Raw genomic sequence first — 121,896 nt, 5'->3', positions numbered from 1 at the left:
ACACAAAGACTGGGCATGTGAGCTGGGAGGAGGTGGACACTTCAGCTGAAGGGTAGGTCACCTTTTGTTGAAGCTGAGAATGAAAGAACCTCCAAGTTCAATATCCCCCAGATATTCTGCTGCCAGATAGGGAATCAGTCATCTTTGACTCTACTATGGTGCTGCTGAGCACAGTGCCCAGCATATAGTAGGTGCTTAATAAATATTGCTGGATCCAATCTTTATCAAGTGTGCTCTTCATTGCTCTTCTCAGTCAGTTGAAAATTGCAATGAGGTGGTTTTTCTCCAGTTTGATACGTTTAGACTTGGGGAACCTGAGCTCCTTGGAGAAGAGAAAAACCGAGTATTGTGTTCTGTGTATGTACGTTATCCATATTAAATGAGAGAGCGCATCTACGATGCCCTGGAAACTATACTAAGCCCTGGGAGCGTGGAACAAGAACTGAGGCACACCCAGCCACCAGGGAGCTTGCAGCTGTGGGCAGCTGGCTCAGACAATACGTAACATGGTTGGGACGACAGGAAGGCTTCCTTAGCGGGGAAACATTTGATGCGAACACTGAAGATGAATAGAAATTAGGTAAAGAGTGTATTAGGGCAGAAGTGGCGATGTGGTTTATTCTTTGAGAATGGGATATGCAAAGCTCCTGAGGCACAAAAGAAGGTGAGACTGGAGCCCAGAGAGGTGCATGGACCAGAGGGAGGGTTGAACACAGCCTTGCCTAGCACAGCAGTTTAAGGACTACTATGGTTTGGATAAGTGTTCCCCAGAGGCCCATGTGAAAAGATTTGGATCCCAGAGTGCTGGAACTGGGAGATTCTGTGAACCTTAGAGACATGGTGTCCAGGGGGAGGCCTTAGGTCATTAGGGGTGAGCCTTAAAGGGAACTGTGGGACCCTTCTCTCTCTCTCTCTCTCTGTCTCTCTCTCTTTCTGGGTCTCCTGGCTCAAGATGTGACTACTTGCTCTAATGTCCCCTCTGGCTAGGATGTGCCACCCTCACCAGAGAGCCTAAATCCATGGGGCCTCCTGATCTTGTATGAACCTCTCTTTACTTCCTAAGTATCCTGTGTCAGTTTTTGTGACAGAAAGCTCACTAATACAGGGTTTTAGACTTTTAAATCCTACTTGCAATCTGATTTAATTATATACATTTAATGTATACAAGATGTTTTGATGCACATTGTGAAATGGTTACCACAGTTAAGCAAATTAACATATCCATTATCTCACCTAGTTACCCCTCAGAATTTTTTTTTTTTTTTTTTGCGGTGCTGGGGATTGAACCCAGGGCCTTGTACTTGTGAGGCAAGCACTCTACCAACTGAGCTATATCTCCAGCCCCAGAATTTTTTTTGTGTGTGCTAATGGCACCTAAAATCTACTCTTTCAGAAAATTTCCAGCACGTGATGTGTCGTAATTATAGTCACCATGTTCTACCTAGATCTAGACTTATTCACCCTGCATATGGGAAACTTTTGACCTACATCTGCTCATTTCCTCCCTACTTCCCACTCTGGTAACCCCCATTTTATTTCGTTTTTATGTATCTGACTTTTTATTTTTTTCTCTTCAGATTCCACATATAAAAGAGATCATGTAGCATTTCTCTTTCTATGTCTGGCTTATATCACTTAACACAAAAGACCTCCAAATTCATTCAGTTTGTTGCAAATGGCAGGATCTCCGTTTTAAAGGCTGAATAATAGTCCATCATATGTGTGCATTGTACCACAATTTCTTTTTCATTAATCTGTCCACAGGACCTTAGGGTTTTTCATTTATTGATTTATTTATTTTTATGTGGTGCTGTGGATCAAACCGGGTGCCTCACATGTGCTAGGCAAGTGCTCCACCACGGAGTCATATCCCCAGCCCCAGAACCTTAGGCTTTCCCATATGGTGAACCTTCCTGTAGTGGACAAAACTTGCAAACTGGTGATCATGGTGTATGGGTGTATGAGATTTTTGATTTATCACTCCCCGCTACCTCCATTACTTTACATCCACATGATTCCAATCCCATCCAACTGCAAAGGAAGGAAGGAAGACCTGTATGCTGAGGTCATACACTGGTGCCTTTTCATTTTGCTTTCTCTATTTCAGGATAGCTCCAGTCTTTGCTTAAAGCTGCTGGAAGTTCTCTTTATGTCAAAGAGCTGGGCGAAGCCATGGGGACAGGCTGTTTTCACAGCTGTGCTGAACTCCAACCCCAGAGCTGTCCGCCCCACTCCTCACACACTCTGCAACTCTGGCAAAGAGGGAAAGATGTAAATCCTGCTCTCCCCCGTGTGTTCTGAGCTCATTTGTCTCTGAGCCTCACCCAGGGGCCTCTTAAGCTCTGACTGTGAAGTAGTGAGCCAGAACTGCAGGAAAGGTGACTGCTGAGCAGAACAGCAGGGCCTATCCCATGAGCAGGGCTGCCCTGGTGTCTGCAGGTGTGCCTTGCATATACAATAAGGGCATTGACAAGACCCTAGACGGATGGGCCCACAAGCTGGTCAGGGCCATCACCTCTTCCTATGGGAGAGGAAACTGCCTTTCTCCTATGTTTAGTGAACTAGATGATCTCCAAGGATTCCTCCAGTTTTGACAGTCTATGATTTTATGAAGATGTATAGATAGCAGATCTTTAAAATGCACTGTGGGAACAGAGTTCTTTCTGTGCTGCGGACAGTGCAAAGTGTTTTTCTTATGTTTTTGTTTTTGTTTAGTCTTTACAGCAGCCTTTGGAATCAGCCTTTTTTCCCACTTTACAGATGAGGCTTAGAGAGGAAAAGTCAGTACCAAAGCTCTCACCACTGGCAAGGAGCAGAGCAGGCTTTCTGGTGTTGAGCATCTAGGACAAGGGGCAATTCCTTTCCATGTTCATGAACAACTGAAAGCTGAGCTGTGATCACCTCCAAGGACTAAAAGAAGACCCCAAATGGGCAAAATGCTTTTCACACTCACCACCTGAGTGCTAGGACCCAGCCGACAGAGGATTTGAGTTTGTATGGTGTTTTGTGTATTAGGATTTGTAGGTCTGGGATCCACTGGGGCCTGAAGGTTACTATAATCCAGGCCACCAATTAACAATTGAGTGGAAGAGCTATGTGCTTCATAGCAGAGCAAATTAGAAGGCACTTTCTGAAAAGAAGTAAGACCCAGCTCCTCACATGAGGGGAGGTGAAAGCTCACAACAATGCACACAGTTCTTTGGCCTTCCCTTCAGGGCTTCAAGCAACTGTGCTATCTTTATTTCTCTTTAAAATCTGCAGAGGTCTTGTTGCATCTGCTGCTTATTTTGTGAACACAGGTCAATAGGAGACTCCAGAAAGGCCCTTCCTTACTTTGCTGCTTTACTTATAAGCCCTGCATACCTGCAAAGGTCTAAGTTGCCCAACAGTATCTGTTTTTTTTTTTTTTCCCCCTCTCTCTTAACCATGGCCATGTATGGTGGGGGTCTTCTGCAGATATAAACGTACCAGCACCTCATATGCATCCAGTTATCTGGATTAAAACTTCCAAATTCAAATGTTTTTTAGAAACTAGGCAGGTAGGATTTTGAGTGAGGCCCACTGGCCAAGCCCTGGACTCTACTGGTCAACTCTATCCTGTTTGTGGCAAAATTTAAGCAGAAACTATGAACCCGGTGTCAACAGATTTTTGTGGGGTGAAATCTCTTCCTTTTTAATGGTTGGCAACTGCATGAGTCATTTTTCCATTGCTTTAATAAAATATCCAAAGCTGGGTTTTTAACAAAGAAAGGAGGTTTATTTAACTCACAGTACTGGATGATCAAGGGCATGATATTGACTTCTAGTTGGCTCTGTTTAAGGCCTCTAGGTAGATGGCATCACATTGCCAGAGGGGAAGATCAGGGGGTGAGACAAGAAGCAGGAGAGGGAGGTTGGGCTCCTTCTTTTCTAAAGATTCCCTCTCCTGGCAGCTAGGGTCCCACGAGAACTGTCTTAATCCCTTCCAAAGGCAGTGCCCCCAATGACCTAATCAACTCCAAATAGACTTTACCTCTTAAAAACCTCATAACCTCTTCACATTGCCACACTGGGACCGAGCTTCCAATGCATGAAATTTTGGGGGTCAAATCACATCCAGACCAGAGCAGCAACTATTAAAAAGATTATTATGTATATAATCTATATCTATACCTATGTATCTTAATGGCACATGCCTGTAAACCCAGCTGCTTGGGAAACTGAGGCAGAAGATTCCAAGTTCCAAGTTCAAGATCAGCCTTGGCAATTTAGTGAGAACTTATTTAAAAAAAAAAAAAAAAAAAGCCCAGGGTCATAGTCATAGCTCAGTGGTAGAGTACCTCTGAGTTCAATCCTCAGTACAACAAAACAAACAAGTTTAAAATACCATGTATGTGAAGGGCAAGTTAAATACATTTATGGACAAGAATCAGCCCACAGGTATCCAGGAATCACCTAATTCTATAGTTGGCTTGTTGCCTGTGTGGACGCAGCCCTTCCTCTTGAGATTATTCTTGCCCCAGGGTTTGCTAAGCCAGCTGGCTGAAAGACTTTAGTTTGAACTGATAAGAAGACTCAGGTTTCAGTCTTATTCTGTTATAAACAGCTGTGTGGTCTTGCTCACATGAATATCTTGGTTTGGTTTGAAAATCCTCATCTATAAAATGAAGGCATGGGTGAAGGAATCCTTAAGAATCTTTCTACTTCCCAGGTTCTATGTTTATGGCTTTAATTTGTATAATTGAATTACTTAATCTTGTTTATATATAGAATATTTAGACTGGGTACTTAAGACATGCAGGATTAAGATGCAAAACAAATCTAATTTACAAGAGTGAAGGGACCTTTGAAGTGTGATCTTTCCAGTGGATTCCCTAAAAGGGAGAGGTTAAGTAACTGCTCACTCTAAAATTAAAAGCCACCCCACTTTCCCAATGGCAAAAGCCATTTCATTTGAAATCTGGGGAAAGTTGATGGAGGAAGGAAGATAAACGCAGAGGATTGGAACTTCCATCCACTGCTGTTGGAAATGGAAAATGATGCCTCCACTTTAAAAAGGTTTGTCAGTTCTTCAAAATATGAATCATAGCGTTCCACTCTTAGGTATATATCCAAGAGAAGTGAAAACACATACCCACAAAAACCCTTGTACATGAGTGTTCACAGTGGCAGCATTCATTGGAGTCAAAAAGCGGAAACAACTCAAAGGTCCATTCAAATGGATAAATAAAATGTGGTCTATTTAATGGGCTATTCTACAACAAAAGGAATGAAGTTCTGATACACGCTACATCGAGATAGAATCCTGAGAACACTAAGCTAAGTGAAAGAAGCTGGTCACAGAAGGTGACATATGATTTCATTTATATGAAAAAATTGAAGAGGCAAATTTATAGATAGAAAGCAGATTAGTGGTTGCCTGGGATAATGAGGGAATTGAGGAATTGTGCTGCAGGATGTGAAGTCTTTAGAGAGTGATCAAAATGTCCTAAAATTAACTGTGATGATGGTTGTGTGACTCTGAGAATGTACTAAAACCCACTGAATTATATTCTTTAAAAAGGTGAACTATATGTTATATGTAACCTACATCTCAATAACACTGTTACAAAAGGAATATTATGGAAAAAATAATATTTAAGTGAAGTGATAGATAGATAAAAAGTTGAGCAAAGGTTAAGAAGGTAAGGAGAGCTGGGCACTGTGGTGCTCACCTATAGTTCCAGTGGCCAGGGAGGCTGAGGTAGGAGGATTGAGAGTTCAAAACCAGCCTCAGCAACTGAGTGAGTTCCTAAGCAACTCAGTAAGATCCTATCTTTAAATAAAATATAAAAAGGGCTGGGGATGTGACTCAGTGGTTAAGCAACCCTGGGTTCAATCCCTGGTTCCCGCCCCTTCCAAGAAAAAAAGAAGGTAACGGGAAAAGAATCTTGTATGACTAGGTTACACTACTACTAATATATTTTTAGGGGTACTCATTCTTAGAAGGGACTCCATCTAGCAAACAAACTATGATTAGGGAAAGAGAAGGTTAACACTAAGAAATAGTGATTTTCATTCTTGGATGTGGTCCTAAGTACTAAATTATTTTTCTGAGTATTTTTATGTAGTATTTTAAAGCTCGGGCAGCCTGTTAATCTATTTTTCAGTTACATTTGTTTGGCTGGTTCGAGTTAGTAATGAGGATGCATTATGGCAAGGGACGCTCATGACATCAGTACCAATGAGTCTGCCAAAACTCTGAGGGCTCTGCCAAGCCCCAGTGACTTGTCCCAGGCCTTGAAACATCCAAATTGCAAAATAGGAAGAGTGAAGGACTTGCTAGTTGGTGCTATGTTTGGGCCAATTCTGTGTAAAAGTGCCAAAGGTGACAACATTCTGGAAAGAACCAGTTACTCTAACTCAATTGCAAGGGTAATTTCGGTGGAGTTGAAACCCAGGCCATGTTTTGTTAAATTCTCTAGGAGGAGGAGTCACAAATGAGATGTCAATAGGAACCTGGCAGGTAAAGTAGAAGAGCCTGCTTATTCAATGGCGAGCTCTCTTTTCATCTCGTGAGGGAAGCCTACTCTGTGCGTGTTGCTGTTGCTGTATGGAAGGAAGGGACCAGCATTGCCGAACTAAACTTGTGATGTTTCAAAGGCAGCTGAGAGTATGGATTTTTTTTTTTTTCTTTTTGAACTGGGAGTTGAACCACGGTCATTTTATCACTGAGTTATGTCCCTAGATCCTTTTTATTTTTTATTTTGAGACAGGGTCTCACTAAGTTGTTGAGGTTGGCCTTGAACTTGAGTTCCTCTTGCCTCAGCCTCCCGAGTTGCTGGGATTACAGGTGAATGCCACCACACTCAGCTTGAATTTTAAAGAATGAAATCTTCCTTTTAAAATCTTGCTATCTAATTAGAGTAAAAAAGTGCGAGAACCCACAGAACAGGAGCAAATTATTTGCAAATCATATATCTGACAAGAGATTTGCATCTAGAATATACAAAGAATACATATGTCAATAATAATAATAATAGTAATAGACCCAATTTAAAAGTGGGAAAATGATCTGAATAGACATATCTTTCTACTTTTTTTTTTTTTTTTTTTGTGCTGGGGATTGAACCAAGGGCCTTGTACATGCAAGGCAAGCACTCTACCAACTAAGCTATATTCCCCAGCCCAGAATAGACATATCTTTCTACAAAGATAAACAAGTGGCTAATAAATAAGCACTTGAAAAAATGCTCAGCGTCAGTAGCATCAAGGAAATAGTAATCAAAACCACAGTGAGATACTACTTCAGACCCACTAGGATGGCTAAAATGGAAAAGAAAGATATTAACAAGTATTGGTGAGGATGTGAAGAAATTGGGACCCTGACACACTGCTGGTAGGAATATGACATGGCCCAGTTACTTTGGAAAGAGTACAGCAGTTCCCCAAAAGGTTAAACATAGAATTGCCAGGTGACTCAGCTTTTTTACTTTAGTTATCTACTTAAGATAAATGAAAACATACGTCCACACAAAAAGTTGTACATACCAGCATTATTCACAACATCCAAAAGGGGGAAGCAGTCCAAATGCTAATCTACTGATGAAAGGACAATATTCCATCATGTGGAATATTATTTAGCATATTTGGCAATAAAAAGGAATTAAGTACTGATATATTCTACAACATGGATAAACATTGAAATCGTTATGTTAAGTGAAGGAGATCAACAACAACAAAAAAACCCCAAAACACCCTATATTATACGATACTATTTATATGAAATGCCTAGAAGAGGAAAAACAAAAGAGCTAGAAAGTAGATTTTTGTTTGCCTAGAGTATGGAGGATGGGGAGAATGGAAAGTGACTGTGAGGGGCATGGCTTTGTTTTTGGGGTGAAGAAAATTTTCTGAAATTGATTGTGGCGAAGGTTACACGATTCTGTGAATATACTAAAAACCATCGAGTTGCACATTGTAAATGGGTTAATTGTATGGTATGTGAATCATTTCCCAATAAAGCTATTACAAAAGAATACTGTGAGGACCACACAGAACAGATCTGCCAGGCTACCAACTTTTAGTTTTCTGCATAGGACTTGATGGTTGCATAGAAGGTCTGGAAGTGGTTCATCAAGCCTATTCCCTTAGGAAACCAGAGAAGAGGGTGCTCTGCTAGTGGCAGAAACAGGTCCAGAACTTGCTTCTTGATCTTGACCTCTGGGCCACACTAACTCTATCCAAAGCCTAGTTTTTAAGGCTTAACAAGGATGGTAGTGAGAAGTCATTAGGAACAGCTGGATGATCTCTTCCCTTTCCCACATTTTGCAAAGGTCCCCTAAAGGCTTGTGGGGAGGGGATAAAATATGGCAAAAGGGAATACTCCTTAAAGGAAAAGACAGGCACGATGCTTTCCTGAGCCTTTTTTCCTACAGCACGGGAGGCTCTGCGAGTTCCAGAGAACACATACTCTGTATGTTTGTGATTCACTTACACTTAGCTCATCAATATGTTGTTTGTGCAAGAAACATCTGATGTCCAAGAAACCCTGAGGGCCTCTTAAAGTGTGTGTTTTTTTTTTTTATTTGAACCAGAGAACTGAACTCTGCCAAGAGCAAATGGAACTCAGATATCAAAAGGTCTGAGTTCAGTTTTCATTGAATACAAAGGGTGAGTAGATTCTGAGCTGAGCCAAATGCATTCCCCCACCCTTAATTTACAGTACATTGTTTTGGCAGACTCTACAATCTTGAAAGCTGGCTTTCTTCTTCCATTCCTCTCTAGGGTGTAACCACAAGCCTATCTTTCAGTTAACTTTACCAAAAAATAATGCCATATTATAACAATTTATGAGAGCCTCACTCATCACTGTTCTTACAGCTATGGGTTTTATTAGAACGAATTGAGATGTTTGAAAAGGGTAAAACTGTCCTCTGAAGTTATAATTTTGTTTGATTTCATACAAAAATTTCTTTTTTATTTTACTTTTTAAGTCCTTTCTTGTGGGAGTTTGTTCAAGGGATGTTGCCCCACCCCCCTTCCTAGTAAATGGTCAGACCACTGCCCAAGATTACTGTTGCTTGGAGTGCTCAGATTTGAAGGCTTTGACCTATTCCCTCACTCTGCCTTCCAAGGAGATAGGCTCAGAGAAATGATTAGTAGTTTTTATTTTATTTTTTAATTAAAAAAAAAAAAACAGTGTATCTATTGGGTTTGATCTCCAGAACCAGGAAAGAAAGAAAAAAAGAAAGAAAGAAAGGAAAGAGAGAAACAAGTTGAAATCATCCCAAATTCTGCCACTAATATAGCACTGATAAGATTTGTGGATCACTTTCCTTTAATTGTAAAAAAGCATTTATATCTTTACATCTATACCAGTTTATATCTAAAACTGTATCTTCGTAGTTATAAAATCAGATATCATATTGTTTCATAATCCATCTTTTCCACTTGTTAGTTCATGATTATCTATTAATACAATTAGAATAACTCTTACATCATCTTCAGATGTGTAGACGATTACTTCAAAGATTCAGTAAGGAATCTTTTGATTTCAAGTGATAGAAAACGAGTGTCAGACTGACTAAAACACGGTGGATAAGTTTGGGGCTGACATCTAAGCCGTCCAGTGGGAGATCAGATTTAGAGTATTGCAGTTTTCAGGGTTCGAGTAATGTCAGGAGATTTGTTTCCTCCTTCTTTCTTCTCCTTCTGCCACCTTTGTGCCATTCCTATGTTGCCCGTACAGGCAGCAGTTCCAGAGCACAAGAATTTGGGCTCTTGGCTGGCAGAAGAGAGCAATGCCCTGTTCCAGCACATACCAGGCAAACCTCATTGCATCGCGTTGGTCCTATAGCAACCTCTGAGCCCCTCATTTTGGCTTATTCCTGGGTCACATAATATACCCTGGAATTCAAGTGCTTCACTCAGGATAATTCAGTTTTACTTTCCCAGAGGTTCTTGCTAAAGAACTTCAAGAGCAGGAAGGAGGCTTCATTATGCTGCAGACACAAATTTAAGTCCAGTTCAGGGAACATCAAGTGCTTCTCTCTCTCTTCTAAAGTTAGTGCCATAAATTCTGAGCCAACTCTTTCTTCCTAGGCAATGTGATTATGAAATACTTGTCCCCTTTAAGTCCCCACTTATCTCTTTCTGGTATCTTAAGTTTTCTCTCTTACCACTTGATTTTTCCCACCATCTTTCAGATGTGAACTGGAACCAGTCATTTTATTTAGTTTCTCTCTTCTTGGCTCCATGAACTCAGGGGAAATGGAACAGATGTTCTGATACACCACATCTTTGGTTCTTTCATGGCTTGTCCAAGTGCTTATGGACCGCTGAACAAGAACTTGGAGTTCTTGTGGGCAGCAGAACCATCTGATATAGGTGTATTAGGCCCTTCACCAGGGTCAATGCAGAAGGAAATGCAAATCACCTCTTAAAAATGTAGGCACTTTGATTTAGCGTCAGTTGTTGTTCTAAGCACCAGGGACATAACAAGAGACCCACTTTCTCTACTCTTGAGGAGTGCCCACTCTAGAGACATTTATTCCCACAGAAACTATATGATAATTTACTAAATGCCAGATATTGCTCATCATTTGTTTCATTTAATGAAACAGAAACAATTCCTCCACAGATGGTTATGTTTTGTATGTGTAGGGTGGAGAGGAGGAGGGGCGAATACAACATACATAAATCAAATTTTTTATCATGTTAAAAAGATGTTAAGTGCTGGGGGAAAAAAGAGGGTAAGGAGGGTTGGGTATGTCAGAGAGGGTTTACAACTTTGAATAGGGTGGTCAGGGTAGGTCCCATGAAGGTGATAAAGAGGAAGGGAGGCCTGATATTTGGGAGAAGAGCAAGTCCAAAGACCCTGGGGCATGAGTGTGCCAGTTTTTAAGGGTATCAAGAAGGCCAGTTCAGCTGGAGTAGATTCAGCAAGGTGGGAACAGTAGGCCATGATGTTCCAGGCAGATCATGTAGGGCTTTTATTCTGAGGGAAATGAGGACCTGCCAAGTGCTGAGCCAAGAAGCGACCTGATCTCAGGTTTCCAAGTGTAGTTCCAGCTTCTGCGTTTAGACTAGCCTGTGCGGGTGCAGGTGTAATCGCACAGGTGAGACGGTAGTGATGCTCACTAGAGGAGTGACAGGTGCAGGGGGTGGAAATGGTCGGATTAGGAGATCTATTTTGAAGACAGGACGAACAGGATTTTCTGACAGACTGGATGTGGGGTAAGAAAGAGGTAGGGACGATTTCAAGATTTTTGACCTTAAAGAATAGGAAATCTTGGCCTTAAAGAATGGGATAGCACTTGATTGAGATGGCAGACACCGGGGGAGAGAGTTTTTGTTTTGTTCTGGTGAACTGGGTCAGGAGCTCCCTTCAGCCACATTAGGCTTGAGGGAACTGTAAGCTATCCAAGTGGACAGGGAAGCTAGATTTTGAAGCTGTCTGGAGAAATTATTTTGGGGGCATCTACCTCTAAAGCCTTAGAAAGTGAGGCCCTGCTACAAAAGCTTGGGGTCCCTATCGAGGCCAGAATTGGCCATGTCCCCTCCTCTCAGCTCTCCTAAAGGTGGGAACATCCCTGGTGGCACCGCATCCCCTTTAACCCGCAAAGTCCTTCTCTTTCCTCCTCGGGGGAAAGACGATAAAAAACCAACAGTAGCGATGAAGCGCCCCGCACTGCGTCCTCTCCTCAGGCATTGCGGGGAGAGGGGCACAGCCCTGTGGGAGGAAGGGCGGGTTCGGCGGCGGCCTAGGGCCTCGCGAGCTGCCTAGAGGCCGGCCTGGCGCTGGGCGGGGCCTGGGGTGGGCGGGGCCTCGGGCGGGCACGCCACAGAGGGGGCGTGGCCGGCTCAGCGCGCACGCCCGCCGGCCGCTCGCGCTCCTCCCTCCTTCCTGCCTTTCAGCGGGTGATCAGCTGGTCTGCGCTCCCCTGACGTGGGCCGGGGCACGTCACCGCCGAATGGCAGCCTCCAGAAAGCCACCGCGAGTAAGGTGAGGGGACTCTACCGGGAAGCCGGCGTCCGGGCAGCGCGCCCTGTCGGTTCGCGCTTGTTGCAGCCTAGAGGGCAGGGCCGAAAGGGTAAGCGGCGGTGGGCCAGCCGCCGCCGGGCGAGGGCCCAGCTGCCCGAGTCTCCGAGCGGGAGCCACGGGGCTGAGCCATGCAGCCGGGCAAGATCTGGTTGGTTTCCGGCGGGGCCACGGGCGCCCCAGAGCAGCCCGAGCCTGTCCCGGACGAGTGTGCCAGAGGAGCTGCCCGCTCGATCGGAGGGCGCGGTGGGGGTCACCGCCCCCTACCCCCACGGCCCCGCCGCAGGGCCCCCGCAATTACAGGAGGTTGTCTGGTCTTGGATCCTCCCCGGGTACCGAGAGGTGGGCGAGCCCGTGCCCTCACCTCACTTCACCAGCAATCTAATCTTCAAGTTTCAACCTGGCAATTCTGATACCTGCATTTCATTTTACAGGACCTCATCACCACAGAGATTGGCACCTTTAGGCCCTCCCAACTCAAGTGTGTTCAGAGACTGCATTAGAGGAATATTTTGGCATAATCTTTAAGAAAACCCCACCAGTCACCTGCCCTGGGTTCTTCTTGGGCACAAAGAGATGAGAAGGATAATCCCTGGGTCTCGAGTTAAATACGTTTTAGTTTATTTTCCCCAACAATGAGGGTACACTTACTAACAGTGTTAGACCAAGAGAAACCATCAAAGTACACAAAGGTCAGAATCCAAACTTCTGGGTGGTTCCCAGGGGTCACTCATCCTCTAAGCATAAGAGACTTGAAGGAACTCATGTCAGTATGGTCAGGCTTACCTGCCAAATTCAGATCAGAACTTGTAAGTGGACAGATCACAAGCCCACCTTGACCTTGACCTGGATTGGCCTTGTCACATGTTAGGAGTGCGCCAAGATCCAGACCTGCAGTATGGAAGGGTGTGGTGAACTTCAGTGTTGAGAAGATCCAAGTTAGGTGCTGGAAGTGAGGCCAGGTAAGTTGATAATGATGAGTTAGGAAGCCTTTGAGACCAGGTAGTCATTGCTGTATTCATAGAATGACAGTATTTTAGTAGCAGAAGGGTCAAGATCAGCTAGTAGGCTGAGAGAGGAGAGGCCACTTGTCCAGGCCTTTTCCATAAGTAGTAGAATTTCAGTGCCATCAAGTGTAAAAGTGAGGACTTCTTTCAATTTGGGTGATGGAAACAACTCAGATTGACTCAATAAGGTTGGACTACTTTCTAGTGCACCTGAGTCCAGAAGCACCAACACTGGCATTCTACTTGACCTCTTTTATGTCTCGTGTCTCTGATTTCTTCAGTGTCAGCTTCATTCTCAGGCGGATAATCTTCTTTTTTTTTTTTTTTTTTTTTTGGGTGCTGGGGATCGAACCCAGGGCCTTGTGCTTACAAGGCAAGCACTCTACCGTCTGAGCTATCTCCCCAGCCCCCGGATCATCTTCTTATGGCAGGTTATGAGAGCTGTAGGCTAAAAGCCCCAGCAGATAGTATATCTTTCCTAATGATCAGAACAGAAGGTCCAGATATGATTCTCACTGGTTAACTCATTCCTGAACCAGTCATTATTGCCAGAGGGATGAATTGACCTGAGTCCCAGAACCTGGCAGGTGAGTGGGTGATATTCATTCTAGTCCTTTGGACTGAGATGGAGAAGGGATATTTTCAGAAGGAAAACCAAGGAGGAGGAGAGATAGATTCTGGTAGGCAAAGACAATGTTTCCCTGCCCTAAGAACTCATTCCAGTTTACCTTTGTCTCCTTCCACTAGGGAAGATTAAGCATCATGGTCCTTGCTTGGCCTTATCCTGAGCACTAGACATGTTTCATTCTCATCATGGACTGGGAGTAGAATTGTGAGTGGGTACCTAGAACTCTGCTGGGATTTCTTTTAAAAAGAGGGAGAAAAATGTGTGGTTGTTAGTTCTGGGCAAAACCATCTTGTACAAAGGTTGAACAGGAAAGTGCTCTGCATACCTCCATTCCTCTTATCCATGCCATGACTTTGAGAAGGTGGAGGCTGAAGATGTTCTGGAATGGGAAAGAGCACTAAACTCAAAGTTGGAAGACCTGGACACTGGTTCTGTCACTAAATTGCTGTGAGCCTTTGAGCAAGATTTCTTTCAGTTTCTTTGTCTAGAGGAAGGAGTTGACTTAGGTGTTCCCTGAGATACTGCCCCTTAGCTCTTAACATTTAATGATGGTCCTGCTTTGATAGAGAGTTTGCAAATGTGTCTAGCAAAGTAAGTGAAGGGCAGATGGGTCTTGGAGTCTTTAGAGACCATGGGTAGGACAAGAGCAGGGCAGCTGTAGTGTTTAGCTGTTTGTGGCTCCAGGGATCCTGAGAGAGTTTGAGGTTGTGATGTTTACTTAGAGAGCTTGAACCCACCTGTCAGACCTGGTTTCTGCTAATTACTTTGCAACTATGGTGGTGTATGTTCTCTGCTAAGTTATCTTTGTTACTTTTCCTATAAAATGAATGAATAGGACTACCTCTGGATAACCTCCTCCTACCTCTCTAGTCCTATGTTTGAACCGGTCATTGAGACTAACTATCCACAGATAGATAAGAGATACTGACTTCCTTCCCTCACCATTTTGGAAACTTACATATGAAATTATGGGAAATTGGGTGAGAATGTAGCCCTGCCAAAGAAAAAGAAGTGTCTTTGTTTAAAAATTTAACAGCTTTATTTAACAACTTTATTGTATCATGCATGATAAATTCATCTGTTAAAGTGTACAGTCCACTAATTACTAGTATATTTACCAAGTTGTATGATCATCACCACTGTCAAATTTTTTTTTTTTTTTTTTTGGTACTGGGGATCGAACCCAGGGCCTTGTGCTTACAAGGCAAGCACTCTACCGACTGAGCTATCTCCCCAGCCCCACCACAGTCAATTTTTAGGACATTTTCATCATCCCCCAAATAAATCTTGTACCAATTAGTAATCACTCCTCACTATCCCCAGTCTTTGGCAACCACTAATCTACTTTCTGTCCCTGTGGATTTGCCTATTTTGGTCATTTTATATAAATGGAATCATAGACTACGTGGTCTTCTGTGAGAGGCTTAAACCCTTAGCTTAATATATTCAAGGGTTAGCTATGTTGTAAGTATGTTTTTTTTTTTTCTTTTTTCTTTTTTCTTTTTTTTTTTCTGCAGTGCTGGGGATTGAGCCCAGGGCCTTGTGCTTGCGGGGCAGGCACTCTACCAACTGAGCTATATCCCCAGCCCAGTATGGTTTTTTATTGTAAAGTAATGGTCCATAGTATGGTTAGAACACTTTTATTTGTCCACTTATAAGTTGATGGGCATTTGGATTGTTGTTGCTTTTTGCCTGTTACAAACAATGCAACTGTGAACATTTGTGTATGTTTTATTTTTCTACTGTACTGGGGATCGAACCCAGAGCCTCACACCTGCTAGGCTAGGGCTCTACCACTGAGTTATATCCCTAGCCCTGTGTATAAGCTTTGATGAGGATATATGTTTTCAGTTTTCTTGAGTATATACCTAGGAGTGTAATTGCTTGGGTTGTATGCTAACTTTGTGTTTAATCTTTTAAGGAACCATCAGACTGTTTTCCAAGCCACACCATCATTTACATTTCTACCAGCATTGTTTGAGAGTTATAATTTTTCATACCCTTTTCCATACTTTCCATTCTATCTTTTTGAATATTACCTTCTTAATGGATATGAAGTGGTATCGTGGTTTTGACTAATGACTAATGATGCTGAGCAGCTTTTCATTGGAAAAATGTCTCTTCTGATCCTTTTCTCATTTTAATATTAGGTTATTTATCTTTTTATTGTTGAGTTGTAATCCTTTATACATTCAGGATACTAGGGTCTCTTAACCATATATGCAAATATTTTCCTTTTGTGGGTTGTCCTTACATTTTCTTGATAATGGTATCTTTTGAACCACTTAAGTTTTTTTTATTGTGATGAAGTCTAGTGTATCTGTTTTATTGCTGGTGTTTTTGATGTTGGATCTTTTTAGAAATCATTCCCAGATTCCAAGTCAGGCAGATTTATGCCTATATTTTCTTTTAAGGGTTTTATAGTTTAGCTTCTATTTTATGTCCTTGATCCATTCTGAATTATTTTTTGTATGTGGTGTGAGGTGGGTTCAACTTAATTTATTTGCAAATAGTGATGATTGTCCCAGCATCATTCATTAAAGAGACTATTCTTTTTCCATTGAATGGTCTTGGTAACCCTTGTCAAAAATCAGTTGACAGTAAATTTGATGGTTTACTTTTGGACTCTTCAATTCTATTTTATTAATCTATAAGTCTATCCTTTTATCTTGATTTCTGTAGTTTTATATTTAGTTTTGAAATCAGGAGGGGTGAGTTCTTTTTCAAAATTGTTTTGGCTGTTGTAGATCCCTTGCATTTCAATATTTAGGATCTGCTTGCCACATTCCTGCATTGAAGCCTGCTGGAATTTTGATAGAGAATGTGTTGAACTTGTAGATTTGTTTGGGGAATATTGTCATCTTAATATTAAACCTTCTAGTCCATGAACATGGAATATCTTTCTATTTACTTAACTTTTATTTATTTCAGTAATCTTTTGTACTTTTCGTATTATATGTCTTGTACTTCTTTTGCTAAATTTATTCTTCGGTAGTTATTGTCTTTCATGCTATTATAAATGGACTTTTCTTTGTTTCATTTTTTGATCGTTCACTTTAAGGGTATGGAAATAAAACAGATTTTTGTATGATTTTGTATCCTGCATTCTTGATGAACTTGTTTACTCTAAATTTCTTTTCAGTGAATTCTTTAGGATTTTCTGTATTCAAGATAATGTCATTGGCAAAGAAAGAATTTTACTGCTTTATTAAACTGGATGCATTTTCTTGGCTAATGGCCCTGTATAGAACCTCCAATACAGTGTTAAACAGAAGTGGCAAGTCATCCCTGTCTTGTTCCTGATCATAGGGAAAGACATTCAGCATTAAGAATACTGTTAGCTGTGGGTTTTGAAATGTCATTTCTCAGGTTGAGGAATTTCTCTCTCTCTCTTTTTTTTTGGGGGGGGGTGCTGGGGATTGAACCCAGGGCCTTGTGCTTATTAAGGCAAGCACTCTACCGATTGAGCTATCTCCCCAGCCCCGAACTTTTCTTTTTGTTTGTTGAGTACTTTTATCATTAAAAGGTGTTGGATTTTGTCATATGCTTTTTCCATGTCTCTTGAGATGATCATGTAGTTTGTTTTTTATTCTGTTGATATGATGTGTTGCATTAATTGATTTTCATATGTTGAACTACCTTGTATTCCTGGGATAAAATCTATTTGTAATGCTATATGGTCCTCTTTATAGCTACTGAATTCAGTTTGCTGATATTTTGTTGAGACTGTTTGCATTCATAAGAGATTGTGTTTGTGTGTGTGTGTGTGGTATTGGGGATTGAACCCAGGGCCTTGTGCTTGCTAGGCAAGTGTTCTACCACTGAGCCACACCCCTGACCTGGTGGCTTTTTTTTTTTTTTTTTTTTAATGGAAGAATACCTGGTTCCCCCCAGTTAATTACATCTTATTCTGCCCTGTGAAACTAAAGTAGCAGCCATATGAAAGCAGTCCTGGAGTGACTGGTGAAAACGTCTGGTCTTTAGTTCTGGCCATGTGGTGGACTGAGTTATTGTGGACCTGTCTCTAGCAACACCTAAAAATGTGGTCAAATTATTACCTAATTACCTGTAAGTTCAGAGCTGAGTAAAATCTGAAATCCCTACAAGAGGTTCCTGTGCCTCTCTGATCTTATCTCCTAACCACTTGCCATCACGTATATTCCATTTCCCTCTCCCAAAATGTGCTGGCCTCCTGCTTTTCCTTAGGCATACTAGCCATATTTCTGCCTCATGGCCTTTGTTATTTGCTGTTCTCCTTTTCTGGAATGTTCTTCCATGGATATTAACATGGCTTACCTCCTCACTTTTTTTTTTGTCTCTGCTAAAATGTCAGCTGTTATCAGAGACTCCTTTCTTGGCTACCTCATGTGAAACCCTTGTCCCCTTATCTCTCAAACACCCTCTTTCCCTTACCCAGCGTTACTTTTTTTTTCCATAGAACATATATCTGTTGTCTCCTGTCCCCTGTACTATCTCCCACTCCCCTGCTCCATCCCATGTACATTTCTTGAAGTCAGATATATTGTCTCTTTTGTTCACAGTTGTGTCTAGAATAGGGCCTAGGTTTTGAAAGATTCTCAATAGTTATTTGCCTGAGTAGATTTGAAAGAGAAATCCTCAGGTTCCAGAAAATTAGAGGGAACTTAAAGAAAGAATGGTACACTGCTGATCTGAGCCTGGGAAATTTATCAAATGCAATGGCAGATCTTTATGCCTGGGTCTGGGGCATCATAGTGTCCTATATAGGGATAGGAGACTCACGTGCGTATCTTCTAGCTAAGATATTAATGTAAAAGTTATACTAGAAGCAGACAACAGTGGAAGTAATGCTTGTAAGAACCAGGACACATCTCATTCTCATAGGTAGTCTCTTCTGAAGATGAGCTCTTAATAAAAGATTACAAAGCACCCAGTAATGAGTCACCAATAGCTAGAGGCAGCAGATGCAGCAAGCAGGAGGATTAATATCCCAAATGGAAAATCTGAAAGGAACTGTAACATAAGGATCTAAAATGATAAGATTGCTAAGAGGATAAATAGAAACCAGAGTAAAAAAATAGGGTACCATAAAGAAAAAAAATAGGCAAATGTGAAATAGGACCAAATAGAACTTGTATAAGTGAAAAATACAGTCTTTGAAAATAAAATCTTAGTCTGGCTATATAGGATATAAGACATAGTGAAGAGAATTCATGCAGTGGAAACTACAACTGAGTGAAATTCATAGTGATATTTTATACCTGCAAGTTTATCTAAAACTTTTGTCTTTCCATCACTGGTACTGGGGTGAGAGTTCTTCTGACTCATGGAAGAAAACTGCTAAGTCAACTTGATGTCTTTGACTGAGCTTTGCCACGTTTACTGTGGTCAAAGTCTGCAACATCCTGTTCTTTCTGTATTTAAGGGCGAATCACCAGGATTTTCAGCTGAGAAATCTAAGAATAATTGAACCTAACGAGGTGACACACTCAGGAGACGCAGGTGGGAAAACAGGTAATAATCACTTTGTCTATAAATTAGACAGCACATCTCAAAAGAATTTTAGGTCTCTCTGTAAGGAATTAGTAATTGATCATGGCTGGAGTTGAGGATCTAGAAATTAAAAATCATTTTGTCCTTTGGCTTCTTGAGTGGTTAGTTACTGTTTTTGTTCATTTATCAGTTTCTTTGGTTAGTAAATCTGAGAATTGTAGTAGTTTTGCATTTCCCATTCTTGTGGGAATGGGTGGTGGTGGTAGAGATAGGCTATTATTAAAAATATGTTATTTTAGTTTTTCTAATCTTGTCCTTTATGTTTAATATAGTGCCTTATTGATTTACCTAAGAAATTAGCTTTCAACATTTCATCAAATTCTGAAATGAGAAAAATATATTATTGTGCTTTATAAATTAAGTATACTGTTAGGAAAATCTTGGAAGAATTTCTGGGACCATCCTTTCTTCCCAGGGCTTGTTAGTTGTCTGAGGGATTGACAGAAACCTGAATTCTGAAAGGGATGCATTATTATATTCCTATCCCAAATAAGCCAGTGCTTTTCTGTGGAGAAACTCAGTCGTTCTAGGTGACTGAAGAATTCATCCCTTGAAGTGCTTAAACACGGTTGACTCTCTGCTTTCCCTTGGAATAGCAGTGCTATTATTGTGTGCAGTTTTAGGTCTTTTAAAAAAAAATCGATATATCCAGTACATTTTGGACAATATTATGAAATAGGAAAGGAAGTGGGAAGGAGAAGTAGGAAAAAGAGGAAGAAAAGAAAGAGAAAAAGGATAGACTCATCAGAGTTGGAAGAGGACTTCTCTTTTTATTGCATATGAGGAAATAAAGTTTCAAATTAAGTTGTCTGAGGCTGTAGATGCCAGCTGGAGACAGAGTTCATGTGTTTTGATTCTGCTGGTCTTAGAATGCTTTCAGCCTCTTTTAAGTCTCCTAGGTAATGTGGTGGTAATGGAACATGGACTTGAGAATTGGATATATTTTGGGTCCTGGTTTGTGATGATCCAGCTAACTTGGGCAACTACCTAACTCCTTTTAACTCCTGTTCCTTTATGTGTAAAATGGGAGCAGTGGATCCTCCCTTGGAGGATTATTGTGAGAATTTACCACTAATGTCCCTCCTTCAGCCATGCCACAGGGAAACCGACTGCCACCTCAAAAGCTGTTGATGCTGGAAGAGCTTCTGTGCAAGTACTAAGCTGCTGAAATGGGAGGAACCAGCCCGTTTTATTCTTACAACAAGAGGGGTGGGAATCCTAGGTGGTGCTTCAGTCCAGGTTCAAATAGTTCTTGAGCCTCAGCAATGAATGCATTGTTGTATTAGATGCTGTGCACGACTTTCACCCACATTATCGTGTTTGATTCTCCTCGCACCCAGGGAGGTAAATATGGAGTGCTGTCATGTGAAAGCAGTGAAGAGTTGTGTATGTGATAGAAGCTGAGGATTTGGGAGCTTATTTCTAAAAGCGGAGCCACATGCACAAGAGACCTTTCCATGAATCATTCTCTTTAAGTTACAATTTAAAAATACCTGGCACTGTATGGACTAATGTTAAATCATGGACTAAGGCTGTTGCTCTTGGCTTTCTACTTCCCTGCACACTTTACTTAGCTCTTGGCTGCTTCTAACATTTCTGAAAAATAAGAGACTATGGAATGAGCAGATGTTATAATACAACATATTCTAAGTTCCCAGCTTTCTTCTTTCACTGAAGATTTATTACCATTTGCTATGTTGGTTTTGAAAAGATCATGGACACAAAGTTGTGACACTCTTTTAGTCCTCTTGGAGTGAGCCTAAGTATGTTAGGTGCTGGATTAGATACATGGATATAGAAATGACATGGCTTCTGCTTCAGGGAGAAGCAGTATACATACCTGATACACCATTATCACATTGCATTTATAGTTAGTTGTGTATTTAGCTCTAATAATTGCAAGTACTAACATAACATTTATTATGTGCCAGGTATCCTTAAGACTTTCACATAGAGTAACTAATTTAATCTTCATAAAAATTACCCTATGACTTTTACCTCCTTCATCTTTTTTTAAAAACATTTTTAGTTGTAGATGGACACAGTTCCTTTATTTTATTTATTTTTATGCGGTGCTGAGGATTGAACCCAGTGCCTCACTCATGCTAGGCAAGCGCTCTACCACTGAGCTACAACCCAGCCCTACCTTTTCCATCTTCACTGCCTTTTGACTGCTGCCACCTCAATGACTGAGGTTTATAATTGTGACAGTCTTGTCCTTTCCTTAGCTCTAGCTGCTCCCCATTCAGTCCCTTTCAAGGCCCTGTTTTTTGTGGCTATAACTGCCCCAACGTAGTTGCTTATTGTACTCACTTGACTGGTAGCTGTCTCTGCTCCCATAGCCCCTGACCTCAGCCATTGCCTGTTGCTGACCTCTGTACATTTACTGTTGCCATCAGTGCCCCTAACCACATCCTCACTGTGAATTGTATTATAGGGAGTTCTGTCATTGAGACTGACATAGGTGACAAAGAAGTGGTTGCCTTTGACCAAGGACACTGACCAAGTGTGTTGGGCTTAAATGATAAGAAGAAAGAGGGGAAGTGTTGAGAGTGGTGATGGAGACAAGTAACACTTTGGAGGGAAGTAAATATGTACTGTGGAGGAATGATATGAGCTGCTGAGGATTCTGAGAAGACCTAGTATGCCAATCTAGAGGAGGAGTGTGGTGATGAGGCAGGAGATGGTGACGAAGGTCAGAATGTGTAGTGATGAGGCAGGGAGCAGAGGATGTTTGACCATGTCCACTTTGCCTTTGATGACTTTTAACCTGTGATTGAGGATTTTATACTTACCACTGGTTATACTCACTTTATTGTTGAGGTTAGTCACTGGTAATGTTTACACATATGACACCACTATAACTACCTAGAGTTAGGGCCATCAGAATTCTGAAGTTAGCTGGGCATGGTGGTGCACACCTGTAATCCCAGAGCCTTGGGAGGCTGAGACAGGAAGATTGGTAGTTCAAAGCTAGTTTCAGCAACTTAGCAAGGCACTAAGCAACTCAGTGAGACCCTGTCTCTAAATAAAATGTAAAAAAGGGCTGGGGATATTGCTCAGTGGTTAAGTGCCTCTGGGTGCAATCTCTGATACCAAAAAAAAAAAAAAAATCCTGAAGTCAGAATGTGCCTGAATTAGAAGTCATACTTCGTAAGGAAATTAATGATCTTGGACTCTTTATCAGGCACTTACTTTTTAAAATTCCAAATGCACTCTAGACCAATTAAATCAGAAGTCCCCCAGGTGCAGTCAAGGTTGAACCACTGTTTTGAAGGAAGCAGTTTTGCTTGACCCTTTTCTAAAAATGTTAACTTGCTCAGAAATATAGTTTGAAGATACAATAAATTTATTTTGAAGCCCCTTAAAGGGAACAGAGTCAAATTTTCAAATGTTGGCAATCTTATGAGGTCACAGTCAGCTACCTATTGTATGATTCTGACTGTATGACATTCTAGAAAACACAAAGCTGTGGAGACAGTAAGAAAGATCAGTTATCACCAAGGGCTGGCAGAGAGGGAGGGATGAATAGGTTGAACGCAGAATATTTACAGTGGAAATACTCTGTATGGTACCATAATGGTGGATGTATCATTATGTATTTGTCAAAACCCACAGAATGTACAACACCAAGAGTGAACTGAAGAGTAAGCTGTAAATTTTGGGTGATGATGATGTGTCTTTGTAGGTTTACTGATTGTTACAAAATGTGCCAGTCTGCGGGGGGATGCTGGCAGTGGCAGAGGCTGTGTGCAGGTTAGGGCATAGGTTACATGGGAACTCTGCTCAGTTTTGCTGTGAACCTGTGAATATAAAGTCTATTAAAAAAAGAATTGGTAAAACTCATTGTTTTACTTTGAGGTTTTTGCTAGTAGTCTATGGGATGTAGTAAAATATGCATGACCCCTGGTCTGTGTGGGCTTCTTGCAAGGTTATTTTGTTGCATAGTCCTGAGATGACAACTATGATGTTTAAGAACTGTTAACTGTTACTTATGTTTGTTGAGAGAGGGTCTTTTTAAAGAACAACTCAGTCATTTGTGTCATCTTACGCCTTCATCACGTAGAAATGGAGTTTCTGTGTGGAGTACTCACCAGGAGGCAGTGCTTTTTGATTTCACTACTCACATGTTTGTAAAGCTTCAGAATTTCTAGTGGGACCATATTTAATATCCTTACTTCTTTTTAATGACTGTTATTTTTCTATTCCTATTTTGTGTTTTATAGAGCTGGTGACTCCAGCTCTGGTTTTGTTGGGCTGATAGGCTTCTCGGGGACTTCTTGATAGGCTTCTGTGGGACTTCTTGGGGCTCAGTTGGAAACCTTGGGTCTGATCCATCCCACTATGCTGTAGAGAGGAGAACACAGCACCGAGGCCCTGGTCCTTTCTCCCTGAGGTTGCGCAGCTGGGTGGTAGCAGGTGTTCCCTAGAGCAGAGACTTAAGACTTTTTTAAACCTGGGGCCTCAGGTGTGCTAGGTAAGTGCTTTGCCACTCTACATCCCCAGCCTGCACTTGAGACTTGACTCCTGGTGGACTGGGCTTTCTATTCTGAATCTATAGTTTGCTAGTTGACCAAAAAAAGAAAAAGAAAAAGAAAAAAAAGTTTATAAAGCATACTTCTTTTAAAGCAGTCAAATTTAAGAAACAGAAAAACACCAGAAGAAAAGATGATAATCATTTAATAAATTTACTTAACCCAGAGTAACCACTCTTAGCACTTGGGTGATTCTCCTAGAAACTCCCCTCTGCATATATACATTTGTAATTTTAAGTAAGTAAGAATAATCTATAGGTGTTCTTTGAAACATGTTTTTAATCACTTACCAGTGTTGTCTAGGCATCTTTCCTAGTCAAATATAGATCTATATAGTATTTTTCTAGGTTTGTGTAATTTTTAATGGTTGCTTAGTGAACTGTTGTATTATAAGTTTAACCAATTGTGTTTTTCCACTTATTTTTTACTCCTGTAAACAAAGATCAACACATATTTTTGTATAGTTGCTTATCTCCTTAGAATAAAAGTAAAAAAGGTAACCAATTTGGCTAAAACTTTCTTGCCACATAATTACCATTTGAAAGTGTTTAGGATCTGTACCACTAGCATTTCTGGCAGCTTTGGGCTTGTTCTGGTGGTGGGATCAGCTGAAGATGCTGCGGGGGTGGTAGGAACATGGCAGACACCATGATTTGCTTTGAACCAGTCACTGAATTGCAGGGAGAAGGCTGACTTTGGAACTAATTCTCCTATCATTGCAGATCGCAGAATGGCTCCAAAGGTGACTTCAGAGCTGCTTCGGCAGCTGAGACAAGCCATGAGGAACTTGGAGTATGTGACAGAACCAATCCAGGCCTATATCATCCCATCAGGGGATGCCCACCAGGTATGGAGTGGCAATGGGCTGGAACAGAACTCACTAGCCTTTCCTTTTCAGACTTTGCCCCAACCATAAGGTATTTGTAGAATTTCATTTGTTAACCCACAACCAAGGGACATGTGTCCAATAGGGTCTTCTGAATGCTCATGGAATTCACCCTGTTTTCTTTGTTTTCAGTGAATTTAACCAACTTTCAATAAATTGTGAAAGAATAAGTGAACAGACAAATTAGGGGGTGGACGTCTTGGACCTTTCTGTTACTGACATAGTCCACCCCACCTCTTCTGTCACATCCTGTCCCTATCAAAATTGTCTTCCCTGAAGGGCGGGTAGAAAGTTATTATGGAGCTGTACCATGATCATAATAATGTAGGGTTATTTTTTTTTTTTTTTTTTTTTTTTGGTGCTGGGGATCGAACCCAGGGCCTTGTGCATGCAAGGCAAGCACTCTACCAACTGAGCTATCTCCCCAGCCCCATAATGTAGGGTTATGAAGATGAATTTAAGATTGACTTTCTTCCCTCACTGTGGTTATGGTTTAGTGAGAGGCAGAAAAATATACAAGGTGCTCTTCTTCCTTAGAGTCATCCTTTGCTTATGTGCAAGGACTACCTTAGGTATTATACCTGATGCAAAGATGAGAATTAATTATTCCTGGTTTCTAGATTCAGTTTAGTAATAGAGTTACAATGTGCACACACATATCTGTATTACAAGGTAGAATGTGGTAAATATTCTTGAGAAAATTTGGACAGTGGGCCATGGAAGTTTGAGGGTGGGAAGAGAGGATGATGAAGAGATTCACAAGGCAAGAGAGGCATTTGAACTAGACCTTGAATGATGGGTGGGTGGAGTTTGGATAAATAGAGTTGGGGTGGAGGTGGAGTGAAAGAATTCTAGGTAGAAGGATTAGTAGGAGCAAAGGCAGAGAAAAAGGAAGCTTCAAGTGCTTGCCAGAAACAGTGTTCTAAGTTTCTCCAGCCAGAGCCCAGAGAAGTAAAAAGTAATAATGAGAAATAAGCCTGGTGTTTTAGGATTCTTGTGCAGATAACAGAAACTGCCTTGAGGCACTTTGAGCAATGGAATGCCTTGTGAGGGCTTAGGGGGCGGAAGCACTGAATTGGTACCACTTGAGGCTGTGTGTGAGGCCCCTTCGAGTGTGCCTGGCAGGGCCTCACGTAGGTGTCTGGATCCTGAGGATAGGAACCTAGTTGACACTGGGCAAGAACTGGGTGGAGGATTTGGCTCTTGGTGCACATCTGTTTCTCTGGCCAGCAGGATAGGTGGTATAAACCAGACAACTCTGGTTTGTATCTCTTTCTCTCTTACTTTCAAGATACCAGTCTGAGCTAGAACCTTCATCCCAAATCTAGAGTCCCCAGTGAGCACTTGATGGGCATTAACTCCAGATTCTGATTACTCTGCATGTGTCTATGTTTGTGTATATGTGAGAGACACACACACACCACATGGAACAAACGTAGGAGTTGGGGGTCTACTGTGATTGGAGCGGGTAGCTAAGGCAGATAAGGGTATTATGGTCAGCTGAGCAAAGATCTCAAAAGATGTCCAGTCTGGCTGACCTCCTTTCTGCCTTCCTCAAAGTCCTAGCTCACATGGCTGTGACAGGGTCAGACTTGTGTTTACTTGGGGCAGCCTCAAGATTAGACCCCTGCCTGGAGACTTGGGATTTCCTGGCCTCAGGAGCAAGTGAAAGTCTGAACTGAATAAACAAAGCTACTGAATGATTTAAAACAACAGCCTAAAGGTTAGGATACCTTGATATTTAGCAGTGTTCCCCAAACCGTGTTTGACAGCATTCCTGTGTGTCTTGAAAGGTATTCTGCAATAGTGCAATGAACCGAAGAGTTCTTTTTATTGTGGTAAATACATAACATGAACTTTACCATGGTAACCATTAAAAAAAGTATAGACTGTAGTGTTAATGTATGCACACATTGTTGTGCAGTAGAACTATAGAATTTTTTCATCTTGCCAAACCAAAACTCTAGACCCTTTAAATGACAACTGTTTTCCCTCTCCTTCCTGTCCCACCATTCTACTTTGTTTCTAAAAGTTTGTCTACTTTAGATACTTATATAACTGGAATCATACAATATTTGTCTTTTTGTGACTGGTTTATTTCACTTAGCACAGTATCCTCAAGGTTCATCTGCATATGACAGTGACTGACAGGGGTGAGGTGATAACTCAAGGTTTAAAAAAAAAAAAAAAAAAATTAACCTGGTACTTTGCACCTGGTAGGCCAGTGCTCTGCGTAGCACTGATCCACATCCCAGTGCTTTATTTTATTTTATTTTGAGACAGAATCTCATTAAGTTGCCCAGGCTAATCTAGAACCTGTAATCCTTCCACCTCATCCTTTTGAGTAGCTGGGATTACAGGAATGAACCATTACGTTTGGCTTATTTGACAGTTTCTTAACTGCAGGATTTCTCAGGACCTTCAATATGTTGACATGCATTGTATAACTCTAAGACAAGGATAAAATATTCAGCATTTCTCAGATCTAAATGATTATGGAATTCCCATAGTCTTCTCAGGGGTGAAGTGGGAGATTCTAGTGTCTCATGAAATACTTTTGTCGATCTGCAGAAGCACTTTTCATACCATGATGGATTAGAACTTGCTCCTTGAAGTGAGAGGAAGGAGAGATCTGTGTGGAGAGGAGAGGCCACTGCTGATGTGGAGGTGGATGACGTGGGGTGGTGAGCAAGCCTGAGGTGTATCAAGGGCACAGCCTATTGGCTCTTGAGCCTGGTCATGTATTGGAAAAATAGATGATCAAACTGGAAAGGGGTTTGGTGGCCTACGAGGAAGCCATAGAGCTGGTATGTTAATGTTACTAGCTTTAGTAGGCAGTGGGGAGGTGAGGCTAGCTTGGGGAATTTTAGGGTTGTGTTTGGTAATCCCTTCTGTGTTCACTAGAAGAGATAGTCAAGATTCAGCACATTTTTATCTTCACCAAGGACTGGATGAACAAATAGGCTGAGCTGGGCAGGTCTCCATTTAAGAAGGGCAGACCTTGGTTTTGTCTTCAAGGAATTTCTTTCTTCTTTTCTTGGGCCCCTCTGGTGAGCCATTTGCTGTTTCCGGTCAGTCCTAGGCCTTGGTCTTTGCATCTGGAATCAGAGGCCCGTGGATTCTCTGGGGTATGCCAGTGGTGTTCTGCATTTTCTGCCTTTCAAGCATTGGGCTGTTTGCCAAGCTAATTTGACTGCAGCCAACCTGCCTCAGAACTGGGCAGAATTGTGGGGGCTGCTGTGGAGCATGTTATGTGGCAGCTGGTTTGGGATGTTCTGTTCGTCCCTGGCACTGTTGTCTGAAATTGAGATCTCCTCTGAAAGGAGTCTCATAGTCTGTCATAGAGCCTGGGCTAAAGACTCTGGGTAGCTTTCAGTTATTTGTGACTAATAAAATAGGGGAGGCCTCTGTGTGGGAAGATTGATTGACCTGTTAGGGCACTAAATGAAAAGCTGAAGGCTTCTGATTGAGGGAGTATTTGGAGGTTTTGTTGTCTTTGTGTTTCAGTTTCATTTTGCCTGGGGTTAGGATACAATCTGTGTAATCTGTGTGTTTACTAGTCAGGAACATTTTTGTAACCAAGCTAAGCCAAGTTTATCTTGATATTCTTAGTCCTGAGTACTGTTCCCTAGCAGCTTTTTTTTTTTGTCATTATGAAACTGGTTTTTGGATAGCCTGATTGAGAGTTTTTTTTTTTTTTTTTTTTTTTTTAACTGAGACAGACTATTTATATATCTTTATGGGTTACATTATGGTAATTTGATACATGTATACAGTGTATAAAATAAGTGTAATAAGCACTTTCATTTCTTCAAACATTATGTGTTGGGAATTTCATGTTCTTCTAGTTACTTTGGAATACATCATAGATTGTCTTAACCAATAGTTACCCTACTATTCTATAGAAAAACCAGAATGAATTCCTCCTCTGTAACTGTGTTTTGGTGCCCCTTATTGAAGTTCTTTCCATCCCCCACCCCCAGTGTCTAGTGACCACTATTCCATTCTGCTCTTCTGTGGGATTGACTTAATAGTCCCACAAATGAGTGAACACATGTATTGCTCTGTGTCTGTCTTATTTCACATAACATTTGTGACCTCCAATTCAATCTGTGCTGCTACAAAGGACAGAATTTCATTCTTCTTTATGTCTAAATAATAGTCCATTATGTATAGATAACATTTTCTTTATCCGTTTATCTAGTGGTAGGCATCTGGGTTGATTCCATATTAAAACTGTTGTAAATAGTGCTGCAATAAACATGGCAGTCCAAGTATCTTTTTTTTTGTTATTGTTGGTATTGGGGATTGAACCTGGGGTGCTGTGAGCTGCTTTCCCAGACCCTTTTTTTAAAAAAAATTTTTAATTTGTGACAAGATCTTCCTAAGTTGCTGAGTCTGATCTAGAACTTGCGATTCTCCTGCTTCAGCCTCCCAGTTGCTGAAATTACAGGCCTGTGTGTATAATGATTTCTTCTCCTTTGGATATATAACCAGTAGTGAAATTGATGCATCATATGGAGGTTCTATTTTTAGTTTTTTTTTTTTTTTTTTTGAGGGATCTCCATACCATCTGTACTAATTTAAATTTCCACCAACAGGTGTGAGAGTTCCCCTTTCTCTTTATTCTCTTCAGAATTTTTTTTTTTTTTTGTCTTTTTGATACTAGCTACTTTAACTGGAGTGAGGTGATATCTCATTATAGTTTTGACTTGCATTTCCCTGATGATTAGATGTTGAACATTTTTCAACTTGTGGGAAGTATCTCTTTAGTTCTTTATTCGTTTTTAATTGGATTATTTGTTTTATGGGGATTTAAAATATTTTCTGTCTCTGACATTAGGGTGTGGTCTGATACATCCAAAACAGTTACTTTTGGGAATGGCAGTTAGACTGGCCAAACCACAGGGGCTGTTCCAGGCTCCTCTCAGCTCTTTATCTCTTATTAATGACCCTGGAATATAGAATTAGACGACTTTTCCTTAGATGAGGAGAATGAGGCTCTAATCCCAGACAAATATGTCTTTTCAGCAGCATTCTGAAAATAAAAAGTCAAACTTGCTTGGTATTAATTGTCACTTATTGCACTCTCCAGACTTCACAAACTTAACATTCTGTACTCTGGCTGTCCTCCTGTTTTCACCACCCTATTTTCCTTTTCTAATCTCTAACTGGCTTTTCTGAGGCCCTAGCTTAGGTATCTGTCCTGCATATAGAGGTGAATGTGTGCATCTCTTCTGTCTTGTCAGGGCCAGGTGTTGGGCACATGCAGAGGCAGGTAGCAGTCTATCTGGGTTCAGATGCCAGAGTTGCCACTTCCTAGTTGCTTGACGTTGAGTAAGTTACTTCACATTTTTAACAGTTGGGTTGAACTCTCTGGGTCTCAGTTTCTCTACCTGCAAAAAGTGGGGGGATAATGATAGTATCTACCTCATAGGACTAAATTAACTAAGGATTAATAGATGCAAAAACTTAAAGCTTATCTGTCTCCTAATAAGTCTTATTATATTAGCTATTATTATTATTATTTCTGTTATAGAAGTGAATGAGATTTCCCTTAAGAAGATTAAGGAGTAGGTAAGTCATAGTTAAAAATGCTATAACACAGTTGGAACCTGGCAAATGTTGTAGGAAAGAACTCAGTCAGCCCTGTCCAGTAGAAATATGTGAGGCATGTGTGTAATTTTTAATCTTCTTATAGCAAAATTAAAGTAAAAGAAACAGTGAAATTTAATAATATATTATTTACCCTAATATGTCCAAAATATTATCATTTTGACATATCAATATAAAAATTAGAATAGGATATTTTATATTTCTTTTTTTCATACTAAGTCTTCAAATATGGTATTTTACATTTAAAGTCATTTCAGTTCAAGTATGTAATTTTCAACAAGAAATTTTTGATCTATAGATTTCATTAAATTTATAGTTGAAAAAGTAGACCCACACACCCAAGTTGTTCTAAACATATTTAAAAATTTTCCAATAACTGAATCTTGACTGTCAGTTTTATTTCAATTAATTAAAATGAAATATTCTGTTTTTCAGTCATATTAACTACATTTCAAGTGCCCAACAGCTGCATGTGACTGGTGGCTGCTGTAATGGACAGCATAGGTTTACATAAAGTATAGAAGGCATTCATAGGTGAGAGGGAATATTTTAAGCTGGCCAGGGTCGAAGGCTTCATGGAGGAAGTACTGTTTAAGTTGGAATGTGAAGAGATAGAATTTGGATGCATGGAGAGAGAGAGGCATAGAAGACATACCATGAACAGTCTTTGAGATAGGGGAATGGGCATAATAACAGCGTGAAGAAGCCACAGAGGAACCTGTCTAGCCATGGGTGGCCTTGGTCCCCAGACAGGAGTTTGGGTTTATGTGAGTAGGGACCTCTTAAGGGTCTTTGAAATGAGAGTGACATGATCAGCAGGAGCCATGTGTAATATGGATTGGAGAAGGCATGCACTGGGAATTGGGAAACCTGTTCAGAGGCATTGCAGGATCCCAGAATCTGGGAAAAGAAGGCTTGGATTTGGGTACAGCATTAGGAGCAGAGAAGAGGAGAGGAACTGGGAAGAGAAGTTCTAGAACCTAGATTAAGTGTGGACTTTATATGCAGGAGGCAGAGGGGATCGGGAATTTTGGGACCCAGGGTTTTTGTGGTACCATCAACGGAAAGAAATAGGCTCTTTGTTTCAATTCCTGTGGAGAGCAGGGGCATCGTTGGGGTGACTCTATTAAGTGGGTCTCTGGGTCCTCGCCAAGATTGTTAGAACAAGAAGGAAGAGTTGGCTTTGTATGTGACCTGCACAGCAGCCTCTTCAGTAATAGAGAGGCTCTGTTCTCTGTGACTGTTGCTCCTCATTGTTTCATTTCAGACTTGATTAAAGGTTAATGGAATTTCTTTTTTGGGTGGGGAAGGGAGGGTGTTGGAGAAGTGAAGGGGAATCTTGAATTCTATCCTTTGTGTACTTTCCAAAACACAAATACACCCACACACTGTTCCCTACTGCAGATAAACGTACCCCAATTGCACAATTACGCAAGGACTTGGCACTCCAGTGGTCTGCTTCTCTCTGTCCTCTACTCCTCTAAGGATTTATTTTTTTAAAACTCAGAACAAAGGTTGTGGTATAATGAATTTAGGCCCAAGGGGACTTTTAGAGTGTGACTTGTCCTTTCTCTCTGGTAATCTGGAGGCTTTCATGTAGTGTCCTAAGTGAATCATTGGGGTTTGTGGGCACCATTGACTCCAAACCAGGAGAATATTGGTTGGGGCCAGAGCTGTGCACGCACTTCCTTTTAGAAATCCCAGTTCCTCATCCTTCCCATCTGAAAGGCTCCATATTAAATTCTTGGGCTTGGCTTATACAAGGGTCACATTTTTGGGGTGACTCTGTCAATATGTTTGACTATGTTTATGGTTCCTTCTTCTGGAAGATAAGAATCATATTTTCCTAAACTCTTTGAACCCTTCTCTATTCCTCCAGCTTCCAGGTTTATTTTTGTTTTGTTCTTCTTTAAGAGGCTTTCTCTTAGGAGGGGTAGTGAGTTTGTCCACTGTGTGAACTAGGCTAATGCCAGCAGTCGTAACCCACCTTAAAGTGTCAGTGGCTTGATGCTGTGAAGGCTTATGTCTTCAAGTACAAGAGTGGATATTCCTGGTTGGGACCCAGGCTCTTTCCATCCTTTGTCACTCCTACTGTAGCTGGTAGAAGGAAAGAGGAGTATGGAGAGGGAACACTCATATTGAAGTGCCCTGACCCAGACATCACTTCCCATCTACATTCTATTGGTAAGAACTGGTCACATGACCCCACCAAGATGCAGAGGGGCCTAGGAAATGAAGTCCTAGTTGGGCAGCCACTTTTTAGTGACTCTTCTACACTAAGGTAGGAGTATGAATCTTTGGATAACTATTCATTTTCCCCACATACTTTGACTTGGTTCCATTTAGGAGAGAATAAGAAATTGCCAAAGGCTGGGAGTTTCCTTAATATTTGGGCACAAGGAATCCATGTCTTCATTCACGATTTATACTCTAGTACTTCCTGTGGACAGTCATCCATCTATTCATTCCGTTTCGTTTTCATTGAGAACCTCCTATGTTTGAGGCACATGCTAAGCTTATGGGAGTGGAGGGTCAGATAGGGAAAGGTGTTATCCCAGAATATGCTCTGGTAACCTCAGTCATGCTTGTCTTGGCACTCAGCCATCACTCTTCCTTGTCCTGTTGCATATGCATGTGGCCATAGTGACCACTCTCCTTAAATCCCAGCTCTGGTCTTCAAGTGTCTCTCTAGAACTTACAGGATAAAGTTCAAGCTTAGGGTGAGATTTGAGGTCTTTGACCATGTCTTCAGATTGCCTTGCCAGAAATCTCTGCCACTTCCTTGAACTTCCTTCCCTGTTGCCAGCCCAGTAGGCTTGCTACCTCCCCCAGACCCTCTTGCCTCTTGCTTCTGTCCTTCTCATACCTTCCTTCTCTCTGCATTGTCCTCTTGCTCCTCACCTGTCCATGGTGGAATCATGGTCAAACCTCTGAGTGTGGCCTGATGGATTTAAGGCAGATCTATGTGTCCTTGAAACTATAGCAAATTTTGTATTGCCTATTCAGCATAGTTTATGTGGCTGTGCGTTAGTGCTGATGTTTCATGGAATACCTGTCTTATTTTGCTGGCCAGATTCTCTGCTCTAAGAAGGTATTTCATTAGGTTTCTTACCGAATCTATCTTATTGCCTGGTGCAGAGTAATATGTGCTGTAGTCCATCAGTGCTGAGTGTGTGCTCACTGCTTACCTCACATCTTACCCCTCCACTGTGGCCATTCTCATCTTCCCCATTTTACAGATGGGCAGGTTGAGCCCAAGATATGCTTAGCTCATGAACCTGAAGACAGGCTTGAATGTGGGTCTGATTCCTGGTTGTAGGAGATGTCAGTTGCATGGCTGATGATGGTAGAGGCAAATGTGAAACATACTTTGTATTCCCGTTCCCTGAGAGTTCATAAGCTAATTGTGCAGACTAGATGTACACAACCTCTGTTTGAGATTAGAGGAGGTGGCTTGACAGCATGGCATGGATGGGGACTTTTTTTTTGACTGTACTGGGTCCAAACCCAGGTCCTGATGCCTGCTAGGCAAGTGCTGTACCACTGAGCTACACCCCCAGCCCGTGGATGGGGGCGTTTACAAGTCGGACCTGAATTTAGATCCTGGCCCTGCCATTTATAGTGGGGTTTCCTTGGGGAGTGAGTAATTTTTTCCTCTGCACTTCATTTTTTTTTTTTTTTTTTTCTTTTCATGTGTAAGTAGGGAGGATGGTTCCTTCCAGAGCTGCTGTGGGGTTAGAATGATAGGAAATGAATATAGTTATTGGCAACTAACAAGTGTTTAGCCGAATATCTTAGGACGTATTATGAGTTTCAAAGCATGGTGTGGATAAATACCACGTGGATGGTCCTGTAAAATTCAGAGATGTGGGAGACCTCTGAAAGCTGGAGTGGGTCAGAAAGCTTTGTGGAAGACCATGTGTTTGAACCAGATTTTGAGAGAAGACTAAGGCATTTTCTTTCTTTCTTTCTTTCTTTCTTTCTTTCTTTCTTTCTTTCTTTCTTTCTTTCTTTCTTTCTTTCTCTCTCTCTCTCTCTCTCTCTCTCTGTCTCTCTCTCTCTCTCTCTTGGGTAGTTTATAAATGTACTTTATTTAGTTGTGTTTTATTTATATTATTTGAATTCGATGCCAGCATTTAAAACTTGGGTGATTTCTCATGAACACATATATTTCTAGCTTCTCCTGAAATATCAAAGGTTGATGACATGTGGCCTGAGTCCCAACAAGACAGGGATGAGAGCTGAGTAAGAGCTGCTCTCTTTGGAAAAGACGCCCTTTGTCCTGCTTAACTCGTTCGGCTTACGTGCCTGAGGTATTGGAGTTTGAAATTCCAGTTATAATCCCTTCGGATCTTCTTCCTGTTATTAGTTTCCTGCCACTGCTATAACTTAAGTACCACAAATGTAGTGCTCAAAACAGCACAAATTTCTTCCTTCACAATTCTAGGGGGTCTGAAGTCTATAGTGGGTCACTAGGGCTGCATTGCTTCTGAGGCTCCAGGGGAGGACCCACTTCTCTGCCTTTTCCAGCTCCTAGGGGTGACCTTTACTCCTTGGCTCATGTTCCTTTTTCCATCTTCACAGAGATGGTTAAGGTTTTAACTGGGCAGAGGAAAAAGGTTCAGCTCTCCTCTGCTGCTTTTATTCTGTAGATATTGGTTGAGGACCTACAGCATGTCACCTGTGTTGTGTATAGCCACAGAGACAACCACTGTGTTGTGATGGAGCTTACATAATGGGAGGAACAATATATTAAAAATGTTAATTGTTAACTAAGAGGAGAAAAATTTAGAAAACGAGAGTTCAAAGTAGTCAGGTGACTACATTAGCTGTGTAGTTCAGGCAGGTGTCTCTGTGGAGGTGACATTAGATCTGAAATATAAAGTGATCATGATCAAAGAGAGAGACCTTTATAGAAACAGGAAAGAACATGTGCAAAGGTCCTGAGGCAGCAAGGAGTTCAGGATGTGGAGAGAGCAGAAAGGAGGCTGGTATGGTGGGAGCATTGTGAATGGGAGTGAGTCCCAGGAGAAAGCAGGGACAGGTCCAGTGGTGCCTTGGGGACCAGGCCAGAATTTGGATTGTATCTTAAATGTGTTAGGAAGCCATTGGAGGGTTTTTTATATGATCTAATATAAATGTATGTGTGTGTGTATTTTTGAAAGACTCCCTTTGAGTATGTGAAAGAAAGCTGGATTATAAGGGCGGTGGTTCAGGTAGAGATGATGGAGGTTTGGACTGAGTCCTGTTATTAATGACAGAAGTGGGAAATTTTGGAGAAATGTCACCAGCTGTATTTCTTTGTGCCTTTTTCCTAGCATGCCTTAGGCCCTTTGCAATGCTCTGAGAAGAATGTCCCAGGCCCTGCCAGCTTTGTGGCTGGGGAAGAGTGGAGACTCAGGCCCCATGCTTGCCTGGCCTCTGTGTCATCTGTTGGTGTGGAGGTGAGGCTGTGGCCAGTCTGGCTCAGCCATGTCTTTCTGGCACGTTGACCACTTAGGTCATGTCTGGTTCTTGCCTCAGACCTCGTCTAGATCCCCAACTGAACATGTGCATATGCTGTTAATTCTGCCTTCCTTCAGAGACAGCCTGCCTTTCTGATGGGAAGTCTGGATAACCCTGTGAGTTACCTGTCCCCACAGGGGACAGATTTGTCCAGCCAAGGGGGTGGGCTTCCTGAAGAACTGTGTCCCTGAGCAAAAGTGTCCCACCAGATGAGATGAGCACTGCCTTCTCTAGCAGCCACAGAGCCTTCTCACTCTGTGACACTGGGAGAAGGGCCCGAGTCTGTGGAGTCATGTTGTCAGGTGAGAGGAGTTCCCGATGTGTACTCCCATGTGCATGGTGATTTTTAGCACAAGCTATTTTTGTTAGCTTTGTTGCCCAGTCCCTAAGAGACTTTCCCACTGTTCAGGAAGAAGAGATTAGTGATCTCATCTGTGGCATCCATGTAGCACTTATAGGTTTCAGGCAAGTTTTGAGACATTAACTTACTGTCCCTCCCCTTAGTACTTTTATTATTTAAAAAAAAAAAAAAAACAAAACTTTTGTACCTAGTGATCACTGGGTTAATAAACAAAGATTCTAACTGGGTACAGTGGTACATGCCTGTGATCCCAGTGGCTTGGGAGGTCTGAGGCTTGAGGATCCCAAGTTTGAGGCCAGCCTTAGCAACTTAGGCTCAAAATAAAAAGGGGTGGGGATGTAACTTAATGGTAGATCACCCCTATCACCCCCCAGTGCCTCTCTCACAACCCCCTAAACCCTATGAGGATTCTCCAGTTCATAAGTGATGCTGAGACCCTTTGTCTCCTTAGGGCTCTATCAATGGTCTTATGTTTAAGGGATAAAACACGTGCCTGCAGTTGCATATAGCAGTTGGAATGATCAGTTCTGGAGAAGAGGAGCTGAGGCTATGCCAAGCTTTGTTGCAGACCATGTAGCCGGGCTTGGGTGGAGGGTGGGTGTGACCTGGAGCACCTTCCTCCTGCATCAAAGTTCTATCTGCTGGTCCTTGCGGCATCTCCCTGGAGGGGTCCTGGACTGGTCTCAGGGTATAATGTGGCTGCCTTGGTGAAAGGGCCAGTTCTCACCTACACTGTGGGAGTGGAATGTGGGCATGTATTTCCCCCCCCATATCATGTTGTCTGTCCCCCAAATGCCTTGGGCTCTGGACAGCAGCCCCATACCTCACCCTAAGGGTTCTTAACTGTACTGAGTCCTTTGGCTTGGGAGAAACCTGCTCACAGAAGAAGCAGCTCTGGATGTTGAAGAAATGACCTCAGATCCTGGTCCACCATCTCCCAGTCAGTGGGCAGGTTACTTAAAGATTGTCTCTTTGAACCTTGTTTTTCTTACTTGCTATCTGTCTTATACTGAAGAGTTGCCATAAGGGCATGAGAAAGGTGCCATGTAGGTGTCAGGCACAGGGCTTCAGAGTGGAGGCCCTGGAACTGATGGCCTGGGTTCAAATCCTACATCTGCTGTTGACCTGGGGCAAGTTACTTAAGCTTTCTGTGCCTCCCTGGCTATTACTGTAAGTTACACATATGCCTCCTAACCCCCAGCGGGAGGACCTTTTACTTTCTTCACCCGCTAGCCCCTCCACTCAGAGGCAAGGGGGTTCTCAGTGGGGAGGACCTGGTTTTGGACATGGTGTTTTCTTTTGCTGAAGCCTCCTGGGTTGGAGGAAGCGTTTCCGCTCATTCCCTAACAGGAAGGGACAGGGCCTGCGTGGGAGAGACTGGTGACATTTCCTTGGAGGGGATGCAAACAGGAAGTTCAGAAACAAGCTAATTTCTAAAGAGACTAGAGTTAGAGAATTATTGGTGCTTAAAACAGAAATTCAGTTCTACTTTTTGGAAAAATAACAGATGCCTAAATGTCAGTGACAAGGGAGGGGAGAAGACTATTGGTTTGTTTTTTGTGAGATCTTATTGAGGAAAGAGCAATTTTTGTCAATTAAAAAAAAAAAAAAGTTGAGCTTGCCTTTCTAACTGGACCATTGGCTTCTCCAGGGAGGTGCCAAGGATTCCCTGTGAGCAAGACTTGTACTGATGTGTTGTCATCTGTTTTCCAGAGTGAATATATTGCTCCATGTGACTGTCGGCGGGCCTTCGTCTCTGGATTTGATGGCTCTGCTGGTGAGTGGCTGAATTCTGTCTCTCTCTTGTGTTTTTGTTCACCTCCCCAAAATAACTGAACCAAGTTTCAGCCTATGATATGGAACCAAAAAGAAAATGCAGCCAGAGTTCCCCATTGAACCTCTGCAGAAAGGTGTGAATTCCCAGCCTTTCCCAGCTCAACAAAGTCACCTTTTGGTGACCTTTTGTTCTCTGAGTTCTCTTAGTTTCAGAGTGTTTTTTTTTTTTTTAAACTTTTATTAAAAAAAGTTTTTTCAAACTTCTTATTGAACATGACATACACATAGAAAGCAGTATCAATTAAACTGAATGTGTCTGTGTAACTAGCACCCCAAACAAGAAGTGGGACTTTAATGGCACCCTACGACCCCTGTTCTGACTTACTGGTCCTGCATAATTTTCCAAGTGTTTGACTTTTGGTTTCTCTTTTTTCACTGTTGACTTAAATAACAAAGGGTAAGGTTGAGCTTCATTGGTATTCTGCACTAACTTTTCCAAAATTGTTGTGCTCTTGAGTATTCAGGTGGTTTTCCCTTCAGGCTACCAGTCCTTAAGCGAGCTGGGTATACACAGTGCAAGCCCCTCTCCCCTTATGGGTAGGATGCTGCTTCCTTTGGCAGAAGCACTTGTGTTGTTTGGCACATCAGGATTGGATTTGGCTGATAACTCTGCTGAAAACCCTCAGGCCTGTGGAAATTAAGGACAGGTTAGAGGTGGGAGGCACAGACTCCTGACTGATGACTGCTGAGTCACTGGGAACACTCAGGGTTCCATTGGCCTGTCTCTGGGAAGGATGAAATGCCTCCTTTGGGGTGTCTGGTGGAGCAGAATGGCGGTAACCACCCAGCAGAAATTGTCATTGGTTGGAAGACCATTTTGGCTTTAGGCCCATACTTCTCAGTTCTTTTGGCCTTAACCTCTGTGGCACATGTAGGATCCTTTCTGCTCAGAGGCCAGTGCCTTAGCAGCCTGGACCCCTGACTGCTTCCTTCAGAGCTTGACCCACAGCTGGTTCTTAGTGTTACTGCTTTCTGTCCTGAGTCAAGGACCCACCTGCCCCACTAGGACTATCCTTTCACAGCTCTCACCTGCCTGCTGCCATTTTGTGGAACTTCTGGATGTGGTCAGAAACCTTTCTTTTTTCTTTGCTTCTCTACTATAGGCACGGCCATCATCACAGAGGAGCATGCAGCCATGTGGACCGATGGGCGCTACTTTCTGCAGGCTGCCAAGCAGATGGACAGCAACTGGACACTCATGAAGATGGGTGGGTAGAGGCATGGCAGGCCCACTTGAGTTGACTTGATCTGGGACATGACCTTGGAGCTCCTTGGGACTCTTGGATCTTAATCTTTTATTACATCATAGATCCTTTTGAGAATTTAAGGAAAACCAAGAAACTGACATTCCTCCAAATCTGTACCATTGCACATTCAATTTTGGAGGGTTGTGGTTCAGGACAGTCATTTTATAGAGGGAAACTGAGGGCTTTTCTCTTCGGGGTCCATAAACTGTAGGTATTGTGTCTCTTAGCACTTTAGGGTTAAAATGGCAAAGGAGCAAATACTGTCTGCCTGTTTGTTAAAATTAGGGATATGACAGGTTGGGGGTGGCGGGTGAGTCACTCTCCCTTTCAAGCCCCTCTCTGGTTTGTTCTCTGTCCTAAACCTATTTTTTCTCAGGTGTGTCCCCTGTACAGGAAGATTCTGGTGGGTTTTGTTGGCCAGTGAGTGATTCACCCACTGGGTTTTGCCAAAGATTTATCTGATAGGAAATGATGCGACTTCATCCTGCAAAAGTTACACCAGGAACCCTAACAAAAACTTCATTAATATAGTGACTTGTTTAGTGGTTTGTAAAAAAATAGGAAAGAATCAAATAGCAAAATAAAACTCCATGCCAGCCTCCAGGCAGCTTTTCAGAATTGGGATTCATGAGCTCATTTCTTTATAAACCTTTGAACTTCCTTTTGTGGCTATGTGGTTATGTCAGTAGTCAGTAGAGAAAACAGTAAGGATAAAGACTGTTACAGAAAACGTGTACATTACTTTACATACACATGGATGTTAATTGCTTAGCAAAAATCTGGTTTAAAAAAGGGTAGATAGAGTAGATAGGACTGTATCAAAGAAAAATTGGAGTGTAAAAAGTATAGTTCCCCTTAGAAGTTTATTTAGTTTCTTTTGAAATCTATTTAGTAGAAATAAGAAGAAAGGGCTGTCTCTCTTAGGAATTGGGACGCCCAGGCCATGCTGCCTGCCATGACAGCAGGCTCCTGTATGTCCCTTTGTAATCTTAGGAAAGATTTCTTTGTGGCCAAGGCTGTGCTCAACTCTCCATTCAGAGGCCAGCTGTGGGCCAGAGGCCTTCTCTCTGTGACCTGACCTTGCAGAGGAGGGGAAGGTATTGGTGGCATGCTGTCCCTCTCCCTGCTGTGTGATGTGAGGGAGGATCCCAGCAGCTGGCCTTCACCAGATCACTGCCCAGGTTCTGGACAGGTGACTAGAGATGGGGAAGTGACTGAATGCTCATGAGGTCATCTTTGCAACATCACCATTCATGTACCTGCATTGCAGTGATCGCAGGATGGTGCTTTGCGAGGAGTTGAATATCAGCCATGCTTTTTTCTTCCTTCTGTCTTGCCCTTATGTTTTCTGTACACGCCATCTCATGCTCTTCCCCTTCTTTCTGTATCCTTCCAAGATCTTAATCCTAGTTCAGATTTTCTAAGTGCTGTCATAAAGAAGGTCCTTAATAGGTTGGGTGAGTTGCATTGTCTGGAAATTATTTCTCATCAGTTCTCCTTCCCTAGGTCTAAAGGACACGCCAACTCAGGAAGACTGGCTAGTGAGTGTGCTTCCTGAAGGATCCAGGGTGGGTGTGGACCCACTGATCATTCCTACAGGTGAGTGACCTCGGTCCCCTCCAGCAAGGGTAAGGAAGTGACTTCTAGATTCCTCTTGATCCTTATTTGTTGTGGGATGTGGAGCATTTGGGAGCTCAGCATGACTAGGTGTCATAATAGAGGTCACGGTGAGAGAAGAGTTCTGAGACAGAGAAGGGGAAGGCCATCAGTGGTGAAGATGCCCTCTGATAGCTTCTCACCCTGCTTACCTCTCACTGGGCTTTGGGAGGGTGGCCCTTCAGTGTGGGCCAGGCTTGCAGGGCCCTGCTGCCTACCTCAGGTGAAATAGTGTCCAGTTCATTGCCAGCCATATGGACGTCTTTTCAGATTACTGGAAGAAGATGGCCAAGGTCCTGCGAAGTGCTGGCCACTACCTCATTCCCGTGAAGGAGAACCTTGTCGATAAAATCTGGACAGACCGTCCTGAGCGCCCCTGCAAGCCCCTCCTCACACTGGGCCTGGATTATACAGGTGAGAACCATGCTGTGCCCACCAGGCCCAGCCACTGCCCCCACCTTTCCTCTCACTGCCATCCCACCTCTGAATCAGTCAAATCTGAGCTGCCCAGAGGACTTTCCACTGTGGACTAGCAGGACATTTGACAAAAGCAGGGGCTTTGTTGGTCTCTACTGTTGCCATCACCTTGCCACTCACTTTGGCTTGATGTATTTTTGCAAAGCTGTTCTGGGTGACTTTTTTGAGTACTGCTGAAAAGACTCGATTTTTCGTCTCTCACCTGCTAACTGGTACTCTACTGTCTGATACTGGAAACAGAGCTTAGAAGTTTCTAGGATTTGTTTCCTTTTCTTATGTTAGAGTCTGTAGGTTTACCTTCCAGGCCCGCCTCCATCTTTACCTTCTGTCTGGGTGTGGGTGTTTCTTGGCCTACGCGATAGTGTTAGACAGTGGTAGGTGAGCAGTGTGTTCCGTGAACCATTTGTGAGAGACAAAAGTGTGGCTTTATGAAAGCAGTGGAGGGGTAGAGGGAGAGAACTGGGAGGTGGGGCTGCAGAGGAGGGAGTCTCGCTGTAGAAACGGAGAGGTGCTTAGGGGATGTCTGGAATGTAGGCAGATTGCCCAGAGGGGTCTGGGAAGAAAGCATTACAGCCTAGTTTCTCTGCCAAATTTTAAATAGCATTCTCGAGCTGATCTTCAAAGCAACTGTTGGTGGTGGGGCAGCCCCCAGGTTGCTTTCCTGTGTGACACCTCACCGGAGGGTATCACTGGGGAGGGTGGGTCCAGGGTCAGCTAAATACTTTCCATCAGCATGGTTTGAATTTTTTATCTTATTATTATTACTGAAGTAGAGGCTCTGACATATTGCTGTAGGAGAAAGAAGAGCAAATACTGCTGGTAAAGCTTTTATTTTATAAACATTTGCTTGTTTACTATGCATGGCAGTGTGCAAGGTGCTGGGTGAACAAGAGAGATGCTAATCCTGGTTACAGGCGACTGTAACTTTAGTTACCAATGCCACTGTGGTGGGGTAGTTGAGTGACTGTGGCGAGAATCCCTCTCAGGCTGCACTTTGATCCTGGGAGCAGCAGGAATGCCTTCATTGTGTCTGGCAGGCTGAGTGTTATTTGCAAGTGGTAGTCACAGGCCACAGGGAATTCCTAGGTCTTAGCACTGAAAACAATTCTTGAGGCCCCAGGAATGTAAAGTGATATTCCTGTCCTGTGAGACCAGGTCAGTTTTCTCTGCTTGGTGGTGTGTTCACATAGCTTTCTGTGCGACCTCTGTTGCATCAGTCTATAGACAGAAGTGTAATTAATTGCTGATTTTAATTGTCCTCTCTTCTAGATTAGAAATCCCATCAGGACAGGGTTTGGGTGTAGTCCAGGGCTGTAACTGCAGCCAGTGACCAGCATAATCGCTGGTAGACAGCTCCACCTGGCAAGTCTAGATGCTTCATAGCCATTTGTCATATGAACAAATGAATAAACTTTGCTGGTGAGGGCAGTCAGGGCTCTCGATGGGCAGGTGGCTTGTCAGAGTTGTACCTCTCTCACAGGGCTTGCATGTGGGCCTCCCACCTGTGCAGGCATCATGCTTCCTGTAAGTTACGATGGTGGCCAAGTGTTTGGGATGGGTTTTTCACTTGACTCCTCTGGCTTCCTGGGATCAGAGCTGGAGTCACAAGCATGTTTGTTTCTTACAGGCATTTCCTGGAAGGACAAGGTTGCAGACCTTCGGTTGAAAATGGCGGAGAGGAACATTGTATGGTTTGTGGTCACTGCCCTGGATGAGATTGCGTGTGAGTGCTCTGGTTTCACTTCTTGGGAGTGTAACCTGATCTCTCCATTGGGTCTTTGAGAATCTGTGTGTTCATGCCATTCAGGTTTCTGAGTGGCCAAGGAATAAGCCTTTTGGTGACTGTATCACCAAATGGGTATAGGAGATACCAGTTAGGATGAAAGAGAAAGAATGACAGGGAGCAGGGGAGGGGCTGTAGCCTGGCCTGGAATAGCATTACAGCCAGGGGGCTCATGCTGAATCCATGGCTGATGCCCACCTTGGGCCCATCTCTTGGGTCTGTGACTCCTCTGAGGAAGGGCATTTCCTCCAAACACTTCCTGTCTGACAGCCTCCCTTATAGCTGTAAGAGTGGGATTTTAGGAGATTTTTTTTCTTTATACTTTTCCTGTAATTTTCTAACATCATCTCAGTGAGAATGGTCTGGAAATATTTCTACCTTAGTAAACTCAGGAACTGAAATTTCCTCTTAGGCCCTTTGTAGCAGTTTCTCAATCCTTAGATCTTAAACTGCCTCCGTGCAATTGTTCAGAACCTTCTATTGTCTTCTGGAACCTGAAGGAATCTGGTTGAAACTTCCTCTCCTCTCTCTGTTTTCTGACTGGATTTGACCCAGGTTGACCCATAAGGGCACTGCTTTATCTTTTTACCTTTTTCCTGGAGAAAGAGACCCTACTGTGCACAGTATCCTGTATCTTCAGTCCCATCTCATCTCTTTAATCCCCTAAACTTGTCAGATGTGTCAGTGATTTATATCCCTAATTAACTTAATAATTCCAATATAAGACAAAAAACATATCCCCTTGAGTGTAACAGAAACACAATTCCATTTTGGAAAACCTGGAGAATGCAGAGGAAATAGAAGGAAGACAAAAATCACTTATAATCCTGTTAGCTATGCACATATTTCTATGCACATATCATTTTGTTGTCTGTTTTTTTTAATATATCAGTGTTTTATAAGTGTTATAAGTATATAAGTATGTTAATATATCAGTGTGTTATAACTTTAAGCATTAAGTATTCCATCAAATGGCTGTGCTATAAAATTTGCATAACCATTTCCCTATATATGACCTTTGGGTTATTTACAGTTTTCTCACAATTTTTTATAATGCTACCACCAAAATCTTGGCTCATAAATTCATATCTTGGTTTCTGATACATTTCTTCTTCCTGTTTCTTTGGCTAGGGGTGGTATTATGAGTTTTAAGGTATGTGTATGGTGGAGCTTTTGACCCATCTTTTTTACCCCTCACCAGCCCCAGATGCTGTCATTTTATAAAAAGCACTAATGTGACAGATAAAAACTGTGGTCTCACCGTTGTGCTTCAAGAGGCTGTTATGTTAAAATGGAGGCAGCACTTTTTGTACTGGGGCCTTTTTGCCTTCTGGTTCTCCTGAGAGCAAACATTTGGGAGCTGGAATCCCTGAGACCAGAACTGTGTTTTCTGCTGGTCCGTCTAGTTTCTCAAATGTTCAGTGACCTCACTAGACCCCAGACCCTGGCTGAAGGCGGGTCCTCCACCCATTCTGGTAATGGCAGACTGTGGGTGGCCTGCAGGCTCTGGTTTCATTCATGGGCCACAGCCTCATGACTCACTGCTTTTCTTCTGCTTCTCACCGGAAGCTCTGCTTCCATGGGGCTCATGGGGGTCCCCATTTGGCCTCCCTTGTGGGTGGGTCTCAGTTTTTCTACGCCTGACCCTTTTTCTCAGGAGAGAGAGCGTGCTTGGCTCTCCCCTTTTATTTGGGAGTGACAGAGGTTTGTGTGTGGCAAAGCCGAGCCTGGCCGGTCACTGCTGGGCGGGTCATTTCAACCATTTGGTGGGCATTTCTCATGTTTTCTGACGAAGAACTCTTCTTTTCCTATCTCAGGACAGTGACATGATGGCCTAAGAAACAGTTCTGGTGCCATCAGGTGGTGAACACCAACAGTTGCAACTCAGAGGTGGAGCCAGAAGTGAGGTTCCTTGCTTTTTGAGCAGTGCTTGAATCCTCTAATAGTCGCTGGATTCCACATGAAAGCCTTTTCCTCCCCTATAGGTTACCTCTTAAAACATGACTTGGGAGCCAGGCAGGTGACAGGGACTTTGCTTTCCTTTTTTAGGGCTGTTCAATCTCCGAGGATCAGACGTGGAGCACAATCCAGTATTTTTCTCCTATGCAATTATAGGACTAGAGACGATCATGTGAGTGTTTACCCCACTTGAACAGCCTCCCCGCAACTCTTTGGAGCCCCGGGCTCCCCTTTCAGGTCCCAGCCTGACATTTTGCTGATGTGCTTCCTTTCCCCTGCCCTTTCCCCTTTTCTCTTCTTGTCTTCCTTAACCTAGGTGCTTATTTATATCCTGCCTCTCCTTTAACCCCTCATATGGCTTGAAATCTCTGAAAGCATTTATAGTACCATGAGATTAAGAAATAAGTAGGTGAGGACATTTGGACAAAGCTGGAGTGAGGTTAGTTCACAAAATTCCTGTTGCAAGGTCTTATTCAGACTGCATATTTGATTCCAGGTTTTATAGCAGCCAGTGCAAAGGGATATAAATATGTACAGGCTCAGTTATGCCATGCTGGTTCACAGTACAGGTAAACCCAGTCATTTTGAAGGTCATAAATGATCATTTTGAAGGTCAGAGAAAGTCTCTTGAACTGTGCTTTGTTAAATGGTCAGTTTATCTTTTCAAAGCCTTGTTTGTAGCCTTCCTGTCATTGTTCTTCTACTGGATGGCTTTCTTCATTCAGACAGTACATTTATTGAGTGCCTGCTATATGTGCTAGGGGCCTCTGTTGGGTGTTAGGGTGAATGACAACAGACAGTCTTGGGTTAGAGTTAGATAAGTGTGTCTTCTGCTTGAAATTTCAGACCTGTAAGTGGACACCAGCCTGTCAAGGGGTGGGCACTGCTTCTAGCAGGGGCCTAGTCTAGATTTCAGGGTCAGAGGACTCTTAGGGAAAGTAATATTTAAACAAATATTAAGGAGAAGTATGAATTAGCTGGGTGAATGGTGGGGTGAGGAGGAGTGCACAACGTGATCCAGGAGGAGGGAACAGCATTTTCAGAGGCCCCAGCAGGAGAGAGCAGCGCATGTGGAGGACCCGCAGTGGTTCATTGTGGTCAGAGCCAGAGTGTGGCCAGAAGGTGAGCAGGGGCCACAGAAAAGAAGGGCCTGTGGGCCAAGCTTAGGAGCTCGTGTTCTTGTCCTGAGGACAATAGGGAGCTACTGAATGAATTGTTTAAAGGGAACCACATGATCAGTCGTGTAAATTATGAATGTTTTGACTGAAAAATAGAAGGGATGGGGCCAGACTTGGAGGCTCAGAGGTGGTGGCCCGAGCCTGGGTGGCAACTGGCCAGGCTGTAAACAGCTGGACAGATGTGGTGGGCACTTGGCTCTAGGTCCCAAGATCTTAATGCAGGAATGGAGGAGGGGTGTCAGGGAGGATAGTACCCAGGTTTCTGGCTTGGGGAGCTGGTGGATGATAAATGCATATATCAGGATGGGAATGCAGTTGGGAGGGCAGGATTCATGGAGGCGCAGTGGAAGGGAGGGAAAGTTGCTTGGATTTGGTTCCTGGCAGAAAGAGCCCATTGTGCGTGTGTTTATGTGTCAGTGTTCTTACCCCCTTACTTGTGTGCCCTCCTTTTTCTCTCACCCACCTCTGGCCCTTCTGCAGGCTCTTCATTGATGGGGACCGCATAGATGCCCCCGGTGTGAAGGAGCACCTGCTTCTGGACTTGGGCCTGGAGGCTGAATACAGAATCCAGGTGCTTCCTTACCAGTCCATTCTGAGCGAGCTCAAGGCTCTGTGTGCTGACCTGTCCCCGAGGGAGAAGGTGTGGGTCAGCGACAAGGCCAGCTATGCTGTGAGCGAGGCCATCCCTAAGGTTGGTGGTCCCACTCTGGCCTACCTGAACCCTGCCAGCCCCGCTAGTTCTGGCATCATATAGACCTGATTTTGGAGCAGAGGCTGTGGGATCTGAGCCTTTGTCTTTCTGGATCACCCTAGAACTGGAGCCAGATCAAGATCTGATGCTCTTCAAGCTCATTGAGGCCTGTGTCTGCCAGAGTATGGCATGAAAGATGGTCTTAGGTGGCACACATTAGTACTGAGGTTTATTTAAATGGGTCTGTTTCAGCATTTAGTGTATATGAGAAAAATATGTATGTAGCATATGGGGCTTTGATGCTGTAAAAATGATTTAAGACAGAGTACTAAGTAAATCAGGGTGCAGGGAAGAGATGCCCAGGCAGAAGCTGTGCAGAGGATGAGGACACCTCTGCACATCCCTTCTCTGGAGCACCTCTTGTTTTAGCTTAGGAGACTTGAGGCCCTAGAGGGGGCTTGTCAAAGATCACATGATAGTGACAGCCCTGCTCTTTACTCAGCTCTTGCCTCACTTCAGGTAAGATCTGGGGCAGGACTGGAATCCAGGCCTCTTCAGATGGAAGCTTTTCTTCTGTCCTGCCCTGGGCCTCTGGTTGCCAAGTGGCCTTTGGCAGGCTCAGCATTTTCGTCTCCTTCCCTGAGCAGTGGGCCGGCCATCGCGGGAAGAGCCAGGCCTGGTTCTGTAGACATGGCTTGTCATTGCATCCCTGCCACTGCCATACTGTGTGTGACCTCTGGCAAGCCACTCAGTCACCAAGAGCTTTATTTACTTCCTTGACCCAAGTAGTGATCACTCTTGCCTTCCCTGTTTCATTAGGGGTATGCGTGTGTGTGTGTGTGTGTGTGTGTGTGTGTGTGTGTGTGAGACAGAGAGAGAGAGAGAGAGAGAGAGAGAAGCAGTTTGAGAAACTCTATGCCAGGTGCTCGGAGGCCCCCTCCCTAATAAGGCTGGCTTTTAACTTATTCTCATTTTCCCTCCAACCCTTTAAGATGCAGTAGCTGAGAATGATCACTGAGTGGGAAGTGGGAGAGAGCGGCTTCCCTCCTTAGGTCCTCTGCCTCCCTAGACAGAGAAAAAGCCTTCTTTGTGCAGCAAAAGAGGGGTTATTCAGTCAGGTTTTGAGCAGGTAGTGAGCTCCGGCCACAGCTGCTGGGGCTTGGAAAGCGGTGTCTTGCCCAGGGCAGCAGCCTGTAGCCTCTGAGCCGTGGGGCAAGACTGGAGGAGGATGTCCTGGGTGATACGCTTACTCCTTTCCAGTGATCTCAACCCCTTTCATCATGCTCAGGGGTCATCAACCAAAGTGGGAGGTCTCCAGGCCCCAGGGGACAGCTGGTGGGGCCTGAGTGGAAATCCTTAAATGATTTCTCTCAAGTATGTTTTGTTTGATGAAGGGGTGGCTGCATGATCAGGGGCAAGTGGAGCAGGCCCTGTTTCCCATTCTGCTGTCCTGTGTCCCCAGGATCATCGCTGCTGTATGCCTTACACCCCCATCTGCATTGCCAAAGCTGTGAAGAATGCAGCCGAGTCAGAAGGCATGAGGCGCGCTCACGTGAGTAGAGCAGCCAGAGCAGAAGATGGGCTGGGAGGGGTCAGAATGTTCAGTCCCTCACCTACTGAGCAGCCCTGGGCCTGGCACAAGTTGGACTCTTTCAGTCTCAGTTCTCGGACTTTCCAGAGTCAATTAGAGAATGGAATAAAATACTCAGTGGGTTAGGTCTTTACAAAGCATAAGGCACAGCACAGAGATATGATGATGATGTGGAGGATGGTGAAGATAGGAAGGTGATGAAGCAAAGGGGCTAGATTGTGTTTTCAAGGTGGAGTGGGGGGGACTAGAAAGATCTGGGGTCCAGAGAGCTTTGGACAGTGTCCTGTTTTTCCTGACTCTTGTAGGGCAGGAGTTCAGCCTTGGGGGAACTGCCCATGCTTTAAAGTGGACCCTTCCTGCCGTGCTTCAGTTACTGCTAGCAGAGGAGTCCTTTCTCTGTTAATAGGAATTGCTGCAACTAAATTCCAGAGAGTGTCTGCCTGTAAAGTCCTAATTGCTGGTGGTTGGTGGCCGTATAGGTGCAACCCTTCCGGGATCACCTTAGGACTGGGCTCTGAATTTGACCATCTGACTTTCAGTTGTAATTTTAAAAATGTCTCTGTGTTTGTACAGATTAAAGATGCTGTTGCCCTCTGTGAACTGTTTAACTGGTTGGAGAAAGAGGTTGGTTCTTAGTCGTCATTGAACACATGGATATAGATGATTCTGAAATACTTACATGGAATCTGTAACTGTGGCTTCCTCTGGCACTGTTGATCATGTGGTCTAATTTCAGTGATCTATTTATAATAGCTTTTTCTCTAACTTTGGTATGTGTACCTATATTTAAAAATTCTTAATTGTAGAAAATAGTAACAAGGAGGAGGAAAAATTCTGTAACAGTGGATCCTTTTTGGATTAGAAAGTCATACTGAGTGGAATTTAAGGAAATGTAGAATAAGGAAAAATGACCCTTATGATTATAGGCATGCTGATTACACTTGGAGAAAAAAAGATCTTTGCATACACTTTGAACTTTAAGCCATAAAACTTTTTGTATTAAACCAACACAACCATTAATTACTTGCCTGTTCATCCCTGTAGTTGACAAGAAAGCAACTTTTTTGTGTTGTTGTTAAACAATATTGTATCCCTTTAAATTTTATGTCACAAACAATGCTTTAATGGGAAAAAGGAAATATCCTTATGCCCACTATTTTTCTCCATGGTTTTGTTTATCTGTATTTATATTTATATTTTTTCTATTTTTCGAAATAGAAATCATTTTATATATCTTTCAATGTATAGATATAATTTTATATTTTATTTTATTCACTTAGGATCATGAATATGAGCATTTTCTATGTGCTGAAGGCCTTAGGAAAAGATCTAAGTGGAGACTGCATCTAATGGCTAGGCTGATTTATTTACCCATCCCTATTTTTGATTGTTTTGTTCATTTGTAATATTTTTCTATTTTTAGTAACCCTACAATGATATCTTTGCACTTCTTCTTTTTATTTCTTTAGGATGATTTCCTAAGAAGGGTAAAAAATTAAATCGAAATGCTTCTGTTTTAGGTAGCTTTGGTGAGAACCTTTGGAAGTTCCCTTCCTGTTAAAAAGGAGACAGTTGTGTCTTATAGATTAGGCAGCTGGTATTGGAAATTGAGGAAGAAGGAAGCTTCTAATGTACCTTCTTAACATGGATGATTTATCAACACGTTTTTTGCAGGTTCCCAAAGGTGGCGTGACGGAGATCTCGGCTGCTGATAAAGCTGAGGAATTCCGCAGGTGAGGTTCCATTTGGGAGATCTGTGAACTGCGTGCTGAGTTGCCTTGCACGCTAAATGAGGCTGGAAGGGTTCTGATTCTCAGCACAGTGCAAAACGTTTGAGCAGCTCTGCTTTCTGTGTCTGTTCTAGGCAACAGGCTGACTTTGTGGACCTGAGCTTCCCTACAATTTCCAGTACGGGACCCAACGGCGCCATCATTCACTACGCGTAAGGCATGCGGAGGAGCACATGGCCTGGCTTTGCTGCTGCTTCTGCACAGGAGCCTGAGCAGGGGAGAGACATTATTTTACCAGAGGCCCCTGTGCCCACCTCTGTATGTCTGTCAAGACTATAAAATTCAGGGAAATAAGACCTCAGAAGTCTTACTTTCTCTAAATTCTCCAGCCTCTACCTTTTGGGAGTCTCCTCTTAGGTGCAGTGTGGCATTCCACATTGCAGTCTGCCAAATGACATAGAATGGAATAGCGTGTTGGAAACAGAAACAGGGCAGGCACAAAAAGAGGCATGTCCTGCTTTCATGTTTGAGGCTGCAGAAACTGTCCATAGCTCTTGCCTCTTGATGACTGGAATTTCCGAGTGCTTTTCTTTCCTGATAGTAGCAGTCTTTCTTATTGACCCATCCATTGTGAGCTTCACTACCTCCATATCAAAAACCTGAGCACGAGGTGAGATGCAGCCTGTGTTTTGTGTAGAGAGATAACAGCGCCATCTCTCCCTGTCCCTTGGGCTTGAAGCCTGGTCTGTGGGGGTTTGTATCACATGATCTTTGAGAACCCAAGGATCCAGAGCTGAGCCTCCTTGAGCTGTGAGACATAGGGGCACTGATAAGCTTAGGACTGGTAGAGCTGCCTGTGGAGACAAGGGAAATGTCACCTTGAGTGTGACCATGGGCTTCAGCTTCAATGTCACCTAGTTTAGCCTTTTCACTTTGCATTGGGCATTTTGAGTCCTGTATGTCCCTATCTGTGATGTTAAAGGAAAGAACACTTGATCTGTCTCCCTGGCTGTATTTGGTATGATTTTTCCCCCTTTTTAATAATCACATTTAAAGTTTTTAGTTTTGGGGCAGATTTTGAAGCTGTGTGGGAGATAGTCACAGATGCGACAGTACTGTTCTCTCACATTGATCCTTCTGTTCCAACACAAAAATATCAAAGGGATTTCAGTTTAATTCAGATGATGAATTTCCTGGCTTGATGTTATCCTGGAATTTTTCATGGGATTCAAGCATTAAAAGTTTTAAAACCAATTAGGGAAAAATTTGCTGCTGCTTCGGCATTCTTCATTGCAGGTTGTTAGATGCCTGTTTTCAGGCAGGGCGCCGACGGTTGGGCCCTTGTCTGGTTGTCTTTTGATAGTGCAGCTCATGTGCTCACTGGTGCCCTTTTTGCTGGTGAGGGATTGGGACCTGCAGAGCAGGGTGTGGGATGCGCTAGAAAATACTGCCTAGAAAATGGCATGGAGAGATTGGACCACCTTTTAAAACACCTCACGTTCATTTAGAAAAAAGTGCTCCAGCTTAAGAGCACTGCATGCATTCCTTTCCCAGCAGAATCCCTTTCGTGCTTCTTTCAAATAGAGACATTCCAAACCCCTACCCCTCTGCCTGTCTTGTGGTCCCGGAAGTGAGTAGGGAGGCACATGGGGAGCGGATCAGGACTGAGGGAGGGACCTGGAAGCTGTGGCAGGTTCTGGGGTCCCTAGAAACTAGTGCAGCTGCCAGTGCCTCTAGGCTGTTCCTGCCTCCTTCTCATGGCTCAGGCTTAGTCTTACTGCTTCTCTGTGGACCCTTGTTGCTGTGGCTTTATAAGGGACTTCTTTTAAACACCTGTTTTGTTCCAGACACAAACACAGGTAGACACAGATAAATGTGTTATTCTTCCTTCCTCTTGAGCTCTTTTTCTAGCTGGGGAGATAGGTTGTGTGAATCTTTGAGTAGTATAAGCTTAATCCTTAGTGGAACAACAAATTTATTGGTAACTTTCTTTTGATATAATTTCAGACTTAAATAAGTTTTAGGAATAGTAAAAGAAAAACCCTGTGTGCCCTTCACTCAGATTCATCAAGCATGTACATTTGTGGAATAACTAATTTTTAATTAACTTTGTTAGGCCTGTTCCTGAGACGAATAGGACCTTGTCACTGGATGAGGTGTACCTCATTGACTCAGGTGCTCAGTACAAGTAAGTGAACTGGACCGGCACTGCCATAGAGCTTGACCCTGTGGATTCAGGGCAGTTGAGTAGGTGGATAAGCTGTGCTCTAGCCCAGGTGCTCAGCTGCTGATCTCATTCTGTTCTGCTGCTGACAGAATCGCTCCTGTCTTGTCCTTTTTCTCACCCCTAGTTAAAATAGCCCAGTTGTGACTCTTCTCACAAAAGACTGATAGAAGATGTTTAGTCCTTGGCCAGAAGTTGTTAAAGTACTAAATAAATAACTGTGAAATGAACCAAACTTTTGGAACCCCTGGGAAGTTTTCTGCCCCAGCCCATAAAATTGTTTGCCAGCCCCTTATACTTGCAGCTGCCCCTGGGTCTTAAGAAGTAAGGGTTAATTTTGAATGAATAAGTGAGAAACGAGGACTCGCCTTAAATTTCTGAATTTTCTTCTTTCTGTCTTGCTGCTTTTGTGGTCATCTGCTCCACATATTTTCTCAGAGGGAATCCTAAGATTTGGCTGGGTCTCCATATGGAGCTCTGAGAAGCAGTGAGAGTGGATGCTGTCTAATCTGAAATCTCACGATCAAGGCCTTTGAGCGCTCCATTCGTCACTGCAGTTGGGAGTGCCACTAAGGGAGAGCCCAGTTATCAGAGGATCTCAGCCAGTTACAGGACAACATAGCCTGACCTTGGAACACGTGGGCTGTGTATCAGCCTAATGCTAAGAGTTCTAGGATGACTTAAGAATGGTGTAACCTGTTCATTTGCAAGTTTTTAGCAAGATTCTGGGAGTTATCCTTTCTGTTCCAGGGATATGGGCTAGGGCGTATTACAGGATGTGTTTAGGTATTTCTAATATCTTTGTCCAGTAAATTCCTTGCCTTCCTAACAAGAGGAATTGGATTGGCCCTGTTTTGCTAGACGTAGACTCCTGTGTATTTCTCCTAATCCTAGTGATGGTGTCTCTCACAGAACAGTCTTCATGCTGTAGACCAAGAGTGTGTTTCAGGGCCAAGTCCACTCCCATTCATCAAGCCATTTTTACACTTGCCTTTGTCTCATTTTTTATTACAGATATAATTCGTATACCATGTAATCCACTCAAAATGTACAACTGATTTTTTTTTTTTTTTTTTTTTTTTGGTATATGTGCAGAGTTGCACAGCCATCACCACAATCAGTTTTAGAACATTTGTACCCTATTAGGAAACCTTATCCCCATTAGCAGTCAATCCCCCTTTACTCCAACCTGGAGAAACCAGGGTGGAATAAATAAAGGGGGAGTGGATTTACCTATTCTGGACACTTCACTTAATTAGAATTATGTAATATATGACCTCTCTATTTTTTTTTAAACTTTGCATAATACTTTCAAGGTTTAGCCATGTTGTAGCACAGATCATCAGTACTTCATTCCTTTACATGGCTGAATAATATTCTTTTATATGTATATGCTATGTTTTGTTTATCGATTCATCAGTTGATGGATCTTTGAGTTTTTTTCCACTTTTTGTCTTTCGTGAATAATACTGTTGTGAATGTTCATGTGCAAAAAAAATTTTTTTTGTTCTAGGTCTCTTGGGCATATATACTTTGGAGTGGGATTGCTGGCTCATGTGATAACTCCATGTTTAACCTTTTTAAGAATAATGAACTATTTTCCAAATGGCTCCATTTTACATACCCTTCAGGAGTGTGTGAGGGTTCTGATTTCTCCTCATGCTTGCTTGCCTCATATTTGAGAGAAAGCTATTTTTGAAAACATTTTTTTTTCTTTTTTTATTTTCAAAAGGGATGGAACCACAGATGTGACCCGGACCATGCATTTTGGGACCCCTACAGCCTATGAGAAGGTGAGATGCAGGCAAAAACTCAGGAGGCCCTGTCTGCTCGCTTAAGAAGAGAAGAGCATTGCTTTTATGAAAAGGGACTTATAAATAAAAATAAGTTATATGTGGGATAGTAAAATTGTTCATTTTTGTGAAGTCAGGCTTATCTGATTTATGAGGCCTATTTAATTAGTTTTTGGAGGGTAAAGACATTTGGAGAGTTTTAAGAGCGTTCTGTTAAGGTCAAGGCAGCTCAGGTTCAAGTTTAAGTACCTCTGGTCTTCTCTGGAGTTAGGAACTCTCCTTGGGGATGGGGGAGTAGTGGAATGCGTGCTTCCCAAGCAACCTCTAGGTTTGATTGTAAAAGCCATCCCCTTTTTCAATTTCAGCATTCCTATTTGTAGGCTCACCTCTCAAGGAACTTTTGAAATGACAGGTGTCCCGTTTCTTGTGTGACTTGGCATGGACAGTGGAAATAGAGCTGTGAGGCACAGAGACATGTGCCAGGGGTCTGGAGTTCTGGCTTCAGATCTTCTCTGCTGTTTCTTGCTCCTTGACCTTGAACAGAGCATTTACCATCCATAAAAATGGGGGTAGCAGTATCCACCTCTCAGGCTGGCTGTGGAAGCTTCATGGGCCAGTGGAGTTCCCGGGTCATAGTCTCTGCTCAGAGAGAGTGTCTGGCCGAGGGAGCTCCTGCAGGAAAATTAACCAAGGAAGAGGGTTTTATGTGATGTAGTGGCAAGATTGCTGAGGCTTGGTGCCTGTCCTTGTCCATTGTTAGGCACCACAGTTTAGGAGAGTTTGGGCCTTGGGTCAAGGATCCCTTTGATGTGACTCTTTTGTGTTGTGGAAAGAGCACAGATCAGATTGGGGAGTGTGGAGTTTCAGTCCTGCCTCTGTTCCTTTCTGGGAAGCCACTAACCTTCCAAGTAGCATTTTTCTTATCTGGGCAGTAGGGATGACCCCTGAGGGTAGCATGGTGGTGAGGCGTCCAGATGTCGAAGTCAGACTGCATGACTGTGAGGCCAGATGCCGCCTCCTGGGGATGGCGTGACCTGGCTTGCTGCTCACTCCTGTAAGTGAAGATGGTGATAGTGCCTCTGCAGTGAGCGCTGTGAATGTACAGACCTAAGTACAGAGCCTGACTCTACCTAGCTCGGGCCCTCAGCACCTTTTTTGACTTTTCCCAGTCTTTCTAAGGCTTATGTGACACAGTATATCAGAATGTGCATTATGTGGTAAGCCCTGTGGGTCTTCTTTCTGATGTTGCTTTTATTAAAGTTAATTTTAAGATTTCTGGAAAATTGGTCCACGGCCAGGTTTTTTTTTTTAAACCAGATTTTTTTTTCGTGTGTGTGTGTTTGTCTTTTCACTCCAGTTTTCTCAGTGGTATTGCTAAGACCTTTAGTGGGTATGCTTTTTTTTTTTTTTTTTTGAACTACTAGAAAACTATAGATCTGAATGTCTCCTTTCTGCAAAGTGAACCTGAATTTTCTTTGGCAGGAATGCTTCACCTACGTCCTCAAGGGCCACATAGCTGTGAGTGCAGCCATTTTTCCGACTGGAACCAAAGGTAGGTGGTTCCGTCTATTCTGGGGCAGGCTCTTTCTTGTTCAGGGATCTGATGTGTCTACGTTTGAGTGAAAAAACATCCTTCCCTTGCATGTCAGTCTGTTGTGCATGCCAGGCCCAGCCAGGGTGAGCAGGGTGAGTTTCCTGGACTCACTAGCTGAGCCCAGGGGACCCCTGCACCCCAGGGAGCCTTGCTAAGGATTGGGCCTGATGTTGGTTTTGATTGCTCTCCACCACTTACAGAACTGGACAACATATGTGGGTGGGCAGACCAGGCGTGGAGGCCTCCAAGGCCCACTGGGATTAGGTGCAGCCTCCTGTCACAGCACTGGGCCAGAACTTCCTTTGATGATCCTTGTTGGAATTTATTTTACATGGATTCTGACTTTATTGTTTTGCTAGAGGATTGGTGGATGGGGCATTAGATTGGCAAGGCCTAGATCTTGAGTCTGGTTAGATGGGCATGTACTCATCTTTCCTGAGCCTCAGTTTCTGAATCTTTCATTCCTACCTTCTTGCTTGCAGTCTGGTTAGTCTCTGTAATTCTAAGACCTTAAGGTCCCTGAGGTGGGAAGGGAATGTTTGTGTCACTTAATACAGCCTTAGTCTGCAGTAGGGGATCTGTTCCCTTACAGCATCCTGGACAAATAATTCCCTAGCTTCAGATTGAGCGCTGAGTGGCTCCTGAGGAGCTTTAATTGTCAGGAAGTTCTTCTTGCACTGCAGTCTGAACTCTCCAGTAACTTTTACCTGTTGGTTTCTGTTTCTCTGTCTGGAGTCAAACATAATAAATCTAATCTCTAAAATGCTGTACAAATATCATTAAGTAGTTCTTTATATGTCTTTCAGGCCACCTTTTAGACTCTTTCGCCCGTTCAGCTTTATGGGATTCTGGCCTGGATTACCTGCATGGAACAGGACATGGTGTTGGATCTTTTCTGAATGTTCACGAGGGTCCTTGTGGCATTAGTTATAAAACTTTCTCCGACGAGCCCTTGGAGGCAGGCATGATTGTCACTGATGGTAGGTGTCCCTCATATAGAGGGCAACATAGATCCTTGAGTCTTTTTGCTGGTTCTTTGTTGTTTCTGATTTTTTTCAATTTAATGTCAATTGGCAATAATTTCCCTCTCCTGTCACTTTAACAACGATAACAACAAACTTTTCTGATTATAAAAGTGATACATTTATTTTAGAGTGAGATTATGGAAGAGTGTAGAAAGAAATTGAAAATCATTTGCAATCCCACTGCCCAGGGAAGATATGAATTAATATTTAACTGCATTAGTTTTTTTTTTGTGTTTTATATAGGTAGATATATCTATCTATCTGTATATATCTACACACACACATATAAACACACACATATACACAGCTTATTACTGAGATCATACTGAACATATTCTATTCTGCTTTTTATTTAATTTTGTCTTTTCCTTTGTCATTGGCAAATCTTTGTAAATAGATTTTAACGTTTGTATCGTGTCCTCTGAACATGCATCACTTTTTATTTGGCAGATCTGTTGTGCTCCCCACCCCATAGCCAGTTTCCACAACTTCAGAGCCTGTCCTCATATATTTCCAGTGCTTACAAAAATGTGGTCCTGTAGGAGAAGTTGGCATCTCTGGACCTTTAGCTGTTTCTTCTCCCTTGGGGTGGGGCGGCCATCTCTGGGGTGAAGTGGCTCTCACTGTGATCTTCATTGCTTCTCATCTTGACTCTGTTTGTTTTAGAGCCAGGCTATTATGAAGATGGGGCTTTTGGGATCCGCATTGAGAATGTGGTCCTGGTGGTTCCTGTGAAGACCAAGGTAAGTGTCTGCTTATTTAAAAACTTCCTATTCCTTATTGCAGGAAAAATGAAGACTTTTTCCCTTTGGAGCCAAGAATATGCCATTTTGGGGTCCAAATGGAGCTTCCTTCCCTTCATACCAGGGTTTTTTTTTTTTTTTTTAAACTGGAGATCACTCTCCTTTCTTTACAAGCTAGTAAGAAAATCCTTAGTGAACTGGATCCAGAATGGTTCTCGTGACCTCCAAGGTCCTGGCTTGATGTGATTTGAAGCTTGAGTTCGCTAGAGGTGGCTTGTGGTGAAGTCCCTCTGCTTGTTCACAGCTGGAGGTTAGAAATTGGAAGCAATGATCTCATTACACCCCCAGGGGGTATACACCCCCTGAGTTATACAGAGGATCAGGCCTCTAGGCAATATGAGATAGGCTCTTCACTCTTTCCCTGTTGGTGTTGTGAAGAGGCTGCAGGGCTTTAGGTGCAAGACCCAAAAGGTCTGTTTGTGCCTCCCCCTTTGATGATCATGCAGATGAATAGCCAGAGAGAAGTAGCCTCCTAATCTGCTCAGAAGTTGGCATTGGTGATCTCTCTGCTTGCAGAAGTCACCAGTGAAAAGAGTCCCAGCATGCCCTTGTGTGCCCTGATAGACAACCATGTTGTCACCTGGTAACAAGGCAGGTCACACAGCTGACTGTTAAACTCTATGATTCTGGGAACCTACATCTCATCAGAATCTTGAGAACCAAAACCAGAGGTGCCGCTCAGCACAGACACCCCACACGCTGTCCCTGCTTCCTCCATCACAGTGGACATCAACCCTGTGAACCTGCTGCTGGGAGCCCCTCAGTGTTTGTGGCTTGACAGTTCCTGGTGACACAGGCCTTTTACCCAATGGGGCAGCTCTTGGAAAGTGACATCAGCAGTGTTCTTGCCCCCTGTGTAACTATTAGAAACGGTGACCAGCCAGGCACTTTTCGGCTCCCAGTTGCATCTGGTTCTGAGGGCGGCCAGGCTTGGAGAGACCTCATGGCAGTTCATCGTGTAAAGAGGGCTAAAAGCTGCTGTTTTCTTCCTTCTCCCACAGTATAATTTCAATAACCGGGGAAGCCTGACCTTCGAGCCTCTAACTTTGGTTCCAATCCAGACCAAAATGATAGATGTGGATTCTCTCACAGAAAAAGAGGTAATGGGGACGTCTTGGTGAGGGGGAGAAGTGTTAGTAGTGGGGTGAGAGTTTCCCTAAATTCTCTGCTTCATTCTCACTTTTTAATTGAGAGGTCTGGACCAACAGTCTGAATGCCTGCAATCCCGTGAGGACCTAGTTTCCCTGGTTTGTTGGGTCGCCAGGCATAGATGACTCTGTTCTCTCAGCCAGTGTGGGGCTCTAGAGTTTGTGTGTAGGGGTAGGAGCCATTGCTTTTCCAGAGGAAGTAGCTGTACTCTTTTGCCATAGATTCACTGAGGTGTGTTTAGCAAACATGGGCCCATTTGTCTTCCCTGCAGAAACCGAGGTGGATGGTGGGACCTCTTGGCCACATCACATGGCGGATGGTTTTCTTGTGCTGTATGAAACATTAAGGACATGAGAAACAGTCTGTTGTATGCCTGGTTTCACCCAGATGAGGAGAGGTGGTACCAGCCTTTCTATTGTGGTCACTCTGGGGCTGTGAAGCCCTTTATAATGACGTGACAGTGTCAGAGTGGATTATAGGTTTTAAATCCCCTTCTAGTCCTGGAAGAATTCCCAGGCTTCTGAGGCCAGGTGAGGTGGCAGGCTGGGGAACTTGGAGTCAGGCTTGAGTGATCAGGCAGGTGATTCAGATCAAAGTAGAAAGAAACTTGGTAGTAGCAGTTAGTACTGGACAGACAAACCAGTTCTCACACCAGGAAGCCAGAAGCCAGAAGCCAGACACAAATTCCAGAGCAAGGCAGGGGTCAAAAGTCAGGGTAAAAGGCAGGTGACTGGTGGAAGCCAAAGGGAGGATACCCAGGAATGAGACATTTTTATCTGAGGCAGCCATAGGCCACATAGGAGCCATCCTGCTTAGAACCCCTGTCTCCCTAGGAACCGGTGTCTCTTATAATGACCCTTGGGCATAGCTTCCAGGGTCTTAGCAAGGGATTCTCCAATGATATATCACTTTGCATTCTTGGAAGCCCAAGGCTATGACTTCCTAGCAAATAATTCTGTGACACGCAGTCCTTCCTGTCTACACAAAATGTATGAATCAGGAGGCATCTGTTTCATACAATATTCTACTTAGGAAAACAGTGCATTAAGCAGGGCCACTTTTCCTTGAAGGAGAAAGCTTTGTCAACCTGTCAACCTATGACCTGTGTTTCCCCATGACACTGGACATAGACCAGTGGGATCTGTCTTATCCAGATCCACCTTAGCACCTGGTCTAGTTAAGTCACTGAAAAGTTGTTTTACTGATTACTCTTTATAGTGCAGATCATATCTTCTTATCCTGGGGATTATAATCAATTTTCCACAAATAACAGCAGGCAACAGTATTTAATATCCTGAGTACTGTTTTGTTTATTATCTTTTGGCAAAAGGTCCCTTTTCTTCATACTCCTTTGTAAGTCTGGGGCTTCATTCTGGCTGAAGGAACAATCAAACCTGCAACAAAGTTTTGTCCATTGGGCTTTTAAAATACCTGGCCATTGCCCTCTACTTCTCCCAGTCGTTTCTTTAGCAGTCGCCTTGGAATTTTCCAGTTTGGTCTGCGTTATATCATTTGTCACCAGATGGCACCAGAGGACCTTAGATGTGAATTTGGGTAGCTCACGATGTTGCTTAGGCCCTTCAGGCCCCTCTGAGTCTGTCTGTATCCCCTGTTCCCCCGTGTCAACACAAGGACTTTTGGGAGTGTCCCTAGGGTCCCAGGGTTCCACAGCCACCGCCACCTTCACTGTGAGCTGTTTTGGATGGCAGGCTGCTTCATAGCCCTGTCTGGCCTCTCTGTTCACATAGCAGTTCTCTTGCTCTTGACTGACCCTACACCCCTTTCCTGAACTCCCAGCAGGGCTGGTGGGCTCTTATCATTGGGATCAGGGCCCTGGCTGTGTCAGACCCCATTCCTCTGCCCTCAGTCCCTTATTGGGCACACAAGTGCATCTCGATTCCTCATCTGGGCTTTGGAACCTGGTCTGACTGTATGCCTGAGGCCAGCTCCTTTGTAATACCGCTGCCTCCACGAATGAGTGTGGCTCGTTTATTCCAGCCACTCCATGACAGTGGTGTCTTGTCAGCCTTGCTGTAGCTAGGTGCACAGTCAGGTCCACCCCAGGAGGTGAAGAGAGCAAAATTTGCTTCATTCCGGCTTCTCCCCCTCCCCCACCCAGAGGGAGATTTCACCCTTTCACCTGCCACAGAGTTTTCCCCCAGTTCTAGTGGGTCAACCCCCACCCAGGCACCTTGTTCCCTCAGCACCTTCTTCCTTGTAATCTTTTTTAAAATTCCTGATGTGGGTGGCACATTTTGGATCATCTAGACTGCCACATAAATGACCCACCTGGGTTCTGCTGATGTATTTTATTCAGCTCTGTCTGTGAATATGGGATGGGAAGCCCAGCATATTGGCAGGACAGCTTCAGGCACATCTCTTAGCAGGAGTCTCCTACCTCCTCAAGATGACCCAGGTGAAAGGGACAATGTCCACATGGGTGGGTGCATCAGCTACTGGCTTAGTGGCCCCTGCTCCATCTCTCTTTGTAATGGCTCCTGGGCATCACTTCCGGGGGTCCCCTGAAGGGGAATGTCTGGTTACGAGTTGCACCATGCTCAGGGAAGTCCAAAGCCATGACTTGACTCCAGGTAATTTGGGTTCCCTTGTAGGCTCTGTCAGTCCACAGGGTCGACTCTTCAGGGAGTGTTTTCACCGTGAGCACCGTAGCTGGTCCCCACCTCTTTCCAGGGAAAGAGGCCTAAGGAATTGCCGTCCACGAGCAGGGAGGGAGCAGGGAGGGAGCAGGGAGGGAGCAGGGAGGAAGCGTCTTGTGCACTTTGGCTCTCAGCTTGTGCTCTCAGCATGAGGCCCTTCACCATCGGTCCGTGTAGCTTTTGGTAATGGTGTGTGACTGTGTCCTTCCTTCTTCCCCCTGCAGTGCGACTGGCTCAACAATTACCACCTGACCTGCAGGGATGTGATCGGGAAGGAACTGCAGAAACAGGGCCGCCAGGAAGCTCTCGAGTGGCTCATCAGAGAGACACAACCCATCTCCAAACAGCATTAATACCTCCCTCGTTTTGTTTTTTGTAAAACGATCTGGGGAAAGGAAGAAACATGGCAGACCCTGACATACTCCCCTTCCTCCTCTTCTTGCCTAACTCCCCTTTTTACTTTTAGACTCTAAGAAGAACTGAAAATCTTCTTACCTTCTTTGATATTTTCTTGCAAACAGTCTTTTATGACTTTTTAATTGTTGAGAATGAGCCAGGAATAAAATTGCTACCCCAGAAGGAGGGTCCCCACTAAGCTGAAGACTCAATGAGGTGGAGACACCTTGAGCTCTCTGGCCAGTGATGGCGAATCAGCGAGGGCTCCATGATGGTCATGTTCTAGGTGCTAGTCCATCATTCATGATCATTTTGATGTTCATGGGACTATATTTATGATCAGTGAATAAAAATGTCAGATCTCTGCTTTGTCTCAGCTGTCTTCTTTCTTCAGGGTGCTGCCCCTAGCATGTCAGCAAGCTGACCGTCAGGGCTGCTGGCCTCTGAGGCACATATTTCCAGGTGGAGGCCCCTTTAGGGGAGACCCCTGGCCTCCCTGCATATTTCCTGGCTTAATCGTGACCATTTTTTTTTTTTTTTCTTCCCTCTAGAAAACCTAGTATTTTGGTATTGTTATCTCAATTAAAAAAACATTTTAAATATGTCGATATTAAAAAAAAATAAAATATATCAGAAGCGACACAGTCTTTCATAATCTGCCCTATAGGAGTTGCTGCAACTCATTTATCGCATTCACGTTTACAGAGCCACACAGCTCTCATTGTTCTATTATTTGTAGATAACATTTTACATCAAGTGTTGACTTTTTCTCTCTCTCTTTTTTTTTTTTTTTTTGTGTGATGCTGGGGATTGAACCTAGGGACCTGTGCATGCTAGGCAAGCTCTCTGCCAACTGAGCTATATCCCCAGCCCTCTTCATTTTCTCTTGACTTGCATGTGTGGAGAAAGCCTCACAGGCCTAGCGAGTTAATGTCCCCAGGACTTCACACTATCATGGTTGGGGGCAGGCAGAGACTTCCTCATCCCTTGACTGGGATACCTGGGGCGTGTCCTGCACTGTTTCCTGGGTGTCCTTGTTGCATTGAACCTCAGTTGCCTACAGTGGTAACTTGTTCAATAACAGACTCAGTGTTTTCTTCTTTTTCTTCTGTGTCTGTTTTCCCTATTTCCTGTCAGTGTTTCCTAATATCCTAGTAAACCATCCACATGCAAATCCTTGTTTTAGGACCCACTTTAGGAATCCAAACAGAGATATACTCAAGTATAACCACTATTATTTGCTACATATTTTTGCTGACTTCTTTGTATTCATCATTTAACAAAATATTTAATCAGTACGTTTGTATCGATAAAAGGATATATGTGCATACGTATGAACACGTATACCACGTGCAAATATTGGATCATTGTGCACCTATTATGCAATTGCTTTTTTAACTTGGCAATATATCCAAGTTTTTTTTTTCATATTGATACATATAGACCTAGTTATTTCTAATGATTATGCTATTGTGTGACTATTATTTTAAAATCTGGTCTGATTAAATTTCTCTTTTATAAATGTTAGCTTTTAGACTAATTTTTAAAGAGAGTACAGGTCTCTTAAAAGTACAAGTAGAAAACAGAAAACTCACAAACCATTGTTAAAATAGGAGCTTTTGTAATTGCCCATGTTTTTACCTTTACTGAAGTCTGTCTGTATGATTTCAAGTTACTGTCTTGTGTCATTTCATTCACCTTTCAGGGTAAGTTCAATGTTAATGAACTTCCTCATTTTGTTTTTCTGAGAATGTCTTAATTTTCTCCTCACTTTTGAAGAACAGTTTTGCCAGATACAGGCTTCTTGGTTGACAGTTTTTATCTTTTAGCACTTTGGGTATTTTAACCCACTGCCTTCTAGCCTCAGAAGTGTCTGATGTGAAATCTGCAGATAATCTTATTGAAAAATCCCTTGTTTGTGATGAATCACTTTTCCCTTGCTTCTTTCAAGTGTCTTTGTTTTGGGTTTCTGAAAATTTCATTGTAGTGTGTCTCCGTGTGTGTTGCTTTGAGTTAGCCTTACTGAAACTTACTGAGCTTGGATTTTATGTTCATGTCTTTCATCAAATTTGGGAATTTTCTAGCCATTATTTCTTCAAATATTTCCTCTGCTTCTTTCTCCTGAGACAATGTGTGCCCTGGTCTTTCTGGGACTGCCAGCTGTATACATTTGTCTCCTGGATGGTATTACCCAAGTCCTATGCTTCATTCACTTTAACTTTTTTTCTTTCTGTTCCTCAGACTTGATGACTTCCGTTGTCGTATCTTCAGATTTGTTAATTTTTCTGCATACCTTTGAATTCCTCTAGTGAATTTTTCTTTTCAGTTACTATACTTTTCAGCTCTATACTTTCTTTTTTTATTTTTTTGTCTATTACTATTTCCATTTTGTTGAAATATCATTTTCTTGACCTTTCCACATTTTCCTATAGCTCTCTGAGCTTCTTTAAGACGGTTGTTTTAAAGTCATTGTATATGTCCTGTCAGTTTCTTTTCAGGAATAGTTTCTGTTAATTTGTTTTTCCTTTGAGTGGTCAGTAACTTTTGTTGAAAATTGGATGTTCAAAATTAATAATGTGGTAACTCTGTAAATCAGATGCTTTCTCAAGGTTTATTTTGTTACTGATTATTATTATTTTATTGTTGCAGGTGATCTTTATGCTAAATATCAGTTTGTGGTAAAAACTTACGGTTTTTTCTGTTATTTTCTGAATCTGAGTCTTTTTCTGTGCATGTGCATCACTTACTCATTTCCTTTGGATGCAATTGTTTTTGAATGTTATTGTCTGTAATGTGTGGCTCCCAAAAAGGGAAAAAGGAAAATGAAGGGAGTTCAAAGAATACTGGTCTTTTCAGTCCCTTGGAAGTTAGTGACTTTAGCTGGAGGGAGGAGGGCATCCAGCCATAGAGAGGTACCATAGCTGTCCACCTCTGTAGCTCTGTGATCAGCAGCAGCCATCAGCAATCAGCACACATCCCCTGTATTTGGCAAGGTCTTTTTGCCAACACAGGCTCCCCAAGTTCTGTGTATGTTGCTTCAGGAGTGTATGCACAGCTGCCTGCCAAGAGCTGGGAGTAAGGTTTTCTAGCTGTGGTAGTGCTAAGAGCTGAAATTGACCAAAATTAACCTCAATTTACTGTCAGCTTTCTGCTGAAAGTTGCAAGCCTTCAGAGAGGTGCAAAGTAGTTAAAACAGACAGATTCTGCCAGAACAATTACTGTCCAGGTAAGGAGACAGATTCCTGGTGCTTCCTACTCTGCTATCTTCCCAGAATTCTCTCTTATTAAATCTTGAACCATATCTCTAAAATTTGAATGCTTCGATGAGTAAATACAGGTATACTTTAGCCACTAATCAGTGCGTATTTGGCAATGTTCATGACTTTTCCAGTGAGGGAGCAGAAAATAAAAGACCTACCATTGAGAACCAGGGTAGCAGCTTGGACAATTTTACTACGATCACAATATTTAAAAACAAACTGACCAACATTTTTTTTATGTTTATGTTTTCATTAAAAAATCCTTGATTCCAACTTGGTGGGAAGAAGCAGGATATGCTACTGCTTCTCAGGTTATATTTGTAACAAGGTCAGCAAAGCCTAGAAAGTACAGCCTCCTGATAACGGTATGTTTTGATCCCCTGAAGATCAATTCTCAAATGTCTATTGTTCATGCTTGCTCATATTTCTAATAAGTACTGTAAGGTTGGACTTTAAAAAGAAATCTCTTCCCCAAATAGTTGAACGTGTTGCTCATGTTTCTCATCTGTCATCCCTCTGGAAGCCAGGAGGCCTTCCCTTAGGACTCAGGCTGTCATCTCCTCTGATGTCCTGAAATCTTCCCTCTCCAAGGAAATGGGAGCTGTGAATCACAGTTGACTTGGAGTTGAAACAGACCATAATTCAAGTGTGACGGCAACTCCACTGTTTGCTCATCAGACTGGTAAGCCTGTCACTTCCCAAGGCAGCCACAGAGCAGTTGGACTTAATTGGCTCCAGCCTGAGAGGCAGAGCTAACAGGTGCCAGGTGCCTGGCTTCCTGCCTGGGCTGCCTTGTCTTAGCATTAAGTCCAAGAGACCTCAAGTGGGCAAGATGGTCCTGTAATGATTGAGGACCAGAATGAAGCTGGAATGTGTCAGAGGTCAGAGTGAGGATGGCAGGATAAAAACATGGATCAAAAGAATTATTATTCACTTTTAAGTAAATAATAAAACAACGGAGTGGGGAAACAGACTTATGCTAAATTACAGAATAACTCCAAGGAACTGGATCTTATTTCTCTGTCCTGCTCACTTTAGTACCTGCAGAAGCGTGACGTGCAAGGTAGTGAGGACTCCAGGAAGGGCGTGCTTAGTTGGTTTTGTTTTGTTTTTTTCCAGACTCCACTGATTTATTTCTGAAATTGCTGAGGTCACCTCCTTTTCTCCTCTCTCCCTTCAGTGAGATGTTTCATGTGCTTTATAAGCAGTTAGGTCACATTCTGCATCCCCTCCTGGCTTCCTTCAACCCCCTAAATGCTTTTTTTTTTTTTTTTTTTTTTAAATGGTGCATACTAAGGCTTATTCTTCATGCTGTAAGGTTCTGTGGGTTTGTATAAATGCAGTGTCCCATGTTGACAATTAAAGAGTCATAAAGAATAGTTTAACCAACCTGAAAAAAATTCCCTAAACTTCACCTGTTCAAGTCTCCCTGTTTTCCTGAAAGTTCCTGGCAACCCACTTATCTTTTTACTGTCTCTTTAATTTTGTATTTTCCAGGTGTCATACAATTGTAATCACACAGCATGTAGATTTTTAGACTGACTTCTCTTATAGCATTATGTGTTTAAAATTCATCTATTTTTTGTGGCTTCATAGTTTATTTCTTCTTTGTTACTGAATAATATTCCAATGTATAGATATATCAGTTTGTGTGTACATTCACCTATTGAAGGACATCTTGGTTGTTTTTTATCATAATATATATCCTATCATATACACGTGTGTGTGTGTGTGTGTGTGTGTGTGTGTGTATTATGACTGGGGATTATACCCAAGGCTAGCTAAACACTCCACCACCAAGCTACATCCTAAATACCAATATTCCAATATTTTTTAGGTCTAAAGAGTTTCACTTTTTTTTTTTTAATATTGCAATTTATTTATTTTTTATTTTTTATTTTTTTTATTTTATTTTTTTTAATTTATTTTTTTACGTTTACATAGGGTAATGATGTTTCTTTTTTTTCCCCTTCCCCCCCACCCCTCCCACCCTTTTCCCTTTATACAGTCCTTCTTTCCTTCATTCTTACCGCTCTCCTTAGCCTAACTCTAAACCTAACCCTAAACCTAATGCTAACCCCTCCCACCCCCATTATATGTCCTCATCCGCTTATCAGCGAGATCATTCGTCCTTTAGTTTTTTGAGATTGGCTTATCTCACTTAGCATGATATTCTCCAATTTCGACCATTTGCCTACAAATGCCATAATTTTATCATTCTTCATTGCGGAGTAATATTCCATTGTATAAATATGCCACAGTTTCTTTATCCATTCATCAACTGAAGGGCATCTAGGTTGGTTCCACAATCTGGCTATGGTGAATTGAGCAGCAATGAACATTGATGTGGCTGTATCTCTGTAGTATGCTGATTTTAAGTCCTTTGGGTATAGACCAAGGAGTGGGATAGCTGGGTCAAATGGTGTTTCCATTCCAAGCTTTCTGAGGAATCTCCACACTGCTTTCCAGAGTGGCTGCACTAATTTGCAACCCCACCAGCAATGTATGAGTGTTCCTTTTTCACCACATCCTCGCCAACACCTATTGTTGCTTGTGTTCTTGATAATCGCCATTCTAATTGGGGTGAGATGAAATCTTAGGGTAGTTTTGATTTGCATTTCCCTTATTACTAGGGATGTTGAACATTTTTTCATATATCTGTTGATTACTTGTACATCTTCTTCTGTGAAGTGTCTGTTCATTTCCTTAGCCCATTTGTTGATTGGATTATTTGTATTCTTCGTGTAGAGTTTTTTGAGTTCTTTATAGATTCTGGAAATTAGCGCTCTATCTGAGGTATGGTTGGCAAAAATATTCTCCCACTCTGTAGGCTCTCTCTTCACATTTCTGATAGTTTCCTTTGCTGAGAGAAAGCTTTTTAGTTTGAATCTATCCCAGTTGTTGATTCTTGCTTTTATTTCTTGTGCTATGGGAGTCCTGTTAAGGAAGTCTGATCCTAAGCCAACAAGTTGAAGATTTGGACCTACTTTTTCTTCTATAAGATGCAGGGTCTCTGGTCTGATTCCAAGGTCCTTGATCCATTTTGAGTTGAGTTTTGTGTAGGGTGAGAGATAGGGTTTTAATTTCATTCTATTGCATATGGTTTTCCAGTTTTCCCAGCACCATTTGTTGAAGAGGCTATCTTTTCTCCATTGCATATTTTTGGCACCTTTGTCTAGTATGAGAAAATTGTATTTATTTGGGTTTGTGTCCATGTCCTCTATTCTGTACCATTGATCTACCTGTCTATTTTGGTACCAATACCATGCCGTTTTTGTTACTATTGCTTTGTAGTAGAGTTGAAGATCTGGTATTGCAATACCCCCTGCTTCGCTCTTGCTACTGAGGATTGCTTTAGCTATTCTAGGTTTTTTATTCTTCCAGATGAATTTCATAATTGCTTGCTCTATTTCTGCAAGGTACATCATTGGGATTTTAATTGGAATTGCATTGAATCTGTATAGCACTTTAGGTAGTATAGCCATTTTGACGATATTAAGAGTTTCACTTTCTTAAGGAAAATTCAATCTCATTTTTCCATCATAGAAATAACATGTCAAAGGAGAGTACTGTAGTGATTAGGACATTGGTTCCAAAGCCAGATGGCATTGTGTGCCAGCTGAATCTCTGGGCAGCACTACCTCTCTGAACTCCCCTTTCCTTCTCTGTAATGTGAGGGAGTGGTGGTTTCTCCCCCTTGCCTGATTGTGAGGCTCAATCAGAGAGCTCCTGTAGATGATGTTCTTGAATGTTAGCTCTTTATGTCCATGTCTTCCAACCCAAGCCAAGACATAAAAAAAAGAAAAAATAATTGCAGCTTTATTGAGATAAAATTCACATGCCATACAATGCATGTAATTAAACAAGGTGGAGAAGGACTGAGTTGTGGAAGGAGGGGTGCCTGGCTTTTCCCAGTACCCTAGACTTGCTTTTGTAACTTGAGTCTTAGAGGGGCCCACAAAAGTCCAGGTGGGGTGGTGGAGAACATGCATTTCTGAACAAGATACAGATTTTTGAAGAAAAGGAGGATGAGTCCTGGGAGATGCTGGGAAGACAATAAAGAAGGGAGCCTGGGGTTTCCACAGCTGGCAGCGTGGCCTGCAGGTGTGAGGAGGGCAAGCTCGGGCAGGGAGTTAGGCATTGGGAATCTGCAGCGCCTCCTGCGCATTCTGCCAGCAGATGGCAGTGTGGTGCCTTGGAGACGCAGAGACCACCAGGCAGCTGGGGAAGCAAGTTGCATTACAGGTGCTAAGTAAGGCCTGAGGAGGACCCTCAAGAGTGCTCTCATGCTGATATGGAGGCTGTCACGTGGCTGTCACTCAGTGTCCTCTGAGAGGTGGTTGTGCCCAGTCCATGAGTGTAGGCAGGAATGTAGGTAGAGTTCATTTAACACAGCTGACTGAAAGGCCAGCCCTTGCGGGACCCTCAGCTTGGTGTGATGCCACGGGGCCCCTGACAAAGCTTTAGCGTGCTTCAGTGGAGGCACGGCATGTTCAAATGCGGCTGGACGCAGGGGAGTTTCTGATCTAAGTGGAGCAGGCAGGAGGCTCCTACAGGTGTCCACTGCTTAGGGCTCAGTGCCCTGCCCTCTGGGCATATCTAGGCCTGACTCAGACTTCCTCCAGAAGCATGTGTCCATTTAGTTGGGAGAATAGCTGATCCATATAAGAAGGCTCACCATGGAAGAAATTACCACCACCGTGCTCCCTGGTCATTTTATCATCGCCACCATATTATTGCCTCTCTTCTCGTCTCCCCTAAGACTCTTCTTTGTCCTTTTGGTCTTAAATGGGAAATCTGATGTAGACTCCATTCTCTGCAATATAAAGAAGAGGGTTAAGGCTTCCCTTTTATTATGCTGTTTCATATTTAAACAAAGGCTTTGCACTGTGATATCGCTACAGGTTAATGTTCACTCCGATCTCTGGAATCTTTTTCTGTTCTCTCCACATGTGCTTTGTACTCTGTAGCTTTGGATAGTCAGGTAGTTCAATAGTCTGGCACTCAGCACCAGTAGGATCACAATCCTTTGTTGAGACTTTAGGTGATCCAATGGATTTCCTTTGTTCCATGATGACAATAGTACCTTTCATCTTGGCCCCATTGTCATGATGTCCTGGCTTCACTTTCCCTATCCTCACCTCTTCAGTCTCAAAATGAACTTCCTTAACCCCCACCTTCAGGATATGCCCCACCCAGGCTCCAACCTGAATGCTGAGCTCATCCTCAGTCCTCTTTCTGCCAGTGTGTTTCTCTCTTGTGCTCACTTCTAGAAAGACTCTGGACTTCTGAGTTCTCCCAGTCCCAGATGCAGCTTTGGTTCCTGCTCAGCCCTCAGGTGGTCTTAGTCCCCTGGGTTCTGTGAACCACAATTTCTTCTTTTTTAAAAAAAGGAATGGTAGTGTTTAATAATACTGCATTTTATAAATGTTGTACAAAGCAGATGTTCAACACTAGTCCCATCTACCTCCTTCTTTGCATTCCTCAGGCTTGGAGTGCCCCCACTTGACAGATACCAGCTGTTTGCTTGAATGTCTGTTTTCCACCCCAGTCTACAGAATCCGACACTCCCTCATACCTGGTGGGACACTCCCCCTTTTGCTGGGTTCCCCAGAGGTGCCACCAGCCTGGACCACCACCACTTCCCTCCCTCTCCTACCCGCTGCTCTGTCACTGTGTGTGTGACTGCCTGGGATCATGTTGAGGTTCAGATCCATGATCCTGCTAGTTCACTTCCTCTTCTTTCCCTACCCTCCTGCTGCACTGGGCTCTGTGACAACCAGGTGGGGAAGCATGGATGGATCAGTGCAGCCCGAGCATCTGGAAAAGAAGAGGGATTGCCGGAAAAAATGAAATAGAGCAACAACAAATCACATGAAGAATATTTGAGTCTGTGGGGTTGCTGTAGAGATTGACAGAAAGTGCAGAGATCAAAGGCAGAATAATAGCAAACATTTATTTTGCTGAACCCTGGTGTAAATGCTATATACATTGTTTCATTCAGTCCTCTCCAAATCCTATCAGGTGAGTGCTATTAATAGTCCAGTTTTACAGGTTAAGAAGCTAAAGTTGAGAGAAATGAAATGACTTGTTCAAGGTTGCACAGCCAGTTAGTAATGGAACCCGGAACTTTAACAGCCACCTGACCCCAGGCCCAGTGCTGGTATTGGAGAGAAAATGTAGTTCTGTGCCTCTGGCATACATGCCCATCCCATGTAGTTGGCTGCCATTTGCAGATTTGGATGCACTCCTTGCATAAGTTGGATGTGGTGGGAGGGTGTGGTGAGCAAGGGTGGGGGTCTGCTCAATGATTCAGTTGTGAAGGAAATTGTATTTGTCAAGGAATAGCATCTACAGATGCAGGCATTGATGCTGTAGCTGTCCTTTGACAGGGAGATGACAAAAAGTGAGGCACTAGTGGGTGAAAAGACCCATAGGCAGAGATTGACAGAACCTTCATTACTCCCCCTACCTGACATTCCAGTGTCGATTTGGAGGACATGTATAAGAGAGAGACCTGATGCTAATTGGCAGAAATGCTCCTCACTGCCTTGTGAAGCAAGGTTCATTAATTAAAACATAATGTTTAGTGTGACTTTAAATACCAAGACGTAACATCTCATGAGGCAGATGTGAAGTGTAGTTATTTATATCCTTGTATGTCAGCATGGCATTATTTGAAATCAAATCCATGCTCAGTGATTTTAAAATGCTTCTATTTGGCTCTTAGTGAACATCAGGCTGTTTCCATGACTTAAGAGATCATGCAATCCTATGAGTTAGTGTCACCTGACTCATTTGTTGAGCATCTGTTTTCATTGGTGGAATGCAGAGAGATAACAGAAAATGAATGGAAGAACCTGCAGTGTAGCTGCAAGCTCAGGTTTTTTGGGTATACATATGGACTTGTTATGTCTGTGTTAGAAACAGTACCAGCTGTGTTCTCATTTGTGAGAATCAGAAAACTACTCTGCCCATATTTAGGAAGAAAAGGTGGAAAGAGGAAATATTTATGGGAAATTATTGGTGGCATTGACAATGAGGCACAAGGAAAAGTTGTTAAAAGGCTGTAGTCACTTGCTAAATCTGCCCTTCAAGCAGCCCCTCTGACATAGCATAACTCTACGTAGGCTTACAGTGCCAGGAAAGAACATTGAACCTGTCACACCTAGTCAGCTGCAGAGGGTGGTGGAGAAGCCACGTGGCCTCCTTGACTTCTACTAATAGAGGAGGCAGTGCAAAATGGCAGGGACTGGGACCTACAAGATTTTCCCAAACAGGAGACGGAGGTGCTAAGGGATGGAGTGGGGGTGTTGCATGCTGGACAGTTGTGAATAGAACAAAACTGCCCCTTGCAGAAACAATGTCAAGAACAACCAGTGATGGCGAGATGCTGGCATTTGCCTGGCTTTGTGCAATGGATAAAGTTGTGTTGACAAGGAATCCTATGCCAGATGGACCAGGACACCTCCCGTTAAAAGAAATTCTTGGTGTGCATTTTTTTGCAAACAAGTGATGCAACACCTAGCCTCAGATTGATTTTGTTGTAGGATTGCACTTAAGGAGATGCAGCTACATATACAACGGCCGACTCCTAGGGAAGGGCCATCTGAGTGTTTCCTGGGAGGTTCCTCTCCTTGGATGGAGCTTGATGGAAAATTCCATCATATACTCTGTAATCTCATCAGACAATTATTCCTGAAGAATCAGGAGTGCTGGGATTCCCTTAAAAATTATTTTTTACCTCCAACAATTTATTCTGTTTCCTCCATTGCTCCTTCAGGACAGGGAGTAACCTGGATAATGTTTCTCTTAAGCCTTCTCCATGGGGTGCTCATGTTGGATGGAAGCCATTGCAGGTTAACTCAAATACCTCCTGACTAGCATTGTCTTCCAGGTAGGTTTTTCCTACCTCTCTATTCCTCTGCCAGAGAAGTCAATGCAACATGCTTTTCTTTCCTTTTTACCTCCTCTTCCCAGGGTTCCACTGGGCCCTGTATTGAGGACAAACTTGAGCTTCGACTGCCTAGCTCTGGACTCTGGTTTGGTCCCACGAGGGTTTCACCTTTCCCTCTGCATACCGCCCTCCCCGACTCCATCCCAGGTCTGTTTTGCTGCCTGATTAACCTCATCTGGTTTGTTCTAACTGTCTACGGTTACTGTGTGAGCAGTGTACGGAGGTTACAAGCCTCCTGTCCTTTTCTCCTCACTCCTTTCAGGATAAGCTAAGTTTTATTTCTGTGGCTTCTGCAGGCAGGGCCTACAGAATTTATCTTTCACATTCAGCCACCAGAGGGGCTCTAACCAGGAGGCACAGAGCCTCCGAGTTTGGCCCAGTAAACCACAGTGCCCAGAGCCGAGAGCCTGTTCACACCAGCGTGTGATGTCTGTCTGGCCCACTCCAATTTTAAGATAGTATAATTTAGAGATTGAACTTACTAAATGAGGACAAAAAAATATCAAAAGAAACAAAGCAAAACAAAATACAAACCAAAGTTCCAGTACCTCAGAAAGAGCTTTTTAAAAATACATTTTATTGCAAAATAGAAGAACATTATCTCACAATAAAGGACAACATTTAACTTAGACTCATTAAACTTGATGGATAACACGCAGCACTGTCTTTATTTGGGGGAATGGTAGTTGTAAGCTTCCCCATTACACACACCATCATGACCCATGCTGAGTGGAAGAAAACAGATGTCAGATAGTGCGGAATAGCGCCCAGGGCGAACACAGATGAGGCTGATCTTTGTGGTGAACAAGCAGGAAAAGGGGCCCCTGGCTGGAGGGTTAGTGACTAGAAGGCAGCACGGGCTTCCGAGCTACCAGTTATGTGGCGTTGTTTACAACATGTTCGGTCTGCGAGGTTCAGAGAACTGAACACTTAATGTGGCCTTTTCGGTCTCTGTGATACTTGAATTGTTAAAGCACACTCGTATCTGCCCTGGGCCTTTAGTCCTCAGGGAAAGTTCAACCTTCACATTTCATAGAGAGGCACTGGGCCTCTGAGAGGGGTTGTGTCTTCTTCCAGGTTGTAGAACAAGTCAGTGGCTGAATGGGAAGCAGGTCCCTGCTCTGCTGCTTAGCTGGGGCTCCCGGTCCTTGGGTAACCATGGGACTGGAGGCGCTCTGAGGGCTCCTCCTGGCTGCGGTAGGAGGCCTGTTCTCGGGGACAGTCCATACTTGCTGTGTGGATCGTGAATGGCCGTTGCTGGGCTCCCGGGCTGCAGACCTGTCCACTTCCTGCCTGTGAGTCCTTCTTTCCTGGTCGCTTCACGGTATTCCTTCTTTAGGAGAGGATCATTCCTTCTTTTCAGGGCAAACTGTTCTTCCCTTGCCCCCTTGAGGTTATCGGACCCTCTGTAGTTTATGAATTTCTTTTGCATCTTTCCTCGTGTTTCCCTCCCACAGCTTCTCTCCTTCTAACTGCAAATACAGCGAATATTTTTTATCTTCTTATGGAAAAAAAAAAAAAGTCCCTTCCCTGGTCCTGATTAAGGAGTCAACAGGAGTTTGCGAAGTGCCTCCGCGGGACGCTGTGCCAGGCGCTGTCCCTGCCCACTGGCCAGCAGGTCTTGCCCCCTCTCAAGTTGTTTTTAGTGTCTTCTGAAGCCGGCTGGCTCCCTTCCCCACTGCCATTTCATTTTCCTTACGATTTTACTTTACGTGCCGACGTCCTAGGTGGCATGGGACCCCCCGTCTCACAGCAGGTCTCCCTGGACAGTCATCAGCAGGCACCCTGCTCGCTCTCCCACGTGCTGGTTTGGATTGTGAGCACATCGTCACTCGCAATCGCTGGCCGTGTATGGTGGCCTTTTCCTTTCCTCGTTAGTGCTGCTCCTTAGGTCAGTTTTGGTGGATCATGGTTGAGCACTCACACTTAGACGACGGAGACTTAGTTCACATCGGCCCCTCTGAGTTTCTGTGAAGGAGTGAAAGTCCTAGTGCTGCCCTCCCAGGGTGGCTGCTGGGACCAGGGAAGCTTTTGAACTGCCTAACGTGTGGCCCAGTAAGTAGGGCTGTTTTCTGCCGTCGCCCTTCTCCCCTGATGGCTGGACTTCCAGGTCTCCACCTTGCTCTTGCTTGCTTTCCAGGCGCCTTCTCCACCTTGTCAGCCTTTCCCCACCCTGACCTGCTGGACCCTTGGAGTTCTGGTGTTTGGGAGTCAGCCTGGCTTTGTGATGAAGAGGCTGGACTGAGGCCACAGGTGCCCTCATTCAGAGCACTGTGGTGACAGGTACGGTCACCTGTTGAGTGTACGTGGGTGAGTTATTTCACCTTTGCTGCCTCTGTGGTCACACCTGTAAAACCAGGAGGCTGACTTCACAGGACGCTTCTGAGGATTCCATGTGCTACACGTGGCTCCGGTGCTCGGCGCGATGCCTGGCACCCAGTAAAAAGTAATTCATGTTACCATTCCCAGCTTCCCAGGAGTCCTGCCTCCATCCCACCCTCTCCCACGCTCCCCTGGTGGAATCTTATTCTATCTCTGTGGGGCCCTCACCACCCTCTCCTCTCTTCCCTCCGCTGCTGTCCCAGTTGTTTCCGATCTCTGTTCCTTCTTTTGACCTACTAAAAATCTCACACCAGTATCCCCGATACAAGTTTCTTCCTTTTCTGATACATTTTCTATGTTAACAGCAGCTAACTCTTTCTGACGCACAGTTTGGATCATGCCACTCCCCTGCTCTAAAACCCCCCTTGTCCCTAGACCTGAGATCAAATCCCTAGTCCTGCCATTCAAGCTTCCCCCATCTGGACCCCACTGACATCAACTATTTTCCTTCTCCTTTTGCACCCTCTCATCGTCCAATGATCCAGCCACAGGGACTTCCTCTCACCTCCTCACCTCCTCCCTATGATTATCCACCTTAGAACTTTTGTCCCTATTGCAGCTTAAATCACCCATCCCCTCCAACAAACTTAACTTCTATCATCCTTCAAAACTCAGGCGAAATGTCACCTTCTCCTAGGAGCCTGCCTGGATTTCTCCTATACCCCGTATGAGAAGAATTCTCTAGAACTTTGCTTGAACCTTCCCAATGGCTGTTGTATTTTATCTGAAGATCATTTCTTCACAAATAGTTACCTGTCACTTCTTACATCAGCCTGTCTCCCACCCACTGTCATTTACCACAGCAGTGGTCTGTGTGTCTAGGCCAGGAGCTATTGAATGCCACTGCATGTAGAACCCAAACCAGGCTGGTGCTGCAAAAAACATACAAGGCCTTTTCCCCGCCAGCAGGGAGCAGAAGGCTGCATTGAGGGAGCATCCTGGGTGTGTATGCACACACGAGGGGGACTTAGGAACATCCTCAGAGCAGACAATCCACATGCAGTGCAGACTCAAGGCCAGGCCGCAGAGAGCTGGCAAGACTGAGTATCTGCAGAGCGGGGAGGACCCGCCCGTGCGCGTTGCAGAAAGGCTCAGCAGGACGAGGGGCTCTGCACAGACTTGCAGGTAGCCCAACACAGCTGACAGTAGAGAGGCACATGGGCAGGCGGTCTTCAGTCTGCTTCCTTGTTGGCCCAGGGCACATTCCATGTCCCTCTTGTGGGACCTCTCTAAATCTCTTTCCTCATCTGCCTCCAGCATGGCCTAGTGACCAAGACCCCAGGCTCTGGAGGTATCTGAGTGGCTTGGGTTTAACTCCTGGATCCTCTAAGTGCTGAGTGACCTTGGGCTGGTCACCTGAGCTTCAGTTTTCTCATGGTCACCAGATTGCAGATGGAGTGGGCTAGGCAGCCAGAGGACCTGGCAGATCACAATGCTCACTGAGCTTAGGACACATTTACAGACTCAAGTTTCCCCTATCAACAACCTTCTCCAAGGGCTTTGTCCACCCCTTAAATCATAAGTTACATCACAAAGCAAATGTGTTTGATTTTAAAAGCTCAATTCCACTCTAATTAATTGTCATCCTATCCTTCTAGGGAATATTGAAGGATAGTTGTATAAAACTAAGGTTTGAATCATGACTTTTATACAAATAGACAATGAACATGTGTCAAAGTTTCCACTTAACTTGCTTTGAAGAGGAGACACCCCCGGTCCTCTCCCCAGTCTCTTCTTTGTCCCATTGATCACTCTAATTCTGTCCCTGGGGGTTTTCTTCCTACTGTACAGGTTGAAAAAAAAAAAAAGTGTGTGGGCCTGTGTTGGTGGGGTGTGGGGGTGTGGTAATTAGTGTAGTTTTAAGAAACCGTTTTCCATCTTACGGTGTTTTTTGTTGTCAATTTGCCTGATTAATGGCAAGCTCTAATTAGATCTGAGGTGGGAGGAGTTTGCTGAGGGTGAATGCTCTGGAGGAAACAGCACAGAAAGCAAGCAAGGGGCTGAGATGTTGTCATGGAACTCTAGCTGAGCCACGCCCTAGTGATCCTGAAGAGAGGCCTGTGGTTTCATTCATCTTCCTTTATTGAGTACTTACTGTATACACTGATGCAACATACAGTACCAGGCTTCCTGAAGATTAAGAATTGATCATGACCATGACCTCTTCTCTCCTGGGGCTTGGAGCATGGATGAAGGAATAAAGTCACCTGGAACCCAGCTGTTGAGAATCTTGATTTTAAAGTCAGAAGAGAGATCAGGACAGGGAAGCAGTTTGGAAACTTAAGAGAGAAGTTTTAGCAGGAAGATCAGGTAAACATATATGTATACATTGTATCATGATTGCATATCCAAAAGGGTGGTATGTGGAAGGTCAGACTTCTGTGTGAGCTAAGAGTCAGTCATTCATTCAAGTGATATTTGCTGAGTGTTGCAATAATGTAAAAAAGATTAAAAAAAAAAATCCCTGCCATCAAGGAGCTGATTTTTTTTTCCCCAACAGGAAGTTTCAGGGAAGACAGGTACAACATCAGGATGAACTCTCTCCACCAGAGCTGCACTAAGGTGGACTCTGAGTTCCTTGAGAGGTTCAGGTTACTGGTTTGACCATCTCCTAGTTTCAGTGTGGGTAAAGAAGTCAAATTCTCATGGGACAGAACCATGGAGTTTTCCACTCACTTATTCTCTCTCTTTTTTTTCCCTCTCCACCCTGTTTGGGAAGACCTGTATGCACCTTATTCCTGAGAATATTCTGGCATAGGATAGCCTGGTACTGGGCTTGGCAGGGGCAGGAGAGCGCTGTTCTCTGCTATCAGCTGTTGAGGTTGTGCCCATAATATTGGTCAAAAAAAAATACCAAATTTACGTTGTATATTTAATACTTCTGTGTGCTCATTCTGTGTTAAGTGGCCAAGCCCCAGCCCTGACCCTGGAAAACTGAACCAACTTCAAGAACAGAATGGCACCTGAGAGACGTGGGCCATCCTATGTCAGGGGATTGAAAAAGTCCAAGAAACCAGCTTCACTACAGATCTAAGTTGAGCTTTATCTCCTGCACTTTTCCTTTTAAATGGGTATGTCTGGGGAGTGGCAATGTTGCTAGGTATGTCATGCACTCTGCTCGTGGTGGTGAGGCATCCCAGAAGCCAGTTTCTACAAACACAGGTGGGGCTTCTACCAACCAGGCATAGTTCTGGGTAGTGTGGATAAAAAGATAGAAGTAGCCTCAATTCCTTAACAGCATAAGTTTCTGTAAAGAATAATTATTATAAAAACTAATTTATAAACATTATACATAGTAAAGGACATGGCATTTGCTCTCTTTAAGTGATTTTCACACATTTGTACACTCAGGATTGCAATTCTCTCAGCTACAAAGCTTCTCTCATTTGTTAACTTTGGATTCATGCTTACCGTTGTCTTGGCAGCAGGAACACGCAGCCCAGCTGATGGGAACAGCGGCTCAAACATAAGAAATGTATTTTCAAAGTCTGGTGGCAGACTGGTGATATTTCCCCCATTGTTTTCTCTACAATGATAGCATCTCTGAAGGCCCTAAAGCCAATCCAGGATGTAGGGTTGCCAAAGATCCACTTGGAAATGATTTCAAATCCAGTTTCTCTAGAAACAGATGTGTCAGTATAGCAAGGAGAGAGGATGCAGTGCGAGCTCAATAATGAAAGCATATTGTTATTATTAACCTTCTGCTTACTGTTCCCCTCTGCTCACCAGGCAGCTCTACAGCCGCCTTCCTCCTTTTGCATCAATAAATGTCACACTGGTTTTGAAACTCAAATCCAATTATGTCAATCCTCTGCTTAAAATCCTCCAACACTTCTGAGGCTCTCAGAATGAAGCTGACATGCAGCTAGGGGCAGGCCTGACCTGCTGGCTTTCCCCTCTGACTTCTCACTCACCACCCAGCCCTGACTGCGGTGCTCTAAACCGGCATCCTTCTTTTGGCCCATGTTAACTTCTGGATTCCCGCCCGCAGGCCTCTGCACATGCCAATCCGCTCTTCCCTGCATGCTCTTCTTCTGTGTCCAGGACCTCCCACTCTCAAGCAATTCAGATCTCAGCGAAAGCTGCGCTTTCTCAGGGAGACACTCCCTGGCCTTCCCCACCCACTCAGATCTTGACCGTGAACCTTCCTACTACCCTGTGCGGTTTCCTAATTAGCACTTAATGCATCCGTGAGTCAGCATTTGCTTTGTGCTGATTTGACGGAAGATCCATCTTCCTGACTAGACTTTTAACTTCACAGTTCAAGGGACTATGTTTGTTCTTCCCACGTTTTCTTCTCTAGCATAACATCTAGCACATGGTAACAAAGTTGCCTAAATAATTTTCTATTCATTCCACAAATATTTATGGAGTATCCACTAGCTGATTCAAGTGCCTATTGCATGAAGTGAGAAAGGAAGACAAAACAAAAGATAATGATGGAATCACTGGAGGAAAGGAAGTTGCAGAGGCAACATGATTTAAAGAATCAAATGAATAAAATATAGAAGTCAGAAAAACAGTTACAGTCTCTGACAAAGAAAGGCTCTTAGCGTGTCCCACTTTAAATCCCATCTGCTTCCAAGTACTTATGATTTCCCAGGATTGCAAACTCACTGATGTAGCCAGCACTTCCTAGAGACATCAAAACAGTAGTGGGGAGTCATTCAGAACCCTGGGGAATCCAACTGAGACTTTTCATTTCATTTAGCAAATATGTACTTAGACGTAGCCTTTTATGGGGTAGCTCTGAAATGTTAGGAGCAGCAGGAACCATCTCACCTGTTCGGAAGTGATTCAGCCACAAGGCAGGATGTACTTTGATGGCTGTGGAAAGAGTTACAGCCTTGATTTATTTATGTCATCTAAGACATATCTGGAGAACATCTTTCAGAATGGAAATCAAACTCTGGAGATGAACTGTTTTTTAAGGAAAATTTGTTTGCACTGACATGATAATTTGAGAGCATCAATTTGAGTCTTTGTATCCAGAATTTACTGAACTGTAGAATCAATATACTATACATCATCTCTCAGGCACTGCATTATAAATATTTCATGTCTTTAAATATGTGCCATGATTAGGCATGTGTTTTAGTAGCCAACTGAAAAGGGTTTAGAGCAATGAAATGAAAATGTATCCTTTCAGTTCAGCATGTTTTCATCTGGGAACTTTAAAAATACATCACAATGAAAATTCTATATATCACAAGGAAAAGTCTAGCTCTGAGACTGAAGCTCTTCTGGTGATTTCTGAATTGAGCAATGGGTTCCTGGGTCTGGTTCTTTAGTGCTTCCATTTGTTAAAAGGGAATACCTTAAAAATGTTCAAGGAGTCTCAGGATTTTTGCAAATTTGTTTTGGTATTAGGTATTAGTACTCTAAAAGCGAATAAAGTGTGAGAAAAGGTTTTAAGGTAAACGTGTCCTTGAAATCAAAAGAACAAAAAAATAGCATTCCACTAATATTATTGAACACTATGTTATGAGCTTTTCATATTCAATCTGAGAAGCTAGGTGGGGCTCCTGGCACCCTAAACACCAAGAAATCTACATCCTGTGCAAATCTGTATTCTGCTAGGCTTAAAGGGAATGCACCGTTGAGGGGGAAGCCATGAGGTAAAGTCAGCACTAATGGCAATAGAAGAGAAAATTGAGAAACACAGAGGAGAGAGAGGGACGTGTCTGGAGGAGAAAGAGAGAGCAGCATTTCAGGCTGGAAGAACGAGAGGCTGTTGTTTTGGAGTCATGGAGATGTGTGGACATGAAGGAAGAGAACACAATCACGGACTGAGAACACAGGCTGAGTCAGGACAGGGCAGGAGAGTGTGGGCAGGCCAGGGAAGAACTGTCCTTTGGTCCTGTGGCCGATACAGTATGTGAAGGGGGGTGGTGAGCACTAGAAGGGAAGGTGGGAGAAGGCAGATTATTGGGGACTTCAGGTCATTTGGAAATGAAGAATTTTCCCTTTCTTCTGTAGTCCAGGGAGAAGGGACGTAAAGCAAAATAAATGCAGACATAAATGACACTCATGTGTAGTGGTTTGTTTTAGGACTTGTTTGTAATTTTGCGGGAAACTCTTAGTCATTTCTCCTGAACTTATGGACAAGCTCTTTCTACTTTCCCAACTTAGTCTCAGATCTGATTCTCCCTGAAAACCCAGAAACATCATTTCCCCATTTCCTCAAGAACTTCCTTTTAAATAGATCTCATATTCTCCTTATTAAAAAGGTGTCATGGAAGCCAAAAGACCAAAAAGACAAAGGACCAGAAGCTAAAAGACCCAGCACAGAGGACAATTTCTGTTATTTGGTTAGCCAATTCTATCCTTCAGTTTAGATAAACCTCAGTTTACTCAGCTGTACTGCCTTTTCCTCTGTAGGTTGGGATTAATATCAAGACAATTTGGTGTTTTCAAAAGCATTTTTCAAAATATTGATGATTGCTTCTCATAGCTATGGACCCAGAACTTTAAATTTTATATCAGAAGTGACTTTTAGAGATTAACTGTTGCAAAATGCTGTCATCTCATAAATCTGAGATCTGACTTTGAGATCTGGGCCTGTTCAACCTGACCACTGCCAGACTGTATTCTGAGGCTCAATCAAATCCTTTGTCCTTTCTTCCTCTGGTTGGAGACAAATGACAGAAGAAATTGTACCTGGGAGTCATTCTTCAAGCCATGTGAACTCACGTGTGCCTCCAGGTCTGGCTGCCTGGTGCCCTGCCCTGCATTCCATCCTCTCGGTGTGGGAGGAAGTCGGTCCTTCTCCAGCCCCACTGGTTAGAGTCACTGGGGATTCTCTTATTTGTATTCGTGTCAGTGCCACATTTAATGCACCAAAGGCTGTGTTTAAAGCAATAACCAGCCTGAAGTTTATGAAATAAAAGATTGATATCAGCTTCATGAAACTCAGGCAAAAGCAATATCTTTTCTATATCTTGCTATGCCTTTAACTCCTGAATCCTTCACACTCAGAGGCCACTAAAAAATGAAATAACAATGATAATAATGAAGATAATAAAAAAGGAGATATCTTCCAAGAACCACAGTTTTGAGTAACGTTGTCTTTAATTTCTTTATTGACTTAATGACAACAGAAGATTATACTTAATACTTTCTTCAGTTTCCAAGTGTATTTTCACTTTTAAAAGAAAGATCAGTAGTATGTTGCTAAGGGTTAATATTCTGTTTGTTACCTGGCTTGTTTATGCACCCGGGGCCTGGAAAATGCTTGGTCATGGCTGCCTTGCTCCTCACAAGGAAGGTAGAAATCAGGAGATGGAAAAAAAAATATTCTGGAAAGTGAATCAGCTTTATACCTGATCCTCCAGAGCTCATCCCATTTCACAGACTGCACTATTTATTTGCACATAAAAGGTACAAGTGCCTGTAGTAAGAATAGGATTTGATGTCTAAGACCTGACATAATTTGGCTCCAGTTAAACTTTCTAGCCTATCACCCTGTAGTTAACTTTCCAAACCTGATGAGTTGGTCATACTGGACACTAGCTGCCAGGTGCAGTGGCTGATCCTGTAGTCACTGCTACTCGGGGGGCTGAGGCTGGTGACTTACTTGAGCCTGAGTTCAAGGACAACTGGGTAACATAGTGAGATTCCATATCCAAACAAACAGACAAAAAAATCCATCACCACCAACAAAACAAACAACAGGAATGATAACAACAAAACCTGGATACTGGCAATGAATTATTATTTATGGAACATCTACTATATGCCAAAAACTAGGTAATAGGATATTAAAATAAAGTGACAATGACACCCTATCAAATACAACAAGCTAAGTGCTCTTTATAGCCACATCTTTTTTCTTTTTAAAATAATCATCACCAGCACTACTTACCTGCTGTTTGTTATAGATAAACAAGCTGATTAAAAATAAAAGGGAAGATGGTCTTGGTGGTGCACAGCTGTAATACCAGTGACTCAAGGGGCTGAGGCAGAAGGATTGCAAGTTCAAAGTCAGCCTCAGCAACTTAGCAAGACCCTGTCTCAAAATAACATAAAATAAAATAAAAGGACTGGAGTGTAGTTAAATGTTAAAGTCCTCCTTGGTTCAATTCCCAGGGCCACAAAACACACAAATAAACAATCATAATAAAAGGGGAGAGGCAACTAGAATTTCTGCCCATGCAAAGCTTGTTTTTTGAAGAGCTTCCTCACCTTACAAATCTTTTCATTCTGTCCTGGCCCTGCTAATTCTCTCCTCTCCATTCTGGTCTAGAACTCAGACAAAAGCTCTATGTTTTGAGAAAAAAATGTGTAGGGAAAAAGGAAATCCATTTCTTGAGCAGGCGAGACTTGCAAAAGCATCACTCTTTCCCCAAGGGACGCTGACCCAGGGAGCCACATATGGATTGGTGGTTGCAGAAACAACCTGGATGTGGGTTCAGGTCCCTCACTCCAGTTATGGTGCATAAGGGGCCAATGCAGTGTAAACAAGTATTGAACCACATCTTTAGAATTACCCATGGGCAGCTCTGCAGCTAGTGGCCCTGTGACTACTGCCTTCACCCCAATAAGCATGGAAGCATTCTTATTTTTATAACTTCTCACATCTTCAGCTCTGGTGGAAAAGTTGCCAGTGTGATATTTACACTGCAAATTTTAAAGTCCAATAACTTTAAAGGCCATTCTTCCTTTTGGAAATTTCTGCATTCCTTTTCTAGTTCTACTTTTGAATAGGTCACAAATAGGAAAGGAGGGAGAGAGCAGAAGTAATATTTCTTTGAAGAAAATTTATACATACTGGTGGTGGGGGGCAGAGAGGGAGAGACAGAGAGAGAGAGAGAGAGAGAGAGAGAGAGAGAGAGAGACAGACAGACAGACAGACACACACACACACACACACAGAGATAAAGCAGTTTGTGGACACCTGAGAGGAATATGGCACATTTTCAGATTTACTTTCATTTGTTTACCTGGGCCCTGGAGTCTGGATAACAATGATGATTAAGAAATCCCTCCACTAACCTTTTGTGTTCTAGTAAACAGCTTTCCACAAAGACCTGCCCTTCTCCAATACAGCTGAAATAAGACACAGTGTCCATTCTTTCTCATAACTTGCATAAGACTCAAGGGTGGCTCCTTATTTACCCACAACAAGGACAAACACAGACCTTTCCCTTTTTGTCTGAACCTACTGACAAGAATTGACATAGCCTCTTTGATTTCCTGTTCTTTGTCTCATGATTGATTAGCTGAGATTACAACTGTTTATCTCTCTGAAACTCACTAATCACAGAGGAGAGAATTTTTTATTCTGATAATTGGATGAGACTTGCCATGCTTATGAAACAATTCCAAATCATCTCACCTACAACTTATTTACCTTCCTTCTACCTCCCATAAAAAGTCAAAGCACATCCTGCTGGTAATTCTGATCTTTCTATCTGGGATGCTGTCAATCTTCTTACTCATCTGGTTTTTGTCTTTGACAAGTTCCCCACATTTTATTAGCCCTATAACATACATGTGGGAGGCACAGATAACTCTGATGTTCACTTCTCTAAGAGCTCACTGTGAATGGAATAGAGGTACACAAATATAAGTAATCCTTGTACCTGGCAGGCTTAACAAGTGCTCAGACATAGAATACCAGGGTAACTATAAAGAGAGAGGAGAGAAAGGAATTATACCTGGGGACTAGGGGATTCAAAATAGGAGTAGAAGAACAAATCAATCCTTCCAACAAGTGGTCTCCAACTAGGGGTACTGAGAGGTAAGTTGCAAGAGTTCTAATTGTACCTTATCATCAATTCTCCACAAGACATCTAGAATAAGCCCATCATTGAGTAAACCCCACACTCTCAGATTCTCTCTGTAGAAGTATGATAGCTTTTCCACAGTCTTCTGGCTTCCACTTCCAACCAGATCACTTCTTTCTTTAGGGATAATCAGTGGCAGAAACTGTCTGCTTTCAGGAGTCTGAAAGTCAACAGAGTAGCCAGAATGAGCCCCACAGATAAGGGAGAAGGGACTGTAGAGCACCCAGCCTCAGAAAAGTGCTGAGGGGACTGAGATGTTGAACTGATTGCCACCTGGAGTTTATTCACAAAAGCCCAATCTGGCCCTTCCAGTGAAAGGTGGATGGCATGGAATTATCAATTAACGGTTCTTCAAGCCTTCAGTACCAGCTTGGTTTACACAGGCTCAGACTGTAGCAAGTAGGTTGGTTTCCCTCCCTTCCAAAATTGAGGATGGGGAGAAGGAAAGATAAATTGCCAAACAAAACCAGATTGCAGAGGGCAGTCTATTATAGCTTCCAGGGAATCATAAAGGGCATAATCTTTATCATAAATCATGAATGTGCATAAACTCAAATGCACATTAGGGTAGCTGAAGCCAGGGCCAAATTGGTGCATTTTTTGTTTCAATAGCATTTGATTATTCTTGCAATGTTATGATGATGATCATAACTATTGCAATTTGCCATTGTATAGAAATGGCTTGTCCAAAGAGATGAAGTTCGAAATCAAGAATAACAGAAATGATTTGCTGTGAGCACTCATTTGTGGGTGGTGGTGGTTATGATTGGTCAGGCAGGATTCCATTCAGGCAGCTCAGTGTGTTAGGGAAAATCTGACCAAGTCCAACTGGGAGAAAGACTTTGTGGTAAGAGAATCACCCCTGACCCCATGTATTGCCATCAAATAGCTGTAGAACAATGGATGAGTCACTTTACCTGGCTGCCCCTGGGAAGTATGGGAGTATGGGAAACACACCATACTCCCAACTAATGCTGTTGTAGAGAATGCTCTGTCCCTTTTCCTCAAAGTTCCACTTGCTAAATTGTCTTCCTTCAAGTTATTTGAGACTATCACCTCATGAAATTCTCCCTGGGTGTCTCCATGTACAGCAGATGGTAAAATTTCCTTAATAAGACTAAGGACAACCATGAATGTCATTAATACTATGCAGAGAAGATAGAATGATGGTAGTAGTTTCATCTTTTACATGGCATTGTGATTATTTGTCTACTTGTTGCCTGCAATATTGGACCATGTCTTAAAAACTGGAGGCTCAAATTACTACCCACTGCATGGTGATGGTACTTGGTAGACATTCAGAAAATTATGGTTGAATAAGTTTTTATCTGTATAAGAAAAAAAATTGTCACAGAATTGTGGCAAGAATCAAGTGAAATTATGAATATTCAAATCCCTGGTAGTGAACTGTTCACATATGAAATGTATTCATAATCTTTGTAGGAGGTTATGAAATCTCATAGAATTTCTCATAAAGGCAATTGGTGTCCATCCATTTCTGAGAATCCAAGTCCTCTATCTCAGCTGCTTATGGGAGAAAGAAAATCCCATCTTCATTGTGAGTCAAAATGGGACAGGTGCTGATATATACTTTTTTAAGCAGTAAAATATGTAGAGAGGTAATGAATGGTAAGGGATGCTTTGAAACAAAATCTACTCCCCCAAATTATTCTTTACAAACACTGGTTCTACATACTCGAACTTCCTTGGGCAGACCAGCCCTGGAAGCCAGCACCTTCCTTTCTTAGGAGGCTGGGGATATAGGTGAAGAATGAGGCCTAAGGACAGAGAGAAGGGTTTGGCTCATGGAAGCAGCCAAGGAGAGGACACCCTGTCACTTTCTGTCACCACTGGTTGAACTGGTGTCTCAGAGTGGATGGCCTTGGCTTCCATCCTGCCCCTCATGAGGGTACAGGTAGTGGCAAAGGCCTGAGCATACTGCCATTGACCTCTGGGCACAAGAAGGCCTGAGTCTTGGTCTTAGCACCAGGGTGTGTGCTCTCCATACTTGCCTGAGGCGTTACCATCAACAGGCACATATTCACCCAAACAACTCATTTTTAGAACTTGACATCCATCATTTTTTGTGCATTTATTTTCTGGGACTGAGGGCAAGACCTGATGGAATGGTTACTTTCTCTGGTCAAGGAGACAGGGCAGAGCTAGGCCAGCAACTTGATGTGGGCAGGTGGAACTGTTTTATTTGCCTTTAAAACTCCCAGGTGAAGTCTGGGAAGGAGGATGCACACTTTCCTTCCTGCTAGACTGGACCACTCTCCCTGAGGGTGAAGGTGACAGTCAGCTTCCCTAGCTCAGTTTATTCATCAACAGGCACAGAATAAAAGTGAATGAAGGAATGACGTCTCTCTCTCTCTCTCTCTCTGGTATGAGGGATTGAACCCAGGTGCACTTAACCACTGAGCCATATCCCCTGTCCTGTTTATTTCTTTTTGAGAAAAAGGTCTTGCTAAGTTGCTTACAGCCTTGCTAAATTGCTTACGGCCTTGCTAAGTTGCTGAGGCTGGCTTATGAACTTGTGATCCTCCTCCCTCAGCCTCCCCAGCTGCTGGGATTATAGGCATGCGCTACCACACCTAGCAGTATGACCTCTCTCAAAAGCCATCCAGAGGGGAAGGTGTGAGCCGGGCGGCAGTCCTGATCTCACATCACAGAAAGGAGGCAGAGAAGAAAAAGCAGAATTGAGAGGTGGGTGATGAAATAAACACTCTAAAACTCGATAGTACCTAGTCTGGGACCTGGAGAGACTGGAGGATAGGGTATCAGAGTAGAAAACAAATGCAGAGAGCCCTAAACTGCACCCCCACAACCTAAAACCATGAATGAGAAGGGGAAGGGGCATCAGAGAGTGGAGGAGAGGACATTCTCTCAAGTTCACCTGCTTAGAAACAGTTGGAAAGACAGACAAACTGAAAGTGCACTGGTAACTGAACGCTCCTTAAAATATTGTGAACAGTTAAAACCAAATCATGAAAAGGCTCATGAGAGCCTTAACCCAATCAGGGAATTAATCACCTGGTGGGATTAACTGAGTGGTAACTGAAGGTGGGTAGGATGTGGATGGAGGAGGTGGGACATTGGGGCCGTGCCTTTGGGGGTACATATTTGTATCTGGCAAGCGGAGATCTCTGTCTGCTTTTTGAGCTGCTTCCCTCCTCCACACTCTTCTGCCCTGATGCTCAGCCTCACCTGGAGCCCCAAGGAGTGAGTTGGTTGTCTATGTACTGAGATCTCTGAAACTGTGGGCCCTGAAATAAAACTTTTCCTCCTCTGAAGTTGTTCTTGTCAGGTCTGTAGGCCAATGCAGCAAAAACGCTGACTGAAACAACAACCGTACCTCAGACGGTGGTGTCGGCTGGGGAATACTTTTTCACCATAGATCACCTGTGGAAAATCCACAGCCAGAGTTCCTGTGCCCAGAGACAGCCACAAAAATTTTTTGACAATTTTTTAAAGTTCGGGCAAATTGCTAATTTTAGTTAATAGTATACTTGTGTTTGTTTTAATTTATGGTAATATTTTTGTTCAAGCCTTCTTAGAGGACAGAATTATCTTGACCCCTGAGCTGTGTCTGCACAGCTCATTCCTTAAATGTTGGGAACCTCAGGGCTGGCTGACTCCCAGCTCCCTTCTAGCTCTAAAACCTCCTGAATTTTAAACAAAAGTTGAAGCAGCTGGCTCCCCCTGTCCCAAACAGACCCACATTTCCTTTTCTTGGTCCACAATATTTTAATCTGAATGTTATTCTTTGATGAGAAAATTAAGGGCACAGCAAACTTATATGGAACTCTCTAGTAAACCCTTGAATTGGGTCAGGTAACCGTTATTTGACCTATCCCTTCCGGCACACCCTGTTTCTCAGCATCCCTGATGAATTTAGGTGTGAAAACTTTCTTATTCAGATATGTCTCTTCTCCAAAAGTGTGCCAGAACCGTCTCAGTGGATACCAGCTAAGCTGCTTACTTCTTGACACCACGGAGTGAAAAACCTGCAGGGAGAACACTTATTCAGTTTCCTTTGATTTTAGTAACTGGTTTTATAATTTCTAGACCTGTGTTGCCACTGGTAAGCAACTGCTTGCTGTTCCAGAAGTGTGCTGGGTTCCAGAGGATTCATGGATGCTGAGAAGTGGCAACCATATTCACTCTGGGGTTGCTCTGTGTAATTTGCCAGTTTTTCCCACACAGTCCTGACAACTTGGTGAAGGTTGGCTTCCCAGCAAGGGCCAAAGAGCAAGTCTCCCCAGTTGAAGCCAGGGGTTATGCTGACAAGGAAATTAGTCCTTTAAATCAGAAGCATCTTCATGCCATAAAACAGAAGGCAGAAGCTGCCATCTTCCCAATCTCCATAGTCACCAGGACCTAAGACCCAGTTCAGGGACCGTCTCAAGGACTTCTCTCAGGCTTTGCTTGTGACAATTGCATGTTCCTAAGAGTAACTGCAGGCTCAGAACACCAGCCAATCAGCATACACAATGCATTGACTTTTGGGAGGAACAACACACATGAGAAATAGGAATTAATCTGAAAGTGAAAAAATATTATTTGCCCTTGAAATTGACCTTTCATTTATGGTTTTAAAAATCATCTTTATTGAGTTTTAATTTATGTACAAAGAAACGTACTCATTTTAATGGCGTAGTTTAATATTTTGACAAGCATATTCCATGTGGCTATTAGTGCAAAAAAGATGTAGAGCATTTTTATTTTCCTCTAAAAAGCTTTTTTCTAATTAAAAAAAAAACAACTTTTTTTTGGTGGCAGAGATTGAACCCAGGGGTGCTTAACCACTGAAATGTATTCCCAGCCTTTTTTTAAAAATTAATTTTATTTAGAGACAGGGTCTTGTTGAATCACTCAGGGCCTCGCTGAGGCTGACTTTGAACTCGTGATCCTCCTGCCTCAGCCTCCCAAGTTGTTGAGATTACAGTCATGCGCCACCGCACCCAGCTCCAAAGCCTTTTGTTTCTTGTGCTTCATCTCCCTGCCTTGGTCCCAGCAATCACTGCTTTTTGTCATTATAGGTTAGTTTTATCAATTCAGGAATTTAAAATGAAGGAATAATATGGTCTGTACTCTATTATTCTGACTTTGTCTACTCAGTGCATGGTTTCTGAGATTGATCTGTGTTGCTATGCACATCAGTACTACTTTCCTTTTGTTTCTGAGTAGTATTCTTTTGCACAAATATATCACAATTTCTTTATCCATTTACCTGTTAATAGACTTCTGGGTTGTTTTCAGTTTTTGGTTATTATGCACAACATTCCTATGAACAAATCTTTTCTGTAGATATATATGCTTTCATTTCTCTGGGATAAATGTATAGGGGTGGAACTGCTGAATCATACAGTAAATGTCAGCTTGAATTTTTGACAAATGGCCAAATGGTCTTCAAAGCAATGATTCTATTTTACATCCAGTTCATGAGAGTTCCAGTCAATCCACATTCTCATCAACACATGGTATCGTCAATATTTTACATTTTATCAATCTTGATGTGTGTGTAGTGGTATCACCTTTCGATTTTAATTTGCATCCTGGTGATTAGTAATGTTGAGATCATTTCCTGTGCTTATTGACCATTCACATATCTTTTTTTGAAGTATCTGTTCAGATGTTTGGCCTCTTTTCATTATTTGTATGATTTTTCGTATGTTTTCTTTTTAAAAACATTTATAAACAAGTTTTTGGTCTTATGTATATAGTGTGCCTATTTTCTTCCAGTTTGTCACTTGCATATTTTTTTGCTTTTAATGGCTGTTTAGAAGTATGTCATTTAATTTTTAAGTATTTGGCGATTTTCAACTTATCTTTTTGTTATTAATTTCTCGTGTAATTCTATTGTGGCCAGAGGATATGCTTTCTGATATCAGCCTTTTACAAATTTATTGATATTTGTTTCATGGTTTGGCATCTGGTCTGTGTGTGAAATTGAAAATAATGTGCAGTCTGCAGTTTTGGAATGTTCTAGCCATATCTATTGCGTCAAGGTGGTTATAGAATAAGATAGATATGATGAGCTATGGCTATTCTATTACAGCTATTAGAAATATTTCCTTCATTTACATTTGATAGTACATACTATAATTAAACTGGATTGAAAGAGATCCTCAAACCAGCATGAATAAAATGTAACCCTAACCTACACTTACGAGTCCAGTGATTTCAACTGATTCTTTGCTAAAAAGAATGTACACAACATTGTTTTTCTTTTTTTTTTTTTTTTTTTTAGTTAAAAGCAAGAAGTTTGGAATAGAGAGACGAGGGGTTGATCTTAATGGATACAGAGATGGTGGGAGAAGTTAAGTGAAAAGTGTTTCAATTCACTCCTTGAAGGGCAGGAGTCAGAGTTTCCGTGCGGGTGGTCACGTGGAGTGACCTTGTGTCAGTGAGCACAGTTGGGAGATTAGGAAATCATAGGAAGTTACCAGCCTGACCCAGCAGTAGCTGATTGTGGGGTCCAGAGTGCGTCTGGGCCAACATGATTGACACAGAACTGTCCTGAGGGTGGTAGAGGGTGGGGATGGTGAGGAGGGAGAGCCCATCGGTGCTGACATCCCATATGAGCTCTATAAAGATTCCAGGAGCCAGTCCAGTACTAAATTTCAGTTTATTCCCTTAGTCACCCGTATGCTGAGGAGCAGTCTTCTCACTTTTGAAATCTCAAGCTACAGAACTGCTATGGAACTGCCGGAAAGTAAACCCTTCCTCTAATATGCCATCTCAAGAAATTTGTTTTTTATTTATATTATTTCATGTCAGAGAAGAGTTAGGTGACAGTGATATTGTTATGTTTGAGATGGAAGTTTTGTCAACCCTCGACTTCTACATAACAGAAAAATCAGAGTATTATCAGCAGGGAAACAGATGATCAACCATGATTGACAGGACCCAGAAACCATTCCAGAAGTTTAAATATCTTATAGGACTTCCACTTGAATAGCAGTTCCCAGTACAAGATGAATTTAATATAAATAGAAACAATTAACAACATTTACAAATATTTAAAATCTTCACCTGAATAATGAGCACATGATATTCATTTTCTATCAGCACTGAAGAAATGGAGCTGGGATGTATGATATGGATTAGGGATCCATTTTGTAAGTTGAGTTGAAAACAAGCATTCCAAGATTATTTTATGGTATCATGGGAAATGTGCACCAATAGAATGCTTAAGGAAGAGACTGAAATTTATAGAAACTATATTTTATTCTCCAGGTCCATTAGTAATGATGAGATTTAATGTTCCATATTCTTTTATTCAGAGTGATAATATTTGAGTTTTTCTGATGTTCTTGAAATAGTGTGGGGTCAAAAGCAAGAAATTTTGGCTATCACTCTCAACCTCAAGCTTGGCTTGTTATGGAATCTTAATCACCCTTTCCTCAAGGTCAGCAGGGAAGGCAAAAAGCAATTTGAATCACCAGGTTTCCAATGGCTGGCTTGTGGTTATTGTCATTACAAGGATGAACTCTTATGCCTGCTTCAGCCTCTTAGCCCAAGGGAGCCAAAGGCAATGAAGCAATTATATCTGGATTGTGTCTAATTTGGATCTGGGATGGGGATTGCCACCCCTCCCCTGGTCCTCTCCATGGTTTGTAAAATCAGAGTTCACATTGATTCTCAGGAACTGTGAACAAATGTATTTCCATATGCCTATCCCGAATGGTTCTGAGCCATCTCCTTTCCTTTTTGCAATGGAACTTCAAGCCCTTTAAAAATGCCACCTGCTTACTGTATTTTGTGCCTTCCAGAAGATATGGAAGAACCTTCTTACAACTTGTAGCTGAAGGTATTTGTGTTCATCATGTAAGGGGCTATGTCATAGTAGGTGTAGAATTTACATTCGGTAGTACAATCTTAGGTGTCTTGTGTCTATGTGTGTTTGTCCAGTGTGTACAACTGATCCCTAATCACTACCCCACTCACAGCACAATATGACAAACAGTTCCATGCAGACATATCTCTTTTTCTTAACTTTAACCCCATTAAGTCTTGTTGGGTTTTCTTCCAAATGTATCCTAAATCTCTATTATTTTCTTTATCTCTGCTTCCATAATACAAGTTAAGGTAGGTATTATTTTGAACCTGAACTGCTTGCTGTAATAGCCTCCTATTCAGGTTCCTGCTGACACTCTTTTCTTGGTGTAATCTGATCTCTACCTAGGAGCCAGAAAGATTAATCCTTTCTTTACTTAATTCTTTACTTGAGTGTGCTACTGTTCTGGAATAGATTAAAAATTTCAGGGCTGGGATTGTAGCTCAGTGATTGAATGCTTGCCTAACACGTGTAAGGCACTGGGTTCAATCCAAAGCATAAAACAAAAATAAAAAAATAAAATAAAGGCATTGTGTCCATGTACAACTAAAAAATATTTAAAGAAATTTCTATGACAAAGTTTGGATTGTGTGGAGGGAAATGAGGGGACAGGAGGGGAGAGGCCAGTGGGTAGGAAAGTGAAATGAGACAGACATCATTACCCTATGTACATGTATGATTACATGAATGGTGTGAATCTACATCATGTACAAACAGAGAAATGAAAAGTTGAACTCCATTTCTGTACAATAATCAAGATGCATTCTGCTGTCATGTACAACCAAATAGAACAAACAATAAAAAATTCTATGAAAATGAAAAAAAGAGTCAGAAGTCTGAATTACTTATCTCTGACTCTAATATTGTGTAGAACTGTTATGTTTTAAAATTACCAGAGAAACTAGAGATGTAGTGCTTGCCTAGCATGAGTGAGGCCCTGGTTTCTCTCCCCAGCACAAAAACAAAACAATACAAAAAAATAATCCACCACCACCACTACCACCACCAAAAACAAAAATCCAGAGAGAAATCTTCATTTTCTAGATAATATTACTTATATAGAGTGGAAATTTAATTTTATTCATGACTCACATGCAGAAACTATTCATTATTTGTTAGAGGAAAAATTGTGGTCAAGATAAGAAGTTTCTAAATTCATTAACAATCCAGAGAAGCTGAAGCTGTTTCAATCAGCAACGCTTTCAATCCACTTCAGCATACAGAGTGCCAAAAATCACAAAAGGAGGTTGAATTTAGTATCACCCAACTCTGACTCACGCTAAGAGTTCCCACTGCCCAAGAAGTAAGGGACAGGAGGACAGTCTGCAACAGGATATAAGTACTTAACTTCAGTGCAAAAATTTAAACATTTTTAACTAATAATTCTTCTTTCCTGTTATTAATTTTTTAGTTGTTATTCTGGCAATGTTTCCTGGTTGGTTCATGTATATACATACACACCTATGTTTCTGGTTTCCTCCTACCTTATCATTTCTTTTCCTTTTGTTAATCCTTTACTATTTAATTCTGTTTTTCTAAGAGGTAGTTAATGTTTGTTTTTTATTTTTTATGTTTTAGCTTTATTTTTTATTTTTTTAGTTGGCAATGGACCTTTATTTTATTTATTTATATGTGGTGCTTAAAATCGAACCCAGTGCCCTGCATGTGCTAGGCAAGCACTCTGCCACCGAGCCACAACTCCAGCCCTGCTTTAGCTTTTTAATTTGATACTGGGGGAGAGGTTGGTGTTCTGCTCTACTTGTTGGCTTATTTTATTACTCTCTTCACCTTTCCCCCCCAATAGCAAAACATCTGTTCTCTCTCTTCTACTTTTTCACTTCCTTCCTCTTCCGGGCCTTCATGCAGGGCCTTGCTTCCATTCTGTCTCCTCTCACCTTGTGAATATTCCAACCATCCTTTTGCCTCATACCCCAACTTCCTTACTCTTAATTAACTACATTTTTGGTATTATTTAATCCATGCATTTTATCCCTTTGGGGAATGGAATAAGGTGGTTAAGAGGAAGTCACACTATCATGGCAGCTCCCCAAGAGTGAATCAAAACATCAGTTGAGCACCAGTAAATTGAATCTACAAAGCTGAGAAGAGCAAAGCACTATTTCACTAGAAACAGGTGATTTGAGCTGTGGGACTAGGAGCCTGGCTGACCCTGGGAGTGTGGTGAGTGTGGAACTGAAACCAGTGAAATTCAGACCAGATGTGGTGATCCCTGATGCCCTGAGTCATCTCTTCCAAGTCTAGAAGGCACTGGAGGGTAGGCTGATGTGTATTCCACTTTCCCCACCACTCCAGTGCATGATCTGAGACTCCCAGAAAGAGGGAGTCATCAAAGCTGGACAGCCAGGAAGTGAGTGAAACCCTGCAGCAAAGCCCTGCTTACAGACTTCCCTAGCAAGTAAGTGACCACTCAGAGTTGAGAATAAACAAACTGCCCAAAAACTAAAATTCCAGAAAGAAAACACTCTTTAAAAGACCTGGCCAAGAAAAATAGCAGGTCTCAACTCCTCCACAGTCCAGAATTGAAGAAGTGGGAGACCAGCTGACCAAAGAGGCAAATATAGTTTAAAAGCAATTTTTACTTCTTTTATTATCTAATTTCTTAACCAATTCAAGAAAAGCTCTCCAATTTACCACTCAGATGAGCGGACTGCTGGAGAACATTGTTAATATGTTTATTAAAAAAAGATTTATTAGTGTGAGGCATTATTCTGAAGTGGCTGTAATTGCTCAGGATTATTATCTCCTCCCAATGTGGTGTTAGAGGCTAGACAGAGCAGTGAGTTCAAACTGATTGAAAATATTGACACCAAGATGTGTGCCCAACACAGGATAATGTCGTAAAGTGTTCCTTATATAAAAGTAGAGGAGAAAATCATCCCAGAGAATGGGCAAAAATTCTAACAATGTGAAAAAGCAAGGGAAAATCCCACCCCAAATAGCTCATAACACAACTGATCCTATTGATACCACAGCAGAGAAAATGCCAGAGAAAGAATTTAGAAAGTTGATAGCTAAAATGTTCAACTTTAATTGTCTAATGAATTGACTAGAAAGTTTAATAGAGAGATAGAGATTTCAAAAAAGAACCAAGGAGAAACATGAGAAATGAAAGACTCAATAAATTAAATTAAAAATTCAGTCAAAAGCATTGCCAGTAGTTTAGACCACATTGAAGAGAGATTCTCAGGTCTCAAAGACAAGGTGTATGCAATTTTGAAAATAATATAAATAATAAAGAGAGGATGTTAAGAGACCACTAACAGAACTCTCAAAGAAATCTGGAATAACAATAAAAGACTAAATATAAGAATTATTGGTGTAGATGAAGGCATTGAAATTGAAACTAAAGGAATACACAATCTTTTTAATGAAATAATATTAGAAAAACTTCCAAACCTTAGGAATAAGATGGGAATCCAAATACAAGAGGTATTTACAACCCCAAACAGACAACATTAAAAAAAATTGTCTCCAATATGCATTATAATTAAACTGCTTCTTATACAGAACAAAGGTAGAATTCTCAAAGCCACAAGAAAAAATAACAGGTCACATTTGAAGGAAAGCCAATTAGAATTTCTACTGATTTCTCAGCTTCTAAGACCCTAAATGTCAGGAGGGTTTGCAATAGTATGTACAGAGCAAAAATGCTTTGTCTAACAAAACTATTCGTCAGAATGGAAGATGAAAATAAAAACTTTCCACGATAAGCAACAACTAAAAGAACTCATAACCACTAAGCCAGGACTACAAAACATACTCAATGAAATATTTTATGCAGAAGAAATGAAAAATATCTGATATGGAGTGAATTATATTCCGTGCATGTATATGTCAAAATGAATTTTACTATTTTGCATAATTATAATGTACTAATAAAATAATAAAATATTAAATATATAAATATATATGGGAAAATGCACATTACTGTCTTGTCAAGGAATTTATCCATAATGTGTGGTTTCAGATATGTTGTTCTTATTGTATGTAGTATTCCTTATATGGATATAAAAAATCAGTTAATCCATTCTACCACTAATGGGTATTTGGGTCATTTGAATAAATTTAAAAAATATGTTTAAGAGAATCTTTTAAATCCTGGGGTTAAAAATGCATGTTACAAATAAAAATATATGTATGTATCCTCACACACGTATGTATGTTTCATATTCTTTGAAAAAATTTTGTAGGAAATATATCAAAAGGTAGCCTTTAATACTACCTCTAATTGATTTTTTCCTTAAATTTTTTAGTGTAGATGGATTTTATTTTATTTATTTATTTATTTTTATGTGGTGCTAAGGATCCAACCCAAGGCCTCATGTGTGCTAGGCAAGTGCTCTACCACTGAGCTACAACCCCAGTCCCCCTCCAATTGATTTTTAAAAATGCCTTTCTTCTATCTGTACTTTCCTGTTTTCTCTAATTAATATTTATTCATTCAGTACTCAAAAACAAAAATACCCCACCTCATACAATAAAATATGTAAGTCCTGCCAAATTAACCTAGCCATAAATTCTTGGCACTTAAGAATACTTCATGACTCACCAGGCAGAGCCCATGGCATAGAGCAGAACTTCTCTTAGTGACATAAGTGACATGTGCTGGCCCACACAACTGAAAGCTTATGAATTAACCTGAGTCGAATTTGGCAAAGAAAATGGACCAGGCGTCTTCAAATTCTCCCATATATATTTTTTTTATGAAAAGGAAAATCTGTTATTCACTTGTCACAACGTAGCATATGGAGAAAGAGCATTGACACACAAAACAGCAGATCAAAGCTGAGATTCTATTCCAATTCTGGCAGCAACTTTTGTTTTCTCTGAGTATCATTATCATGTAATTGCTTTGCTTCAAGAAATGTTAGTAAAAGTTTGCTTGGCTTAATTCCCCAAGCTCTCTTTAAAAATTAAAAAATTTTTTGAGAGATCAGGATATATTCTTTTGTTGCATATCCATCATATCCATAATTTCCCCATCTTCTCTTCACTCCAGACTGTCTATTAACTTTACTCTGAAGCCCTAGTTTGGAGATGTCCTTATATTGAACAGAGATCATGATATACACAACATCTTATGAAATTTCTCTCTTTATGAACACACAGGTTTTAAAAAATCTATTCCAACATTCCCTAGCTGTTTTCCAAAAACACTATTGCATATAGGGTTATGGGGACTTCTTTAGGAGAAAATTTTCTGCAATCATGCATTTGAGAAATAACAAGTTAACAGTTTGAATAGGTTTCTTGTAGTGTTTCCAGAACCATAGTGAATGGTGATACTCTAGGTGGCTGAGGATTTATTATGAAGCATTTCTCCATGTATATGATCATGGAAGAGGCTGTGTGTGTGTATGTGTGTGTATGAAAAACATGCTAGTATAAAGAAAAAATGGGGACTCTAAGAGTGTCTTTAAGTGTTGATTTGAGTTTCAAAACTCCAAAGCCTACAAAGACTGGACAAAATTCTGAGTGTGTAGGGCCTTTGACAAAGGGGTTGGGTAGGTTCTGAACTGGTCAGACACTACTCAGCTCCCATTACTGCTGCCATGTTGAAATGTAGCCCCAGGACTATCAGATCTTCTGGTTTGTCAAGACAAAGAGAGAAATGCAAATTTTTAAAAAACAAACTGCCCTAAATTTTAGGTGTTGGAAAACAACTTGAATGTTTTAAGAAAAACTGTGTGGATCACACAAAACATGCTTGCCAAATGGATTCAGTCCATAGGCTGACAATTTGCAAACTCTGAAGGCTACACATCCATCACTTACCACATAGTTCTTTGTGCTATTCAACATATTTCAGCATTACTGTGTATAATATTTAAACCATGCATCATATAATGCAGCTTTATCATGTATATGACAACAGTATTAATTCATTTGTTAAAAATATTAATCAGACATAGCATTAAGTGCTCAAACCTAAAGCATTTAACTGAAACTTTGCTATATGAAGGAACATATTAACTAAATTTTAAGGTGAGGTAAAGGAGAAATTAAAGAAATTAAGATCATTCAAGGTCAAAAGTTAGTAAATGGTAATAGGTAAAGGAGGCAAGATTGGAATCTGGGGCTGCATTGACTCCAGATCTGTGTCGTTTACCGCAAACCCATGTTCATGTCTCCTGTTTTCAACTAGGTTGGAGAATTTGTAATAGATATTCAGTAGATATCTCTTGCATTTATAGTATTGATATTGAACATAAGTTTTTTGAGAATGGGAACTATACCTTTTATTTCCATCTTATATTTTCCATATAGAAAGTTCTTGGTGATATTTAGGTAAATGAAGAACTGGAGAGCTGACTATTTATTCATCTGCAGGAAAGAGCCTGTAAAGCACATAGTTGGTTTTCAATAGTCACTATGTAATATTTCTTAATACATTATTGAATAAGTGTGGGGTAGTAGGGAAAAAATCACTTGGACTTTAAGTCAAAAAATGTGATCTTGACATATGGCTTATCACCCATTAAGTCATTCGATCCATAACACAAGTGTGTTGGACTAGAAACTTGATGGGTTCTTTTCTAGCCCTGAAAGAGATTATCACTGATTGATCTGTGTTGCTGTGGAGATCAACTTGAGAGAACAGACTTTTGATCTGAATTTGCTAGTGGCAGTATATTAGCTAGGACAATTTCTATTGCAAAGAACAGAAAGCAAAGGACAACCCCACTCCTACATCAATCATTTCAAACCAAAAAAGAATGTACTGGTTCATAGAACTTGAAGTTTGTGCTTGGTGTTGACTTCAGGTATGGCTTGGAATGTTGTCATCAGGTCCTACCTTTTCCCTCTCTCTATTGAGTGCTTGTTCTTCCATATGCTGGCCTCCTCAGAGTCACAGAATCTCCAAACTACATATCTTTGTCACATTACCACCACCCAGAAAGAGCTTTGTCTCCTGCTCCTCTTCCAAGTAGACAAATGTTCGGGGTCACAGTTGCAGTTAGATAATGCTGTGTTCTTATTTCTGAAGCAATCACTAGAGCCAGGAAGATAGGATATGCTGATGAGGTCGGCCAGTGGCTTTGCATTTTGGCTTCACAGTCTACTCACCCAGAGTTGTTAAAAAATATGAGACTATTGGGATGAGATGCAAGGATTAGCACAGTGATTCCACTGTGCACCAGGTTTGAGGGGCATGATTTAGACTATTCAGTACCCATCCCTGAAGGGGAGATTGAGGCCAATTCTACACAAAACTTACAGATTGTGAATATGAGAGGATTGGTCTAGCAAAGGAAATAAATATAGACTACTATTTTGTTCAAAGAAGGGTAAAAGCATTGTGAATAGTAAAAAAATAACGGATGTTCTTTACTTTGAACTGAGCAAAATTTGACTCCTCTTTCTTCTTTTGGCCTCCATGTTTTGACCTGAATAGGAAGCCACTGAGATGCTCATAGGAGCCTGTGGTTAGATGCTTCAGCATCAGATAGCCTGAGAATTAGATCAAAAACAATTGGGTTTCACCTTCTTTTTTCTCTCACGAAGTGACAGTCTTAGGTCATTGGAGAAGTGAGTATGACCTTTAATCGGTGGTCAGGCGGTGGTTACTGAGAGCTTGCCTGCTACAGATACCCCTGCCTGTGAGTTCCATCCCAGAACTCATCATATAATTTCCATTTCTTCTTGGAATATAATACTTTTAATGGCCAACCTATTTCCCTTCAGGAAAATGTATTCCCAGCTTTATGAAAATATAGGACACTAAAATGCCTAAGTTCACAAGCAGAGCTTATTCTCAGGCAGTAGTGCCTATGACAGAAATAAGCACCAAGAAAAATAAGATGTGACTTAATAAAACCCCCAGAAGCTGACCACATTTTCTAGGGGGCCAGGATTTCCCAGGCCCATGTTGACCTCCTTCAGGCTCTTAGAAGTTTCCCAGTTGTTGTGAGTTCTTGAGTCTTTTAGAGATGCTTGTGAGGTTGAATTCAATGGCCTTTAGTCCCTTCAGTGCTCCAACCAAAGAGTCTTATACCTGAAATCACAGGTAGGCCTGGCCTCCCAGGTCCCCACCATCTCTAATTATACCCATCCTACGTTCTGTTCTCATATTGCCCTGCTCATGCCCTGATCCTCAGAGATCAAAGAGATGTGATTAGGAAGAGAAAAAAAACAAAACAAAACAAAACAACAAAACCAATCAATCAAACAAACAAATGTTTCTAAGCTAGGGACTGTGTCTGGTGCTTGACATATCCTCACCACATTCCAAGGAAGAGGGTATTATTGTTGCCTTCGTCTAAATTTAAGGAGACTTAGACATATTCCGCCTCTTTACAGGTAACTTAATTGTTCTCAAGTCCCACAGCTAGTAAATCACAAAGTTGGGATTTGATCCCAGGTTTTCCCAGCATATCAAGATTAACACAGTAAACCCTCCTGGGAATATAATTTTCCTTCCCAGGAGGTCCACCAGGTCACTGAGGGCAGTACCAGGCTCTTGACCATGGAAAGCCCTGGATCTCATCATTTCCTGGCCCAGAGAGGCTTTTCAGGACATGTAGGTTGAATGAAAGACATGGGTAGGTAGTGAAGATGTTTTTGATTTGGAAAGGTTTCAGATTCTCCTTCATTAATATTCATCTCTTCTAGTTCATTGACCCATTTTGTCCATCAAAACAAAAAATATACAGACATGCCCAAATTCCTCTGGCAGGACAGGCACGCCCAAGCATTCCCTAGTGCTTGCACTCAGGGTAAAGAGGAGATGAGGACCTTTCTAGATGTGCATATCACTTCTTTGGCCCCTCTCCTAGGTCACCTTTGCCGAGGTCCATTATTAGAGCCTATCCGTGGACTAAGAGTAAGAGACCCTCACCAGAGTGATTCCAAACCAGGGACATTTACTTCTTATAAAGTCCCATGGAACAGGACACACAATAGGTACTCAAAAATATTTGAAAATTTGGAATCAGAATAATAGAGGGTGAGCTGAAGCAAAATTGATTCAGTTAATCTCCTTTATTATATCATCTTTCAAACTATAGAATCGTCAAATATTGCAAATGCTATTGACTACTTTTAGATTCAAGACAGAATTTCCTTCCTACTCTCTATTAGCAGACTGGGAATGATAACTTTGTGAGTATGTCTAGGACCTTTAACTAGTTAACTCAGATTAAGATTCATAGTGAAAGTGAGGAAAGAAGCTAGAGTAAGTCCCATGATTAGTCCTTGTGCCCTGATCCATGACCACTGACCATTGCTGGTGCTCAGGACTGGAGAAGAGAGACTGTTGGGTAGGGAGGATTGCACAAAAAACTTTCTCATCACAAACAGGGTTAGTGCAATCTATTATGAGGTTTAGGTCATTCTTATCTTAAGCATGGTGGTTGCGGATCCCATGATTTGCCTCTTGCAAGATTACAGAACACTTAAATGCTATGAAATGTAGCAGTCAGAGGACTGTAAGATTTTTTTGTTCATCTATAAATTGGAGTCTGTGTGTTAAATAAGGATGGAAATCAGTGTATGCCCCAATGTAACCCAATTAGAATGCTGATACCTAATAGAGAATTACCTAGCAATATGTATGAGATAAAGATTCTTGTCATAAAGATAATAAAAATTGGTAAAATAATAATGGCTAAATGAAAGTACTTAAAGTTAATGAAAATTGATAAAACAATCTGTCTAAATGAAAGTACAACACTTATCAACATCGATCAAAGAGCTTGAATTACACCCTGCCTGTGTTGGATACAACCCAAGGTGACCCCCAATGAGCCAAGCCCTTCTACTCCACCCTCTTCTGTGTGTGAAGGCCTGAAACTTGTTTCTAGCCAATAGAATATGGCAAAAATGAAGGGATTTTTGAAGAGGTAATTAACACCCCAAATCTGTCGATTTTAAGTTAATTGAAAAGGATGTTATTCTGAATATGCCTAAATTAATCAGGTGTAAGCAAGCCCTTAAAAGAGGGACAACGATTCTCCTGGAGGATAGAGATTCCATCTCTTGCTCACTTTGAAGAAGCAAGCCTCCATGAATTCTACAATGCAATGTAATGAATTCCTCCAACAACCCAAAGGAGCTTGGAAGACCTTTCCCCAGAGTGCACAGCACCTTGATTGTAGTCCGAGACATGTCGAGCGGGAGATTCAATAAAGCTGGACTCTGCCTCACAGTTGTGGCACCATAGTCAATGGGTGCTGTGTTTGAGTCTCTAAGTGGGTGCAGCTGGGTACAGAGCAACAGAAATTAACACACCTCCCCACCCCTGTGGAGGTGAGGACTTATGGGGTTATGATGGGCTATTTCATTTTGGATTTGGGGTGGGTCCAGTACTAGCCCTTTCCAATTTTTTCTAATCTCTGCCATCTGAAGCAGACGAGTCAGAGGATTATTTGGCATAAGCTTTAGTTAACAAAGATATGTCTTGGAAATCTGATGATGACTGACATTTGAGGACATAACTGCCTTGGAAATCTAAAGGTAACCTAGGTTGTGGGGGGAAACACATGATTTATGCATGCTCTATGACTGGCTCTTCCAGCAGCTCTATGAGATAAATATTAACTCCACTTATGAATGCAGTAACCAAGATACAGAAAGGCAAAGTCATTTCCTTGGGGTCATTTAGCTGTTAAGAAAGACTATTGAAAACATGTCGGTGTCTCCTTTTAATGTCTAGTTGACTCACATATCGTTTAATTCTCTAGGTGAATGTACCTTTGGGTGATGTACTAGTTTTCTATTGCCATGTTGACAGAATCCATTCATCCGTGGTTGTAGGACTGAGAGTCCCAGAATTTTTTGGCTTTTGTTTGGAGGTTGTTCTCAGTTGTTTACTCATCAAGTCAGCTGGGAGTATCTGCTAGAGAGACAGGTCTAACCTGATCCTGGGAGTGATAGCTCCTCACCAGGGCCATATTCATTGGTTACAAGTAAATACCAGGTACTGCCAACCCTGAAGGGGAGGTGGTGGGTTGCATTAAGCTCTTCACCGAGGCCCCCTTTACTAGGGCAGTGTTTCCTTGGTTTCACAAAGTTGCTGCTTTCACTTCTTGTCATTTTTTTTTTTTTGGGTGCTGGGGATCGAACCCAGGGCCTTGTGCTTGCAAGGCAAGCACTCTACCGACTGAGCTATCTCCCCAGCCCCTCTTCTTGTCATTTTTAAGGTCAAGTTTTTCTTTTTGCAGTTTTTAATGGTTTCTTGGGATCGGCAAAAAGAAAGAGCTATAGAAGACAGAGAGCTCCTGCTTAGATGTTTTAAGGATTTACATACTTGATTTTTCTTTTTTGTAAATTAATTTTTAAAATTTCTTCTAATTTGTTCATACATGACAGTAGAATGCATTTGGACACATTGTACACAAATGGAGCATAACTTCTCATTCCTCTGGCTGTATATGGTGATAAGTCACACCAGGAGTGTAATCATACATGTATATAGGGAAATAATGTCTGTCTCATTCTACTGTCCTTCCCATCCCCCACTGCCCCACCCCTCCCCTCAATTCCCTCTGCACAATCTGAAGTTCATTCATTCTTCCCTACACCTCCACCCCTCACTATGGATCAGTATCAACTTATCAGAGAAAACATCTGGCCTTTGGTTTTTTTGGAATTGACTTATTTCACTTAGCATGATATTCTCTAGTTCTATCCATTTATCTGCAAATGCCATAATTTCATTCTTCTTTAAGGCTGAGTGATATTCCATTGTGTATATGTACCACATTTTTTTATCCATTCATCTGTTGAAGAGTATCTAGATTGGTTCCATAGTTAAGCTATTGTGAATTGAGCTGCTATAAACATCAATGTGGCTGCATCCCTGTAGAATGCTGATTTTAAGTCCTTTGATTATAAACCAAGGAGTGGGATAGCTGGGTCAAATAGTATTTTTTCTGTGCACAATAGTAGGTTATTGATGGATTGCTGTCTCATGGTTTAGGAAATCCTAGGAACTCTGAGTCTGGTGGAGTTGAGGGGTTAAGCAAGGAGTCTAGGAGAAGAGGACTTTTCAGAGAGAGCAGGAATAATGGATCCAGTTTTCAGGATCAGGTGAAGGCTTAATTCCTTCAATCTAGCAACATGAAGTCCAAATTAATTTGCATGATTTCTTCCCTGTGAATGAAGAATGCTTGAAAATAGACAGGAAGCTATTTTATCTGAGTCACTGATTAAAATGCTGCTTTTATTAATACATTATCTCTATCTGAGTATATACTTTTTTGGCCAGACATGCATAGAAGATGCATTCAGCATATAAATCTCATACTTTGCATGTTTCTAAACTGAGGCTCCCAAAACCCCAGGGAAGGAAATGTTGGTAGAATTGGGGGAAATTCAGGATTTTGAAGACAGATTCAGGATTGTGTTCTTGTCTGTTACCTTACTAACTCTGTGTAACTGATAAATTATTCTGCCATATTTGAGCTTCAGATCCTTGGATTTGTAAAATGGACTTAATAATGTCCAAATCGAATATCAAAAGAGTGGATACTTGTGAAAGAGCTTATAAAATACAAGTGCTCTATGAATGAAGTACTGTTGGATTATCCAATCATGGTAGATTTTTCATTGACATTTTGGGTAAAGTCAAGCTATATTTTTATCTGATGATATTAATATAGAATGCCACAAGGCTGTTCTCTAGACCTTAGAGTGCTAAGGAAAATAAGGACAGTGCTTTGCCTCAATGTAGTAATGCTTATGTTCCACATATTTTGAGTTCAATAAGACTTATGCAATCCTCTGCAAGGTTGTATACGAAAAAAATCAATAAATGAACCTCAAAGATGTTGCCATAAACTTGTAATGGTCAAACAGGTGTTGTTTGGGGGATAAAACTTTATTTGATGGACAATTATATGCAGTTACAGCAAAAAGCTATGCATAACATGACAATTTTAACCATGAAATGTTAGTAAGACTCTCCCTCTATTTCCAGAGAATTTTCCCTTTGATCACTGAGTGAAGAATAGACCTAGAATAGAAGCCGAGAGACCTACATTGATTTTCTTCCATGGGGCCGGGGTGCTTGATAGTCCCAGGGGGATTCTTTAACATCCCTCACTGCCTTTGTTCTGCTTCCTGATGAATTTGGCCACAGGAAAGCAGAGACTCTTGCTGCCTATGGATATAGCTGATTTCAGCACAAATTGAAGAATTCAGCCTAGAGAAAAAGTGAGACGAGGAAAGAAAAATCCTAATAGAATCATTTTCTTTATTCCAATATGTCTGAGTCTGAGGCACATCGTTGGCGACTTTGTCCAGTTGATTTTTAAATAACTCGAGCAATTGCCCTCTTCTTATTTCCCTTGGGAATTCATTCTACCATGTAATGGAGCTGACTCTTAGGATGTTCTTCTTGAGATAATAATATTAGAGTGTATAATTTCTTCATAGATTTTCCTTTATTCTATTTTACTTCCATAAAGAAATCAGTAAGAACAAAGAGGGGGCTGAGGTTGTGGCTCAGTGGTGGAGCGCCTGACCAGCATGTGTGAGGCACTGGGTTTGATTCTCGGCACCACATATAAATAATAAGGTCCATTGACAACTTAAAAATAAAAAGAAGAGAGAGAGAGAGAGAGAGAGAGAGAGAGAAAGAGAGAGAAAGTAGGAGATGAACCGGGCAGGAGAGGATTAGTTGTCGGTGGTGGGAGGAGGGAGGAAGTAGGCTCTTCCAGGACATGTTAACTGCATGCAAGGACTGGCTGGTGGGACATGGACTCAGAATGGATCTGAGGAGGCAGCAGCTTGTCTTGGATCAATAGCACATTCCCTTCCTAATGTCAAGCTATCTGTAATCTGAAGTGGGACTTAAGATGTTGACTTCGGAAACCTCTATGAATTTGATCAATGCTTAGGTTGCTACCTTCCAACTGATATTTGAGATTCATTTCAACACTCCATAGCTATCCATGTCATAATTGCATAACCCAAGTTGGAAGTTCCTGGGGGAACTGGGGAGAGAGGGTGAGGAAGAAAGCGTGACTCTCATCCACGCTGTGACTTAGTTGTTGCTCTTCCCATAGACCTGCCTATTCCCTCCCTTGTTCACACTCAAGCTGCTCCTCAGCTGAACTCCCGCAGGCAGAGTCAGGGATTTCTGAAGGAAACACAAGAGGGCAGACATGTAGCACACAAGGGGCCTCTACTGTCTCCACAGCCCAAACAGAACCAGGTTTATCCCTACTTTGCCTCCTGTCAGGGCAGCCAAGAGCCGAGGTTCCAGGGGGATGTTAAAAAGATAAATGACAATCTTAGGTTTCTCTTGTAAAAAGACAGCCACGAATTGTAGAGAGATTCAAAAACAATTTTTTCACATTGGCAGAGGTGTGCACGCTTTAAACATCTGACCCCTGCTGTACTCTTCATTGTTAATAGACCCCAAAGCCAGCACCTCTCAGTGATTTGCTATTGCTCTTTCAATAAAATTAAAAATCGTTCATATGAGCCATAAGACCCTGTCTGGTCTGGTCCTGGCTTGGCTCTCTCCATGTCTGACCAGTCTTACTTGCATTCTGGCCTCATGGACCACTGCCCATTTCTATAAATGTGTCACCCTCTCTGTGATTTGGGGCTTCTGTCTGCTGACCTCTCACTTCCTCCTCTTTCTCTAAGTCCTACTTATCATTCCCATGCTTAATTACTCCATCTTCAGGGAAAACGTCTTTGATCAGACTAGGTCAGTCCCTCTCATTAGCATCACTGGATTTGCCTCTAGAGCAGGTATAATTAAACACACAATTGCATGGAACCAGTGAAGAGATGTGCACTCCACTGGACTATAAATTGCACAAGGACAGAGACCTTGTCTGCTCTGCTTACTGCTGCATCCCAGGGTCTGTTAGTGCCTGGTGCACACTGGAAACTTACCCCTTTCTCCAGGAAAAATGGCCTTGTGGGTAATAGCCCATGCTCAGAAACAGGCCTGTTTATAGCAGGGTGGGACCTCTCTGGGACACCAGACAGTGACCCCAGGAGGCAGAGGCCTGTGTGGCTGTTCCAAGTGACTAGCACAAGTCACAGCTATTGTTTAAACCGAGTAAAGGAAGCTTTTTCCACCAGGAAACTAGTTGTTAATGTAAGTAATCAAAACACTCCAAAGCTCTCACAGGAACCTTCGGGGTTCCTGTGTTGGGAGTTGTTGCTGGATTTATAAACAGACGGTCAGAAACATACACCCCTCCATGCAGTTAAAACATCCTTACAAACTAATCCAATTTCCTATCTCCTGGTATTTCATGTACTTGCCCTAACTTCTTAGAAAAAAAAATATAAATATATTCCTTATTTAAATTGTTAAGTGAACACATCTTTGTTTCTCTGTTTCTTCCCAGCAGTGCACTGTTAAATAATGCTTACAATAATACTTAAGGATAACAACCACAGCATATGTCTTGGGAAAATTAAGAGGCTCTTAAGAGAACCTTTTTGTTTTTCTTATAGAGTGGGACCCTCACTGGGATATTTAAGCCCAGGCTAAACATGGGCATGACGAGTGAAGAGCCTTGCAGTATTACATAGATAATCACGAATCGTCAGTTACCCAGAAGCCGAATCATCCGGAGACACAAGTAAAGGGAACCGGTAAACAGGAAGCCTAGTGTTGCCTGAGTCACTGAAACTAATGATTTCAGGACAAAGGAGACTGTTCTGGAGACCTTGTAAGGGAAAGTAGTCATGAAGATATGGAGAAATGGGAGTGAGGGGTATAAAGGGCCCTGAGACAAAGACGTGGGTTAGGAAAGTATCTACGCAGGACTATGATATCCTCACCACCCTATGGGCAAAGGTTGAGCTGGTGAGGAGCTTCCCACCAGCTGTGGCTGGCACTGGGGACTTAAGGAGGTGGCACAGAAGCAGTGGCTCACGCTCCCAACTTTTTATAAGTCCTGAGAAGGAGCATGAAGGAATCACTATTGACCAGCTATGGTTGATACTTCAGTGGCCCCAATGGAACCATCAAGATGAAGATACCTTGCCTAATGGAGCCCATCTGGAAGGCCAGGAGAGCCAGGCCTTCACCTGTGATGTGGAATCCTCCTCCACCCACCCTGGGGCCTCTCCTTAGCTGGACTCCTGCTCTCTCTGCCTCTTTCATTTACCAGGCTCTGAGCTTCAATGTTTCTGATTCTCAGTGTCATGAATGTATCTCTGCAGTTACATTCAGGAGACTGGGGTCCATCTTCTGCACCATCTTGGTTACCTCAGGGCATGGTACAGAGATGGTTGTTGTATAAGTTTTACATTCGAAAATAGTCTCGCTCAGCATTCAAGTCACCCGTGTAGAAACCACGGGGCCGGTCCTACCAGTCTTCCCTGATGACATGGACTCTCAATGCTGGCCTACTAATTAAAGAGCTCACATCTCCACACCTGGCTGCTTGTTGCAAATATCAGAAGTCACAATATACCTCTCTTGGGACCAGCTACAATTGTGAAATTTTTACTTTTTTTTACTTCTCTCAGTGTTCAAACAATGCTACAGTGATTTGGACAAATACTGATTATTGGTGATGTAGTTGGTCCAGTGTCTTAGCCTATTTTGTGTGCCATAGCCAGGGGTTGGGTAATTTATAAAAAATTTCCCTTATTACTCCAAAGGCTGAGAAGTCCGAGATCAAGGTTATTGCATCTGGTAAGGACCTTCTTCTTATTTTGGTACCAGTGATTGAACCCAGGGGCATTTTGCTACTGAGCTACATCCACAGCCCTTTTTATTTTTTGAAATAAGGTCTTGCTAAATTACTGAGGGCCTCCCTAAATTGTTGAGGCTGACTTTGACTTTCAATCCTCCTGCCTCAGCCTCCCCAGTCACTGGGATTATAGGCATATGCCACCATGCCCAGCTGGTGAGGGTCTTTTTGCTGTATCATTCCATCGTGGAAGGTGAAAGAATGAGAAGAAGCGAGGGGGTAGGGAGTTGAATGTACTTTAATACAAACCTGCCCCTGCCATAACAGCTTTTGTCCTTTCTGTTCACCTCTTAAGGGTGTCACCTCACAATACTATGGCATTGGGGATAAGTTTCCAGCTCATGAACTTTGGGGGACATATTAAAACCATGGTACGCAGTGTCAGTTCCTGCTGTGTTTTAATTAGTCTCCTTTCTGGGTCATCTTGTTGCCCTCCTGCTGGGCGTTCCTGAACACTGGGCCATATGGATGGTCTGGGATGGCTCATGTACTTCCTTACTAGACTGTGCAAAGATCACTGATTCTTAAAGGCCTTGGAACTTCATGGAATTGCTTTGTTATTATTTCTGTCTAAAGTAAATCCCTAATCATGCTTGATGTACTATACTCTGATTTAAAAATTCAGGTGCATAATCTAGAGCCAAGACGAAGTGGAAAAATAAATCAGATTCCTTCCTTATTTTTTAACTGAACATTTACCAGGAAGCCAACCAGAACATTGTGACATCTTCAGTTTTAGCTCTTGGGTAGATGACAGAATGGAAGATGGACTGATAGATTTTAATCTGTGCTTTGCTACTACCTAGCCAAATGACCTTGAACCAGTCACCTCAAATTTTGTGGTGAATGTTTTTTCATTGATAAAGTAAAAGAATTACATTAAATAGAGCAATTCTAAGATCTTCCTGGCTTTAACATTCTAGAGAGACAGAGTACACAAGCCTCAAAGGCTTATAAAGGAATGGAACTGCCCTAGTCCAGTTGGGGATTTGGACATGACTAACATAAAGCTCTCTAGAAACTGGAATAACTACAAACTGTTGCTCTTCATTTTCCCCTGAGAAAAGGAGTTTCACCCATGGGGTTTTTATATGCAGAGCTATTATACAAGACAAGTAAAAGACAAGTAAAAGCAGCAGGAGAGGCAGAGTACTTACTCTACATAATAAACAGCAATTCTAAGCACTTTGAACAAATTATCATTTTCACAACTCCCATAATACAGAAATATACTCCCCACTTAACAGATGAGAAAACTGGAGGCTGAGGAAGGTTAGTAAGGTCAAGTGAATTGCCCAAGATTACAAGATACACAGTAAATTGTATTACCTCAGATTCAAATTCAAAACTTATATATTCCAAAGTTTTACTTCAAAACTTGTTTAAAAAAGTAGTACAAAATGATAAGGACAAACTATATTCCTTCAATCTGGATTTAGTGCAAATATGAATAAGGCAATTGATTCTACAAAGGATTCTAGGTGATTGGTAAGAGGAGAGAAATGTTGCCTTATTTTTGTGGTAAGGGAGACTCCCAGAGGAGATGGTCTTTTAAGAGCCTTTTCTGGGTCTCCATGGTACCTGGGCCTCATCACTGTTGAAGGACATATCTTTCCAATGGGACCATATCATCACCATCATCATCACCACCACCACCACCACCACCATCATCATCATCATCATCATCGTCGTCATCATTATGGTTTGGATATGGTTTGTCCCCCAGGAGTAGGAATCTGTACTGGAAGCTTGCGCCCCCTGGTGGTGGGGCAGGGAGAAGGTGTGGAATATATTAAAGGAAGAGTCTAGTGGGTCTTTAGGTCATTGGGGGATGCTCTTGGAAAGGATTATGGGAGCCCATTATGCTCTCTGGCTTCCTTTTTTGAGATGAAATTTCTTCTCCCTCTTGTCATTTTGACACCAGCCACAATTAGGCTCTCATCAGAGGCCAACATAGGCCCTCTGAATCTTGACTTTGAACCTCCAGAACTCTGAGCTAAATAGACTCTTTCTTTATAAAGTTACCTTGATTCAGGTATTTTGTTATGCTGATGGAAATGGACTAATGCAACCATCATCATTCCAAGTGATCATTCCTACCTCCATGCTAGGAAAATTGTCCTCTTTTGTAGCTTGGACAAATGTAGACATACTAACCGTTACTGTGTGACCAGGAATCATCAGTGAATGATGAAGAGACTGACTGCAGGTGGAAGAATGTGGAAAAATGCATATTCTACAGCCTGCCTGTTGTAACTGTGTGGAAAATGGAGTCCCAAGCAAGTTCACCAGGAAGTGCCTGCCTTTTGACTCCTTCATAGAGTCTAACTTTGCTGGTGAGCATGTAAAGTGGTCTTGAAAGCTATGCAGGAAAAGCATCCCATTCCCAGAGAAATGAAGCTTTGGGGACTATCGTATGTCTTCTACTTTGTGGCTGGGTGAGCATAATGCAGAAGTTCTTCATCTTCAGGAAGCATCAGGATCCCCTAGAGGACTTGTTCAGTCATACTGGGTCCACTCCCAGAGTTTCTTCCTCTGTAGTTGTACTGGGGCGGGGGAGCCACACTTCTCATTTCCCTCAATTTGCAGATGATGTTGAGAACCACCATTATGCGGGGCTGAAGGATCCTTGGAGCAGCTGGGGTAAAGTGGACTGTAAGAAGTTTCACGTATGGCTTTGTGAAGAGAATCAGAGGCACTTCTTCCATCCACAGAGCATCTCTGGCTGAGGAGGAAAAGTTCATGCGTACGTCAGGCACCAAGTCATAGATGGCATTGCTACGGCTGAGTCTCTTCCTGAGACAGAGCACACCTGCTGCAGGTCCCATCATGTCCCCCAAGTCATTCACTGTCATGTACAACACTTCTCCCCTCATCTAAGCTGCTGGGGGAAGTTGAGAGTAAGTCAAGTTGCTGGTTGGCCAGTCTTATGTGTTGGAGACTCATAAGCAGTTTTACCTCTCCCACTCAAGAAGTTGGGAACTTTTTCTTTCCTTACTTGCAAAACTTTTTTTTCTTTTTTTTTTTGTATATACAAATATCATAAAGGTGAAGTTTACTGCTTCTAGCTTGGTATCTGTTCACAGGCTGTCAATGTTTTTGAAAGCCCACTTAAATCTATAAATTCTTTTTTAATCCACATATATGCATATACCAACAATCCTAAATTGAGGTGCTCATTCTGGATCCTGATAAAAGGATTCCATGAATGTTTAGCTAATTGCTCATATTCAGGTAGCAGAGTACGCACTTTGAGTATTTCTGTGGTAACAGAGAGGCATCGTGTTGAGTTACACACTCACTGTAGGGTAGTGCCTCTGTGATGGGCTGTAGTTATGGAAGTCATGGATTCCTCATGTCAGGGAGACTTTTCAGAGACACCTTGAGAGTCAGAAGAGACCAGAGGGACAATCTGGTATCATGTTGGACTGCCTAGATCTGGGACACTGGACCCACATGGGCATTGATATGTGACTTTGATCTCAGGAGCATCATGTTCTTCTGATTTAGTTAAGAGTATTTGATTTTAAGTAACAGGAAACAGATTGAGCTTGTGTAAATGGAAGATGGGAATTTACCATAAAGACAAGAAGGAGGGGCTTGCAGAGGCAAAGGAAAGAAGCTGAACCTCAGGAAGTAACTGGAACCAGGGAAGCTTTTCTGTACCTCTCACCTCTCTGCTTTTTTCTGTTCATCTGTTTTGTTTGTCAGTGTCTACAGACTGGCTCTCTTTGCAGAGAGTCCCAAGGCAAAAAGTGTCATACCACAGTCCCTGGGTCAGGTTCAGAGGAGAATTCTCAGTTCCTATTCCCCTATGAAAAGGACTCTCATGGTTCAGCCATGGGTTGTGTTAATTATATTGTTGATCCCAATTCTTTGCTACCCTTTGGAAGAATTATGCATCCAAACTCTGCATGGCCTCTTGGTGGACAGTGGCACTGAGGAAAGTGTTATGGGATGTTGGGAGAAGGACAATTCATCTTATGTGAATCTGAAAGTGTGAGCTGGTTGCTTCCAGCTGCATTTGATAAAGTAAGTATAAGAAAAAGATCACCTCCAGGAAAGGGGGTGGACGATTTCAGAAGGATGTAGAGATCCTGGAGATTCTGGGACCTGCAGGATTGGAAAAGGAAACTGTTTCTAACCGTGCAAAGGTGTGGCCACTAAACCACAGCCTTGGCTGAGGCTAAACTCAGAGCACTGTCATTAAGACACAGTCTCAGAGCAGATAAAAGTTGTAGCCTGTGTTAATAGTTCTGAAAAGACTAAAGGATTACGGAGCAGACCCTTTTAGCTAGACAAAAACTTTGCCAGAAGTACTAGGGATGTGGCCCCACCTAAGCCCAATGGAGTGGTTGCCACAGCTGCCTCACCAGGCCACACTGGACCAGGCAGCGCCCTTATCCCCAGCTGCCGCAGGTGCTTGCCCTCAGCTGACAAGGACTGCCTTGTCCTCCCTTCGGCCTATGCCCCATGATCTAGAGATTTTTTCACAAATAATTCCCAATATTTTCAACCTTAGGTTAAAAAGGGCAATGTTTGACCTGGAAACCTAAAGCAGCTTTTAAAGTTAAGGGGTCAGCAAAGGTGGCTCTGCTTTACCTCTTTATCGAATATAGGGAATCCCACGGTCTTACAGCATTCAAACAACTCTGCTCCATGGGATGGACCTAAAAACAACACCCAAGTTGCAGGTATCACATTTTCTTCCATTTCCCCTGGTATTTCTACTGAGGTTTGAATGAGAATAGGAAAAGTGCCGAATATTGCATTATACACAATACTTATTACAAAGCCAGCTCACAAAGCCTGGGTGACTCTGACAAAAGGGAGCTGATAAGAATAGCAAGAAAGGGGGAGTCATTACGGGCCCAAAATATCTTGACAGGTGAATGTGGCTGACCTTCTGAGGCAGAGCTCAGAAAATTGTGAAAGGGGATGCAGCCTCCTGAACAAATGTGCACCCCTATTCAATCTAAAGCAGTGGTTCTTTTTATTTTTTATTTTTTTGTGCTGCAGGCTCTGTGACTCTCACTACTTTTCCCCCAATAGCAATTGATGTGCAGAAAAGCCATTGTTCCTAGGAGCTACCTGAGCAAGGACCCGCCCACGGCTTTTTCACTCTGGCCCCAAAATGCAACTCCCCAGCCTTCCATCTCTGGATGCACCACTCCTCCCAGGGACGTCTTCATGCCTGTCTTGGTTTATTTCTTACTGGGCCACTCACCCATTTTCTCTATGGTCAAATTCTTCAGTTCCAAAGACACTCAATTTAGTCCTTTAAGTGAAACAAAATGATCCTCTTCTGAGCTCTCATGGAATGTTGCACATACCTTACAGCCCTTTTTGATGGGCTTTGCATTGCATAAAGACCAAAATCCCTTCTGTGGTTTGCAAAGTCCTGAATAATCTGCTTTGGCTTCCTTTTCATGCATCATTTCAGGATTTTCTCCCGTCTCACAAGTCTCTAGCCACGGTGGCTTCTTTCTATTCCTCTAAAGCACAGAAACCCTAGTGTCCTTGTCTATACTATTCTCTCTGCTCAGAACAAATTTCTTTCTATTTTTTTTTCTATTCATGGACGACTTAATGACACTTAAATGCAACCTTTCAGAGTGGTGGATGGTAGATGTTTCCTAAGCAAAATAACTGGGTTTGCATCTGACTTTGGCCACGAACAATGTTTGACCTTGGAAAATTAGGCTTTAGCTTTTTTATCTGTGTAATCGGAATAATAATGACAAACACTTTAGAGGGCTGTCAAAAGGCTTCAACAGATAAACCAGGGGGTCTGGGAAAATGACAACATTAGAATACATTTTAAATTTCTCCAAACACTCCCTTAAAATTAAACAGAACCATTAGATAGGAAATAAAATCCCAAGTGCCCTAAATCTATGGTCAACCTTTACAGCAAAATGAATTAATTGATAAGGTGTCCTCATGAACTCTAAACATGAACAGACAGAGATAAACCACCAATACCTCCAACACTGAATTGTATCAACAACTGTGCTGGAGAAAGCAAATTAGGGGCATCTGATGTGTGACTCCATCCCCCAGAGGAGCTGACTGGTGTTCACCGGGAAACCTCAGAGGCCAACTGGAGAACAAGCACTGAACCGGGAGGAGTTTGGCAGACTCCACTAGTGGCGCGTGCAAGTGGCCAGATCTGAAAAGACCTGGGTGTCTGGGCCCCACAAATGTTCAAGACTAATCAGACAAAACTCCCTTGTAAGACAAAGCCCTTCGCTGAGTAGAGACTGCTGGAATAAGATCCAAAGTAAGCAGCACCAGGTCAATAGAGACAAAGAAAAGAGAAGACCCAGATGAAAGCAGGGGAGGAGAGCAGAGCCCCGAGATTCTCAGAAAAGTAGAAGGCATATGGTGACGATTCCCCAGAAGCAGCACAAGAGGGCGCTCGAGAGCCACGAAGTTAGGAAAAGAAACGTTTCATATAAAAAAATGAACAAGAAGATTAAGATCAGATACCACAAAAAGATGTTAGAAATAAAAAAAAAAATGCGGGGAGTAAGGAGCACAATGGTATTTCTACAAAAAATTAAAGCATGCCAGAAAAATCATGTTTACAAAGCTGATGGGAACATATTCTCAAGAGCAAGGGACAGAAGAGCTCATCAGTGTGGAGATGCATCCTGCTAGAGAAGGTGTTCTGGGCGGGGATCCTGAAGGAAGTTGCAGTTGTTTCTGGTCCCCTTCCTCACCAGGAGCAGGCAGTCAGTGAGGTGCCATGTTGGCCCGAGGTTCAGTTCCCAGGAGCTGACTAGAGCAGCAATGACCTTCCAGAGCAGAAGGCATGACCTTGCGTGGATAATGGGGTCAAGAATCTAGACCGGAGTGAAGAGGGGAAGAGACTGGCAGAGTGCTACTGGGTCAGAAATCAAGCAGGGTGACAGCAAGCAGGAGTGCTTTGGGAAGGTGTTCACAAATCGTTTTGGAGTCTTCCAATTCCCATTGAATGGCCAATATGTACGTGGCCCACATAATATCCATGAATGGATTGGTGCCTGAAAAGAGGGAAGATATTGGCGCAGAGCAACATCACCAGTGTCGCAAAGGCCAGAATGTGTAAGCCAGCTCTTTCCAGTGAAAGGGTCTGCAGTGGAAGTCCCCTTCCTCCATTAGTCCCCTCTGATCCTCAGCTCCCATTCTTCTATAACCTACAAGAGTCAGGAGGCAGATATCTCTTAAGGGTCTTGAGCATTTGAAGATGAGAATGGGATTAGATTTAGGGCAAGTGGTTGGACTGCTGAGCAATCACAGACATATTATGATCCTAGTTTCAACCTCCTTTATCTCCTTTTGGGACTTCAATTAGTAAATACTCACTTTCATTTTTCTTCTTTAGACACTCTGTCCCTCCCTTCCTTGTTGTCTTATTTTCCTTTTGGTTTGGCTCCTGCCCTTTCCTCTTTTTTGAAGGTGGATTAGTTACTCAATTGCTCCTTGTGTGTCTCTATCTCCAACTTGACCACCAGTCTTCAATCTCCAAGTCTTGTTTCTGACCACAGATATCAGATAACCCGATTCCTGCATGTGTCCCCATCACCTGCAGGAATAGCTAGAAGCTTCTCTTTTTAAGAAAGCCCTGATGCAATATAGATCTCTGTCCATGATCTGTGTTCCCTTATGTGAACCTATTTCCTCAAACACGGCTGCTTTATAGGTCTTAGAGTCTCTGAGCTAATGACAGAATTCCTGTCTATGTCTTGAAACCAGTGATTGGAGAGATGCTGCTCCAGGTGCCCTTGGTGTAGACCTTCCAGTTCAGCGAGACGAGCCAACAAGAGGCCAATGGCACACTTTAATGGGCAGGATGTAATTTCTAGTGATTGATGTCTTTCTTCATAAATTATGGATACAAATCTCTGCTGAGGCCAATGAGTTATCAAGAAGCCATTTTTAAGCAGTAAATCCCCTCTCTCACCTTTCTCTGGGTAGTACTGACATTGCTCAAGTCCCAGAGAAATATGGGGCTGCCCTTTGAAGGGATGGCACTTTCCTAAAAAGCAGACTTTTTTTTACTTGTGAAGTCAGCAGGGAAGGCTTTAGAAGAAGATCTGCAACTTCAGTCTGGGCAGCCTGGTTTCCTTCAGCTCACATTTAGCATGAAGGTGTGGTTGGGATCAGAGCAGGCTTGAATTTGAATGTGTCGCATGAATTGAAAAGCATGACTTTTGGTTTGTTGTTATTTTTTTCCAAGAGTATTTATTTGTGGGCTGATGTAGGAAGAATGGGAGAGAGAAGAAAAAAATAGGTAGCAGAGGAAAAGGAAAGTCCCTCCCTTTCCCTCTCATCTCTCTCTCTCTTTTTTTTTTTTATCAATTTAAATTTTGTATTTATTTTTTTATTTTTTTAGTTGAATCTTTTTTTTTTTTTGGTAGGGAGCAAATTGTTCCTTTTTTGAATTTTTAAAAATTTTATATTTATTTATTTTTTTCCTTTTTTTTTTTTTTCCCCCTCTCATCTCTTGTTCTGGTTTTGGGCCCTGGGGAGAGAGGGAGGGCTAGGGGAGACAGAGAGGAGCTTCTGTGAGACCTACAGGCTCAAGCAGTTTCCCTTTGAGACCTAGAAGAGCAAATGCTGTATGGAATTGAGAATGATCATTTCCCCTTTTCCTGCAGGGAACCCTCCACTACGTCCCCAGCAGACATCTTAGGGATAATATCTTGGGCACAGACCTTGATGTTTTTGTGACACAGGACATGGAAAGAGAAAGGTTAGAAAGGATGTGCTAGCTGACAGCCCAGGACACATTTTCTCTAATTCTGGGGTAGCCAATGCACTACTGAGGACTTGGGTGGCAACAGGCAGCTGTGGAGATCCTGGAGACCTACAGACCAGGGTCGATTCCTGGATCTGGTGCTTCTTTGAACCTCATGGTTGACTTTGGTCCTTTCTACATTTCCAGTTTCTCATCCCCAAAGTGAGGCATTTTGAGGCTGAGGGATCTCTTAGGTTCTTCCAAATCTAGTACTTAATATCATTCTTGTTAGTCATTAAATAGCATTAAATTGTTAAGATTGGGGCTGGGGAGATAGCTCAGTTGGTAGAGTGCTTGCCTTGCAAGCACAAGGCCTTGGGTTCAAACCCTAGCACCACAAAAACAACAACAAAAAACAAACAACAACAAAAAAACCAAGAAAAAACCTGCTTCCCTTTGCACATGGGTTAATGCAGATGCCTTCAAGTTCTGCGAATCCTCCCAATCTTGCCCTTGCCCAGCCCCCAACCTCCGCTTTAGTCAGCCATCGTGGGGTCCCCATGCTCCAGATCCTTTTGTATGCCAAGTTCCTTCCACCTCGAGGTCATTGCTCATGTTGATCCGTTGGCCTGGAAGGAACCTCCCAACATCTTCACAAAGATGAATTCTGATCACATGACCCCAGCCCTGATGCCACCTTCTTAGAAAGACCCTCCCATACTATAAAATACACCATCCTACCCACCCACTCTCTATCCCATTCTCTCATTCTACCATCTTAAGAGCCTTTATAATTATTTGTAATGAGCTCACTTTATTTTATATGGGGAAAAGTCTATGAGAACAGAACTTGCTTGTTTTTCTTGCTCCCAGTGTCTGGCTTGCATCAGGAGTGCATGATCCTTTATGAAAGGGATGACACGGATGTTTCACCAGCAGTAGATTCTGTGAAATTCAAAGTTTCTGACAATTACCTTCAAAAGGGATATAGAGTGTGCTAGGACTGAATGAAGTAGTCTATGAGAAAGCCCTGAACCATGACAGTTTCAATAAATATTTTCTCCTTAAATTTTCTGTTAATGTAATTACACTATTTCAGGGATATATGTTTACATGAAATAAATCTATTACCTTCTTAGAAGAAAAGGGAGTCTTTGGAAACCACACGGGCTTGTGGAATGTTATTTACTTTTTCTTAGTCTGACTTCTGAGATTGGGAAGAGGTTTTTGCCACCTGAATTCCAGCTAAAACTGAGAAAGAGTCAGCATAATATTCAGTTAAAATAAGGAGAATAATGCAGGCATGTGCTATGTACTTGATATGCAAATTTACCTACACCATGTATGATGCAGGTCCAATCACCTGGGTTTTCAGAAACTGAAAATCAGTGGTGTTCACTCACACATTTATGGTTTCACTTCTAGAAATTCTTGGGTTGGAGCTCAAAGTTAGAAAGGTGTGGGTTCAAAGTCCATATTAATTCTTCTATGCCTTACTGTCTCTGTATTGGTGTCCCTAAGACCACTTTCAGGTTTGATTAGAAGGACTCAAAGAACCCAGCAGAGCTAAGATATTTGTGGTTCTGGTTTATTACAGTGAAAGTATATAGTTTACAAACAGCAAAGTCAGAAAGTCCAGAAGAGAGGAAGCACACGCTTCCAGCTGAACTTTCCCAGTGAGTTGCTTGGGCAACATTTCGTTTCCCTAGCCATGATAAGTGACCATGTGTGAAGTTTTGCCCATCAGAGAAGCTCACCTGAGTCTTGGTGTCTGGGGATTTTTATTGGGGGGTCAATCTAACGGGCATGCAGAGCCCTGTGACTGACTTCCACTACCCAGTCTCTAGTCAGAAATGGGCACAAAATTTGAATAAAGATGTGCCAACCTGGAAAATGGGAGACATCCATTCACAGGCTCTTTTTGTGGAGGCTGGGCCTGGCATTGGACTTATTTGAGTATCTGAGACTCAGAGTGAGGGGCTTGATTAGACCTTCATGCATTATGACAGAGAGATAGAAGACTACAGAAGGAGAAGTAGGGCAAGCTGGGGTTGGCCTTTGCACTCTTCTTTTTCTCCTGGTGTCACTCAGCTATGAGTTAAAAAATATTGGGAAGAGCCCACGATTCATTCCATTAGGAAGAATATTTCTGACTGTCAAAATTATATTTGTCTCAGCAGCAACCCCAAATTTGTTATTATTGTGTATAGAAACTAAGTACTCAGTCAGAGTATGGCACAAATAGTGAATCTGACCATTAATAATTTTCAAGACATTCATCATAATATTTTTAACATCATGGCCCCATTGGATGGCAGGATGTCTGCAGATGTACTGTTTCCCCCTAGATTTCCATCACCATTTCGTGTCAATTCAAAGCAACTGAGTACAAAGTTCAGAATGAAGTATTATTCCATGTTTACTTGTGTGAGTTTAAATAGAAATAGGCTGAAGTCCAAATTGTGTACTTAAAAAATTTTACTAAACTAGAAGAGGGGAATTGTCATGATGGTAGGAAGTTGGATTTGTTTCGTTGAATAGGAACCGAGCTTCCCTTTATTGGGATTTTTTTAGTCTCAAGAGGCAAATCATTTAGTGATTTAATATTTATAAGGGACTAGATGGGTGCTCAGAGATTTGAGTGGGATAGGCTTGTACTGACTACTTATTTTGAAATCCTAAAGGCAGGTAAGGCAAGCAGGTAAGGCAAGCGGCACATTTTCTTCAACCTAACATCAAAATGTGTTTCTCAAACACATTAAAATTCTCATTTTACTGAATTATTGGGCAGGATATTAATATCACACAGCAAAACATGGGCCGACCAATATGATTCTTCCTTTGAAATTAACAAATTGCTCATGTTTATGAGTAACACACTTTGAATAGTAATTGGATTTATCTTTCCTTGCCTCTTTTGGGCATGTCATTTAACCCACACCTGGTATCTGATGTAAGGGGAAGAATACATCAGCTGCTAATCTGATAGAGGGGGTGGGTGGCATTTTCTGATTTTTCAATATATAAATACTGGAATCTCATTTTTGTAGCTAAAGTTCATTACTATCTCCATAATTATTTATTTGGGTTTTGTTCATCAGTGAACTTTGTCTCTTTGGTTCATCTGTGAACTCTGAGCCAGACTTCAGAAAGTTGAGATACATAACTCTACAGAGGGTCAGATTTTCAAGGACCTTGGTGGTCTCAACGCCTGCATTCTACTGATTGGAAATTTTTATTTTGTAGTTATCTAAGGAAGAGATTGGCAAATGATTGTCCTAAGGTCAAATGCAGTCTACCACCTGTTTTCATAAATAAAGTTTAATGGAACACAGTTATCATTCATTCATTCTTTGCCTAAGGCTACTTTTATACCACCGCAGC

At 42.4% G+C, this 121,896-nt stretch overlaps 1 protein-coding gene across 3 annotated transcripts; it reads left to right on the top strand.

Annotated features, from left to right (window-relative positions):
- Positions 1–11,871: 11,871 nt before the first annotated feature.
- Positions 11,872–62,226, top strand: Xpnpep1 (X-prolyl aminopeptidase 1). 3 transcript variants are annotated; one of them, XM_047553347.1, is made up of 21 exons: positions 11,872–11,965; positions 19,041–19,129; positions 24,426–24,550; positions 37,785–37,848; positions 39,011–39,115; positions 40,661–40,753; positions 41,081–41,224; positions 42,915–43,010; positions 45,120–45,201; positions 46,688–46,898; positions 48,361–48,450; positions 49,063–49,113; positions 50,164–50,222; positions 50,354–50,431; positions 52,336–52,407; positions 54,176–54,236; positions 55,719–55,788; positions 56,637–56,810; positions 57,522–57,598; positions 58,660–58,758; positions 61,689–62,226. In XM_047553347.1, the coding sequence occupies exons 1-21, from the start codon at positions 11,934–11,936 to the stop codon at positions 61,815–61,817; spliced, it is 2,001 nt and encodes a 666-aa protein (XP_047409303.1). In that variant the 5' UTR covers positions 11,872–11,933; the 3' UTR covers positions 61,818–62,226. The 3 variants fall into 3 exon arrangements, with proteins under 3 accessions (XP_047409303.1, XP_047409305.1, XP_047409304.1); XM_047553348.1 differs by lacking the exon at positions 11,872–11,965 and adding an exon at positions 12,945–12,963; XM_047553349.1 differs by lacking the exon at positions 19,041–19,129.
- Positions 62,227–121,896: the final 59,670 nt, after the last annotated feature.

Source organism: Sciurus carolinensis, chromosome 5, assembly GCF_902686445.1.
Source record: "Sciurus carolinensis chromosome 5, mSciCar1.2, whole genome shotgun sequence".
Lineage (NCBI taxonomy): Eukaryota > Metazoa > Chordata > Mammalia > Rodentia > Sciuridae > Sciurus > Sciurus carolinensis.
This window is presented reverse-complemented; position numbering and strand designations above follow the sequence as displayed.

What these genes read in the sequence shown, in the direction of transcription:
- Xpnpep1 (XM_047553347.1), top strand. Translation starts at nt 11,934, where the DNA reads ATGGCAGCCTCCAGAAAGCCACCGCGAGTAAG. An exon ending in CTGGACACTCATGAAGATGG is followed by an intron (nt 39,116 to 40,660) that starts GTGGGTAGAGGC and finishes CTCCTTCCCTAG; the next exon opens with GTCTAAAGGACACGCCAACT. An exon ending in AAAGCTGAGGAATTCCGCAG is followed by an intron (nt 50,223 to 50,353) that starts GTGAGGTTCCAT and finishes TGTCTGTTCTAG; the next exon opens with GCAACAGGCTGACTTTGTGG.